The 125,334-nt window shown below is 38.5% G+C and overlaps 2 protein-coding genes across 5 annotated transcripts; one reads left to right on the top strand and one right to left on the bottom strand.

The window, feature by feature from the left end:
* Positions 1 to 11,294: 11,294 nt before the first annotated feature.
* Positions 11,295 to 54,085, top strand: MED23 (mediator complex subunit 23). 3 transcript variants are annotated; one of them, XM_030853436.2, is made up of 30 exons: positions 11,295 to 11,525; positions 11,879 to 11,910; positions 12,069 to 12,156; positions 14,920 to 15,044; positions 17,151 to 17,262; positions 18,688 to 18,786; positions 19,357 to 19,458; positions 19,927 to 19,996; positions 21,278 to 21,390; positions 22,702 to 22,797; positions 23,346 to 23,363; positions 28,429 to 28,629; positions 31,440 to 31,583; positions 33,229 to 33,374; positions 34,333 to 34,578; positions 36,211 to 36,353; positions 37,497 to 37,671; positions 38,323 to 38,486; positions 40,987 to 41,111; positions 42,155 to 42,360; positions 42,449 to 42,629; positions 43,585 to 43,755; positions 44,195 to 44,411; positions 46,504 to 46,740; positions 47,720 to 47,885; positions 48,445 to 48,517; positions 49,336 to 49,550; positions 50,212 to 50,332; positions 51,079 to 51,210; positions 52,858 to 54,085. In XM_030853436.2, exons 1-30 carry the CDS (start codon positions 11,478 to 11,480, stop codon positions 53,023 to 53,025), a joined length of 4,134 nt encoding a protein of 1,377 aa, XP_030709296.1. In that variant the 5' UTR covers positions 11,295 to 11,477; the 3' UTR covers positions 53,026 to 54,085. The 3 variants fall into 3 exon arrangements, with proteins under 3 accessions (XP_030709296.1, XP_030709297.1, XP_060139299.1); XM_060283316.2 differs by lacking the exon at positions 11,295 to 11,525 and adding an exon at positions 11,546 to 11,741; XM_030853437.2 differs by lacking the exon at positions 23,346 to 23,363.
* A 499-nt stretch (positions 54,086 to 54,584) lies between these two features.
* Positions 54,585 to 66,348, bottom strand: ARG1 (arginase 1). 2 transcript variants are annotated; one of them, XM_030853445.2, is made up of 8 exons: positions 66,292 to 66,348; positions 61,673 to 61,745; positions 59,129 to 59,303; positions 57,121 to 57,280; positions 55,800 to 55,894; positions 55,356 to 55,460; positions 54,997 to 55,133; positions 54,585 to 54,751 (listed from the first exon to the last, which is right to left on the bottom strand). In XM_030853445.2, exons 1-8 carry the CDS (start codon positions 66,346 to 66,348, stop codon positions 54,585 to 54,587), a joined length of 969 nt encoding a protein of 322 aa, XP_030709305.1. The 2 variants fall into 2 exon arrangements, with proteins under 2 accessions (XP_030709305.1, XP_060139300.1); XM_060283317.1 differs by lacking the exons at positions 55,800 to 55,894; positions 57,121 to 57,280.
* Between the last annotated feature and the right edge of the window lie 58,986 nt (positions 66,349 to 125,334).

Genomic DNA, 125,334 nt, shown 5'->3' with positions numbered 1-125,334 from the left:
CACGCTGGGTGCTTTTATTCAATGCAGAGTAACAATAATTACTGAGAACCACCAAGCCCCAGATTTTATGCCAGGTGTTAGGAGATGCAAGAATGTTCCGTTTCTGTATCTCTTCTAAAGAACTTCAGTCTGGTAGAAGAAATAGACATGTTAAACCATAATATAATGTGAGATGTGCTATACTAGTAGTATTAATGAAATGCCAGGGGAATAGAAGAGGAAATAATAAACTTTTTTCAGGGGATTCAGAAAGGTACCTATATTAGTTTGCTAGGGCTGCCATAACAAGGTACCCCAGACTAGGTGATGTAAACAGCAGAAATGTATTCTTTCATAATTTTGGAGGCTAGAAGTTTAAGATCAAGTTGTCAGCAGAGTTGCATTTTTCTAAAGCCTCTATCCTTGACTTGCAGATGGCTGTCTTCACACAGTGGTCTCCCTGTGTATGCACTTCCCTGATGTCTTTGTGTCATAATCTTCTCTTCTCATAAGGACGCCAACCATCATGTATTAGGACCCACCCTAATGACTTTATTTTAACTTAATTACCTCTTTAAAGACCCTATTCCAAAAACAGTCACATCCTAAGGTACAGAGGATTAGGACTTCAACATATGAATTTGGGGGAAATGAGTCAGCCCATAACAGTACCTTAAGAGGTAACATTTCTAGTAAGCACTATGTGACTTAAAAAGTAACTCAAGCACTGTTGTTGAGTAGTGAAAACATAAGTCCCATCACCCGTGCCAATTGTACTTACAGCAGAAAACTTTGCCAAGATTTCATGTGCTTACATGGATAGGCTTAAAGGGAAGGTCTGTGGACCACTTGAAATTATGCACAAACTTTATGTGTATATATGTGTAGGTATATGCATAGGTATATGTATGTATTTGTTTTCTATATAGCTTACCTCTGAGTCTCAAAGGCAAGAGCTAAACCTTCTAAACATAACACTTTTAAGGATACAATAGCATACCTACAGAAAACAAAATATGTTTAACCTGAATATAATCATGAGAAATGAGACAAACCCAAACCAAGGGACATTCTGCAAAACAACTGCCCTGGAATCTTCAAAAATGTCAATTTTATGAAAAGTGGGGAAAAGAATGGGTTAATGAACTCTTTCAGTTAAAGGAGATCACAAAAACCTAACAACTAAATGCAATGCAAGACCCTTGTTTGATTCCTGGATGGGAGAAAAAAAAATATGTGAAGGACATTATTGGGACAGTTGAGGAACTGCGAGTACGGATGTATTTTAGATAACAGTATTATATTGATGTTAAATTTCCTGAGTGTGTTATGTGTACTGTGGTTATGAAAGTCAGGTCCCACATGCAGGACTTTCAGAAAACACACAATGAAGTATTTAGGAGTGAATTATGACATCTGTAAATAATTCTCACATAGTTCATATAAAGATAATAGATTGATAGGGAGAAGACGAGGGACAGAGAGGAGAGAGAGAGACAGAGAGAAATAGCAAATGTGGTAAAATATTTAAAATAACATGTGATGATTGCAAAATTCCTGCCATTTTTCTCTAGGTTTAAATTTTCTCAAAATAAAAAGTTGGGGGGAAAAGAAATAGTCTTTCTGAGGAAATGAATGGAGGATATGATCTCTTCCATCTTCAAACAGGAGAGTAAATTGAGAAAGAGGAAGACATGAAACTGAGCAAACAGAAGATGCATGTAAGAGAGAACAAAAGAGAATCTCCAGGACACTAGACAGGATAGTAGCCAGGAGGCAAGCTTAGAGAGTCGCCAATCCAGACTGGCAGAGGAGGACAGACGTTCCAGGAGGGATGTCTGCAAGAGGAAGATAAAATTGGTATATACTTTATGTATCTGAACTTCCTGAGAAGAGACAAATATCTCAGATGGAGGTTTCTGGATGAATTACTCATAGGCACATCCCAAACTAAGCAAAGAAAAAACATGGCACAATGATTAACCCCTAAAACAAAACAAAAAGTTGTACAGAAAAGGAAAATATAATCACAATGCACTGTATTGCATTGTGTAAATAATAAAGTGTAAATAATAGCTACAGAGTCAGAACAATATAAACAGTCTGTAATCTAACCAATAAATTCTGATACATGAGAAAAAGCGTTGAACAACGCTTTTTAAGTCTTTCATTTATAGACAGTTATTGTCTTACTCTGATGCTTTTACAAAAATGCTTACAGATGACTTGCTTTTATGCTCCAAAACTAAATTAGACTAGGTAGCAAAAGGACTTCCACTTTGTCTGAAGGTTATTTCAGAGAGGCTACTGAAGAAACAGGAATAGGGTCTCCTTTAAGTATTTATGTCCCACACCCAGTTGAGTCTCTTCTAAACTCTCACCACATTCAGCACAATTCTGAAAGCCAACAAACTTCTTATGAAGTAATGTTGCTTTCTGCACCTCGCACCACCTTGGTTTGATGTAATAACATTAATCTTGTAACCTTGCTTCCAGCAACACAGGAAGAAAACAACTACGACTGCGTTTTGTTGACAGATTATCTTCTTGCTCCCTGGAATGACTTACAAGAAGCCCCGTTGATAAGGCTGATCTAATTAGATTTACAGATGGTTCCTACTTAAGGGACGAGCAGGGACGTTACAGAGCTGGAGATGTAATCACATCCGTAGAGGATATAACTGAAAGCTTTTATTTATCAGAAAAAAAGTCAGCACAACAAGCCGAGTGAATTGCCTTAACTCTAGCTTGTCAACTAGCTGAAGACCAGGTGACAAATATTTATAATGATGGTCGCTATTCTTTTGGAATGGCACAAAACTTTGGAATGCTATGAAAACAATGAGGTTTTTAACCTCTTCAGGACAACCTGTAAAAACTAAAAGAAAAGACAGGTTGCAGGGCTTCCCTGGTGGCGCAGTGGTTGAGAGTCCGCCTGCCGATGCAGGGGACACGGGTTCGTGCCCTGGTCTGGGAAGATCCCACATGCCGCGGAGCGGTTGGGCCCTTGAGTCATGGCCGCTGAGCCTGCGCGTCCGGAGCCTGTGCTCTGCAACGGGAGAGGCCACAACGGTGAGAGGCCCGCGTACCGCAAAAAAAAAAAAGACAGGTTGCAGAGTTATTAACTGTTATACAAGTGCCAAAACAGTTAGCAATTACCAAGACAACAGGGCATTCCAAATCTGACACTAGGGAAGCTAAAAGAAACAGCTTGCTGTTGCTGCAGCCCAACAAGCAGCTTTCAATATTCATCCTGTTCAGCCTCGAGAATGCTCACCGTTAACCCTGCTAACCCAGTAAAAGGTTTCTTTCTACAGGCTCAAGAAATTGCCACTACAGAAGGGAAATGGACATGGCAAGAAAAGGGGGGAATTTTGACCCCACCACACATATATGGTTTAGACCTGATGAAACAAAACAAAACAAAACTTATAGTGTCTAGTGAAGCCGAACTGCCGTTACTCCAGCATGTACATTCTTTTTTTTTTTTTAATAAATTTATTTATTTTTGGCTGCGTTGGGTCTTTCTTGCTGCACAAGGGCTTTCTCTAGTTGTCGCGAGCAGGAGCTACCCTCTTGGTTGCAGTGCTCAGGCTTCTCATTGTGGTGGCTTCTCTTTGTTGCGGAGCATGGGCTCTAGGCACGCGGGTGCAGTAGTTGTGGCTCACGGGCTCTAGAGCGCAGGCTCAGTAGTTGTGGCGCATGGACTTAGTTACTCTGCAGCATGTGGGAGCTTCCCGGACCAGGGCTCGAACCCGTGTCCCCTGCATTGGCAGGCGGATTCTTAACCACAGCACCACCAGGGAAGCCACCCCAGCATGTACATTCTTTAATCCATTGGGTATCTGAGAAAACGGTTTTCTGGGAAAACAATATTTTGGAAACTTTCACCCACAATGATTCAAAGGAAATATATTACATTATTACCAGGGTCTTATTAAGACACTTTAAAAAAAATTAGTAACTACCTTTACAGCAAATTCCCAAGAAATGAAAAGGATCATAAATTAAAACCTAGAGATTTTGTTTATTGGAAAGGACATCAAATAAAAGATTCTTTGCAGCCACAATGGGAAGAACCTTATCAGGTATTAGTAACTAATCCATGCACAGCCAAACTGAAAGACATTAATTCATAATTCACATCTCTCATTTTAAAAAGCCTCCTCCACCTGAATGGACTTTGACCCCTGTTTCTACACCTGGCTTCATCTAAGACAAGCATCACCAAGCTAGGGGGAGAAGAAGATGACAACAGTAGGAGACAACTGACTGGTCTATTCCCATCCTCCAAAGATTCTAAGCTGCTTCATCTCCATCCTCAGCATCTAGGGTTTCCAGCTTTCCATTAGAATTGCTATATCCTATTCCTTAGGAAGGTAGGTGCATCCCCTGATCCTCAAATCTGGCCCAGTATTTCTTCTAAACCAAATGTCTATTTTCTAAGAGACAGAAAGAAAACCAAATTTTCTTTCTGTCTCTTAGCTCACTCCATTATTTACAAGCCCAAAGTGATCATCGCATGAGCTGATGACTCAAACAACCCATCCTGGTTTTCAGGGCTCTCCAATTCTGAGAGGTACTACCTTGGACTCACTCTCCAGGATGATTCAACTATTTGTCCTAAGACCAGCTCTAACAGCGATCCAAATATACTAGCCGTTTTTACAAAGACATCCTGGTTGATCTCACTTTGCCCAACTCCTGCTGGTCACCTTTACCTCTAGTTCTGCCTTAGCTTGTTTCCTGAACTTCTGACATATTTCCTGTTCTCAGCACCAAGGCTCCACTATGCAAAATTGCACTGATATGTCACACTGACCTGACCACTAGTATACTTCCTTAGGTACAGTTTTATGTTCACCCTTTTGCTCAATCTGCCGCTCCACTTAATTTTTCTTTCTGCTAAAGCTTTGGTCATGTTTGAGGAAAGCTAGGACAGCTCATACTGTATTTATTTCTAAAACTACCCGTCTATTAAATCCATGAGTTCATATCAAAATATCCAATTTCAATCAAGCACTATAGGGTTCATCCTAGTTTTCTCTTTCCACATATGTATTCCCCTTCTCCCACAGTGTGAAACCAGACTTTCACTGAACTTACTATTTCTGCTTATTTGATAAACTCCCCTGTATGCAACCAGCCTCTCAACCTCACCACCACCCCTCCCATGCTTGGATGCCCACGTCACGCCACTTAGGTGCCTACAAGCTCCACCGAGCCACCACCCACACACACACCCATCCTGGAGGACAGAGCAAATAATCAAACCGAAAAGGATCTTCTCAAGCCTCAAAATCTAGTGGAAATTGCCCAGCTGGATTTCAGAGTTGCTTGGAACTTGTGACCCCTTTATTCTTTTCAATTTTTCCCTTTTGGAATGGGAATGTATATCCTAGGCTTGTCCTATCTGTCCTATCATTGTGCTTTGGAAGCAGATCTGGTTTCACAGCCTCATAGCTGAAGGGGAATTTTACCTCAGAATGCCTCACACCTGAAGCACCTATACCTGATTTAGAGGATATTTAGACGAGAGTTTGGACTTGGAACTGATACTGGAGTGGTTAAGATTTGAGAGCTGTTGTAATGGGCTGAATGTATTTTGAATGCTAGAAGGACGTGCATTTGGGGGCCCAGAGGAAGGAGTTTTGAGGCTGAACTGTATGCCTCCAAATTCACATGTTGAAGATGTAATTTATTTGGACAGAGGGTCCAAATAAAGAGGTAATTAAGTTAAAATGAGGTCATAATGGTGGGCCCTAATCCAATATGACTGGTGTCATTATAAGAAGAAGAAATTCGCCACAGACATGCACAGAGGGAAGACCATGTGAAGACACAGGGAGAAGACAGCCATCTGCAAGCCAAGGAGAAAGGCCTCCGAAGAAACCAACCAACTGATAAATTTATGAATCATAAATATTTCTTATATATTTACCAAAATAAATAATGATAATAATGGATTTTGACTTATTGAGTAAAATAGAAAACCTTGATCTCAAATTTCTAGCACCTTGATCTCAGAATTGTGAGAAAGTACATTTCTATTGTGAAATGTACCTCCAGAATTGTGAGAAAGTACATTTCTATTGTTTAAGCCAACCAGTTTCTATTGTTACAGCAGCCCTAGCAAATTAATACACTCAGCCTAACTCTTGAAGCGACTCTGCAGCAGGAAATTGGAATGCTTTCATTTCAGGTTGTTAGAAGCTCTTACATGGTAACAAGGGCATATTGTGTTGTATATAATGTTAGGGAACTAGATATCTGCCAGGTCAAAGCCACGACAGGAGAATTATTAGCTCGTCACCTAGCAAGTGAACGACACGAGTTCAGCTGTATGAGGTATTCCACAGCCTTCAAAACAAAAAAAAGTTAAAGGGCTTTTGGAGGCCTATGACTCCCAGCAGTTTTCTTCACTAGTTAAAGTTGATTATTCAAAAAAAGGCATGTTTTGTTAGGAGTTGGCGATGACAGTAGCATATGAAAAAAAAATAAAATCTCAATAAAATATTAGCAGATAGAATCCAGAAATATATAGAAAGGAATATATAGAAAATATATATCATGACCGAATAGCATGTATCCCATGGAAGCAAAATTGGTTTAGCATTTTGATGGGGTTCAGGGTAGGCTGCCCCAAGATGTGCCACTCTGGCATGCTGAAAAGGCTCAGGAAGAACCTTTGAACCTTCCCCTATTTATTGTCTAAAAGAATTTATGATAGAAGACCTGTCTGAGGAAGGAGTCAACACCATGGATACTATAGTAAAGTATGAACTAGGTGTGGTAGACAGGGAGGAACCTACCAAGGCTAGTTAGATCAAAGTCCTATCTGTGTTCCGCTGTCCCTAGATGGCCTAGCAAACATATGCTTACCAAATATTAATTCTTTTCATCTTCCTGTGAATGCCTTATGTCCCTCTGAAGTCCCAGACCCCTACCTCCTTCTCTCCAGTCCAGAATAATAAATATACCTCATCTTGCCTTACTGCCTGTGGAATTCTTTATGCTTATGAGGGTTCCCTGTATATATGTAGTAAATTTGATTTTCTCCTGTTAATCTGCCTTATGTCATTTTAATTGCCATTCAAAAGAACTAAGAGGAAAAAGAGGGGGAAATTCCCTTCTCCCACAATTCAAAACCCCATCAATTAAACCCATCACATTAACAGAGTAAAACTGAAAAATCTCAATAGAGGCAGAGAAAAATTTGACAAGGTCCAATATCTATTCATGATAAAAACTTCCAGTAAACTAGGAATAGAAAAGAACTTCCTCAATCTGACAAACAGTATCAATGAAATGATAATGAAAATCAGTGAAAAACCTACAGCTAGCATCAGACTTTATGAAAGGCTGTTTTCCCCCTAAGAGCAAGAACTTGGCAAAGGTGTGTGTTCTCACCACTTCTATTCAACATTGTACTGCTGAAGGTCCTAGCCAATACAGTAAAGCATGAAACAGAAATAAAGGAAGAAGTAAGTTGAAAAGGAAGAAGTAAAACTGTCCTATTTACAGACAACCAATTGTGGACAGAGACGATTCTAAGGGTTCTATAAAAAACTACTAGAACTAAAAAGTGAATTGAGCAAGGTCGCAGGATTAATGACCAATATCCAAAGAGCAATTTTATTTCTATATGTTAGCAATAAACAACTGGAAAACAGAATTTTTAAAATGCTACTTGAAATACCATCCCCCCAAAATGCATATAAAATACATAAGATTAAATTTAACAGAAGATATGTAATATCTGCACACTGAAAACTATAAAAGATTGCTGAAAGAAATAAAAGAAGACTAAATAAATGGAGAGATCAACCCTGTTTGTGGACTAAAAGATTTAATATTGCTTAGGTATCAATTATCTCCAAATTACACTATAGATTCAATTTAATCCCAATAAAAATCTCAGTATTTTTTTATCAAAATGGACAAGCTGATTTTTAAAGTTATATGGAAATGCAAAGGATTTAGAATAACCAAAATAAGCTTAAAACATAAATTTGGAGAACCTAAGCTACCTTACTTCAAGACTTACTAATTAGCTACAGCAACTGAGACAATATGATATTGGCATAAGGATAGACAAATAGATCAAAAGAACAGAATAGAGAGTCTAAAAAGAGACCCAGACTAATACAAGGCAATGCAATGAAGAAAGAAGGGTAATTTCAACAAACGGTGATGGAACAAATGGATGAAACTAGAGGTATGATTCATCCTTTGGCAAAATTCCTTTCTATGAACACGTGAAACTACAAAACAAATTATCTGCTTCAAAATACACTGGTGAGACCAGCATTCCTGTTCCAAAAGAAGGGGTCACATGGGTCCCAGGTGAGTCTGAGACCTGGCAGGGAAAATTCCATTAGACTTTAAGGCTCAAGAATAATTCTCTTTAGCTTGAGGCTCTGTTCTCTAGGCCCATCAGGGTGGCAGCTGAGCAACTCAGCCCTAGGCAGCTGCCATGACCCCTCTGGAAACAAGGAGGAGAGAGCCCTGCCCCACCCTAACACATACACACACATGCACCCCACCTACAAAAACTAATTAAAGATGAATCATGGATGTAAATACTTGAGCTATATATCTACACTATCTATACTAACTATAAAGCTTAGTTCTTAGAAGAAAACATTGGAGGATAGCTCCATGACCTTAGGGTAGATAAAGATTTCATAGGCTACTTAAAACAATAACCATAAAATTTAAACATAATAAATTGGACTTCATCAAAATTAAAATTTTCTGCTAATCAAAGGCATCATTTTAAAAATGAAAAAGCAAGCCAAAACAGAGAGAAAACATTCACCATGCATGGATTTGATAAAAGACTTGTATACAGAATATATAAGTACTCCTACAAATAAATGTATATATAAGAAATCACCTGATTAATAGCAAGCAAAAGACTTAAACAGACCCTTCATGAGAGATATCTGAAAAGCTTATAAGATACACATTTTTTTAAAAATCAACATCATTAGTCACTAGGAAAATCCACACCCATTGGAACGGCTAAAAGTAAAAAGATTGACAACACTAAATGCTGACAAGGATGTAGAGCAATTAGAAACCACACAAATTTATAGTATCAGAGTGTAAGAAGAGTAAAAACCATTTTGGAGAACTGTTTGCCAACTTCTTATAAAGTTAAGCATATACTTACTATATGACTCCAAAATTCTGCTCTTAGAAAAATAATATATGTCTACAGAGAGACTTGTTTGAGAATGTTCATAGCAACTTTATTTGTAGTAGTCAAAACTGAAAATGTAAATATCCATCAACAGGTGAATTGAAAAATAATCTGTGGTATATTCATATGATGGAATGATATACATGGATAGATCTCAAAATACAAAGTTGTGTGAAAGAAGTTAGACACAAATAGTAAATACTGTGTGAATCCAATTATATAAACTTTGAGAACATGCAAACTAATTAATGATTACTTAAATTAAACCAGTGTTTGCCTCTGGGAGGGGGATTGGCTGCAAAAGGACTCTAAGAACTTTCTGGGAAGATAGAAATATTCTATATCTTGCCTGAGGTAGTAGTTAAACAAGTGTCAACATTTGTCAAAATTCATGGAGCTGTATATTTAAAATATGCATTTCACTGTATACAAATTATACATCAATTTAAAAACATGACTTGGGGGGAAACACTTGAAGAAGGTCTAGAAATGGATGGTCAACTTTTATTCAGTGAATAGAGCATCAGCAAGCATAATATAAAAATTACTTTGTATTTGGTTATGACAAATAATTCTTACCTGACCATTTTACCTACTTAATTGTACAAGCCCTGGCCAATATCAAGAGTAGCTGGCATTTGCTGAGAATATACCGATTTCTCTGAAGAACCTAGGGGCAGGACAGGAATAAAGACGCAGACTAGAGAATGGAGTTGAGGACACGGGGAGGGGGAAGGGTAAGCTGGGACGAAGTGAGAGAGTGGCCTGGACATATATACACTACCGAATGTAAAATAGATAGCTCGTGGGAAGCAGCCGCATAGCACAGGGAGATCAGCTCGGTGCTTTGAGACCACCTAGAGGGGTGGGGTAGGGAGGGTGGAGGGTGGGAGGGAGATACAAGAGGGAGGAGATATGGGGATATATGTATATGTATAGCAGATTCACTTTGTTATAAAGCAAAAACTAACACACCATTGTAAAGCAATTATACTCCAATAAAGATGTTTAAAAAGAGAGAATATACCAATTTCGAAACACAGAGCCGAAACATGGAAATCTGCTAGTAAATGAAAGCTGTCTTAGAAGTGAATCTGGTTGAAGACAATCCACAATAAAATAATCTGTTTAGCATACAAAAAAGAACAATAGGTTGCTAGGGTACTTGGATTTTAATAATTCTGGCTCTGTCACCCTTCTATAATAGCTCAGATATTCTGCAAAATACACTCTGTAATACAGTTCAGTGAATACCTATCACCGTGTCTAGCACTGAGGGAACGGTGGATAAATATTCCATAAATGAAGTCCTCTACTACTTACACACAAAAGTGTTATATGAAGACAAAGAAGAGACACCTAAATCAGCTTGAAGAATGAGAGCAAGTTTCCACAAAAATGTCAACTGATGCTTCAAAGAATACAGCGGTGGGGGGCACACCACTCAGTGTATCTGCTCCGACCATGCCACTGAATCAACCTTCCTCTTTGCCACCCTTCTCCATCCCTACCCACCACCAAAGAGGCTATATGTATTTAGTAATTGATAAATATTATTATTTTTTGATGATCATAACTGAAAACAGTATATATTATTATTCGATTACTTTAATTAAAAATCAGTAGTGATGCGTTCATTCACCTTTTCAACCTTCATTGAAAGCCTGCTGTGCTTCTGGCACTCTGCAAGGCACTGAGGTTACCATAGTCGAGAAGGCATTGTCCCTGTCGTCTAGAAAAGTGAGCTTTCAACTCCTGGCTTCAGGCTGCTGACGGAGTCCTAGAAGGTCAGCAGCTCGTAGACATCAGGTTGCCCCAGGTCGCAAGAGGAGCATTTCCAGCAGGCTCTAGCCCCTGGGTCTCAAGCTTGTTTTCTTCCCGCCGTGCAAAAGCATCAGCACCAAGCGGGAAGCAATTCCCACTTCAGCCGCGAAGTGGCGGTCTGCAGCCGACCGGGCCTCGGGGTGACTTAGGCTCGAGGTTCCACTTAGGGGCGCTCTCGTCTGGCTCGCGCGCCGCACTTCTCCACAGGCGGAACCATCTGACTGTGTCCCTAGTTTCTGCGGGTTTCGTAATCAGCGGACACCCAGCGATCCGGCTTCCGTGCAGCTTCCGGTTGTTTGCTGGGCCCTGCAACAAACAGGGGACGGACTCAGCTGGGCGCTTGGGGAAGAAACTGACCCCGGCAAGCTGAGGTTTCCTACAGGCGTCTGCGGTCCTCTGCCCCTCCATTGCCGGAGCTCGGGTCTGACCCGGGCAGCGCGCCTGGTGTCCAAGGAAGGCGGGGGAGATGGTCCAGATGGAAACGCAATTGCAGAGCATTTTTGAGGAGGTGGTGGTGAGTGGAACGGCCAGGGATCCAGGACGATGGCTGGGAGAGGGGGTGGCTCGCGGGCAACGACTCAAGAAACCTGGCCCGGGCAACCTCTCCTCCATCTCTTCTTTGTTGTGAAACCGTGTATGTGTGCAACGGTTGAGCAGTTCTCAAACTGCTGTCCAATTCCAAGTCTCCTTTGAAATCCACAACACCCTTTGTTACAGGCCAAGCAGGCAGGTATTGTTTGTTTCTGCGCGTTGTTGATTAAGGTGACTTGCCCTTGTTGCATTGTATTATTTTGCTCGGGCACGCCCCTCCCCCTCCCTTTTTAAAAAAACAAAATTCACGTCGTTTACTTTTTTTTTTGTTAACAGAAAACGGAAATTATAGAAGAGGCTTTCCCTGGGTGAGTATATGCATGGCAGATTTTTCTGTTTTTACCTGAGTGTATCTTTGTAAGATTTTATTTAGGTCTGTTTTGGAGGTTTTTAAGATCCACTATTCTGATTATGTTGAATTACCTTTTTAAAACTAGTGGCAAATAATGCTATTTTTGTTTTTTAGCATGTTTATGGACACCCCTGAAGATGAAAAAACAAAACTAATTAGCTGTCTGGGGGCCTTCAGACAGTTTTGGGGTGGTCTTTCTCAGGTGAGCTCTGCATTTTTAATACACTCAGCTGATGAATTTTGACCCTTTCTTTTTTCACATTTTCTTTGATGTTGCTGTTAAGGTCTTTCTGGAAAAGGAGAAATAAAATTGTCATCATCTTTTATTTGTCAATTCTGATTTCCATTTGTTTCAATTTGTATTCTTCCAGTAGAGAATCTGTATTGAAAAATCAGGTTGACGATAGCACAGTGAGTTGTTTTTATAAATCTCTCCCAAGTTAGATTATATAAAACCATTTTGATCCTATGCTGATTTATTTGGTGTACTTCTAAACAGCTGTGTTAGGGAGTGTAATGGATAAAATTTTCCATTTTTAGGAACTGGAAACTGGCCCAGCATTGATACAAAGATGCCACAATAAGGGTACAAAGATATAATAAAATTGAGGAAAGGAGCAGTAAAACTTAGTAACAGAGAACATTCACCAGAAAATGCAGCCTTGAAAAAGACAAAGTGTGTGATCCTTAAAGAGCTCATAGTCCAGTAGTACCTTATCTTCTCGTGGTGCATTTTGGTAGGAAAATGAGAACTGTTTGCACTTGAGCTGCTGGTGGTTACGACTTGCTACTCAGACATGAATCACAGAGTTTCAATGCATTCGTTTTTTTAAATTTCTTTTACTTTTAATTATTTTTTTTCTTTTTATTTATTTATTTTTTGGCTGCGTTGGGTCTTCATTGCTGCACGCGGACTTTCTGTAGTTGCGGTGAGCGGGGGCTACTTTTAGTCGCGGTGTGCGGGCTTCTCATTGTGGTGGCTTCTCTTGTTGCAGAGCACGGGCTCTAGGCACGCAGCCTTCAGGAGTTCTGGCACACGCGCTCAGTAGTTCTGGCTCGTGAGCTCTAGAGTACAGGCCCAGTAGTTGTGGCGCATGCACTTACTTGCTCCACGGCTTGTGGGATCTTCCTGGACCAGGGCTCGAACCCGTGTCCCCTGCTTTGGCAGGCGGATTCTTAGCCACTGCGCCACCAGGGAAGCACCCTAATTATCTTTCAATAGATAATATATTCATACGGTACAAAATGCAAAGGGTTGGACCCAATGATGAATCTGCCTTCCATCTTTCTTAGCTTAATTGCTTGTTTCTTTTTCTGTCTGCAAACAGCATTCCCAGTTCATGTTTCCTTCTTTTTTTTTTAATACATTTATTTTATTTATTTATTTTTGGCTGCATTGGGTCTTCATTGCTGCGTGCAAGGTTTTTCTAGTTGCAGTGAGCAGGGGCTACTTTTCGTTGCGGTGCACGGGCTTCTCATTGCAGTTGCTCCTCTTGTTGCAGAGCACGAGCTCTAGGTGCACAGGCTTCAGTATTTGTGGTATGCGGGCTCTAGAGCACAGGCTTAGTAGTTGTGGTGCAGGGGCTTAATGCTCTGCAGCATGTGGGATCTTCCCCGACCAGGGCTTGAACCCGTGTCTTCTGCATTGGCAGGTGGATTCTTAACCACTGCACCACCAGGGAAGCCCCTAGAAGTGTTTTATGCATAGAATCATTTTTATAGAATGTTCATATGCCGTGTACACTGTTCATTAACACCTTGCTTTTTTCCTCTTAATATTAAATTCTCAAAGTAATTCTACATCAATCCTCTTAAGTTACTTCTGCCTTCCTTTCTTACTTTCTTATAGCAACATAATGTTCTATTATATGGCTGCACCTTCCTTTATTTAACCAGTCTCCTACCAACTGACAGGTTGCTTCTTACCTTTTTTCACTTTAAATAATACTATAATGAACAGTTTTATGCATGGGACACAGAATAAATTTATAGTATTGCTGGGTCAGAGGGTATGTCTATGTGTAGTTTTTATAGAAATTGCCTAATAGCTTTCCATAAGGGTTTTACCAATTTATACTCCCGATAGCAATGTATAAGAGTATCTGTTCCCTAGAGCCTCGTAATAGAATGTTAATCTACTTTTTGATCTTTGAACTTTTTGATCTTTGCCAATCTAAAAACAGGAGAAATTTTATTTCAGTGTGGTTTTATTTTTGCATTTCTCTGAGTGATGTTGAACATCTTTATGACATACTTTAATATTTTAATAATTCATTAAACATTTTATGAGTTAAGACACAGCCCTTGTCTTTGAAAATTTTATATTCTAATGGAGGAGCTGGGAAGAAAATAAGTATTTCTAAATCAGCATTATATGTTCAACAGTAGAAGTGTGTATCAGGGACAGTGGTAGCACAGAGGAGCAGGACATCTTGAGGATATCCTAGAAGATAATCTGTGATTTGGATACTACATTTTGGTATCAGATTTAAAGTTTTGCAAGTCTAGAAATTGGATATGTCATTAGATTCATAACTCATTGGGCTCTTAGGGATTAGACTCACGAAATTCTCATGAGGCTGATGTACTAATTCATAGTGGATTTTTCCCCCAGTGACAGGAATATTTATATCTGCCAGTAAGGGCACTGCTTACAATGCCGTACACAATCTTTGCTAGAGTTTTCTATTGATCATGAATATGTTAATAAAATCGTACTCTTTTTGGAGGTGCCATGTAGTAAAAGTGGTGGAAGTTTATATAATTGTATGATTTTAAGCTTACTATAACTCAAGTACTAAATCTGAATTTTTTCAGTTTTTTTTTTTAGAATTTGTTTTCATCCATGAATTTATAATGGAGTATATCATTCATAGTCTTGATATACTCCCAGGTACTGTTAGCTATTTGTTAGTTACAAAATGTAAGTTTAGACCTAAAGCATAATTATTTTCTGATTTTCCAGGAATCTCACGAACAATGCATCCAGTGGATTGTTAAATTCATTCATGGCCAGCATAGTCCTAAAAGAATTTCTTTTCTTTATGACTGCTTAGCAATGGCGGTCGAGACTGGTCTCCTTCCACCCAGGTACGTTTAATGGTGAATATGAGCAATCTAAAGAATTTTCTTTCTTTCTTTCTTTCTTTTATAAATGTATTTATTTTATTTTATTTATTTTAATTTTGGCTGCATTGGGTCTTTGTTACTGTGCGTGGGCTTCCTCTAGTTGCGGTGAGTGGGGGCTACTCTTCGTTGCTGTGCGCGGGCTTCTTATTGCGGTGGCTTCTCTTGCTGCGGAGCACAGGCTCTAGGGCGCCCAGGCTTCAGTAGTTGTGGCGCGTGGGCTCAGTAGTTGTGGCTCGCGGGCTCCATAGTTGTGGCTTATGGGCTCTGGAGCGCAGGCTCAGTAGTTGTGGCGCACGGACTTAGTTGCTCCGCAGCATGTGGAATCTTCCCGGACCAGGGCTCGAACCCGTGTCCCCTGTATTGGCAGGAGGATTCTTAACCACTGTGCCACCAGGGAAGCCCAGAATTTTCTTTTTTATTAATGTTTAGAAATTGGTTGAGGGAATGAAGAAGGAAGTTGGGCTCAACAAGTAATCCTTTGTAATATCTCATTTTTAATTTCTAGGATGCAGTATTCTTAGAATTGTATACTTACGGTGCTCAAAACCAGGCAGACTTTGCTCTTCAGTCCAGAGACTAAAATCACTCACGTTCATGAGCTTGTTCCAGTTAACTTTTGTTGTTTTTGTTATATTCACTAGATTGTTTATTGTATTTTTTAGATTCTACATATAAGTGATATCATACATATTTGTCTTTCTCTGTCTGACTTATTTCACTTAGCACAATACCCTTCAAGTCCATCCATGTTGTTGCAGATGACACAGTTTTATTCTTTTTTTATTGATGAGTAGTATTCCACTGTGTGTGTGTGTGTGTGTGTGTGTGTGTGTATGTATGGCATGTCTTTTTTATCCATTCATCTGTTGAGGGACACTTAGGTTGCTTCCATATCTTGGCAATTGTAAATAATCCTGCTGTGAACATTGGGGTGCATGTATCTTTTCAGTTTAGTGTTTTTGGTTTTTTTGGCTATATACCCAGGAATGGAATTGCTCAGTCGGTTCCAGTTTACTTTTGCTGTGTGATGAATTACTTCAATACTTTGTGGCTTAAAACAATAATAATCCTTTTATTATTAACATTCACGATTATAGTGCGTGACTGGGCAAGTAGTATGTAGTTTTTTCTCAGGTCTCGTGATTGCAATCAGATAGTGGCTATGACTGGAGTCATGACAAAGGTTTCCCCATTCATAGCTGGTGGATGATACCTGGCTGTCATCTGAGACATCAGCTGGCACTGTTGGCCAGAACCTACATGTGCCTTCTCCATGTAACCTGGACTTTCTCACAGCGTAGTGGAGTCCAAGAGCAAGCATTCATAAGAGGGCTAGGCAGAAGCTTTATCACCTTGCTTTGAAAGTCATACAGCATCCCATTTGCCAGTATTAGGCCTGCCCAGGTTGAGGGGTAGAGAATGACACTGATACTTTTCATGGGAGGAGTATCAATGTCACATTTTAGAAGAGCATGTGGAATCGAAAGTCTTCTTGCAGCCATCTTGGAAAAATACAGTTTGCCACAAACTGGTAAATATTTAACCAATAGCTTTTGGTACATATCTTTCTAGTAAAAATATAATGTAATTAATATAATTTAGTTCTACTTTGTGTTTAGTCTTTCATATAAGTAAAAAATGTAAAATACTATACGTAATTTTTTGAAAGTGTGCTTGAGTAATATGTACCTTTATGAAAAATACTTACTGGGGCTTCCCTGGTGGCACAGTGGTTAAGAATCCGCCTGCCAATACAGGGGACATGGGTTCAATCCCTGGTCTGGGAAGATCCCACATGCCACGGAGATCTAAGCCCCTGCGCCACAACTACTGAGCCCATGTGCCTTAGAGCCCGTGCTCTGCAAGAAGAGAAGCCACTGCAATGAGAAGCCTCCTCATCACAACTAGAGAAAACCCGCGCACAGCAATGAAGACCCAACGCGGCCAAAAAAAAAAAAAAAACACCTTACTGTGGCAAATATAATATCCAAAGTACGCAGACCTTGGCTATTAGAGAACTTGCAAAAATTCTGTCTTGTAATTGGAATGGGTATTCCTTTTTTCTAGGATGGTTTGTGAATCCCTGATAAACTCTGACACACTTGAATGGGAAAGAACACAGCTTTGGGCCTTAACATTTAAACTGGTTCGGAAAATAATTGGAGGAGTGGATTACAAGGTATTTTTTCCTAATTATTCAATATAAAAAGTAATCGTTGTTAGGTGTGATTACTTTTTCAGTGTACATATCATAATTTCACATGGGAGAAATGAAGTGGAACCATTTACAAAATCTCCTTTTTTGTTGTATCTCCTGAAGGGATTTAAAATTGCTCAGTGTTTCTCGCAGCTTCTCTGCTCCCCTCCCAACATTCTTAAAAATGCAGGTGGCTGGTAAATTTCTGTGACAAGTAGGGAAGTCACCAAGCAGACTCTGGGTCCCTTCATGCCACAGTTCTTAGGATGTTGGGGCCCCTTTCCAATGAAAGCACAGAGCAGGTGTGTATGGAACTGAGAAGAGATGCAGGCATCAACTGATGAAGGGAGCAAGTCCTGCTTCACCTTGACCTCCCTTGGACACATTTCCTTCCTTAACTGGTGTCTTCAGCACTCTGCTCTTGACCAAAAACAACAGCATACAGTCTCTAATTGTGTCTCATAATACATCTCAGGAGCTCCATAGCTGCAGAAGCTTCTCCTTCATTCAAGCCACTTTTGTTATTGTCCTTTTTGAAAGACTTGCCAATACCTGACCCTGTGCTTTATGTCTGTATTTTTGCTAATCTAAAATGACTTAACTGATAAGTATTGGCTTGAATTAATTCTAAGAAGCTTTTTCTGATTATTTTCTCTGTACTTGTACTTCACTTTTCTTAGCATTAATATGTGGTTTTTACCTCCGTACTTATTTGTATGGTGCTTTATAATTGTTTTTAATTTCTTTCATATATATGTTTTGTCTGTCTTTGTTACAAGATTGATCACATTGTTTATACTATGGAATGAAATTTCTTCTCTATGTATCAGATTCTGCTCTGAAATAATGCAACTGGTGATAGATATGGATGACCAGTTAACAGAATGGCCTTATTCGATAAGTTTGAGGGATTGAAGTATGTGATGGATGATGAGAAGGGGGAATAAAGTTAGAATATGCAATGGGAAGGAGTAGAAAAGGTCATCTGCCAGAAAGTTTGTATTGTTGTCCATGTTTTCAGAGTATTTTCAAGTTATATTCAAATATATTTCTGTCCGTTAAGCTCAAATTAAACTTTTTGGCCCCTCATAGTAATAGAAACTCTTCTAATGTTGTGATGGTCAAAAAAGCTTAGCAGAGTGTGGAAAGTTTAATTTTTATTTATAAGTGACTTTCTTCGTTCATTCATATTGCAAGCCATCCTTTAGAATCCTGCTTTGGAACATGACACTTGTCTTGGGTTAATGTTAGGAGGTGGAATGTTAGCTCTGGTTCAGAAAAAATCAAAAGTGTGACCTTGAGGGTAACATTTTTTTTTCCAAGTGTATAACCTTGAAAACTTTAGATGTGTTAACTAGCACTGGGGACGTTTTTATATTTTAACCTATGACTTTTTTGTTCTATCAGGGTGTTCGAGATCTCTTAAAAGTGATTTTGGAGAAAACCTTAACAATTCCCAATACAGTGAGCTCAGCTGTAGTACAGCAGCTTCTAGCAGCAAGAGAGGTAAACATGTCTGCAATTCATTGATCATATCCTTAAAAAAGTCTAGTTTTACATAGTTCTGTGCTTTTAAAACTTATGGTAGCTTGTAAAACGTTCCACTTCTTTACTTCTACAAAAATCGTGTTTTAAAGGTTCTATTTCACTTCCATTGTTATTTCAGAGGGAAATTTTATATTTTAATTAATTCATGGTTTTTAACTATGAAAGCAACAATATTGATATTAAAGTATTTTCAACCATTTTAAAACATCAGCCTGGACAACTTAAAAGACCTTTGTGCTTTGTAACTAATGTTGCAAGAATTGTTAGTCTGTTGCCTTCCTATTAGAGTCTACCAATAATTGATGCATTTTCAATGTTTCTTACTATCAGCAGTCATTTTAGTATTTATTAATCTTCATTTTTAGATAGTCACATATAAACAAATTTTTTATGCTACAATTTAAGCCCAGTGAATCCATGAAGTAATATCTCTACTTTTTAATACCATAGTTCTTGTTGTTGTTGCATTTAAGGGGCTTATCTGTGGGACTAGTCAGAATAATAACATCACCCTCTTATTTTTCTTAGGTTATAGCATATATCTTGGAAAGAAATGCTTGTTTATTACCAGCATATTTTGCAGTCACAGAGATCAGGAAATTATATCCTGAGGGAAAACTTCCACACTGGGTAAATTTGATATTTTCTAAAATTTTTAATAGAAAGTTTTATTAAAAATCGTTATATTAATCTGATTTTTTGTGTGCTTATTCTTTTAATGATCACTTTATTCTTAGATAATAATGTGATTTTTTTGTGTGCTTATTCTTTTTACACTTTATCCTTAGATAATACGTAATATGTATTTCTTTCATTTCTCTGCCATCCTGCTGAGACAGTTTATATATTCTGTGATGAAATATACATAGCTTCATCAAATAGCTAAGAACATGGTGGTATGACCTGGCTTAATTCAGGAAGAAATGAACTGGTCAGTAATTGTTTGGAAGGAAGCAAAAGAGAACTAACCTTTGAGTAATTTTATGTGCCAGGAATTGTACTAAATCTTTACATATTATCTCATTTTATGTAAATGATTCTTGTATTCAGAGCAATCTTGATTTTATTTTTATACTTTTTTGTTTTGTTTTGTGTCAGTTACTTGGAAACCTGGTATCAGACTTTGTGGACACCTTCAGGCCCACAGCAAGGATCAACTCCATTTGCGGTAGGATTATAATTCAAAATATACTAAATAGTACCTGGTCTTTAGTGATCTGACTATTGAACAAAGTTGATGGATGGTATCTTATACATGTCTTGGTGACTTGTTATTTTAGTATAACTTTAGGAGCTTAATAATGTCCTTTTACTTGCTTCAGGTACTTTGTGTGTTAAGTACAGGGAAGGAAAAGCAACTGTCTGGACTGGTCTAAGCTTCAGATAGAACCATTCTAGAAGATGTGTTTCCTGGTGATTAGAGGGAACTTTTAATAGAGCTAGTAAAGCACCATGGAATCTCTAGGCAACTGGAAGTCGCAGTAGATCTGCCCCTCGATTATCTGACTCTCTCAGCCCATTCCAATTTACACCTTTGCTCTGTATTTCATTTATTTTGTTTTCCATTTTTTCATGTTTGTTAGATTCTCAGAATTTTCTTTTAAAAATAAGCACGTGATTTGCAGTTTTTGCAGTGCTCATATATATTCCTGAATAATTTCTAGAAATCATGGTGGCCTCAGAACAGCCTGGAATATAGACGTTATTTAGTCAATGATGAAGTTTTTAGCACTTTCTGTGAGTCAGGTGCTATTCTGGACACTGGAAATACAAAAACTAAACAGACACTAGACAGATAATTCTTAGGCTTTTAGTTTTTGTAACTGAGTAGATATTGACATCATTTAATGAATTATGGAAGGATTGAGAAGGATGATGACGAATTTAGTTTAAGTTATGTTGAACTTGAGGTGCCTGTGGGACATCGCAGTGACAGTATTTATCAGGCATTTGGATACATGAACTGATTGATGGTCATATACTACATCTAAGGCTTCTAGGAGCATCATTTTTAAAGTTACTCAGGTTGACCCTAGATTAAGCGTCTGTAAACTTTTTCTATAAATGGTGATATAACAAATATTTGAGGCTCTGGGGGCTATACAGTCTGCTGCAACTACTCAACTCTGCCATTACAGTGCAAAAGCAACAGTGTTCCAGTACAGCTTTACAAAAACAGGCGGATTTTGTCCATGGATTGTAGCTTGCCGACCTCTGTCCCTGGACAAATGCAACATTTGTGAGTTTAGAAGGCCTGTACAAATTGGTCTTTAACCATCTGGGCTAAAAATAATCAAAGAAAATTCCCAAACTTATATCTAATTAAAACATATTTTTAACCAGTGCCTGGTTCAGCATAGATGTTCATTAAATAGTTGTAGAGTGAATGAAGGACCAGGCATTGCTATGTTCACATTTATTTAGAAACATTTTTTTGTAATGCATACAGGCCGTTGCAGCCTTCTGCCAGTTGTAAATAACTCAGGCGCCATTTGTAATTCATGGAAATTGGACCCTGCAACTCTCCGTTTTCCTTTGAAAGGCCTCTTGCCATATGATAAGGTATGTTACTAAATACGATGGAACTTTCTCCATCCGTCTAAGAGTCTTCATCCTGGAGTATTTGATGTGTAATGCTAAACTGTCTCTTCATAGACTGAAGAAGTAAATATTTAATGAAAGATAGTTTATGGTTTATCATGATTTCAATATCCAAGTACCGCCTGTGGTTTATGATATTGCAGGTGTCTATGTTCCAATGGTCCACTTCTGGCAAAGCACTTGGTGTTAGAAAATTGAAGTTTTTAATTGATTCCTTGTTTTCACTTTTCCTTTACAAAGCAGGGACCAAAAATGAGTTTGCAGCGTCCCTAAAATTTGAGGAGTGAGCCTCCTGTTTGTTAGATTTTTTTCAGAAGGGGAGGACAAAAGTAGAGTAGAAATTTCTCAAAGGAAAAAAATCCACAGATATCCATAAAATGAAATGTGTGATATAGACATAAAGCTATAATGAAATATGACATTTATTTTATTATCTTGGGGTTTGGAGTAGTGACAGAGCAGGGTATGGGGAGGGCAAGATAGTTATCATGTAAATGTTTTCATGTCAAAAATGACATAGACAGTGATTAGGAAACTTCCAAAAGTGAGGATTGTAAAATAGTGCAACTAAAGTGACAATGCTGGGTTCTTGGCATATTAGTCAGCAAAACCTTAGAAGATGAAAAAGTGGAAAACTAAATGGAATTTGCAATCATGATAGCAGTAATAATGAAAACAGAGGAACTTATTGTGAACTTACTATGTGCCAGGCACTGTTTTAAGAGCTTACTTTGCAACAACTTTTATTCTTAACTATCATCTTAATATTTCCATTATCCAGATGATGAAACTGAGACATTGAGTGGGGTAGTAACTTGACTAAAAGGCCCCACATTTAGGAAATAGTATAGTCAGGACTTGAACTCTTAACCCGTGTGCTATCAAGTCCTCTCCAAATTTGGAAATGATGTCTATGTTTACACTTGTAGGAGAATGAATAGAAACTGCCTCTTTGATTAGATTTCTGGGGAAAAAAATCCTTTCCCTACAGTGATGCTTAAGACTTCCACGTGACTGTAGCTGAAGCCATTTCTAACTTTTCCTCTATGACCTTGGGCAAGTCCCTTCACCTCAGTTACATCATTTATCAAATGAGGGGTGGGAACAGATTAATTGTAAGCACTAAAATCCTATGATTTTTTTCCACTAGATACTGCCTACTCTGTGAAGGTAACAAGTGCCTTTAGAGGATTTTTTGATCCCAATTTCAAATTATTTGAATTAACATTAACTTTGATCTTGAAGCAATAATTTTCTTTATTTTCTTTAAAGGATCTGTTTGAACCACAGACTGCTTTGTTGAGATATGTTTTGGAGCAGCCTTATTCCAGGGATATGGTCTGCAATATGCTAGGTTTAAATAAGCAGGTACTGTACTGTGCTGGAAACCTAGTAAATTCTGCATAGAATCTGCACTATTCTTTTCTCTTTTCTTTGCTATAGCTAACTGAGCAAAACAGTTAAGAACTATTCGGTGATTTTTTTTTTTAATATATGGTTTATTAAACAATGTATTGTTCTTATCATTTATATATTGCTTTAAGAATATTTAAATTAAGAAGGAGATATTTTAAAAATTGGTTTATTTTGCATTGCTTTTTTTTCTATAAGGCCAGTTTCAAGTATACCTTTTGCCAGAGAAACCTACACATGACTTAACCATAATTTTTGACTTTTTTTGTTGTTTGGGTGTCTATTTTTATAACCCTTGGTATTTTCAGCATGGCCTCAATTGCTGATTTTTTTTTTTTTCTTTTTGGTGTGTGTTTGTTTTTGGTGGTTTAACATGTGGGAGGGTTTGTGCTGACTCTGGGTTCCTTGAGGCTGGCCTCATAGTCACTGTTTTGTCTTTTCTTTTTTTCTTCCTTTATTTTTGTTCTGTCCTGTCTTGTCCTGCCCATCCTCCAATGCTCTAGACCTTGAACATTGCTCAGGTATGTTCACAACCTTACTGTTGTATTGTGACTAACGATACGCTGGCCGCTTTGTAGCCACTGATTCCATTTAGAGAATACATGTATGGTCGGGGCTTGAAATTGGCAGGACCATGCTGAGACCAAGGCCACTAAAATGAATTTCTTCTTGGGATATGAGAGTTGTTTTTGGTGGATTGTTTTTGTTTTTGGTTTTTGGTGTTTGTTTTTTTTTAATATTCTTTTTTTTAATCAAATCAAGAGACAACACCTGGCACATGATAAAGCCTGTCACTTTTTTGATGGGTTGTTTTTCCTTCCCACTCCATTTTACTGTTTTTCATACTTTAGGGCTAAAGCTAGCCTGGTGGAATTTTCAGAGATGGAAAGATTTGTGGTGGCCTTTATCTTTCCAGACTATTAAAACATAAACAAACAACAACATCAATAAAAATACTTACGTTGCTTTGCCTAAAAACAAAAACAAATTAAAAACAAAACAAAAAAGAGAACAAAAGCACTTTAACAGAGATATGTTACTTTTAAAAGTTGGAGTGGTACGCTTTACATGGGGAAGTTTTTTTGGAAACATGGAGATTGACTAAGAAATGTCGCACTCTTAGGTGACCCCACACCTGCTTGACAAACACCCTTCTTTGTCAGTCTTTGCCAGAAGTGTCCTCCTCCTGCAGTGAGCGCCTCGCAGCTGAAGTCCACCTGTGGCAGGAGGAACACGAAATGGCCAAACTTTATAAACCAAACTCTTATACAGTCCCAAGTCTGTTCCAGGACTTTTCACCTTTGAGATTTTAAGCAAAATAGTGGTTCTCATTATTTTTGTTAAAAATTTTTGAGCCCAACATATTAAAATAGACCAGCTTTTTGATTTTAAAAAGACATTCTTGTCTAGGTTATATAAAATAGCGTTGCTGTTTGCAATACTATAGTGAAGGTTGTGCCAGTGCTTCCATTTATAAAGCCCTATTTTTAAGGACATATAGCTTGGCCATAAAACTTGCTCAGTGTTGAAACTTTGCATGCCAAACCTCACCCTAGTAGCAGTATCTCTTTTATTATTTTAAGTTTTTTCTTCTGAAAAATTTACCAAGTCTCCTTGTTTGGACAAGCCTTTGTTCATGTGAAACTGAAACTGCTTCACCCCACAGTATCTGACAGTTAACCTCACATAACCTGTCAATGTAACATCTTAAACACCAAGTCTTTAACTCTGATCAGCTTTCACTTGAGTTAGAGGTAAGTATTCAGTGAACCTTGAAAGAATGCTTCATGCTATGTCTTAAAACTAATTTTTGCAGTGCACTTTAAGGCATACTTGACTCAGTTTCTTTTTGCAGTTTGATGAATAAATGTACCCATGGTCATTTGAGCTGCAAGTACCTTCCCCCAGATATCCTTAGCCATCCTTAGCTTTTTGCTTTTGGGGGCAGCTCGTCTCAAACTAGAAATTGACAAAATTTAGAGAAGGGTGTTTCTGATCTGATCCTTTCAGTAACAAGTTTCAACCTAAAAAAAGTTTATGACTAAGACATAAATCCGTAAAAAATAAAGTTTATAATGGAAATGCTGACAGAACATTATTAATATTGATCTCACTGTAGTGTAAACATTGTCAAAAGTTCACAATTCATCATTAATTGTTTTGGGAGAAAACTGTAGTGAGCGCACTTGTAAGATAATATGCTGCATTGACTTGATATATTATTTTTACCACCTGGAGAGTAGGATAGAAAATGAGAGCACACTGTATAAGAAGCATATGATTAAAAATAAACAAGTTATCTCATCACATCTTTTATCATTACAGAACTATATCCTGCACTATACTTTCTTGTCCTCTCTCTAGCAATGCAATAATTTACTTAAAGCTTTGAAACCTTTTAAGAGCTGTCCATATTGCATTTTCCAGTAGGAATTGGGCTATGGTATTTTATCCTAAAATTGGTTGCATTCAGAAGGTCATAAATAGCCCAGTTCTGTGACCAGCAAGGTAGTGTTCACAGTGTAAGAATCCTGTTTTGTATATTTGCACAAGAGTTTGTATTCTTTGTACTGAATAAGAGCATCACAAAACAGATTCACTCCTCAAGCTCTTTTGTGGTGGTATATGAACTCTGGCTACCCTGAAACAGTGAAGTACTAGACTGATCGCTCAGTTTATCCTTAAAAGGCACCATTGAACGTGGTACTAACTGGCATGGGACTCCAGTTCTGATTGGTAGAGAATATGATAAATGACATACAATGGGATTTTTCTTCCCAACCTGTCCTAAATAGATACTGCTTTAAAATTGATTTCTGGCACTGAAATAATGATTTTAAGTTAACTTACGCCCACCTAAGTACAATATGTTAAAATTGCACCACAGAAGCAGTACCAAAACTTATATGAAAATGTCAGGGGCCACTTAATATAGGATATGCTTACTAAGACGGAAAGCATTATCATTTGCCATTTTAAATAGTGGTGGGAAAAAATCAGGGGCATGGGTGGGGCTTAATGTTAATGTTTCTGTTAATTCCTTGTGCCTGATTTTCAGCATTTACCAAAACTGAAAATTTAATACAAATTTCCGATACAGTTTGAGCTGTTATGCAGAAATTGCATTGTTAAAATACTGAATTTAGATTCTTATTGTTAACACAGGCTTTAACTAAACATACATATACATATGATGTAAACTAATTCAATTTGTATGCCTATATCTTAAGACTTAAATTTATGAAAGCTTTCAGCAAGTTGTGAATAGCCATAGACATAGCATCCGTTGGCTACCAGAATTATCACACCCTGTGACTGATAATTAGCCTTTATTCACAGATCATTAAACTGATTTACGAATTTTCATTTCTTCCACTTTATAAAACTTACGTGGTGGAGAATCTTAATTTTAATGTAATTATCTTTTAGCAGTTGAAAACTAAAGCAAAACTTATTCTAAAGTAGTTAGCACAGATCATTTTATATTCCAGGTTTTTCCCTCTTTTTTTTTTTTTTTTTTTTGGTATTATTAAAATTGGCGAGTAAAAAAAGGAACATGTGTAAGCTATCCCTAAACTTGGTGTGAGAACTATCCTTGGATTTAACCAAAAACATCCGGGAAATATAGAGTTCATTCTAATAGATGTTCTGCTACCCTCAGACCAACCAGTGCATTTGGTGCCGTAGAGATTCCTGACTGATTTAATTGTTAACAGAAAATCTGGGGGTAGTCTTGAGTCATGGTATATACTGAAAGCTTATCAGCTTTGACTGTAAATTTCCTAGTTGTTCTTACTTTGCCGAAATCTTAATATTTTTGGTTTTCCTCTAAATCATTAACTATATGACCATCAATCACTGCAGTCCTAAAAATATGTAGGTAAAAATCCAGTTCTCTGAAACAAATAGCTAATACTAATAAGGGAAACTCAAAAATGACCCAGGTGCTAAACACCAATTTTGTTTAGTTTATTCTTTTTTCCTGAAGCAGACTGATGGAAGACCATCATGGATGGAGGAATAGATGACAAATTGGTTAGTTTCCAACTAGCAGCACATTCCCATCACTGAAGAAAAATTCCTACTGGAAATTCTGGCTTTACTTCTTTTCACAAATTTTTCTGACTCTTGTATACTTTGAATGATCTCGCTCTAAATTTGTGTTGTCTGACACATTTCTTAGGTTGTTGGTGGTTGGCAGAACTAGTGAATTTCAAGCCCTGTACACAGTAGTTGTGCATGCTGATTTAAGAAATAGTTTGTAGTGTTGTCTGTTGCACTTTGCTCTGCTTCATAATGATAATTACATTTGGAGGAAAAGTACTGTAGTCCCAGCTGGTGGTGTTAATATTGCTCTTCGTAAACCTGTAATGTGATTGAACTGTGATCATGGCATTGTGTTTTTGGAAAAAATATGAAACAACCATTGATGCTTACTGTTTTGGATAGATGTTTGTTTTATTTGCATGCTTTAAGAAAGTGCAGCTATATTGGAGCTTTACAAGTTTGGAGCTGGCAGAAAGCATGCAAAAGAGGGGATGCTCTTCATTATGTTCTGTTTTTTTCCAAATTTGTCCCCATTTTGCATTTTTCCCCTAAATTTAAGGAAATCATATCCCTTTTTCATGGCAAAAGACTAATAATCACATCTAAAGTTTATAGGGAAAGCATCTATGTTAGTATTGTATTCATTAGAAAGGCTTCCAACTGCCTGGCTATTGAGTCATATAACATTTTATTAAAAGTATAAAAATGGCTTAAAATATGGCTTAACATATTTCTTTTGGTAAAAGTACATTTTTTAAAATCACTTTAAAAAAGCATAAATCTTTTTGCCTCTAGAAAGGGAAGTTGCATTTTCATTTTTAGTGTTTAAACTCAATTCTTTTTCTTGTTTTAGATTTTTAAAATAGTCTAATTTAAAATTAAAGCTGCATTATGTTTGGCTTCTAAGAGGGAAGAGCAGAGATTTAACTTTGAGATCAAGGTTTTTTTTTTTTGTAGAGGAAGTTTTCCTTTCAGTATCAGATCAATACCACACGTTGAAAAATAGACATTGAGTAATCTGGAAGCTATTTAGATATACCTCTGTATATAAAGTTAGTGTAAACATGTGGTGATTACTTTTAAATAAATAGATCACACACTGCTTTGTTTGCTCTCCTGTCATAGTATTTAATTCCTGGAAATCCAGGGTTTTCATATTTTGAGCTAGATTGCAAACTTAATACTGTTATCCCCATTTCGTTTGTCTTTTAAATGATCTTTGTTCAAAAAATAAATAACAAAATTTTCTACTGTGTAGTGCCCTTTGTCATATTGGAACAATGATGTCTATAGTGAAAGTCAAAAGTTAATGGGAAGGCTGTTTTGTGTGAGACCTGAAAAATAATTTTTTATGATACTCGTCCTCTATGATAATGTAACATGATGCAGCTTTAACAGACTAAATCTAACCTTAACTTTCTAAGTTCAACTTCATTCCATGCTTCTCAGCCTCTTGTTACGATTAATGCCCATTAACTGGTAACTTCTGAAACTAACCGGGAGGCTTTTGGAATACTGTATTTAATCTCTGCCCTACAGCACAAGCAGCGCTGCCCTGTGCTGGAGGACCAGTTGGTGGATCTGGTGGTTTATGCCATGGAGCGATCGGAGACCGAGGAGAAGTTTGATGACGGGGGAACAAGCCAACTCCTCTGGCAGCATCTCTCGAGTCAGCTCATTTTCTTTGTGCTTTTCCAGTTTGCAAGTTTTCCACATATGGTCCTTTCTCTTCATCAGAAGGTAAGTACCACACCCTTTGCCAGAGCCACTTTACCTGTTGATTAGTATGTTTTAGACTGGTGTGGATGTTACCTAGTGAACAGAAGTTCCGAGCTCTGATTTCTGTTTTGTTCAGTGCCTTTATGATTTCTTAACTTCTCATTTTCTTGTCACCATAAAAACTGCATTCACTTATTCATTCCACATGTTCACAGTGCAAGGACCAGGAGATACAAAATGAAAAGGCACTAGTATAGTACCCTCAAAGAGCTCTTTACCGGTGGGAAGATATAGGTATAAACAATTTGATTATAATATTATAGTTCACATAATGGAAGCATGTTTCCTTGTGATAGGAATGAGAGAATAGTCCTTATTAAAGACATCAGGAATGGCTTTCTCAAAGGGATCTTGAAACTATTACTTGAAAGGCAAGTAGAAATTTGCCAAGAGGAAAAGATAGGAAAGTGTTTCCATAACAATAAGATGGTCATTTGGAAAGGGACAAAAGTGTGTGATAGCTGGAAAGAAAAATGTAAAAGGGAAAGTGTTGGTGAGATGAAGAAAGCAGGAAGGTAAGGCCAGACATGGAGAACTTTATATGACCCTGTGTTTGTTCTGAGTTAAATTTACTTTGGGAAGCAAATGAGGAAGGGAATGACATCATTATATACAAGTTGGAAAAATTACTGCTAATGACCACATGTAGGAAGACAGTGATGTAGAGATGGATGGAGCCAAAATCAGAAGCAAAGAAATTAGTAAGGGAGCTGTTGCAGTGGTCCGGGTGAGAGATGCTGAAGACCTAAACCAGGACAGAGAGGAGGAGCCAGAAACCCGGTATGCTGGGAGGTGAATACGACTTGGTGACAATAGGTGACAGGGAGTAACAGGAATCTAGGATCACCCACTGGTTTCTGCTTAGACAGGTGAATGAAAGAGTAGAACAATGAATCCGAAACAGGGAATACAAGTGGAAGAGTAAGTTGTGGAAAGGGTGGTTTTAGGCATAAGGCTTTGGACACATTGAATAGGAATAAAATAGTGTTGTTGTATCTATAACATCTTGATAGTCTAGATTATTTGGGGGAAATATTTTCATAAGAGTTGTTAAAATCCTTTCAACCACCACTTACCCACCACCCCGATCACCACCACTGGTTTCTGTTATAATCTACAGGAAACCAGGAAACCAGTTGTGTTGGATAACCAGTCCTTGAGGAGTAAAAACAATAAATTTCATCCTTTTGGTATAATAAAGTACTCGTGTTTTGATGAAATATTTTTCGTAATATTCCAAAATTAAACTTGATTCTCATGCATACATTATCGACTTAATCATGTTTTAAAACATTTAATTTTTGATATGCATAGTTGTTTTGGAGGTCAGGGAGAAAACATATAATATTAAAATAATTTAAAAGGCTTTGCTGGGTGTGCCTTGAGTGGAGAAAAAGTAATTAGTAAATGTAAAACTTAGATGCTATAAATCACAGCAAGATCCTTTCTGACCCACCTCCTAGAGAAATGGAAATAAAAACAAAAATAGACAAATGGGACCTAATGAAACTTCAAAGCTTTTGCACAGCAAAGGGAACCATAAACAAGACCAAAAGACAACCCTCAGAATGGGAGAAAATATTTGCAAATGAAGCAACTGACAAAGGATTAATCTCCAAAATTTATAAGCAGCTCATGCAGCTCAATAACAAAAAAACAACCCAATCCAAAAATGGGCAGAAGACCTAAATAGACATTTCTCCAAAGAAGATATACAGACTGCCAACAAACACATGAAAGAATGCTCAACATCATTAATCATTAGAGAAATGCAAATCAAAACTACAATGAGATATCATCTCACACCAGTCAGAATGGCCATCATCAAAAAATCTAGAAACAATAAATGCTGGAGAGGGTGTGGAAAAAGAGAACCCTCTTGCACTGTTGGTGGGAATGTAAATTGATACAGCCACTATGGAGAACAGTATGGAGCTTCCTTAAAAAACTACAAATAGAACTACCATATGACCCAGCAATCCCACTACTGGGCATGTACCCTAAGAAAACCATAATTCAAAAAGAGTCATGTACCAAAATGTTCATTGCAGCTCTATTTACAATAGCCCAGAGATGGAAACAACCTAAGTGTCCATCATCGGATGAATGGATAAAGATGTAGCGCATATATACAATGGAATATTACTCAGCCTTAAAAAGAATGAAATTGAGCTATTTGTAATGAGGTGGATAGACCTAGAGTCTGTCATACAGAGTGAAGTAAGTCAGAAAGAGAAAGACAAATACCGTATGCTAACACATATATATGGAATTTAAGAAAAAAAAATGTCATGAAGAGCCTAGGGGTAAGACAGGAACAAAGACGCAGACCTACTAGAGAATGGACTTGAGGATATAGGTAGGGGGAAGGGTGAGCTGTGACAAAGCGAGAGAGAGGCATGGACATATATACACTACCAAACGTAAGGTAGATGGCTAGTGGGAAGCATCCGCATAGCACAGGGAGATCAGCTCAGGGAAATCAGCTCGGTGCTTTGTGACCGCCTGGAGGGGTGGGATAGGGAGGGTGGGAGGGAGGGAGGCGCAAGAGGGAAGAGATATGGGAACATATGTATATGTCTAACTGATTCACTTGGTTATAAAGCAGAAACTAACACACCATTGTAAAGCAATTATACTCCAATAAAGATGTTTAAAAAAAAAGATGCTAACTTTCTGAGAACAAGGTTTCTCTTTCTTTTTTCTTTAAACTTTACTGTATCTGTTTCTTTAACTGGCTGTGTAGATTTGTATTTAAACATTTTTTACAGTTAGCAGGGCGAGGACTGATTAAAGGCAGAGATCATCTGATGTGGGTTCTCTTGCAATTCATTTCTGGAAGTATTCAGAAAAATGCACTAGCTGATTTTCTCCCTGTCATGAAGCTCTTTGACCTTCTGTACCCAGAAAAAGAAGTAAGTTTTATTAAATAGTTAACAATGTGATTAGAATTATGTCTAATTTATGTTTAAGGATTTTAGTGTGATTTTGTGAAAAGAGCACTGGACTTGAAAGCTGGAAACACGGTTCTTTTCCCAGTTTTTGTGATTGCTGTGATCATGGGATAGACATTCGGTTTTTCTTGACATTAGTTTACTCCTGTATAAAGTGATGAAATTGAACTAGATTATTTTTGAAGTTTATCTTAAATCACAGTTGAACATCTAGTATGACAAGCTCTTTCTCTACCTTCTAAACAGGGTTACAATTTTTAAAAGCATAAAACTGTTTTAATCTATACACAGTTGAATGACGACATAATATCAGTATCTGTTAATATGGTTTTTTTGGTTGTTTGCCAATTGAGTGTGTCACACTAGTGTTTTATTATATAAGGTATTTGAGTAAAATATGGTATATATTGATGATTGTCATTTTTTAGAAACATTTTATTATGGAAATTTTTAAATGCACAAAAAAATGTAGAGTAAATAGAAAAAGACACTCCTGTCCCATCACCAAGAATTTTTTTTTTTTTTTTTGGCTGCGTTGGGTCTTCATTGCTGTGTGTGGACTTCTCATTGCAGTGGCTTCTCTTTGCTGCAGAGCACAGGCTCTAGGTGCACAGGCTTCAGTAGTTGCAGCACGCGAGCTTATTTGCTCTGCAGCATGTGGGATCTTCCCAGACCAGGGATCGAACCCGTGTCCTCTGCAATGGCAGGTGGATTCTTAACCACTGTGCCACCAGGGAAGTCCAAGAAATATTCTTATTTCATCTTCTTTCCTCATCTTTTTGATTAATGCCGATGATTTTAAAGCAAATTCCAGACATCCGTGTCATTTCACCCATCAATAAACAATGTTTTATGTTACTCATTTAGATTGCATGTCTCTTATATGTTCTTGGAAAGCATATATGTGACTTTTAGAAACTCTGTATTCATATTTATCACACTCAGTAAGATAATGATGTGATTAATTTTTTTCATAATGATGTGTTTAATTTTTAAAGAATAAAACTTTTTTTAATAAATTTATTTGATTATTTATTTTCGGCTTCATTGGGTCTTCATTGCTGCACGCGGGCTTTCTCTAGTTGCGGCGAGCGGGGGCTCCACTTCGTTGCAGTGCGCAGGCTTCTCGTTGCGGTGGCTTCTCTTGCTGTGGAGCACGGGCTCTAGGCGTGCGGGCTTCAGTAGTTGTGGCTCGCGGTCTCTAGAGTGCAGGCTCAGTAGTTGTGGCACACGGGCTTAGTTGCTCCGTGGCATGTGGGTTCTTGCTGGACCAGTGCTCGAACCCGGGTCTCCTGCACTGGCAGGCAGATTCTTAACCACTGTGCCACCAGGGGAGTCCAAGAATAAAAATTTAATGATTATGAATGCTTTGTGGCAGTAGGAAAAGCTTGACTAAGCACCTGTGGATTTCAGTTATTTTCTTGGCAAGTAAAAACAATCTTGTAGTAGTTTCAATATTTGATAGCTGTTAGATCTTCTGATTTGTGTTATTGAACAGTCAAAGGACAGTTGGAGCTAAATTATGAGATACAGCAGAAATGGATTACTAAAATATATATAATTAGTTAATTCTACTCTTTCTTATATTTAAATTGTTCTTTTCTAGTTTATCCCAGTTCCTGACATTAACAAACCCCAGTCAACTCATGCCTTTGCAATGACCTGCATTTGGATTCACCTCAATAGAAAAGCCCAAAATGACAACTCCAAGCTACAGATTCCAATACCTCATTCCCTAAAGCTTCACCATGAGTAAGTTGTTTGTAACTTGACAGTTCATTTCTTTTAATTTAATAAATAGTGGATTGTAGACTAATATTGGTCTCAGTATTTATGTGAAGTATGGAAATCTTCCCACATCCACTAGAGGTAAGAGTAAATATTTAATGTGTACGTTATAACTAAGGGAACCTGATCAGTTGCAGCAGAAAGCAACTAGAAGATTAACCAAGCCTGTTTATATGTATGTGGAGATATATATTTATATATATATTTTTTAATTTTCAGGTCTACGCTTTTACATGTTTTACCTTAGTTAAAATACTTAATTTCCAAAACTATGTGAAAATGTTTCAAAATTGTTTAAGTACTTGGAACTTGAGCATGATCTGACTGGGATATCTTTCACTCCCTGGGCTGCCAGGATTGCTTGAGCTGATCTGGCTGGCATGCTCCCTTACATCATTTCCAAAGCTGCGATTACTCAAAGAAGATGCCCTCTTTTAGATAGGACTGGGCTTCCGTCAAGGGTGTTAGGAATAGCTGAACTTCTGAAAAGGACTGTCAGGTCTCTTCATAGGAGACTGTAGGGTAGTCAGACTTCACATTTCGTTTGGCTTTCATTTTATGAGGTAACCCTTAACCATTTTTTCTTAGTGACATCTGTAATGAAGGTATATTATTGTACTTAAGCAAATAGATAAGTAGAAGACTAGTTCATGAATCTGTGAGTTATTTCTTCATTATCTGAATCTTTGTACAGTATATATAGTACATACTTAACAACCATTCAGTGTTCACTTATCATTACATTCTTTCTGAAATGCTTCTCAGTCTTTTATATGTGTTAACACTATGTTTTGGGCAGAAACTATAATACCTATAGAAATAAATATATAGTTGCATGAAATTAAACTTTTTTAGAAATGCAAATTACCTTTCTAGAAATTATTTGCATTTTTTTTCTGTTGAATGGAACTTGAAATTTTAGGTTCCTACAGCAGAGTCTTAGAAATAAAAGTTTACAGATGAATGACTATAAGATCGCCCTGCTGTGTAATGCATACTCTACAAATTCAGAATGTTTTACATTACCCATGGGAGCTCTGGTAGAAACTATTTATGGAAATGGAATTATGAGGATACCTCTTCCTGGAACGAGCTGTTTGGCTTCAGGATCTATTACTCCCTTACCAATGAACCTCCTGGATTCATTGACAGTTCATGCCAAAATGAGGTATGTTCTTTCTTATTTATTTCGTCCTATGCCAGGGAATTGATATCAGCGCAGCAAAGACTTGATTTCATGATTATGTGTGTATATTTTATGGCCAGGTATATTTTTAAAAACCTTTAGGTTTATTTTATTACAAAAATGTTATTGTTTATTATAGGAATTCTAGAATATACAAATAAACCCAAAGAAAATGAAAATAATTGCTATAATCCCTCCATAAGAAATAAGCATTGTAAAATTATATTTATATATATGTTTTGAGTCTTTTTTCTATGTATAAATATATGAATTTATAGGGGGTATTTTTGTTTTTTCAAAATGTGTTCTTAACTACAGTACTATTTTATAACCGCCTTTTTCTCACATAATCTATTACACACCTGTTTTTTGGTTTTTTTTAATTAAACATGTTTTTAGATCTAGTGCTCTTCAGGAACATGTTTTAATTGCTACAAAGAAGTCTTTTGTGTGTCTATGTATGATTCTTTAGTCAGTTCCACATAGTTGGATACTGAGATTGCAGTGTCTCAGTGTTATAAAGATGGCTATGAAGATTATCTTTCTGGCTGTCTTTGCACCTTTCTGGCTGTCTTTGCACCTTTCTGGCTGTCTTTGCACCTATCCATAATTCCATTTTTATCAAATAATTTGCTGGAAGTAGAATTGCTGAGTCCAGGGATGCAAAAACTGTAATATCTTTCCTATGTTGACTGTACATAAGAGTGCTTTTAGAATTGACATTTATGGTTTCTAAAAGACAGAAAGGGCTGTGTTGGGTGTGATTCTAGAACCTCAAGTGCCCATAGGAGCCAAGCTGATAATGTAAGTGAGTGACGCCTGCCTGGGGCTGCGTGAAGGCGAGTCAGGTAATAGTGTGCACGGAAGCCTGCGTGTATAGAGGGGTTGAGGCTGACTGGAGCGGGAGGGGCTCAACTTAATGGTGCTGCCACTTGTGCTAATTTCTGCAGTGTAAGAATGAACATTAGTGTATCTAGTTCTTGTTTTTTTTGGAAAGGGCTTTTATTTCTAGACTCTCAACCATTAAGTGTTGGCTCAAACTTCAAACACTGCCTAGGTCAAAGAGAATGTATGTGTGGACCTCCAGGTGGGGGGTCATTGATTCTAGAAAAAACATGCTCTTTTTCAAATGGTTAACATTGTGCTAGAATTATACAAGCGCTTTACTGGCATATGTGACAAAATTGAGGAAAGTCCCTTTAGTACCTAATATTTGGGTCTTACCAGTGATTTGTTAAGTAATTCTGTAACAAAAGTTAATTTCTTAAATGGCTTTAGTTACATATTTGAAAAAGAAACAGCCTAAAACCATTCGAGCATGTACCCAAATTTTGAGTTGGGTACATGAGTTGTACCCAAATTTTGCTTTTCTGTGAGCAGAGAGATCCTGAGGCACATTGAAAGCAGCGTGGAAACCAGAATTAGTCTCAGGTTGTACAGTGCATCACTACCATGTGTCCTGTACAACCTAAATGATTAAAACAGAGCTGATTCATTTCATATATTTAAGTTCAGATTTATACCAAGTTCTCAATAAGTAGAATAATTCCTGTGTTTATGTCAAAAGTAATGAATTTTTATTTTCTTTTATTTTAATATGTTGTTTCTCCTCAGCCTTATCCACAGCATTGCTACCAGAGTGATAAAACTTGCTCATGCAAAGTCCAGTGTGGCCTTGGCTCCAGCCCTAGTGGAAACGTACAGCCGTTTATTGGTCTATATGGAAATAGAGTCTTTGGGCATCAAAGGATTTATCAGTAAGACAGGACTTTCTGGTGTTTTTAACCATTAACGCTTCCATTCATTCAACGTATACTTTTCTAGTTGCTAGGGATATAGCAGTGTACAGAAATCACTGCCATCGTAGAGATTACCTGCTAAATGAGGAAGACAGACAAAAAATGTAAATAATCGAAATATGGAATATGTCAGGTGATGAACCTTACAGAGAAAAATAAAACAAAAAAGAGGGATAGACCCTCACAGAGGGTCAAGGGAGTGGGATGCATGTTTTAAAGTAAAGTTATGGTTAAGAAAGGGGGGGCGTGTAATTGTGCTAGGTGCTTGGGATGCAGTGAGCAGGACAGACATGATGCCTGTACTCATATAAAAACCAGCGGTCCCATTTGCCTCTCTTTCTGGTTTGCCCGGGGCAGCAATGAGTACCAAGTCTGACTGGCAATAGGCAGGGGGTGTTCCTGCATTGCAGAAGACATTGTACGACGTCTGTTGGTTGTTATGCAGTTCTAAATAATAGATATTTTCTAATATGGAAGTGTTTTTCTGATTTGAGGTAATTTTAACTTTTTATTAATACAGTATCATTTTAACCATGGTTACTCTTTTTTCCAGATAATTGAAAGTCAAATTAAACTTTATTAACAGGGAGGAGGGGGTGTGATGCAATTTGTGTATTAGAAAGTGATCCTCATGCTTCAAAAGGTTGGGAACAGTAACGTTATGAAAGTAATTTAAAAGATAACTAAATAAAAATAAAGAAGTGAGGAAGGTTAGAGTAATTTTTTTCCATATCGTCGCTCTTATTTTACCTTTCCAGATGAACTTGAGTATCATTTGTCAAATTCCAGAAAAAAAAAGCAAAGTTGGTATTGTTGGGTTGGCCAGAAAGTTCGTTTTGTAACAGAAAAACTCGAATGAACTTTTTGGCCAACCCAAAAATTAGGATCTGGATTTTCTTCCTTAAAATTAAAGTACAAATTATGGAGAAGATTTGGAAAATATATGAGTATATATGTGTGCATGTGTATCTGTATGTTTGTATGTGTGTGTGTTCATGATCAGAGTCTTTGCATGGATTTTATTCAGTGTGACTTTTCTTCAGGTATCTTTTAATACATAGCTGTTACTGATTGGTGCCTTAAACTGTCTTGTTCCTCAAGGTCAGCTTTTGCCAACTGTTTTCAAGTCTCATGCCTGGGGGATCTTGCACACGCTTCTTGAGATGTTCAGCTACCGGATGCACCACATTCAGCCTCATTACAGAGTTCAGCTCCTGAGTCATCTTCATACTTTGGCTGCAGTTGCACAAACCAACCAGAACCAGCTCCATCTCTGGTGAGCTCATTGGAGACTGTCTTTCCTTGGATTTATTAGAAACTTTGTTGGAGATGGGGAACTTAATCCATTACCTCACAGTATTTTTATTCACTGTCATAAAACTCCAGGGCTTCTGGAGTGTTTTATTTCCAGTATAGAAGAAGTAGAGTCCAGTGTTTTTAAATAGAAACCTAGTAAGATAGTTGAATTATTGCCTAGGGATCTTCGGACTGAGAACAAGTACTTCCAAGACCTTTGACATTGTATTCTAACTTAGCCCTTTAGAATACTGGATTCAAATATACTTCAGATTATGGTTAAAGTATCACATCATTTTGATTTTCTCTAAGTGAAAATACATTTCAAATTTTAAAGGATGTACTTTTTGAAATGCTGTGCATCCGGGTGAAATTTTTTAGTCCTGCAGGCTACAAGCTATCTTTTGCTGTAAAATTTGGCACGTCGGGCTTTTAAAACAAATTAAGCAAAGCTCATTCCCACACAAAAGACGAGTTCATTTGTCTGTTTGTTTTTAACCAAAGAAGGGAAATTTATAGTTTGCATGTTTTCCCATTGTGATTAACGTAGAATTAGATTTAATTCTGTAGTTCTGAGATGTTATCTGTAGCTTAATCTTTTAATGATTGTTTTTGTTCTCCCACTTTTCAGTGTTGAGAGCACTGCACTCAGGCTTATAACAGCATTAGGTAGCTCGGAGGTACAGCCACAGTTTACACGCTTCCTTAGCGATCCCAAAACGGTGCTTTCAGCGGAATCTGAAGAACTGAACCGCGCCTTGATATTGACCTTAGCTAGAGCAACTCACGTAACAGGTACAGTGAATATGCAGCCACTACCAACAGACACAGATGAGTCAGAGTGTGCTGTGTCCCTCCTGACTACTAAGGGGCAGGGGGGAGGGTAACCTACTGAAAAGATTCTTCTCACTTGTTTCCAAAAAACCAGTTGTTGTTTTGATATCTTCACCATTTCAGTAATTAATGTAAATTCTTCTCTGTGTACTACCATTTTAACTAGGTTGAACATCAGTTTTTGGTCATCTAACATCATTTTAAAGTCATGGTTCCTGAGCTTTTTGGTCTCAGGACCACTTTATACTCTTAAAAAATAATAATAATAATTGAAATTCCCAAAGATTTTCTGTTATATGGATTACATATATGATATTTACTTTGTCAGATATTAAAGTAGGAGTTTTTTAAATATTTGATTTATTTTAAAATAACAGTAATAAACCTATTGCATGTTAACATACATGATATAATTTTTATGAAAAATAAACCCTGTTGTCTCCAAAACAAAACTTTAGTGAGAAGTACCATTGTTTTACATGTTTTGCATCTTTCTTTTTTTTTTATAGAGCTGCTTTTATTTATTTGTTTGTTTGTTTATTTTTGGCTGCATTGGGTCTTTGTTGCTGTGTGCGGGCTTTCTCTAGTTGTGGTGAGCAGGGGCTACTCTTCGTTGCAGTGCACGGCCCTCATTGCGGTGGCTTCCCGTTGCGGAGCAGACTCCAAGCGCACTGGGCTTCAGTAGTTGTGGCATGTGGGCTCAGTAGTTGTGGCTCGTGGGTTCTAGAGCACAGGCTCAGTAGTTGTGGCACACGGGCTTAGTTGCTCTGTGGCATGTGGGATCCTTCCAGACCAGGGCTCAAACCCGTGTCCCCTGCATTGGCAGGCAGATGCTTAACCAGTGTGCCACCAGGGAAGCCCTTTGCATCTTTCTTTAATGTCTGATGTAAAGGAACATTGCTGGATTCTTTTATTTGCTTCTACATCTCATCTATTGCAAGTGTTATTTTAGTAGAAGTAAGTAAAAAGGAAATGGCCTCACACAGGTAGGAGATGGAAAGGGGAAGAGTATTTTAATAGCATTTTCAGCTAATTATGAATATTGTTTGATGTCACACAAAATTGAAAAGTTGATAGTTTCTTAAATGGAATACAAAGTCCTATCAGTGAACTCTTCGTACTCTGTTACCTTATAACCCACTGGTCTATTTTGTACATTTAATGGATTTTGTGTTCATGCATATTTTGTAAATTCATGAATTGTTTTTTTAGAAAACATTGGTTTGCTGAGTTCTGTAGATAGAGCTTGTAAATGTTGACACATTTCATTATGTAGTATAAGAAAATTACATTTTTGAATCTCACTACAGATTTCATTAGAAAAATTCTTTAAGTTTTGGAAAACTATTAGGCTTGTGGTAGTGTGTATAAGTTTTCCAAAATTCTAATTTTCACTTGAAAGGTCAAATTTTATCATTGGTAAAAGATGCAGTCATTTGTTCTTCTTGAAGTGACAGACTCCCTTTGTTAATTTTCAAGAAAATGTCTGCCTAATGCCCAAATCCAGAAAACTATATGTTCTTTCAAGTAAAATTGGAATTCCATTGAAAAAAAGAACTAATTTGACCCAGTACTCAATCGCACAAGTATTTTTCCTCAAGATACCCATCATACTTTGGTGTGTAGGTGGAACACCTTATGCGTACTTCCATTTTATCACACACAATATTACAAATAGATGTACTTAAGGGCTGAGCTACAATCTTTTTTACTACTTTATCAAGGATATTCTTAAGTGAAATGGCACTTTTTTTTTCCTGCTGAGAGTGTTTTGTGGTGGAGATTACAGTGGCTGTTAGTATTGTTTGGTGCCACTGTTTGATTTGTTCTGAGGGCCAGCAGTGTTACCACCATTGCTTTTGTGCCATCGGTGCACATTTCAACACAGTAAAATGGCCAATGATATCTTAGTAGTAGTATTATTTCAATAGCATTGACCTCATCGAATCCTTGAAAGGATACTGGGGACCCACAGAGTCTACAGACCACACTTCGAGAATGGCTATTTTAAAGAAATAGTTATTGAATTTAGCAACCTCAAATACCTTTGTGTAATCTGTCTTATTTTACATAAATAAACCTCTTTGGTTTAGAGAGTTATAGTCTATAGCTGTTTCAACCACCAGAAAAGATATGTGGTACTTTATTAATTCTATTTCCTTGGCTCAGTAAAGTGCTAATACCTCATTGTCAGAGTGAACTAAATGAGCAGTCGTGATGGGCCTGTACCAGTCTTTTATCAGTGGTGCTCTGTAATTAAAAAAAAAAAAAGATACCAAATGTCTTTTGTCTTCTTTTCACTAGTTATGTTCACATTTACCGATGTGATTACTAGTTAAGTAGTGAATGCACTGCAGTGAAATTCTCTGAGTGTACATACTTGTGAATTTTCTGTGAAATCCTTTATGAATTGTGGCCATGATCTTTTATATCTGGGTTACATTTGTTTGCTTGTGTTTAGATTTTTTTACAGGCTCTGATTCAATTCAGGGAACTTGGTGTAAAGACATCCTTCAGACCATCATGAGTTTTACTCCTCATAATTGGGCTTCACACACCCTTAGTTGTTTTCCAGGCCCACTGCAGGTAATTTCATCTTGAATTATATATTGAGTCTACAGTATATGAAATCATTCTTCCCATTTACTGTGTTATTCTAGAGAGTTTTGATGATACCCAGAGAAAATTAGCTTTTATTTCTTTTTTTTGTAAATCCTTGCTATTACTTCCAGAATCTCTTGAGTTTTTTCCTTGTCTTATTATAGGACTGGATATGTTTCTAAAAATTTAATTGTTATGGCTTCATCTTACTAGTGAACAGTTTTAGAATCTTGTGAGATTTAACACATTAACTGAAAAATTCTCATAGAACAGCAATGGGGAGAAATACAGTGTAATGGAGCTTCACAGAATACACATCATGTACACTTGACTGATTTTTTAAAATCACACAAAGAGAAAACTATAAACTTGGCTTTTATAATATGGAGAAAGGAAAACCTCATCTGTCTTCCACTTCGCAGAGAAAATTTTAGGCATAATGAACATCTGTTTTCTGTAACTTTTAATAGGGCTGGAACAGTAGGTCTTTTCAAACTTATCAGAATCACCTGGAGGGCTTGTTTAGCTAAAGATTGCTGGACCCCAGCTGCGGAGCTCCTGATTCAGTAGGTCTGGGATAAGGCCTGAGAATTTGCGTTTCTTACAGGTCCCAGGTAACACTGATACGGATGGTCTGGGGACCATAGTCTGAGAATCACTCGGCTAGTGTAATGGATTTTCCTTATAGATATACTAAGATATGTAACCAAAGAGTACTTAAATTTCTTTTTCTTTTCCTTTTTTTTTCCCAAAGATGAGCAGAAGTATCAACAGATGATTGAAGAAAGTTTGAAATTCAGGCTTGCTTGGAATTTCTGTTTAGAAAATCTAGGAAAGAAATCTTACAGATAATCCAATCAAGCCTTTGTATTTTCCCAGTATAGAAATTCAGGCCTTGATTACTGAGCTGCTTGAGGTGACCTGGAATTTATTAGTGTTAGAGTCAAGCCTGGAGCTGGTTTCTTGACTCTGTAGCCATAGCCCTTTTTACTACAATCATTGAAATAAACTTCTGTTCTTCCTTGTAGGCATTCTTTAAACAAAATAATGTACCTCAGGAAAGCCGTTTTAATCTGAAAAAAAACGTGGAGGAGGAGTATAGGAAGTGGAAGTCAATGACGAATGAAAATGACATCATTACCCACTTTTCTGCACAACGCTCTCCTCCTCTCTTCCTTTGTCTTCTCTGGAAAATGCTCCTGGAAACAGATCATATTAATCAGATTGGCTATAGGTAAGCCAGAAACCTAGATCTGCATTCCATTTGGCAATCCATTATACCCTACAGCAATGCAATTTATTTTTTACTCTCTGCTTTCCAGAGTGTTAGAGAGAATTGGAGCTAGGGCCTTGGTAGTCCATGTGAGAACATTTGCAGATTTCCTGGTATATGAGTTCTCTACATCAGCTGGGGGTCAGCAACTCAACAAATGCATTGAAATTCTTAATGACATGGTATGGAAGTACAACATTGTTACATTGGACAGATTAATTCTCTGCCTGGTAAGAATACATTTAGTTAAGAACAGATTTCTAAGCAGTCCCATTCTCTTTTGGATCGATGTGTATGGCTAATGGATCTTGTGCTGATCTGTTCTGTGTTGTTTCTAAGGATTTAATAAATTTATACTGTAAAACAAGTATTGCTATCAATTCCCTAAGGAACTAGAGATTCCCCAATTTCTTCATTCATTCAGTAAGCATGTACTGAATATCTACTGTGTCGTATGCACAGAAGGTATAGAAGTAAATAAGACAGATGTGGTCCTGGCCTTGTAATGCCCTGAGTTGATTCTCAAAGGCTCCTACTAGAGGCAGGAAGTAGTAAAAGGTCACTGAATCTTTTTTCAGTACTTATAACCATTTCTGTACACTTTGGTAGCCATAGTCATAACTGAGTGTTTCTTATAGCCACCCAGTGTTCCCCAAGCAGTTTTTTCTCCTGATTTTGATGTCTATTTCAGGCCAAATTTTAAGAAAAATCACTGAACCAGGCTGGACAATGCTACATTTTTTTTTAATACTATAGTGGTGATATTTAGGGAGCTTAAGTGGTTAACATTTACCTCTTAGCTGTAGAGCATAGATATAAAGATGGTTATAGTCTAGTAAGGGACATAAGGTAAGTTTATAAATCAGTAAAATAAAAGGATAAGTTAGAGGTGTAGGGAAAATATTGCCAGACAACAATGAGAGATTACATCTACCTAGGTGGTGGATCTTAAAAGGTAGGTTAAATTTCAAAAAATAAAGATGGACATTCTAGGTGAGAGCCAAAAATAGGCAAGAAAGGGTCAGATATGTTGGAGGAATGCTGAACAGTTGTTTTGGGGTAGACTAGACATATAATGAAATTCTAATAATCGTGAGTTTTACTGTTTTCAAATTTAGACTCTTTAGAGCCATGCTTTCGCACAGGTTGGGCATTTTCATTTAATTTTTCTGTTCTTCTCCAAAGGCCATGCGTAGTCATGAAGGGAATGAAGCCCAGGTTTGTTATTTCATAATTCAGTTGCTGTTGCTCAAACCAAATGATTTTAGAAATCGAGTAAGTGACTTTGTGAAGGAAAATTCCCCAGAACACTGGCTACAGAATGACTGGCACACCAAGCACATGAATTATCACAAGGTACTAATTAAAATTAGTGCTTCAGTTAATCCCTTTTAAGGCCAAACTTTAGGTATTTGGCTAATTGACTTGGCTGTTTTCTCTGCAGCTCTGCTCTTTTCTCTCTGGTCTGTATAGAAGTGAATTAGCTCCCTAAACTTTCTCAAGGTTCTAGAGTATCTCTAATGTTAAGAATAAATTGAAACTACAGTTTTAGTAGACATGGGTACTTACAATACAAAATGAAAAGCGTTATTACCAATCCTTTCATATGTAAATCTCTTTTGGTATATCTTTGGGATAATAGAGATTTTTGGTGAGTAAAGGACTCTAGATTTCATTGCATTGCAGGAACAAACACAGTTTCATACTCTTCGAAAAATGACAGGTTTATTTAGCTCCTTTTTTAAGAAAATTACAAAAGATCCCATAAACATTTACCATTTCCTCACTTCCACAGAAATACCCGGAGAAGCTCTATTTTGAGGGCCTGGCAGAGCAGGTCGATCCTCCTGTGCCGATCCAGTCTCCGTATCTACCCATCTACTTTGGAAATGTGTGTCTCCGTTTCCTCCCAGTATTTGATATAGTAATCCACAGATTTTTAGAGCTGCTCCCAGTATCCAAGTCATTGGAGACTCTACTAGATCACCTGGGAGGCTTATATAAATTTCATGGTGAGCTTTTTCAAATTTTAATTCCATCTAATAGCTCTGTAGACAAAACTAAGCTGGGCATGACCATTTGGGTAATAGTAGTTCTAAAGGTTTTATTTTAATAATTTTTAATAAAAATGTTTTTGAGGGGCAGTGCTATGTGATGATGCCATGAAGTATAAAATAGAAAACATAAAAATATCAATAGTTAAATCATAGCCAAAAAAAAAGTAATTTACTAGAGATCCCTTATTTTATATATTGTGTGATTAATTACCAAATCAGTATAGGAGGGAAGTATGAGTTCAGAACAGACTAATGTTACTATGAGCTAAACAGATCTTGGCAGGCTTCTTGGATGGATAGTGTTTGAACTATGATGTATGTGATTTGTATAAAGAGAAAGGAGAAGAGAGCATGATAAGCAGAAAGAATCCTTTGGAAAAATCATGGCGGTGTTAAAAAACAAGGCATTTTGAAAACAGTGGGCTAAATTGTACCTGGTGGTAGATCACCGTAAATGCCAGGCTGAGAAGTTAGGATTTTATAACCTGCAGATATTCAAGAGGTAACTAGAAGTTACTGAGTAAAGTCATGGTATGGAAAGCATTCTTTTAGAAAGGTAGGTCCAGTTCTAGCCGCAGCATGTCTTGGAAGGAGGAAGCCATTTCAAAGACTTATGTCAAGACGTTCAGGTGTATGATTAGCATCTAAACAAGTATGGTGGCATTGAAAATGAGAAAGAAGGGACAGATAGTCAAGGAAGTAGGAATTGGGCTTGATTGACCAGTTATGGGGAAAATATCAAAAGAAAGAAATCGAGGACAACTCTAAAGCTTTGAGCCTGGTAACTGGAGCATGGTGAGGTCAGTGACAGAGCACAGAAGTCCTGGAGCAGCCACTGTGGGGACAGGGCATATTTATCTGGGGGCAGTTTTTCTTAGTCCTTGATCTGAGATGTCTCCCTTCAAAGCAGAAGTCTGAATTGCGTTTTAGCACTGCAGAGTAGGTATGAAGTTCAAGGGAGCGTTCCTTTAAAAATGCTTTTCTTGGGGCTTCCCTGGTGGTGCAGTGGTTGAGAGTCCGCTTGCCAATGCAGGGGACACGGGTTCGTGCCCCAGTCCGGGAAGTTCCCACATGCCGCGGAGCGGCTGGGCCCGCGAGCCATGGCCGCTGAGCCTGCGCGTCCGGAGGCTGTGCTCCACAACGGGAGAGGCCACAACAGTGAGAGGCCCGCGTACCACCAAAAAAAAAAAAAAGGCTTTTCTTCTGTATTGGGTAATGTATGCACATGATGCAGTGAAAAGTAGTTAGTCCCATCCCTATCCTCCAGCTAGGCAGTTTCTTTCCCTGTTGGCAATCACTATTACCAGTTTCCTGTGTATCCTACCTTAAATACTCTGGAGTTGGTAGTTTATTTTTTTTCACAAATACTATGTAATATACACATTGTTCTGCACCTTATTTTTTTTAACCTTTATAATGTATTAGGGTTGATTATTTTGTATCAGTACGTACAAAGCTGCTTCATACATGCCATAATTGACCTAACCAGTCCCCTGTTTTTCACCATTTACACTGTTCTAATCTTTTGCTAGTATAAACAGGGCTGCAGCAACATTGCTTACACATAAGTCATTTTTGCAGGATAAATTTCCAGGACTGGAATTGCTATGTCAGAATGTGATGAATATCCTTCAGTATAAGCTGTGTATATTGTTAGAAGCCTTTTGCGTTGTCCTAGAATAAAAATATTCATTGTAGGCTTCCCTGGTGGCGCAGTGGTTGAGAGTCCGCCTGCCGATGCAGGGGACACGGGTTCGTGCCCCGGTCCGGGAAGATCCCACATGCCGCGGAGCGGCTGGGCCCCTGAGCCATGGCTGCTGAGCCTGCACGTCCGGAGCCTGTGCTCCGCAACGGGAGAGGCCACAACAGTGAGAGGCCCGCGTACACACACACACAAAAAAAAAATTCATTGTATGCAATTGCCCAACATGTGAAATCGTTTTATAACCTTCTGAGCTGTTTTTTGGTAATCTTGAAATTGAGGATTAGTTTTTCACAGTTGTCAGTAACCAGGTAACATTGTAATGATCTGTTTTCTATTTGGCAGATCGTCCAGTGACCTATTTGTATAACACTCTGCACTATTATGAAATGCACCTGAGAAATCGCGAAAGTCTCAAACGAAAACTTGTCCATGCAATCATTGGGTCGCTCAAGGATAATCGACCACAGGGCTGGTGTCTAAGTGACACTTACCTGAAATGCGCTATGAATGCACGAGAAGACAATCCCTGGGTCCCAGATGACTCCTACTATTGCAAATTGATTGGCAGACTAGTAGATAATATCCTTTTTACTGTGATTTTTCCAGACACTTCAGAAATAACTATATGTTGATTTGTGTGAACATATATTGTCTTTAAATATTCCAAGATTTTGATATATTCTAGGATTTCAATTTTTTAAGATCATTTTATTTGAAATGTTTTGAAGGTTTTGAAATCTTAAATTAGCAGCATTATGCCAGATAGGCAGAAATTTACTCCATTAAAATTTATATTTCAAAAAAGACTTTAGAGAAAAAATCTGTTTTAAAGAAAAAAAATCCTATTCCTAAATAAATGTACTATGTGTTATAGAACATACATCTTGTTTGCCACTGGAGAACATAGAATTTTGTTGCTTTAAATAAATCCCTGAATGTTTTTTAAAACATTAATAGATAACAATAAAACCTTATTTTTTTTTTTTTTTAGTGAAAGAGATTCTATATTGGTATTTTTATTTCTTCACTTTTATGTTGTTTTAAATTATTAGCACACTGTGCTTAATATGTCTATACATCATGCCACTATTTACTAGATAGAGCAATTTTACATAAATGGGCATGATTTCTTTTCGTATGCAAGGAATTATTTCCTGAAGTAAAAGAATTACTCATGAGAAAGTAATGTTCTTATTAACTTTCCTATAACTATTAAAAGAAAATAGGTTGATAAAGCCTACAGATACCTTGGTTGCATCTATAGCTATCATGTCACAATTACAAGAGCCCACTTATATAAGACCAATTGTTTATACCTGTGGTTGACCACATGGTTGCTATCAGTACACTTCGGTCATGTCGTATTTATTTGTATTTGGTTTGTATTGTTTGCCTCTTAAGCTCTCCAATAAATCACTTCTTGAGGCCTCATAATCAGGTGAATTGGTAATCGAATGAGATGTTTACATGTGAAACATTTGAAAACTGTAAAGCATTATACAAATGTGAGCCTTTAATCTCAAAATAATCAAATAGTTATTGCTTTAATCATCTGCACCAATGGCTGGCAAATCTCCTGGTCCATTCCCAAACTGTGACTGGAGATTCAATGAGTTTCCCAACCCCGCTGCCCACGCACTGCATGTTACTTGTGTGGAGCTCATGGCCTTGGCTGTTTCAGGCCAAGATGTTGGAAATGCTCTTCTAAATGTTGTCCTGAAAAGGTGTGTATCCTGTTTCCTGCAGTAAGATTCATTGTTTATTTGTAGAGAATGATATTTTATTTGGAGCTGTGTGACAAACCTGTTGTCCCAAGGCCAATGCACGTTGAATAGTGGCTGTCTTTTGGGTCCAGATCTTGGCTTTGTAATACAGATGAAATGGAATGAGCCCTGAACAGGGTCAGAAGACCTGGGTTTGTTCCCACTTCTACTCTTTATTAGCTGTTTGACATTTAATTTAGGAATAATGTTAACTTCTCACTAAAGATAGTCTTTCAAGATTCCCTTCTTAAAGACCAACGTAAAGTAGGGGATAATGATTGGAGAAGAAGTATACATAAGTGAAATAGTCTTTTAGCTCAGCAACCATTGTTAAAGGAGACGACCAAAAAAAGAAGAAAAGCCTTATTTAGCTTTTGTTTATATTTTTACTCGCTAAAAATCCATTGTAGTTTTATTGAAATAGGTCAGTTGTCACCCCCCAAATGATATATGTTCTCAAAATAAGATCCATTGTCACTTTTACAATTTCACTCTTTTATTCTTTCTTCCCCACTAATAGTCAGCCTTTAGTGCCAAGAGAGAACATTACAGCATGGATGAATGCAATTGGATTGATCATCACTGCCCTGCCAGTGAGTTAATCATTGTGATTTGTATAAGCTTGTCGTGCAGTTAATGAAATGTTTCATATTTTTTAAGCTTTCACGTTGTTATTGCTTCAGAAATCTACAGTGACTATTTTGTTTGCATTTTGCATCAGATCTAAATAAATCTACCTGACTTATGGGTCCCTGCATCTCTGGTCCCACCTTACCTATCCAGCCTTAGTTTTCCCATTAAAATCTGATCTACTTTCAACCCCCAGAACATGTTATGTATCTAGAGCCTTTGCTCCTGCAATAATGCTTGTTGAGACATGTTTCAGGTACTTCTGCCATGTAAGAGAATATATCAGAACCTTATTCCTTCCGTCACCTTCTCTAAAGCTTACTCATTCTCTGCTGGCTTAGGGCTTGCTTCTTCAGTGAAGTCTTCCATGACTTCTCCGCCCATGTGAAGTCTCCCTTCTGTGACCTCCACACGTGTCTAGTCAGCACCACACAGTTGTCTGACATCTTTGAATGTCAGTAATATTGTCTAAACCTGAGCTTTCCACACTTGTTTTTTTTTTTCCACACTTGTTTTTTATGCACCTTTATGAATCACTTTTTCCTTACACTCCTCCAAAATATATATACACACACACATAGTTATGAATTACAAATGTGTACCGGTGTTATCCGTATAATAAACATAGGCAAAGTCAATTTACCATGTAGTAAATATCAGATACTAAATGAACTGGACATGAGAAAGTGCTATTATTTTAAGCTTTGGAGTAGAATACTGGATATGGGGTGGAATACTGGGTAAATGCTATTTTTCACGAGGCTTTGTCCTGGTTTTAAAGGAGCCGTATTGGATCGTCCTTCATGATCGAATTGTGAGTGTTATCAGCAGTCCCAGCCTGACGTCTGAGACGGAGTGGGTCGGCTATCCTTTCCGCCTCTTTGATTTCACTGCTTGTCATCAGTCCTACTCTGAGATGAGCTGCAGCTACACGCTAGCTCTGGCACATGCGGTGTGGCACCATTCTAGCATCGGGCAACTTTCTCTCATTCCCAAGTAGGTATTATGATTTCTTAAAGACATTTGATTTATCATTTTGTTTTTGTTTTTTAATCTCATTTGTGCATGAGGTATATATCTCATTCAATAGAACAACTTAGAAGTAAAAGTCTTAAGTAGATTCTAGGTATCAGGAAGCCTCCTTTATTTCGGAATTGTTTGAATGAAATTAATTTGTATGTACAAGTAACAATCTGGTATCTTGTTTTCCATTACCATTTTGGGAGGCTTAGTCAAATGCATTCTTTTTCCAAAACATATCCCCAAACTTGGCTTTGGAACTGCATAACTAATATTAGGCTATCTTCTGATTTTTTTTTTTTGACTGTATAATTGGTATTAATTAGATTCATGTTTCTTGAGAATGGCCTTTATATTAGGTTTGTCATTCTCTTTTTACTTCAAATAATTCTCATTCTGTCATTCAGTAATTTTACTATTAGGAATGACTTCTAAATCTGAAGTAATTTATTTCAATAATCAAATGAAAATAAGAGCCAGTGAGAGATGTGAGATTAATTTAAAATGTTACCAAAATTAAAGGAAACTTTTTTAAGAAGATTACAAATTTTGCAAATACTCGGGTAGGCTGTATTAACAAAGTTCAAACAATTCAACTGATTTCAAGTAACAATAAATTTTTATTTTTAAATTTTAGGTTTCTCACTGAAGTACTTCTTCCTATAGTGAAGACTGAGTTCCAGTTGCTTTATGTGTACCATCTCGTGGGACCATTTTTACAAAGATTTCAGCAAGAGAGAACTCGATGTATGATAGAGGTAGAATAAAATCTGGGTTTTCCGTGATAAGATTAAGTTCTAAAAGATATATGAAGATTTCTTTCCCAGGGTTTTTCAAACTGCATATCATTACCATTAGTAGGAAAACCATTTTAGTGGGATCTAAGAGCAATTTTTGAGGCCTTAGTGTCCCCATAACTTAGTATGCCTATAACGAGTTTGATGTGTGATGTGTTGAACTGGAGATGCAGGGGAAAATATCTGTCATCAAGGTTGAGAAGAAAGTTAAGGACGGAGAAGTGCATTTGAGAACATTCCCTGTAGTACAGAGGAATTCATTAAAATGATGGGAATGGTTGAAGTCAATCACCTATAACAAGAGTATAGATAAAAGAAAATGAGCCAGGGGTAGACCCTTAAAGTATGAGCCACCAAATGGAACTAAGAAGGTCCAGTATAAAGGCTCCCTGAGGTTGCAGATATCCCAGCAATTGAGAGGTCGTTTCTAGAAAAGGGATTGTCTAGCTCTTAAGTTTAAGTGAATACTATTAGAAAGAGAAGTTCCATGTAAGCTCTATTAGGAGGCAGTTTGTAGCACTCTGGATTCCATTATAAATGCAGGCAGTATCATATCACCCATGTGCAGAGGTCTGTCTGATAGTGACAGTTCCTCAACAAACATGTTATCCTCTGTGCTAGTCTTGTAATGGAGTCTAGCTGCATCAAGCTGAATTATTGAACCATTTTCTTACCATTTAAATAATTTTATATTATTTGTTAAATAGATTGGTGTGGCATTTTATGACATGTTGCTGAACGTAGACCAGTGTAGCACCCACTTAAACTACATGGATCCCATCTGTGACTTCCTGTATCATATGAAGTACATGTTTACTGGTGACAGTGTAAAAGAGCAAGTAAGTTCACTTTAATTATTTTTTAATGACATTTAGTTTAGAAAACTTAAATATATGGCGGATAGACTTTTTTGTTTGGGTGAGTGGGGTTTTTGGTTAATTTTTTTCTTTTAAGGGGACAAGGTTAATAGACCTTTTTAGGCTATGTGGCATATTACTCTGGACATAATGTTAAAGTAAATACCTATTATAATTTCTCACACTTTTCCCCTTGATATTTGCAGCAAAACATCTGAAAAAGACCTGGGGGTTTATTAACAGTAAACTCATTAGGAAGAAACAGTACGGTATGGTTACTGAAAAGATCAGAGAGGCCTTGTGTTATAAGTGAAGCAGGGCCTAGTTTTCCCCACAGTGATTAGGGTACACTGTGAGGATGTGAGACAAATCGCAGCATGACAAGAAGACTAAAACCGGGAGGGTCAAGAGAATAACTAATGAAGGGTGTTTGAAGGAACTGGGGGTGCTTAACTTGAATTTTTAAAGTCCTGGGGAATTCATTGTATTCTTACTGTTTGGGCGTTGCCATTTGGAATAGGTATTAAATTTGTTCTGTGTCACTTTAAAAGGTATTCAAACTGGTGAAGTTAAAGGGAGGCACGTTGTAACTCAGCATATAAAGAGCCATTCCCTGGGAGAGCTGTCTCAAAGTGGAAGGGTCCTCCTTAAATCATAACTGAGTTTCCTGTCTGTGGGAACCAGGATCTCAGCTGTTTTAGAAGGGTGGAGAGAGGGCAGATAGGTGGAATTAAGTGACCTCCCCTCCATACTTCAATGTTATTTCTCTCTACAATGGGAGGGGAACATAAATTGATAGACGTAAACATATGACTCCTAGTCTGAGGGATTCGTTCCTTGGAGCTGGCGACATGGGGTGGGGAGGGTGTCGCCTCCTTCATGCCTCAGCAGGATGGTCACGTGGGAACCAAGTCAGAAATGTTCTCGTTAGCATATTCCCTATATTTGGGCCTAAGGAACTTTGACACAAGGGGAATACAAAAAGGAAGCATTATCAATGGGCTGATCTTTCCTAATAAGATCCAAAAACATCTGAGTAAAGCTAAGAAAGCTCTGGAACTGCTTGATGTATTTATTTCTTTAAAGTTTTTTAAGTAAGAGTAGATCTTATATTATTTAGTTTGAATTTCAAGTGTAAATCAAAACCAGAAAGTTCGCTTTATAGATAAATGTTATGAACGTAAGTTATTCAGAGAACTTCGACATATAATCGTGCTTTATGCTTCCCTTATGTGATACCTTACGTGAAGACGGTATCTTAAAAGGATGATCCCCTTGGTGGGTATGTAGAATTCCCAGTGTAAACTCTACTAGCTATCGTCAGTGGGACGACTGGCTAGCTAGGTAAATGAGTATGTTTTTGTAAGTGTATGCATAGATAGATAGACGCACATGCACATATATACATATATATATAATGTGTGTGTGAGGGACAACACATGTTTTTTCTCATGTAAGAGAGAAAGTTTTATCTGCTTTTGTTAAAACACAAAACATTCAGAGAAACATCTCATCCACCTGTTCCACTCCCTAGTTTATTGTCTCAGGATATGTGTAAATTGCTTCTTTAAAGGTTGGAAATTGAAGTTCTCTGGTTAAAATACTTTCTAATGTGTTTTCATTTTTTAGGTAGAGAAGATTATCTGTAATTTAAAACCAGCTTTAAAACTTCGTCTTCGATTCATCACTCACATTAGCAAGATGGAACCGGCTGCAGTGCCTCCACAAGCCATCAATAGTGGGTCTCCAGCACCTCAGTCTAATCAGGTGCCAGTGTCTCTACCAGTGACTCAGTGAAGTCAGGGTGTGCTGTGGTGAAAACGGACTTCAGTCTATTAAATCTGAACATGATCGTGCTACATAGTGGTGGAGTAGAGGCAGTGATGTTCAGATTGTTTTATTCTGATTCAAATGGTGAATCTGTTGACTTCCAACTCCCATCTCCCTATGTTTTTGTCTCTAAGAGATAAAGTAAGCTACATGTTGTTCATATCCACAACAATGTACTAGAGCTACCTAGGAATGGGGACATATCTGATTAAATGACTTTTACTAGGTACTCTCAATCTTTCCTATCTTGACCATTGTTTTTATTTTTTAGTATTAATGACTTATTCAGTCTTCAAATACACTGTTTTAAAGGCACCACACATGTAAAATAGTTATTACAAATCCTTTTATACATAAATCTCTTCTGGTGTATCTGGGATAAGAGATTTTTGTCAAGTAAAGGACTCTAGGTTTCATTGCATTACTGGAGCAAATAGGTTCATATTCTTTTTTAAATGGCTTAAATTTTTTATCATAGATTTCCAAGTAAATGGGCTAATATTTCTAGTGTAGATTGGCAAGTTTTTGCCTTTGCCATGGACTTGAACTTACTATATGAAATGAGTTGGAAGTCATGTAAGAAAATAACATAGCTAGGGCTTCCCTAGTGGCGCAGTGGTTGAGAAACTGCCTGCTAATGCAGGGGACACGGGTTCGAGCCCTGGTCTGGGAGGATCCCACATGCCGCGGAACAACTAGGCCCGTGAGCCACAACTACTGAGCCTGTGCGTCTGGAGCCCGTGCTCCACAACGAGAGGCCACGATAGTGAGAGGCCCGCGCACCGCGATGAAGAGTGGCCCCCGCTTGCCACAACTAGAGAAAGCCCTCGCACAGAAACGAAGACCCAACACAGCAAAAATAAATAAATAAATTACTAAACTCCTACCCCCAACATCTTCTTTAAAAAAAAAAAAGAAAAGAACATAGCTAGAAATGCATAAGCTTAATAAAATCATCCTTAAGTGGTGATTCTTTAATCTCTGTTTTTAAAAATAAATCAGTTGCTTTTCCAGGTTGACACTCTCACCTGTGTGTGTGTGTGTTTTGCATGTATTTAGAAACCTGTGTAGCAGTGACTGACAGAATCTTACAAAGAGATAGATAAAGAGAAAAGAAGTTTCTAGGGATTACAGCTTTGAACAGCATGGAAATATGGTCCCTTTTCAGGTTGGGTAGCTTTATCTATCTCCTGAAATCAAGAGTTCCAGTCTATGTACGGGGGCTGATATAGGTGTTTATTTTTAATGCCAGCATATTTTTATTTGGAAATGAATGTGTATTTCTCTAACGATAAGGCTTTTGCCAAAATGGGAATATAAGCTTTTTAATTTCACAAAAGTTAGCATTTCCATATCTTGAATTTCATACCAAGAGGGAATTGATACAGTTTATACTAATTGTACTTTTACCAAGGCAAAACATTTTTCTGAAAGACCAAACCTTTGGGAGGATAACTAGAAGTTTAAACTAGTCGATTTGCTAATTATGTCATTAACTGTGAGATTTTTATATGACGCTTCCATGTTTACTTAGGCGGGTTAAGGTAATCAGTAGGCTTATGGTTACCCTCCCGAGCAGCTCCAAAGCAAGCCAAGGTTATTGCTACTGCTGTGTTCACTGTCCGAGTTACTTCTTCTGGTGTCTTCCCCAGAGATGGATTCACTTCCATTATATCTAATCCTGACAGTAGCCCTACAACAACAAATGGAAATAATGTAATTTATTAAACAGTTGACATTTTTAATTTAGTACAGACTGACTTGAAATATTATCTGGGAATAGAAAGAGGTGTAATAACTGAAAACATTTCAGTCATTGCATCATGCAGTGGACATTTAGGAAGTGTCTGTTGGGGCTCCATCTTCAGATTTGGGAGGTATCAATATATATTGGCCGGGTGTACACTTCCTTCTTTATTCACTCAGATTTTTACATACCTGTTTTGTAAATTTCTTCTGTGATGTAGAGACCTTCTCTGTAAGACAGACCTCCCTGGACTGGTGTGCCAGTAGCTGGTGTGAAAGACGGGTCCAGTCCATCAACATCAAAGCTCAAATGAATTGGCCTTTTCTTTCTTTTAAGAGGTGGGAAAGGAATTCAGTTTAAAATTGGTGGTTTAATATTTCGTAGAAAAATACAGTTCTTACTTTATAAAAAGTAACAACCCAGTGACGTTCCATGATTGTACTTCCTTGCTTTATTAATAACTTACACTGACCAGTGTCAGTAGCAAGTCCTTTTCATAATATTTATGTTACACACATACAAACACATACACACACACAAAGTATCATACCTTCCTAGTAGATAGCTGAATGCTTCTTCCATCACCTTGCCAATTCCCAGTTTATCCACTTCAGTCATTGAAAAGTATTTAATTCCCAGAATTTTCAAAATGTAGCTATGAAAGAGGATATATATTAATCTACAATTTATAAGGAGACTGACCCTATGCCCTCTTGTTTCCTTTTAAAGAAAAGATCAGTGTGGTGAGATTAAAAAAATATATTAAGTTTGGTGAACTGTATGTATATATCAATATATTTCTAAATAGCAAGTCAACGTAAAAATCACCTGAATACATACACGTATGTGTATGTACGTGTATACATATAAATATGTGTAGATATAGATATATAGACTTGGTGCTGAAAATAATTTTTTCTCATCGGCTCGACCAGCACACCTAGCAAGAGAAAGGACAAAAAGGAAGATAAGTCACATCAAGGAATAAACTTACTGTTCCCCAGGGTCCACGTCTCTCAGGCCAATATACACAATATCTTTGGCAGATAGGCAGGGAGTCACCCAGGAGAATCCTGGGACATCGGGAATCTAGAATTGCAATGGTTCCATTGGGTTATATATGCTTCTCTTGAGCAAATCTTACATTGAAAATTAAGGACACTTGTTAGATTGCATGTGTCTGGTTTAGAACATAAATCTCAGGGAAATCATTAAAATATAATACAAAATGAAGAAGTTCCGGCCCGCCTGTGCTACCCTTGTTTGCTTTGGCCTTACCCAGCTTCACCCTGTGGCCCACACCTAACCTGAATCACTTGTCAGCGTTTACCTGCCCTGCGCCCCATTTCCACTCTGCCCTGCTCTCCTGGAACTCTTCTGTAAAGAAATCAGTGTGCTTCCATTACTTTCATAGCTTCCTTCTTTTCTTCTCTTTCTCAGTAAAGACTTAATCCAGAGGGTGGTTGAGAGTGGCTAAGGGAAATTTTCGATCAGACCTTTGGTTTGACCGTGTCTTCAGATGGCCTGGAGCCAAGCTTGGCTCTTCCCATGAGCTGGCTATGCATTTTGCAAGCCTGTCACTTTGGTCATCTGTGCGGAAAACACTGCTGCCGACATTTAACATGAAGGAGGTTTTGATCCCCAAGTATCATCACAACGGCCAATTTGCTACGGTTGAATCAATAAAAATTGTTTTATTGATATGCTACAGCATATCAATAAAATTATGAACTACAATGTTAAATCTCATTCTGCAATTTCATCTTAACGTCTTTTAGAAAAGAAGTTTCCAAGGAGGAGGTAGTTCTTCCTCTTGTGGTTTAGATATATGTTTCTCACAGTAAAGATGTTAAATAATAAACCACCATAATCCTCATTTTAAAACTCCATGTTTGAAAAGGCCCTATGATGTGGAGGGGACGCTTGGTAAGAATGAGAGGCTATGGGGTTTGTAGTAGAAGGAGGAGGTGCCAGGAGACCAGTTCCGGTCCTTGCTGCACATCTGGTATGTCTGTTAACCTCTGAACCTCTGTTAACTTGTTTATAGAGGATTCCTCTCTGCCCCACCTACTAAAAAGGGTAGTTTAAGAATCAGAAGGGAAGCTACATACGAAGTCAGTTTGCAAACTGTCAAGTAAGGTAGAGGTACAGAGCCTCACCACCTCTATCCGCCCACCCATTGCTTATTGGCTGCCCAGAAAAAAAGTTTGAGAAGTTAATCAAGAAGATGGCCCAGGGGTTCTTACTTCCCTTCCGCCTCCTGAACTTCTGCTAAAGATAATTCTTTTGTAACAAAATACCAACCAGCTGTTTACCTTTCCCTTTAGTTCCTTCAGGAGGAAAGATACAGGTTGTCCATGTAAGTTCCCAGTTGTGGTTGTCAGTGGAGTGTTGATGTCGGTGTGAGCATCCACCCAAATGACACAGAGATCTGGGTGGACCCTGGCATGGCCAGAGATGCTGCCAATTGCCAAACTTGAGAGGAAAAGAAGTTTGTATGGACATCAGGTTTGCAGTATCATTACGTACATCATATCATAAATGCAACATCCCCACCTGATTTTCCTTTAAGTCAAAGTGGCTAATATTTCTGAGAGGTTTTAAACTGGAGATGCCAATTAAACAATGATAACAATAGAGAAAGTATAGCTTATACTTAATATTTACTAACAAGTTATATTTATTCACTTCAATGGCATTACTAATAAATTTGTAATTTTTTTCAAAACCACCTTCTAATAAAATTGCAAATTATAGTTTAACTAAAAATTAACTGTGAAAAGACAGTAGCCACACAAGAAATTTTTTAGCATGAGACACCACTCAACTCTCAGGGTCAAATCAGGCTCGTTTTCTGTACTCTTATCTCTCTTGGTAAATACTAATTCTCCCAAGTGAATTATGACAGAGTCCTTCCATTTTTCTTAAAATCCAATTCTTTTACAATTGGGGAGCATCACTCGGAAGTCCTTACAGCCACTTCAGCCAGTGTATCCTGGGAGCTCACTCACTCAGATCCTCTGCTGGAACTTTCTAGTCTCCTGCTATGTATTTAAGGACCCGCTCTTAGCCAGATCCAGAACCCTCAAAGTTCATCTCAAACATTCCAAGCTCCAGAAAACTTGCCGGAATGAAAACGCTAAGTAATATCTTACACAAAAGTTAAAAGATCAGGATTTGCCATGTGGTGCTTGCATTCTCCCACTTGTGAATGTTCAGGAATCCTCCAGAGAATCGTGAACTTTCAGATTCTCAAAGTGGAAGCAGTCGTTTCTTGATGTTCAGGTATTGATTCAGCTTGATGTTTGTCTTTCCCTACAGGTTTCTTTTCCTTTGGCCATTTGCCACTCTTAAAATTTCCACTTACAAATTTTTCCACTTAGAAAAGAAAGTGAGCTCCAGTTTCTCAATGGCAGTTTTGTCACAGAAGCCCTGGTAACTCTTTGGCTTTAGGGGAGAAAACGGAGGGGGATGAGGTAACTGACTCTTGCATCAAGAGCTATTGTAATGTTTGTACTCTTTATCTAATTATACTTCTTCTGATAACATATTGTGGGACCTTGAGAGTAAACATGGAAAGACGTGCACGCAAAAATTATCTTTGCCACATTATTTATAGTGGTGAAAATTTGAAAATAATCTGAATATCTGAAAATATGGATATATATAGTGATATCATACCTTGATGAAAAATTAAGCAACAATAAACAATTATGCTTGTATATATCATGAAGTACCCTAAGGAAATTTGTAGTGTAGATTAAGAACAAAACAGGATAATACACAATTGTTAAAATCAGACACAAGGAAAAAATTATGGCAGGAAGGAAGTATGCCAGATTTTCAAAATTCCAGTAGAAACGGTTGTTAGAGAATTACAACTGCCATTGTTTTTTCCCTTTTATATATGTGTGTGTATTTCAAAATTTTTACAATTATTAACTTTTATAATGGGAAAACGCATGCTTTAGTTGTTGACCTAAATGAGTTGTTTCTATTATCAGTAATCAAGCACAGTAAACTGACTATGAATTTCCTCAGTGCTCATTTATTTAGAAATGTAAGCCTGAATATTTTGCCTAAATCCATTCACATGTCATGTATTTTCTGCTGTTACACAGATAATGCAAGCCTTCAAACAGAGCTAAATTTATATTTCCAAAATAAAGTAGTAACCAATAAAATTAAAAGAAAAAAGACAGATAATTTGGTATAAAATATTGATCAATGCTCTCCCTTATTTTCTCTCTTCTCATGGTTTTGGTGATACTTCCTTTACAGTATTTGTGCCAGACTTCCATAGAGATAATCATTAAAAAAGACCTGTGGTCTCCGCCCAGTACAAGACTGGTCCTTCCGTTCCTCTTGATTTCTGCCACCACATCAGCCAGCTGTTCACTTGCTTTTCCCACAGACCTTGGATTCTTCACGATTTGAAAGGGACTGTCATTAGGGACATCAGCAAAGGTCAGGGCCCCATAATCTTTCACATCACACTCTATAATTAAAATTAAAAGTTTCAGGTTACTAAGTAAAAAAAGAGATTACAAATCAGCCTGTAGGATGATTCCAATTTTACCAAATAGGTGTATTTGCAAAAAAAAAAAAAAAAGTCTGGAATGGCTGTAAAAACTTGTGAAGGTAAAAAACCTTGTCCACTGTTGCCTGACAGCATCATCCCACCCTTGCTGTACACCTGTGCCTGCTGTATACTGGATTCTCTGCAAATATCGATAATGCTTGAATCGAGCCAGTTAGGCTAGACACGAAAGTGTAACAGTGATAAGCTGGTTTGCTCTTAATGGGTGGCATCACTGTCTTGGTCTCTGTCTCGGTTTTTGTGCCGTCTACTTTACTACAATAAGCGTGTTTTGTATATGTAATGAAGAAATTGTTTTTAAAAGAATATGTATACATATATATTTATGCCCAGAAGAAAATACACCAATATTTTCTAAATTTTCTCACACTATATTAACAGCCCATGGTTTCAGTCCAATCTGTCACCAGCTGAAGCAGCTCAGCTCCCTGCTCTGTCCATCGTACCTGCCTCATAGTGGGACGGTCTGAATTAAATAAGAACGTATGATTAGCAACGAGCCTTAAAGCTTTTGTGAGGTCAGGAAATAAAAGCTCTATTATTATACTTCTTTAAAAAAGAAATTGCAGCTAGCCCAAAGTTTCTAAGGACCTAGGTCACTCCCTAAAAGGCCCTGTTTAGGCTTCAATGTACAGAACTTCATGTGATATAAGTACAGTGTTCTGAACTAACCAGTCATTGTACGCTGTAGTCATTAAATGTCCATGTGTATCCATGATTCACTAACACCTTCAAGAGATTCAACCTGATATAAAATATGACCAAATTATGCTTGTTAACAGAGGGACTAGTCTAGTCCATTTCCCCAAGCCTTCTGTTCTCTCTTGGGGTCTTTTTTTTTTTTTTTTTTTTTTTGCTTTATGAGGTATAATTGTTATTCACTACAATTCACTCACTTTAAACGTACAGGTCAACCAGTCTTAGAAATATCTACAGTCTTGCAACCATCACCATAATCAAGATTTAGAATATTTTCATCACCCCCTAAATTCCCTAGTGCCCCTTTATGGTCAATCCCTGCCCCACCCTCAGGCAACTACTGATCTTTGTCCTGTTATGCTTTGGTCTTTTCTAAAATTTCACACAGTTGGTAGTCTTTTGTGTCTGGCTTCTTTCACTCAGCATGACATCTTTGCCATTCATCCATGTTCTTGCCTATGTCGGCAGTCTGTTCCTTTTTACTGTTGAGTACTATCCCGTAGTATGGATGTACCACTTTTTGTTTATCCATTCACCGGTTAATAGGCATTTCGTTTCCATTTCTTGGCTTTTATAAATAATACTGCTACAAACATTCGGGTAGTAGTGTTTATAGTATATGTTTTGACTTCTCTTGGGTAACTATCTAGGAGAAGATTTGCTGGGTCGAGAGGTAAATGTATGTTTATTTAAGAAACTGCTGAAGTGCTTTCCAAAGTGGCTGTATCATTATGCATTCCCGCCAGAAATACACGAGGGTTCGAGCTGCTCCATATCCTCCCCAACACTTCATCAGAGTTCTAAATATAAAGATGACCTTGACTTTAGCCCATACTTTTAAAATTATATCACTTTGCATTTGCATGCTCGTATACATGTATGTATATGTGTACACATATACACAGCATGCAAACACTAGGTACTATTATTGTTAGTATATTACTGTTTTATTTTCTTTCCTTTCACAAATAGGGGTCCTCTTGCTAGTAGTGTACTTCTTGCTGCCCCTGGCTTTTCATTTGCAATTCCTCTGACTCGCCTACCACCCACCCCCAGTTCTTGCACACACACATTCTCTTACGCAAGAGTCTGGCTGGAAAGACAAAAGATCTGAGTGAGGATATTCATCCAACAGTATTGACTGAGCATGCTCCCCATCACTGCTTTTTTTATGGGCTGTACTTCTAAGGTTATAGCCAATGCTGCAATTCTGTAGTATAAATGTCACTCCAGACACACTCTCTTTTAGCAGGAGCCCGGTCCTTCCTTCAGAGTGAGAAGAAAATCAGGCTGATCTTTCAAGTTAAAAATTACCCTGCTCAAACTAGTGGTTACCAGTGGGGAGGGGCAATATAGGGGTAAGGGATTAAGAGGTACAAACTACTATGTACAAAATAAGCTACAAGGATATATTGTACAACACAGGAAATATAAGCCAACATTTTATAATAACTGTAAATGGAGTATAACCTTTAAAAATGTGAAGTATTATATTGTACATATATGTAACATATAATATTGTACATTAACTATACTTCAATAAAAAGTAATTAATTTTTTCAAATTACCTAGTTCTTTAAGTTTCTCAAGCAGACCAGCCTTCCTCAATACTGTAGGGCCTTCTTCCACCCCACCTCGTGGCTGAACAATTAAAAAATAGAGTAATTCAGACATTATCATGACCATCTGATGCCCACAATAGGAACCCTTTTCATTAATCAATTGAAGAGTATCAATTTTTGAATACCTACAGAGTCAGGAATTTACATGATCTCATTTAATCATCACAGCAAGGTAGATTGAATTACCCCTATGTCAAATATGAAGATCCAGAATCAGAAAGGTTTCCTAACTTTCCTAACAAGTGGGAGAGCCTTAGTTCACATCCACATTCTTTAGATTCCAAAACTTGCATCTCCTCTTCTCCATCGCACCGCGTTACCAGCACAGTGAACACATATCTTGTGCAAAAGCACTCTGAGAGATGGAGATACAGTGATTAAAAGGAGAAGGCTTCTGTCTTTGAGTAACTAACAAGCTAATAGGGGATTTGGATATTTAATCCCAATTACAGTGCTTAGAGACTTGCTTCAACGCGGATACAAGATTCATAACCACAAAAACAGGATGATCCTAACTCTGCCAGGAGCAGAGTGTGTCAGAGAAGTCTGCGTGGAGTAGGCTGATATTTCTGCTGAGTTCTGCAACGTGAGTAGGTGTTCAGGAAAACAGATAGGGTGATAGAGAAACTTTGCAAACCAGGGGAACAGCTTGAGTAAAAACATAAGGAAGAAAAAAAAAAAGAGCGTGGCATGAGAAAGACCTACTTGCAGGTCCTCACGGTGGTAAGTTAGGGCTCTTGGGGAGAAAGCAGGCAGCAGGGAAAATCATCACCCGGGAGCCGAAACCACAAAACTAACCCGGTATTTCAGGTATTTTGACCTGGTTAAGCACAGTTGGCACAATTCTACCTTTGCTCATTTTACATCAGGGAAGCTAACACGCTTCCTCCTAGCTGTAAATCTTCTCCAGCCTCCTGGCAGATTAGCCATCTAAAGAACCGGTTCTTGCATGTGTCTCTCTGATTCTAATTTCCAACAAGCCTTTTCAATACAGGAGGTTACTTTGTGTTCCCAGGGGAGAAGGTGTGCCAAAAGACAGGTGGATCTATCCCCAGGATTGTGCTGCGGCACCAAACTAAGTAGATATTTCTTCCCAACTCAAATTACCGGATGACTTGCCCTGGCTGCTGGGCAAATCCTCCATGTCAAATTCCTGTCCCTGGCAGCCAGGGACGCCCCACGCTCAGATGGACACATTTGCTCCTTCACTCCACTCCTTTTTTGTATGACTCCTACCCCCTCTCAAGTAGATACAATTTCTCCTTCTTTAAACTCCAACAGCGTGCTGCTTGGCTCAGATTTTGCCTTGGTTTTGTGTTTGTTTTGTCTTTTCTCCATTATTAGATTTCAGTCCAATTTTTTCTACACTTCCAGCACTGTATTTTGTAGTACGGAGCTGACACTTAGTAGATGCTCAAAAATTGTCAATTTGATAAAACTCCCTGCCCTTTTTCCCTCTCCCTTTCAAACTTTAGAACAAATCTCATACACCCCTTACAAGTGAACTTATTTACAAAACAGAAATAGACTCACAGACATACAAAACAAACTTATGATTACCAAAGGGGAGACGGAGGAGGGGATAAATTAGGAGTTCGGGATTAAAATATACACACTACTATATATAAAATAGATAACCAACAAGCACCTACTGTATAGCATAGAAAACTATACTCAACATCTTGTAATAACCTATAATGTAAAAGAATTTAAAATTTACGTTCATATATAAAACTGAATCACTTTGCTGTACACTCAAAACTAACACAACATTATAAATCAACTATATTTCAATAAAAATTTTAAAAATAACACCATTCTGGGGCTTCCCTGGTGGCGAATGGTTGAGAGTCCGCCTGCCGATGCAGGGGACACGGGTTCATGCCCCGGTCCGGGAAGATCCCACGTGCCGCGGAGCGGCTGGGCCCGTGAGCCATGGCCGCTGAGCCTGCACGTCCAGCGACTGTGCTCCGCAACAACGGGAGAGGTCACAACAGTGAGAGGCCTGCCTACCGCCAAAAAAATAAAAATAAAAATAACACCATTCTGAACTTTAAGATTTATAAAAAAAAAAAAAACCACAACAAATCTTATACACCCCTTAGTTGATACAAAAGTCCTCCCTCAGTATCTGTAGAGGATTGGTTCCAGGACACCCACCCTACCCCACCACCTCCCCATCCCCCCACCCCTACTCCCCCTACCCCCTGCCCCCTGCACGGATGCTCAAGTCCCTTACATAAAATGACATAAAGATATTCCAGATACAGAACCCGCAGATATGGAGGCCCAGCTGTATATTTATTACAATATCACAGTCGATCAATTTCACAGAGGGACACTTTTTAGCTTTTTTTTTTTTTTTTTTTTTTTTTGTCTGATTCAAACTGCTTCTAATGATTGGTCTTTTCTCATTGTTCTTTGTTAGCTCTACTGACTTTGAAGCTGGGCTCCATTCCCTAACTGACTGCAACTCTAAGATCCGCTATAGATCTAAAGATGCACCAGTGCAGGTCGGGAGCACAGGCTCTGGTATCAGACAGTCCTGTCTGGAATTACACAGTCGAAGCTGTGTGACCTTGAGCAAGTTCTCAAATCTCTCTGAGCCTTAGTTAACTCAACAGTAAAATCAATACAATACCTACTTCATTCTTTGCCACCACCCCCTCCCCTTAACCACTGCCCTGCAAGGGAATGGAGTCCTTTTTCAGACTCAACCTTCTAGCCCTTTAATCCTCTCTTTTGCCTATTTATCCAATTTTACCTCCTTTAAGTGAGGACAGAAATTTATATGTTGGCCATTTTTTTCCCTTCTATGCTATGGCTTAGTGTAGAAAAATATCTCTCTCTGAGTCCTTACTATCACGAGACAATAAGCTTCATTCTCATGGGGCCATGTTTTTTTTTTTTGGTCGTCGTTGTTTTTTTTTGCGGTACGCGGGCCTCTCACTGTTGTGGCCTCTCCCGTTGCGGAGCACAGGCTCCGGACGCTCAGGCTCAGCGGCCATGGCTCACGGGCCCAGCCGCTCCGCGGCATGTGGGATCTTCCCGGACCGGGGCACGAACCCGTGTCCCCTGCATCGCCAGGAGGACTCTCAACCACTGCGCCACCAGGGAAGCCCCGGGCCATGTTTTAATAAGGAAGAGCTGTAGAAATCAGGAAGGAAAAATTATGGAGAATGGAAAATGCATCTGGCTATATTTCAAAATATTATCCCCTGGAGTGGCTGTTATTATCAGTATTTGGCCTTCTGCTGAGGTCCAGGGGTCAGAGCATATTCAAGCCATTACCTCCCTTCCTTCCTTCCTTCCTTCCTCCCTCCTCTCTTCTTTCCTTCCTTCTTTTTTTTATCAGTTATTTCAGGGCTATCTTTGTTAGAACCTGTCCCAAGAATAGGTGAGCACATTGTGGATTTTGCAATTACCCCCAGCATTAAAAGAAACACTTCTTTGTCAGCAAAATGTCCCTGTGTTTCAGGAGAGACCTTTGGAAGATTTCCAGGGAAAGTGAAGCAGTATTGACTGACAGTCCAAATGCAGTTTGCATCTCTAACCTCCGACCTGTCCCAATTTGTTTTGTAATAAAAAAGCCAGAGAGCAAAGCAAGAGTTCAAAACTAAGAGAAGAAATACATTGCTCAGACGGGCAAAGAAAAAGTTCTAAGACACCTGAGAAACCCCATTTAAAACAACCACAACCACAAAAAATCAGCCTGGGAAGGTGTCAATTCACACTCTATTCTGTTTGTTTTTGTTTTTGTACTTCCCCATCCCCCCTCTTTTAGCACAGACACTTACAGGAATCGAAGATATCTGTAATCTCATTAGATTTACCAGAATGAGTGTGCCTGGGCAGAAAAAAAAAAAGACTCTACATTTATGTGTGGCTGGCATGTTTTGGAATCTGGGAGTTTGATAAATTCATTTGTCCTTTCAATGTGGTCAACTTGCAGGTGGGTTTCCTTTTTTGTTTTTCTTTCTTCCTCCCTCAAAGAGAGGTGTACAAGGGACTCTACCGAGTCCATGAAATCAGTATTTTATAGAATCATGAAAGCCCTAAAATAATATAAATCACTCACAAAGTTGATAAATCAATAATGTTTAGGTTATCCACATTTTTAAATTCTAAAGGTTGCTGCCCGTCTATGAAATTTTTCTAGGTGTTAATTACATAACTAAACAAATGTGTTTTCTTAAAATTCTATCTCCTTCTACATACACAGTAACACCAAAAGCATCGAGAGCACAGAAATCTAAATGAGTAACTACAATGCAGAAATAGTCTATTTCCATTCAAATAAAAATATTTTCTCTTAAAAAATTATGAGGAAAAATTCAGCAGATTTAAATAAAATTAGCTGTGGCTGAGATTAGGAGCCATAAGAATAAATGGATTTGTGACCATAATTATACAATGATGCAAAATGATGAGAGGACTTTAAAACATAGATTTCAGGTCAGGTTGTATCAGGGAATTTAACTAACTAGACATTAACACCTTAGTAATTTTGAAGCTCGAAACTTTCTCATAAATTCCGGTTCTTCAAAGCCAGGGTTTTTACTCACCTGGCCCTTTGAGAAAGGAGCTCCGATGATCCCTATGGATTTTGGCTTGGAACTCATGCTCCAGCACTGCTCACCGCTGCACCCAGGGTTTCGAGGCAGTCGTCACTCTGTGCAACTCTCAGTGACGGAGAGCACATATTTTTTTTCTATTTATAATTGAGTTAAATCTGTTTACTTTATTCTAATGAGGGAGAGTGGCTCCACCTACTGAAACAAAGCAACAGTCAAGTGGAAGTCCAGCAAGTTCATACTTGGAATAACTATGAGTCCTCTGGGTCTAGGTCTCTAATTAAGTGAGATCATTCATGTAGACAGTTCACACCCATTTGACAAAGCCAGCTAGTGACATTAATCTTTCCTAATCACCACTTTGATTTCCTAATTATCTTTTCTAGTCATAATTAATTAATCAAAACCACAGAAGAAGTGCTATGGTTCTTGCGGTGCAAACTCAGGGCATGGTACTTACCTCCTCCAGGTCTTTGCATCCTCCTGTGTCGAAAGGGCTGGGACTAGCAAGATGGTCTCCCACATCCTTTCCAGCTCTACAACACTGAATTCAGTTTTCACTCTGGGATTAATAGTTAATCCACGAGGCACACCTCATACACCACCAGAGCACAGTCTCAGGGAAGGCATATGACTTCCTTTTCTGATTATTAATTAAAGAAAAAATTAATTGCCTGATTAATAACCCAGAAGCGTTACCATACTAATTTTGAAATATGATATGCGGGAAAGTAACAGTTATTGGACTCATAATATCAAAATGAAATAGAGATGCAAAAACAGCCACGACTGAGTTTTTATCATGTGCCAGATGCTGTTCTGTTTTATATTATCTCATTTAATCCTTATGTGAATTTTATGACCAGCCTCATTATTTGTGTTATTGTACTGATGAAGCAACTAAAGTTCAGAGGGGTTGCCAAATGTCACAAAGAGGAAGAGCCATGACACAGTCGTGGGCATTCTAGATCCACTTAACCACTGGACTTTACATTCTAAACGCAGAGGAAGTGTCAGCCATGTGTGCCTGGCAGACCAGTGTGTAAGATCTTATAGAAAAACCCAAACGAACTTTTTGGCCAACCCAATATATCCTAGATATTTACTTGGGGTATTTTGTATAGCTAAGTATTAACCTCTTATGGTTTCACATTGCAAATAACTTTTTTCTAATCTGTCAGTAACCTGATAACTTTATATGTCATCACTCAAGATTCTTATTTTTTGAAATGGACAGTTGAATAATTTTTTCCTTATGCTTTGCACTTTGGAAGTTTCATTAAGTCCTTTCTACTCCAAGATCACAAATATATATGTCTGTATTTTCTCCTATTTGCTTTAGAGTTTATGTTTCACATTTAGTTCTTTAATCCATCTATACCCATCTTTGTACATTGTGTAAGTTTTCCAACTCTATTTTCCCTTGTAGAGTCCATCCGTTTCCTCAACAACACCCACTGAGCCGTCCTTCCATTTTGCCTCATGGATTCGAGTGTTATTTCCCTCGTGTACCAAGTTCCCCTAGACACATGGGCTCTTCTGATCCATTGGCTTATTTACCTGTGGCTGTACCAGGTCCACACTCTTTGATTATCCTGGCTTCACGGTATATCTTACCATTCTTCGGTTAATAGTAACATTTTGCTCTTCTTTTTCAAAACTGATTTAGCTATTCATGAGCCTCTGTTCATCTACATATTCAGAATAAGTTGATGGGTTCCTTAAAAAGAATCCTGCTAGGATTTTTACTAAATTTGTAGATGAGTCCATAGAGATTTGATATCTTTCAGGTTTCATTGTGGGTGTATTATTTTTACTCTAACATCTGAAAGTTCCTTCTATATCAAGCTGAGTTTGCCTTCCTATTACTTGACCCGGTGATTACAACCCTTCAATCCAAGTGAAACACACTATCCCTCGGCTTCATGTACTTCTTGCATTCTCTATTGTTTAGCCTGTATATCCCCAAATACCTCACCAGTTTCTTATATTACATGATGGCTACTCTCCTTCAGGTCATCAACTTGGTCATTCCCTTCAAAACATCTTCTGGCTTCCCTATGGCCTCCTTAACTATGTGATCCTATCCAGAACCAAGTGCACACATCCAGGTGTAGATGGAGGCATCTAGCCCATCAAAGACAAATTTGGTAATGCTTGACTTTCCAATTCACTGATAAAAATACTGAACAGGGCAGCACCTATGAAAGAGCTCCTTGGCATTCCGATGGAAACCTCAGCCCAGATTGTCATAGTTCCATTCATTAGTCATGGATCCATAGGTACAGCTGTTCCCTCAATTCCCAGCTCAACCACTCTATCTTGGCTGTGAGGATATCATAAGGAAAACTTCCAGGTATGTCAATAAATTCTTGCTACACTTTGCCTGCTACATTTTGTCACTTACCAGTCTGACTTCCCTGTCAAAGGTGATGAACTGACCCTGAGAGACACTCTCTTCTTGGTAAACCCATGCTGACTTCTAGTGATCACTGTTTCCTTTTTGTTGTGAACATAAACCATCTTTTTGATCTCCAAAGCTGTCATCTCAGGACTTCAAAAGGAAGAGGACAGAGGGCATCGTACCTATATCATCCTATCAGAGCTCCAGTTTTTCCAGCTCAATCCTTTCCTTATTTTAGAGTGTATATATTAAGTTTTTAAAGCCCTTCTCCTAGTAGTACAAACCTCTTATCTAATATCTCTCCTTCTCTCCCTCCGTCTTTCACTCTCTCTCTCTGTCTCTCTGTCTCTGTCTCTCTCTCTCTGAAATCCTATCTAGCACTTTCCTGAAGATGGGACCACATCTTATTTGACTTTGATCCAAAGCCACTAGAATGAGGTTTGACACATAGGCCCTTGTATTAGTTGCCTAGAGCTACCATAACAAAATATCACAAACTGGATGACTTAAAAGAGCAGAAATCTGTTATGTCATAATTCTGGAGGCTGGAAGTTTGAAATCAAGGCGTCACAGAGCCATGCTCCTCCTGAAACCGATAGGAGAATCATTTCTCGCCTCTTCCTAGCTTCTGGTGGTTCTCCAGCGACCTTTGGCATTCCTTGGCTTGTAGATACATCACTCTAATCCTCCATCTTCACATGGTCTTCTCCCTGTGTCTCTGTGTTTTCCCATGGCCATCTTCTTATAAGGTCACAGGTCATATTGGATTAGGGCCCACCCTACTTCAGTATGACCTCATTTGACTAGTTATATATGTATGCAATGACCCTATTTCCAAATACGACCACATTCTGAGGAACTGGAGATAAGGACTTCACCATATCTTTAGGGGAACACAGTGCAACCCTTAAGAGCCCTCCGCTAATGGTTTTGCAATAAAAAGAAAGGATGAATAAATAAGTTACATGATGAGAGAAACCAAAAAATCATAGAGCTCTTACTCTCTACCTCTTTCTCTTTCTAAGGCTTCAAACTGTGGCCCATCTCTGCATTGTCCTTTCATCAGCCAACTAACAAACAAGACTGTCTTCCAATGAAGCCCAGGAGTCTTAGCACTTTTATAAAGAACTAGAAAGTACAAAAAATCCAAAGGACTAAATCTCTAATGAAGTGATTTCAGGGAACCCTTTTGTCTGATGCATTGCCCAAACTTTTTTTTTCTTCTAAATATTTTTGTATTGTGTACATTCTTTATATTTTGTTGTAACATATTATTTGAGAAGAGATTCCATTAAATATTTTCTTTTTCTTTAAGCCATCTCTTACTCAGGAAGTGACCTGAAAGGCTGGCATTGGAGCCTGTTTTATCTCGGTCTGGGTCAGGGTGGGTGTCAGGGGTGTGGGTACGACAGCAGGGGAGTGGGTCTACGATGTATGTGCTACAGATGGGACGTTCGCGGTCAGCACCAGTGTTTCCAGGTGGTTCTTAAGTTTTCTTGAATTACTGAGTGTTCTTTTTTCTTTTTTAATTTTTATTAGAGTATAGTTGATTTATAATGTTGTGTTAGTTTCTGCTGTACAGCAAACTGATTCAGCTATACATATACATATATCCATTCTTTTTTGCCCGAACTCTTTAAACCCAATACAATAAGAAGGGGCCCGCTCCTGGAACACTTTGATTTTATAGAAATGTTCAAACTAATGATCGCTGGTACGTTACCTAGTCATGTCTCTAGGAAGGAACTCTTCTAACCCTTTGAGGCATGCTAGAAGCTTAAGCAGAGTGGGCGGCCATGAAAGAAGCCTCACTCTGAGCGTCTGGCTCATGTCACTTCATGACGATGTATTTATAGCCTCCTCCTCTTTCTTTGCCTTCCTCTCTTTACCCAGTCAGACTTGAGGCAGTCCTCCTGAGGGTGTGGGGGCTATAGGAAACAAAATGTCGGGATGTCACTGATCTCTCTATGAGCATAGGAGCTCGGGGCAGCACTGCACCAGGAGACAGTGAGTAACCCCAAAGTGGAAGACCCACCCACCTGGTGCCCCGAAGTCTCCAGGGCTATCCCTCAGTTCCCAAGGGGACCCTGAACTGCAGCCTTGGGATGGGGAAGGTATTTAAGTTTCATTTCGGAAGCTGCAGTGGCAGACTCCCAGACAGAATCTAAGAGAGAAGGAAGAAGGTATAAATCACAGAAAATGATCATCTCTGGTTTCATGAGCACATGTGAGTCAGCTGAGAGTACCCTAGAAATAGTGTAGGGACTTAAGGTCCTGCACTAACAGGCAAAGATTGGAGCCAGAGAACTACTGTGTATGCCTGTTATTGGGATCTAGATTTACTCCAAGGTAATGTGGCTGGGAATGTAAGAAGTCAGGCATATGGAAAAACCGTGTCCCCCGAGGTAGAGCAGCTTGTTCAACTCACACAACGAATTGAGTCTAGAGCTGAGAACGGGATCCACGTTTCTTGGATCGCTCTAATGCCACTCCCACTTCTCATGCCACCTCTCTTCACCTGCAAGACTTCTTCATTCTTATAAATGAGACAGTCAAACTTTAGCTTTTAAAAAATTAAAAGGATTTTCGGAATCTTTCAGAAATGAAACCTGGTGAGTAGTGAACCATATACTCTGAAAAAGTTGACAAAAGAATCTGTAGAAAATTCATCAGGTTCTCTACCTAGACCCTGAGAGTCAAATCATTATATATTATGTTTCAGTGGTTACTTTCTTTTGATTTGTCCTACTAAATGGTGGATGCCCTCAAAGTCTGACTTCTCTGGAAAATTAAACTAAAATTAAAAACAAAATTTCCTTTTTTGCTGAGGAGTTTTAGTGTGTCTGTGTATTAATCAGCACTGGATATCAATTTCTTGTAATTATTCATGGAAACCAGAAGTGTGTTAATTTAAGAGATGGCAGGATTTTGTTTTAAGATTATCTTGGTTCATGCTCTGGGAATTACATTATCTAAGCTTCCAATGAGGCATTTCTGGAGGAAAGTGGGGTTTTGTCTAGTCGTTTTCAAGATTTTTCTCTTTGCCTTTGGCTTTCTGTAGTTTTGGTGTGCTGGGTCTAGCTGTGCATTTCTATATATCTTTCTTGGATTTTTTTGGCTTCTTGAATCTGTGGATAAATATTGTTTATCAGGTTGTTTTTAATTCCCAGCCATTTTTATATGTGCAAGTGTCATATTCTCCGCCTCACCTTCTTTCTCCGCTCCTTCTGGGATTAAAGTGAAAAGTATGTTAGGCCTTCTAAGTCTATTCTCTTATCTCTTGCTCTTTTTGTCTTTTTATCTTTCCATGTTGCATTCTAGGGAACATCTTCTGATCTATTCCCTGGTTCAATAATTTGTCCATCAGCTAAATCTCTTTAATGAATTCTCAATTATTATCCATTTTTTTGATATGGGTTTCTTCTCCCTGTAGCTATTTCCAAGTTTGTCTTTCATTTCTTTAAACATAGTAAATAGAGTCAGCTTGTAGTCTGTAGCTGGTAATTAGTGTTTGAAATCTTTTTAGGCCTACTTCTATTCTTATTGTTTCTTTCTTATGGTGATTTGTTTTTTAATGCTAGGTCACCTTTGTGCTGGTCATTGTTAATGAAAATACTTTCAGGAATAATGTGAGGAGATGATAAAAGTATCTTCCTCCGATAAAATCTGTGTAGTTTCCAGGTACCTGGGGCACAACAAGTCTAAAACTACCTTAAATCCAATTCAGGGCCCAGGGTCTCAGTGCCACCCAGGTGAATTGCAACTTGGATGCAAATCTTTGTAAAAACTGGTTAACTTCTTGTCCACCTTACTCTGAGGATAGTCCCTCTAAAGGGTCACAGCTTTTTTTTTTTTAAGGTTTCTTCTTTAATTCTGAACTTTTTATATGCCCTGAGCTTTGATTTATGTCCATTTCACTCCACAAGGCTGTCAAAATAAAAGTTAAAATTTACCTGAATTTTCAAATGCCCCAGAGCAAAAGCAGCTTCTGTTCTAGCTTACTTCCTGAGGCTCCCATTTTCCCTTTTAATTTTAACCTCACAATTCTTTACTGTCATGTTAGGTCATCACTGCTTTTAAGTGAGTTTTGCCCATTATTTTTAGTTGTTGTCATCAAGAGAGATGATCTCAATAACCTAGCCTACTTTCTTGGAAACTGGAAGTTTACAGGTGAATTTTTGAGAGCATTCTGGCAAAATACAGTAGAAAGTTGAACTTATGGTCTTTCCAGTGACATTTCCCAAAAGGGGGAATCGACAAGATATCCACTCTTTGGGTAAACCGTTTGAAGATGTGTCCTCAGGACACATCAGCAAGGAGGCTTGGCTCTCTGGCTTTCCAGAGTTAAGGACGAATGAGAGTCACCTCTGAGATCATGAAACAGCTTTACCTGGCAGAGTCCAGCACTTTGAAGGCAGCCACTCAGTTTTTTAGCTTATATGCTATCAATTCTCTGGTGAAGGACAGAGCTCCTCTGACCTGTGTACGTGCACACTTACATTCTGTGGGTGGTTCAAAACACATTGCTACTCAAAGAGAGGGAGGCTGATGAAAGCAGAGGGCTCTACCTACCTAGATTCCTTGGTAAGTAATCAATCAATAAGTATTTAATAAAAACCATTTCATTTACTGCTTGCTTCTGTACTTTTCGTTATGTGGGACCAGAGGTATAATATATAGACAGAGCCCTTAACTCAGGATGAAGCTAGGATCACAGATTGCATGAACTTGTTATGTCCCCTTAGACTCCTTTAATCACCTTTAATCTCCTTTAACCACAGTTCCTCAGTTTTTCTTTGTCTTTCATAAACTTCAGACTTTTAAAGAGTCGCTCAACTTAGGTTTGTCTGAGGTTTCCTCTGATTAAATTCAGGTTTTACATTTTTGCAAGAATACCACAAAAGTAATACTGTATACTCTCAGTGTATCACGTTAGAGGGCATGTGATGTTGATTTCTCCCATTACTGTTGAGGTTGACTTTGATCTCTCAGTTAAAGTAGGATTTGCCAGGTTTCTCCACTGTAGAGTTACTATTTTTCTCTTTGTGATTAATACATATCTTGTGAGGTTAATCAGTTTTATGTAATTATCCTGTTTCTCATTATACTTCAACCCACTAAGTTTAGCCTTCATTGATGATTCTTGACTAAAAGAGTTATTACTGTGACATTTGCCAAATGGTGATCATTTATTTCCATCACTTTTTACATTTGTTAGTTGGAATTCTACTCTAACAAAGAGCTTTTATTCCTTCCCCATTTATTTATTTATTCAGTTATTCATATCACCATGTGTTCGTGGTTTCTACTCTATGGGTATTGATCCATCATATTCTATTACAAATGTTGGTGTCCCCCACATCCAGTTGATAGGCTGAACCCTGCACCCTCAATGGTATTTGAAAATAGGAGGCTTTGGGAGGTAACTAGGGTTAGATGAGGTCATGAGAGTGGGGCCCTCATGACGGGATTATTGCCCTTATAAGAAGGTACACCAAAAATTTGCTCTCTCTCTCCATGATTGCACAAAGAAGAGGTCCTGTGAGCACACTGAGAGATGACGGCTGCCTACAAGCCAAAAGAAAGAAACCTACCTTACTGGCATCTTGATTTTGAACTCTAGAACTGTGAGAAATTTCTATTGTTTAAGCCACAGTCTATAGTATTTTGTTATAGCTGCCTGACGTAAAACATTACCGTTTATTATTTTGTTCTCAGATTACCCCAGATTTGGCCAATGTTTCAAGCTGACTTGTGTATCTTGTTTTAATGACACCATCTTTATTGAGCACTTCCTTACTTTCTGGAACCACGAGATATTCCAGGCTCGTCTTGTACTTTCATCTTGTTCTTTCCCTATGACAGCCCTGGGGCTAGCCATTTGTCCAAGGAGCCCCAGTTCCTTTTATTTGAGAACGGTATGTGGAAACTAAGATCCGGGTGCCAGGAATGCCCATCGCTCCTGGGAAATCATTGCCTCTGTGCTCTTTCAGCAGGCAGAGCTAGGAAATACACACACACACACACACACACACACACACACACACACACACACCTCTATTCCTATAACCATCCATCCATCTGAAAATAGTCCCTCACAGAACCAGAACCAAACAATCCAGAGATTATTTGGGGGAGGGGGACATCCAGAAGGAGAGAAGGGCAAGGAAATTCCCAGAAAAGAGGGTACTTAAATGTTTATGTGCTGTTTCTCAGCAGTCTCCCAGGAAGCCTCTGGGGCAGAAAGCTCTGAAGGGCAGCAGCAGCTTGGCACCTATATAATCACAGGGTTTATCTTATCTATGACCAGCAGATGTTGGGCGCTATTTGGTGAAGTATGCAAAGCAGACAGGCAGCTCTAAATGGCTAAAATTTTGTTTATTTGGGCAATGCTTAAAACAACTAGATGTGTAAAAAAATTTTTTTAATTAATTAATTTATTTATTAATTTTTTTGGCTGCGTTGGGCCGTCATTGTTGTGTGCAGGCTTTCTCTAGTTGTGGAGAGCGGGAGTTACTCTTTGTTGCTGTGTGTGGGCTTCTCATTGCGGTGGCTTCTCTTGTCGTCGAGCACAGGTTCTAGGTGCATAGGCTTCAGTAGTTGTGGCATATAGGCTCAGTAGTTGTGGCTCAGGCTCTAGAGCACAGACTCAGTAGTTGTGGCGCATGGTCTTAGTTGCTCTGTGGCATGTGGGATCTTCCCAGACCCCAGACCTTCGAACCCGTGTCCCCTGCATTGGCAGGCAGATTCTTAACCACTGCGCCACCAGGGAAGTCACTAGATATGTAAAAACTTGAATTTAGTGCTAGCAGGCTTTTGAGCTCATTGGTCCCAGTCCACTGTTGGTGTTTTTTTCCAGTTTGATTGAGATGTAATTGACATACAGCACTATATAAGGTTAAGGTGTACAGCATGATGATTTGACTTACAAATATCATGAAATGATTCTCACAATAAGTTTAGTGAATATCCATCATCTCATATAGATATAAAATTAAAGAAATAGAAAAAATATTTTTCTTGTGATGAGAGCTATTAAGATCTACTCTCTTAACAATTTTCATATATAACATACAGCACTATTAATTATACTTATCATGTTGTATATTGCATCCCTAGTACTTATTTATCTTATAACTGGAAGTCTACCTTTTGACCACCTTCATGCCATTCCCCCTTCCCTTACCCCCTACCTCTGGTAACCACAAATCTGATCTCTTTTTCTATGAGTTTGTTTTTGAAGTATAATTGACCTACAACACTATGTTAGTTCCTGTTACACAACATAGTGATTTGGTATTTATATATGTTTCAAAATGATCACCATGATACGTCTAGTTACAATATGTCACCATACTACATAGTTATTGACTATGTTCCCCACACTGTACATAGCAGTATATATATATTATTATATATATTATATATATGATTATTATATATGTGATTATTTAAAGTTGCTGATCTCTTAAGTAGATACATTTTTAAAACCCTGCGTTTTTACTAACCCCCCCACCAATGTTTACTGTTTTTGAAATTATATTTTACATCTTTTTGTTTTGTGTATCTCTTAACTACATATTGTGGATATAGATGATTTTACTACTTTTGTATTTTAACTTTCCTGCTAGCTTTATACATGGCTGATTTACTATCTTTATTGTATATTTGCCTTTACCAATGAGATTGTCCTTTCATAATTGTCATGTTTCTAGTTGTGGCCTTTCCGCTTTTGCTTAGGTAAGTTGCCTTAACATTTCTTGTAAAGCTGGTTTGGTGGTGCTGAACTCTTTTAGCTTTTGTTTGTCTCTAAATCTTTTGATCTCTCCATCAAATCTGAATGAAAAGCCTTGCTGGGTAGAATATTCTTAGTTGTAGATTTTTCCATTTCATCACTTTAAATATACGCTGCCACTCCCCTCTGGCCTGCAGACTTCCTGCTGAATAGTCAGCTGATAGTGCTATGGGAGTTCCCTTGTGTGTATAACTTGTTGCTTTTCCCTTGCTGCTTTTAATATTCTCTTTATCTTTAATTTTTGCCATTTTAACTACCATGCGTCTTGCTGTGGTCCTCTTTGAGTTGATCCTATTTGGGACTCTGTGTGCTTACTGGACCTGGATGTCTGTTTCCTTTCCCAGGTTAGAGAAGTTTTCAGCTATTATGTCTTCACATAAGTTCTCTGCCCCTTTCTCTCCCTCGTCTAATTCTGGGACTCCTATAATGCAAATGCTGTGCTTGATGTTGTCTCTTAAACTGTCCTCACTTCTTTTTTTTTTTTTCTTTTTCCTGTTCAGCTTCAGTGTTTTCTACTACTCTGTCTTCCAGTTTGCTGATCCATTTCTCTGTATCATCTAATTTACTATTGATTCCTTATAATGTATTTTTCATCTCTGTTTGGTTCTTCTTTATATTTCCTAACCCTTTGTTAAAAACTGCTAACTTCTCCCTCTGTTCATCCAATCTTCTCCTGAGTTCTTGGAACACCTTTATAATCATTATCTTGAATTCTGTAGAGGAGATTGCCTATCTCCGCTTCACTTAGTTCTTCTGAGATTTTATCCTGTTCCTTCATTTTGGACATATTCCTCTGTTGCCTTACTTTGCCTAATTTGCTGATTTTATTTCTATGTATCTTGTTGGTAGGTTATGTTTCCTGGCCTTGGAGAAGTGGCCTTTGGTAGGAGATGTCCTATGCAACCGAGGAGCTCTGCTGCCAGTGTCTATGCCCCCAGATTGCCTCCTGCCTCTTCGGGAGGTACTCCAAGATTTGCAGGTAGGTCTGACCCAGGCTCCTTTCAAATTACTGCTTTTGCTCTGGATTCCAGAGCATGTGAGATTGTGTGTAGGCCCTTTAAGAGTGGAGTCTCTATTTCCCACAGCCCTCTGGCTCTCCTGAAAGTAAGCCATGCTGACCTTCAAAGCCAAACATTCTGGAAGCTCACATTCCCGGTGCAGGATCCCCAGGCTTGGGAGCCTAATGTAGGACTCAGACTACTCACTTCTTGAGGAGAACCTCTGCCATTGTAATTATCCTCCCATTTGTAAATTGCCTACCTGGAGGTATAGATCTTGACTATACCATATCTCTGCCCCTCCTACCCATCTCATGGTTACTTCTTTATGTCTTTAATTGTAGAAGATCTTTTCTGCTAGTCTTCCAGTTCTTCTCATCAAGAGTTGCTCTATAAATAGTTGTAATTTTGGTGTGCCCATGGAGGAGATGAGCTCAGGGTCTTCCTACGCTGCCAACTTGGCCACTCCCCTTTTAGTTGATTTTACAGTATTTGGCTGGAACATCCTTCAATCAATGACACTTTATACCTACATCTATTAATAGATGAGTGTTCTCAAGTGAAGCAATTCATCCATTCTGATTTTTTTTAATGTAGGTTTTATTCAGAGTTTGAACCACAATCTAAGAAAGTAATATCCTTGTGCACTGTTTTGATTCACTGCAGACTGATCTCCCAGGGTTGCTTTTTAGTATCATGAAATTGATCTTTTTGGAAGGACACAATAAGAAGAAGCCTTATATATTATAAGTCTTAGATATAAGCAGCCTTATATCTATATTTGCAGTGGAGTTATTATTGAAGTTATTGTGTGCTATATCTTTAAGTGTTCCCTACACGAAGTCCCCTGAGTAATTTCTTTCAGAACTGAATGCTATAAAGTGTTGCTTGGCCTGAGAAAGTTAAGTTTTCTTCTTTTGGACTTTTCTTTGGGGCTATGTTTTCCAGGAAGCTCAAAGCTGATTTTGTGTGTGTGTGTGTGTGTGTGTGTGTGTGTGTGTGTGTGTGTGTGTGTGTGTGTTCGCTTTCATTTTATCTGATCCTGATTTTTAGTATATTTTTGATTATTAGATTATGTGTGTTGCCTAAAAGCACCCTCCAATTCTTCATAGTCTCAAAGCATGGGAAAAATAAATAAGCAACTAAATAGTAAATTTAAAATGTTTTGATACACAATTTTTTTCTTGAAATGCCATAGGCTGATTTATTTGTATCTGTTCAAAAAAGTGGTCCTAAATTGTTTGTGAGAGTCAGTGGCAAATAGAGACTGGGAGAACAGCCAGAAAGCCCTTAGAGTATAAAAATACAACTTTAGTTAGGGATAAGTGGTTTCTCAATTGGGTGGATCCAGTCACTGCTCTTTTCTCAGATTTAGGAATATCCATTGTTTTCCATTCCCACTGAGGTCTACCTTCTGGTACAGTACTTCCAAAGTTTCAAAATTTTTACCAACAAGGCTGTTGAAAGCAGGGATATAAGTGGTATTTACAGTGTAATGTCCATGGACTTTGTTGCCAAACTCTATTACAAGTGAACTTCCAGGAAGACTTGTGCTATTGGGAAGAGCTTTTACTGTTTTCAAGGATTTCAGACAATTGTATGCAAGTTTAAGATTTGATGCTTTCTTTCCTACATTGACAAAAAGAAGTTACACCCTCATTAAGACACATGTAGTTTTAGTATTAGTTGAATTCATATTTCTGTTTTAAGCATATTTACACTAATTCTCCAAGAGAAGGCTTAGAGAAAATTATGATTAAAATATTTATAGGACAATGCTCATAAACATACCAGCTGATTGATTTTAAAAAAAAAAGAATCCAAGATTGCAACGGTAAAAGAAAGTAGACAGAAGGTGACCTCTCTGTGCATTACAACCTGAGAAATTGTCTCCTACTCATTCATTCATTCAGCAAATATTTATTGACAACATACTTTGTACCAGGCACCTTCTACGCTATTTCTAGCATGAAAACAATGAATATATATAAACCAGTATTTTATAATGCCAAACTCACAAGGAAAGTGTTAGTAACGTGTGGTTTTCTATAAAACAGACACAGTTTCAGGAAAGTTTTATATCCAAACATGAATATCTCTAAGGAGACTGATTGGAGACATTTATCATTTCAATTAGACAACTCAATTATTCACTGAATAATCTGTCAGGTTCCTCATAATTTTTATTTTTCTTCCTGATGATAGACCAAAATAATATTTTTATTATTAAAAATGGATATGTGCCCATTGTAAAATATTGAAAAAATAAGAAAATGTAGGCTTACCCACAACCCTACCTCTCATATATAAATACTGCTAATATTCTGCTATGTTACTTTCTAATATCTTATGTATTTACACGTGTTGTTCATTGCAAACAACTTTGTTCATTGGGAACAATTTTATATCTCGTTTTATTCTCTTAGAATTATTTTCTGAACAGTTCCTATGTTATGAATAATTTTTTGAAGAATGCTTTAAAGAGATATCAATATTCTATCAAATGATCTTGCCATAATTAACTTGAATGATGAATATTTAGATTGTTTTTCACTCTTCACTACTATTGAAATTACTGTTAAAATTCCAAAGTTATCCATTCTACGGGCTCTCATACAACAGCCAAGATAAACCCAATACTGAATAAGAGTATTTTACCAGCTTAAAACAGAGGCAGCTGTCATAGGAACTAGAAAGGGTGACGATGAGCGTTGCGCAGTTAGTTCCTCAAATTTTTTTTTTTTTTTTTTTTTTTTGGCCACAGAGCACCGCTTGCAGGATCTCAGTGCCCCGACCAGGGATTGAACCCATGTTCCCTACAGTGGAAGCACTGAGTCTTAACCACCGGACCGCCAAGGAATTCCCCTCAAACATTTTAAGTGTTCAGTTACACGAGGAGTTTGGAATTCTGTCGTAATAGTCTTCCTCATGGTAATTGATGAAGCATGATATGAATATTAGGACTCTATGTGTCATAATAGGAGAGTGCAATATTGTGAAAAGTTCATAGATTTGGAATCAGAAATGTCTGGCTTTGAATCCGGAGTATTTGACCTTGAACAACATCTACAAAATGGGGATAATAATAACTTTGAATGATTCTGGTGAAGAATATACTAACTAATGTATGTAATGTGTCTAATACAGTGTCCAGCTATAATAAATGCTCAATTTATTGTAGATTAATTATAATGAATAATAATGGCTATTATTTTAAAATTATATGTACATGTATACGTTTATTTTCTTATTTAATAAAAATCATTCTATTGGGCAAGGCAATGTCTTTTACCGACTTTAGTGACCCTACGCAGATATTCCAGAGGACAGTGACTTGCAAAAATTTCTTCTCGTGTGAATCAAAAGCCTACAAGCTCTCCAAAACAATTTCTCCATTAGTTGTGAAATAGATGTCTTAACAGAAACTGTTAGCAGAGCAACTGATCAGTAACAAAAATTGATCTATTTGTCACTAAGGACAGCAATTGGAAGTTAAAAGCCTCCACCCCAGGAATGGATTTTCTATCCTCTAGTATCATACAAACCACTCAGAGATTGTGTTTTGTCTTTTCCATTAAAACAACTCTAAAAGATAAATTAATATTTAGTAATTAACTAGAAAGCAGGACCTGGGGCTTCTGCTCTTAAACAATAAATTAGTTGGAAGGAGGAGGAGCATTGGAACGTCACCTCCAAAGTGACCTTATGACTGCAAAAGGGCTGCCTGGTCGTAATGGACGGCTTTAAAACTCCAAGCCTACTGTCACCGTGCATGCTGGGAGCCATAGATACATAGGTGTGGACATCGGATTTTCTTCCTTTGGAGACGGTGAGCGTTTATCAGGGACCAGAAACCACATTTCCAACGTTTAAACCAGTGAGTCTCAACTCTGCCTGTGTATGAAAATTTCCTGAAGAGGTTTTAAAAACACCAGTGATGGCCCCCCACAAATAAATCTGAACCTATGGGGAGCATTTTGGTTTAGGCCAATGGATATCAAACTTTAGCATACATCAGAATCACCTGGAGGGCTTGTTAAAACACAAATTGCTACCCCACATCTAACACAGTGCTTTTGCCTAGTGTAAGTGCCCTAAAAATATTTGCTGAATAAACAGTGTTAGATTTCCATTTGAAAAGAGCAAACTTCTAGGACAAGGTAGATTGACTGGTGTCCATGGATGGAATTTTCTGCAGTGTTTCATGGGCATGTGCCTCTGTACACTCAGAGGCCAGTTCCTCACTTTCATCAGATTCTTAAGAGGGGGTGGGGTTCCGTGATCTAGAAATGTTACAAGGCACTGTTATAGGAATTAAATGTTATATCTTCATGAGTAGAGTGAAGAAAAAAAGTAGTCTTTTTTGTTTTTAAAAAAAACTAACTTCAGTATTGACTAGCACAAAAAGCATTTCATCTTGTTAAAAGTAATCAATTAGCCACTAAAGACACTAGCCTCTCAATCTAAGAGCCAATCTGTACTCTGCCTCTCTCACATGGTTGACGTGGAGAGGAAACAAAAGATGTGAACATGCTTTGAAAACTGTCTATTTCATCAGTGCTTTGTATTCTCTTGGAATACACTGCATGCCTAGTTTTACTCCTGATGCCCAGTTTTACCCTGTGCACCCAGTAAATGCTTGTTAAGTGGGAGACTGTAAATGGGCCTTCCCAGTGTTTCTCAGATTGTGGTCTGTGTACCACCTGCCAATGAGTCACCCAGTGGATGAGTTAAAAAAGCAGATTCCTAGGACCCCCTCCCTGGTCTAGCAAATTAGAATCTGTGTGGAGGGGGGAAGTGAGTGAATAGGACCTGGATTCTGACTTTTCTCAAACTTCTCAAATGATTTTGAAGCAGATGAAAATTTGAGAACCACTGAACTAAGCTGACATTGGCATTCCCAGTCCTCATTGAAATCTCCATAGTAGGCAAAGGTAACTTACCTCCTTGGGTGGAGGAGAAGCAAGTTCAAAACAGGAAAATGGGGCTTCGCTGGTGGCGCAGTGGTTGAGAGTCCGCCTGCCGATGCAGGGGACAAGGGTTCGTGCCCCGGTCCGGGAAGATCCGACATGCCGCGGAGCGGCTGAGCCCGTGAGCCATGGCCGCTGAGCCTGCGCGTCCGGAGCCTGTGCTCCGCAACAGGAGAGGCCACAACAGTGAGAGGCCCGCCTACCGCAAAAAAAAAAAAAAAAAAAAAGGAAAACGTCCCCTGCACATTTTACTGACTTGAATCCCGTCATAGGGTCCTTAGAGATCCATCTGAGTGGACACACTACCCAAACAAGGCAGTACGTTTCCTGCAAAGCAATTTCCCAAGAGGGGCTTCAGCTTTCTTTTCAAGATTTAGGCTTGTGTGGATGTCTAGATCCGGCTGAATAAAAAATTACCTGCCATGATGCTACCAGTCACGCTGAATGTGGGCTGTGCAAAATGTCCATGTGGAAATAGAAAACTAGGCTGGGTCTTCCCTGGTGGCGCAGTGGTTGAGAGTCCGCCTTCCGATGCAGGGGATACGGGTTCGTGCCGCGGTCCGGGAAGATCCCACGTGCCGCGGAGCGGCTGGGCCCGTGAGCCATGGCCGCTGCGCCTGCGCGTCCGGAGCCTTTGCTCCGCAACGGGAGAGGCCACAACAGGGAAAGGCCCGCGTACCGCAAAAAAACAAAAACAAAAGAAAACTAGGCTGGCCCTTTCTGGGTAACAAAGGCCATGAATAATGCACAGAGAATGCAGTTTCTTTTCATGTACTTCTTACTGTGCTAATATTTGTGACCACTTTAGAAAGTAGCAAATGCAGGAGAAATAGGAGGGGGCATACCTTAAAACATATATCAAGCAAAAAGTTCAATAACTTAGACATTGCTTTCTCATATAGTGGTATATGATTACGGGAGAGAAGGATGAATAAGGTGATATCTCTGAAGATCGGGTAATAAGATTAGCTCACGTAGGGAGAGCTTGCTTGGTGTCAAAGCTGTGTTAAGTGTTTTACATTTTTATCTTATGAAACCTCATTAATTTGCCAATTAGTACAATGTTTTTTAATAAAATTAAATGTGGAACAAAGTTAAGAAAACATGGGCAATCAGCCCAGATACTTCGAGCCAACAGGTGAAGCCAGGAATCCTGGTTCGATCTCAAGGTTATTAGCTTCAGCTTCTGTGAGGTCATTTGTCAGACAAGTTTGTTGGGCAGGGTTACGGTTTGATGAGCCACCAGGTGAAATGGCTTAGGGAAGCACAAGGTAGTCCTCTTGGGAAAGAAAAACAAACAGGTTTGGGACATCTAGTGCTATTTGTTATTTTTCACCTGTGACGCTGAGGATGGAGCTGCCAGCATTCCCATCAGAATGGAGGGGTCTAGTCAGTCAGTTAATATTTGAAAACTCTCCCCTGTTTGCATAGTACATAATAGAAGGCATCTTGTAGAAGGCGGGTTCCTCCGTCTCAGAGGAGTTTACAATCTATTATGAGGAAAGGAGGATAAACTCCCATATGTTTTTACTTATAAACTTGTATGTTAACCCTAAAAAGCAGCCTGAGCCTTATAGATTCGTGGGAAGGAATCAAGAGATGAAAAACAAAAGTAATGGAGCTCATGGAACCAGTTGGAGTGCCCTATCTTCGGAGGAGTCCCAGTGTCCGGGTTCGGTTAGGCATAAAGAGAGGAGTCATAGAAAGCGCCCAACACCAGCCTTGTCCAGGTCGTGTTATGCTTTCCCGGCTCTGTCTCTGGGGGTTCTGCCATGTCTTCTCTCTGCACTGTCAGCCTCACAGGACCCCTGTTCCTCCTCCCTCTTCCTGAACCTATACAGCCTGACCCAGCCCCTGCAACATCAGTGACAGAGGCACCAGTGAGCTGTGAGGTTTCTGACCTCCCAAAACCCAATATTCTACTTCATTCCCAGCTCTGACTCTCCCTGGAGGTCTGAGTGTGCCCAGGGCACGGCTGTGCGCCGTGTTCTCTCGGGAGTCCTCCAGTCCCTCTTTTCAGTAGCCTACGGTAACTTTTTAATTTATTTTATTTATTTATTTATTTATTTATTTTTGCGGCACGCGGGCCTCTCACTGTTGTGGCCTCTCCCGCTGCGGAGCACAGGCTCCGGACGCGCAGGCTCAGCGGCCATGGCTCACGGGCCCAGCCACTCCGCCGCATGTGGGATCTTCCCGGACCGGGGCACGAACCCGTGTCCCCTGCATCGGCAGGCGGACTCTCAACAACTGCGCCACCAGGGAAGCCCCCTACAGTAACTTTTTAAAAAAATATATTTATTTATTTGGCTGCACTGGGTCTTAGTTGCGGTATGCAGGATCTTAGTTCCCTGACTAGGGATCAAACACGGGCCCCCTGCATTGGGAGTGCAGAGTCTTAGCCACTGGACCACCAGGGACGTCTCTAGCCTATAGTAACTTAATGAAGCGTGTGCTTAAGTCCAGCGGTGACCAAGAAGTGCTCCAGCCTATTGATAATAAGGTGATAACAACAGGAGAACATTATTACCTAGATCCCATATTCCAGGCAGTGAGCTTGATAATACTCGACTAGGATCATGGCATCAGGGGCATGCAAGGGTCTGTTATGCAGCCAGTTCTCTGTGGATACTTGCTGCTGAGGTTAACCGTTCCTTTAGTCCCTTATTGGCTGCTTCTGCTGTGCCCCTCTGCTCTTGGGCAGCCAGGTCACAAAGCTCTCTCCCATGCTCCTGCATCACCCCAAGGCACCTCCAGGTCCACTGACCCACTCAGCCACACATCTCTAGAAGTGGGAGAAAACCCGAACCTCCCCTTACGATATCCCCCGTTCTTCTCACCGTGTTTTGGCATAAACATTCATGTGTGAGTTCTCCTGATTTTGCTCTTGATATTCAAAGATGAGATTTTCGGACTAAAACAAAAACCAATAATCAGATTTCGTGGTACCCTCAAATACCTGGCTCTTGAAACGGAAAATCACGTTTTGAAGATTAACATCTCCCTTACTGAGGGAGTTCACGAGAATCTCCGTAGAGACCCAAAAGTCAACAATTTGACTCTTCTTTCTTTACCATTCATATCTTGAGAGCAGTCATCCCCAAAGCCATCTTGGATGCCAGAACAAAAGAAGGAGCCTCGATGCTGAGAAATGCTGGCATTGGGTAGAGGGCTAAACTTCAGTTTACCATCTGCAATTATCATCCCGGTACACAAGGAGGAAGCAAAACACAGAATTCAAAATTTGGTTGCTTTTATCTTTTTTTAAGCAGAAAAATGAACATAATAGAAATATTGAGGACAGGCTGAGAGAGAGTGCGTCAAGGATAATCTATTACAGATGAACTAAGGACAGATGGTACACTCCTTTTCCTCACTCTCTTTATTTAGTCTTGTTTAATCATTATTTTTTCATAAAGAGCATTTAGGTCAGAGTTCCTAGTTGTAAGCAAGGAAAACATACTCTGGCCAATTAAGCTGAAAAAGGATTTTATTAAAAGGATCCCAGGCAGCTCAGAGAAGTGTTGGGTTGACTGGAAAACCAGGCTCAAGGCTGTTTCTGGGAACAAGCCCCCAGACATCACCACAGAGGGGGCCTGACAAGGGGGCCCTCACAGTGACTGCTGCCACCAGATGCTACTGTTTGTCCTGATGCCATTAAGTGGACTTTATCAAATCTGCAAATGCCATAGTCACCCAGGACGCTTCTGTACCAGGAACTGTTGGAACCACGCAGAAGCCTCACCGTCCTGCTGCCACCAAGGCCATCAGAAGGGGTGTCATGCATAACTGCCTTCCCCAAACACTCACTGCCCGCTCAGCCTGACTAGAGGAGCCCAGGAAATATAAGAATGCCATTTTGAAAGGGGGAGGACGGTTTGCGGGGAGGTGTGGGAATCAGCTTTTCTGGGCTCTATCTACCATTGTGAGGCTACATTGTCCCCTAAATGTAGTGAGACTATTCAAAAGATGCTGGATTAGGAAACTCAATATATGAAGTTGGAAGAAGGTAGCGATAACACCGCTGTGGAGAGATCACCGGCATATATGGTTATGTACAAAAGCAAGGGAGTATAAAAATAAATGATATGCTGCCCTTTGTGTAGGAAAGGAAGGAAATAAGACGCAATATCCTCTTGCAAAAATAAACATTAGGAGGCTAAAGAAGACACCATGAAAAATGATTACCTATGGTGGGGAGAAATGAGGTGGAAGAGGCAGGATGGAAGGAAGATTTCTTATCGGGATCTGATTTCTGAGTCATTACCTGCTAAAGAATATCATTTTATTTAAATCTCAGTGACTGAAATTGAAAGCCAAACAAAATAAATGACCCTGGCTGTATATTAAATTATTAGGGTTACTCCACAGAGGAAAGATGTATTTCAAGTAACTTTAAAAGAGAGTACCTTGACTGTACATTCTTTTTTTTTTTCCTTTTTCTTTTTCTAATATTTATTTATTTAGGCTGTGCCGGGTCTTAGTTGCAGCATGCGGACTTCTTAGTTGCTGCATGCGGACTGGACTCAGTTGTGGCTCACAGACTCTTAGTTGCAGCATGCGAACTCTTTAGCTGTGGCACACATGCAGGGTCTATTTCCCTGACCAGGGATCGAACCTCAGCCCCCTGCACTGGGAGCACAGAGTCTTACCCACTGGACCACCAAGGAAGTCCCAACTGTACATTCTTACTGGGATGCACTCTAAGGGGAAGAAAATCTATGGAAAAATAATGTTTTAACTTTTTTCAGTGGTAATACTGGTATTGTTTTTGTTTTAATTTTTGTGTTCTTTGTTTTCTTTTATTAGGGTATAGTTGTTTTACAATGTTGTGTTATGGTATTTTTTTTAAAAGTAGTTTCTTTACATTATAGGATGAAATATAAGTGGAGGGAGATAAAACTATAAAATTAAAGAAATTAAGTAAAACTACTGTCATGACAAGATTAGAAATACCCATAGGAACTCATTTTTTAAAAATATGTATTTTTTACCTTTGCTCACTGAAATATCTAAGATATGATGTCGCTGCATTTGCCTTTAGCTCTCTTAGAACAGGAATTTTTGTCTCTCATACCAAGGATTCAGATTTGGTGCCCCAAAGCGAGCAAGAACACTTTCAAAGGCTGATGGAGTCATGTGCAAAGGACCCAGGAGCCAGCTTAAAGGGTCTTCCACTGCTTATATTTGTGATGGTTTGAAACCTCCCCCCTCCATAACTGTAGTTTATTGAAATTCATTGAATTTATAAAAATCCACGAATCCATAGTGATACTAACAGAAGGAAAAGTCAGAAAAAAATAAACAAATGACACTCTCTTTTCACCATTTGAGGCAGTTATTAAATTAACTCTTCTTGGGGGGGGCAATAATTTTCCCTCTACCCCTCTAGGTTCTTAGCTGAGACTCCTCTGTAATAAAAGACAGATTAAAAGGAGAAAAACAAACAGAAGTTTTATAGCATGTATACCTCCCGTATAAGTGGGAGCTACCCAGGGTGAAGGGGTTTCAACCTAAAATGGAACCAGAATATATGAAATGGAGAATCTCACGCATGCCCCCTCAGAAGAATGGAGCTTAGGAAATGAGAGGCTGATTTCCTGTGAATGCCTGGTTTATAGAAGTCCAAGACTTATCTCCTGACCAACGAACATCCCCACCCTCAAGCCAATGAAATTACTGCTTTAACTCCGGCTGGACTTCCCCTTCTTTGAGCTCCTTGCCCAGAAGTACAACCCACCCCAAATCTTCAACGGACCTGCCTGTGTTTCCCAGATTGCAATTCCTTGGCTATTCCCAAATAAACCCAATTTCTGGTAATTTGAGCTCACCTCAATTTACCTCCTTATTTAGGCTGACATTCAATGGTGACAGAATGTGGGATCTGAAGAAAATGACCCCCTGAAGGGACAATGACCCTTGGAATCCAGCAAAGTATTTGCACTGAATGCCTTGAGCTCAGTGCTTCCCTGGGTCACCTTCTGCTTCTGATTTGACGAGTCTCCTCCTGGATTTTGAGCTCCCTCCTTTTGGTCTAATTCTCTGACTTTATTCAGGATTTGGATAAGGACAGATTGTCCTTCTGCTGAGTACTCTTTCGGTTTCTGAATTAGAGCGTGCTTGGTTTAGACTTAAACTGTGAATTTCCCTGAGAGCAAAACTAAAATCAGTAGGCACCAATCAAGAACATAAATAGTGTTAAAGGACTTGTCACCTTTTTTTTTTTTTTTTTTACGGTACGCGGGCCTCTCACTGCTGTGGCCTCTCCCGTTGTGGAGCACAGACTCCGGACGCGCAGGCTCAGCGGCCATGGCTCAGGGGCCCAGCCGCTCTGCAGTGTGTAGGATCTTCTCAGACCGGGACACGAACCCGTGCTTCTTGCATCGGCAAGCAGGCTCTCCACCCCTGCGCCACCCGGGAAGTCCAACAGTGTTGAAGAACTTGTCACCTTTATTTGAGAGAAAATTGTCTCCAAAGCACAAGATTCCCATGTAAGGATAATGTGGTCACGGATGAGTAAGTTTGACAACAGGTCTCTAGCCACCTGCAAGAAAATTCCCTCCAAGGAGGAACAGCTGGTCGTGGGTCAAATAGAGCTAAGGCCATCTACCAGGAAAAAGAAGTATCCTGTGAAAGGCATACTATCAAAAAATACCCAGGAGCTTCCCTGGTGGCGCAGTGGTTGAGAATCCGCCTGCCGATGCGGGGGACACGGGTTCGTGCCTCCGGTCCGGGAGGATCCCACATGCCGCGGAGTGGCTGGGCCCGTGAGCCATGGCCGCCGAGCCTGCGCGTCCGGATCCTGTGCTCCGCAACGGGAGAGGCCACAACAGTGAGAGGCCCGCGTACCGCAAAAAAAAAAAAAAACCCAAGTCCCAACCCTAAGCATACCCGTTAAGCTATCTAGAACTTTTTTCTTTGCCCTCAGGAAAACTCCAAAAATTAGATCTCAGTCGTCTAAATATTCTAAGGATGCCCTCCCTTTAGGAACCTCAGCCGGTTTTATGTAAAAAAAAATTATGGGACTTCCCTGGTGGTCCAGTGCCTAAGGCTCTGTGCTCCCAATGCAGGGGTCCTGGGTTCAATCCCTGGTCAGGGAACTAGATCCCATATGCTGCAACTAAGAGTTCACATGCAACAACTAAAGTTCCCACATGCCACAACTAAAGATTCCACAAGCAACAACGAAGATCCTGCGTGCTGCAACTAAGACCCTGCGCAGCCAAATAAGTAAACATATAAATAAATATTTTTTAAAAATTATGGTGTCTCTTTATGTGCATGGACCAATCTTATTAAAGACAACCTTGAACTACAATGGCTTTATGAGGAATGTTCCAATTAGACAAAATCGTTTATTTAAGAAGTTCATTTGAAAGCAAGGGTTCCCAAATCAAACAAACAGAATGGGATCCCTATTTTAATTGGCATGCAGAAGCTTCCAAAAAGCTTCAAAATTCCAAAGTAACTTTATTCAAAGATTCCTTGAAAAAGGCTAATGAAAAATTAAAGATACAAGAGGTACCTAAAACAAAAGACTCTAAGGCACACATAACATCTACTGCTTCCTTCTACCCTTTACTTGAGTACTCATTCTACTAATTTTCTGTCTGAATTGTCTCTCCACTCTGAAGAGACTACACAACCATTAAAAAAAGTACACCAATTTAGTGGCCTTACAGACACCCCCATATCTACCCTCGAAGTTCCCCCTTATGGGCCCATATCAGTGTTGACGGGACTCCAAGGGGTTCTCCTGTAACTGCTACCAGTGATTCCCTTAAACAGCCAAAGGGAAACTAAAATTAAAATTATTGGAAAATCTTGACAACTTCTGGTAAATAGTGGAGCTACACTCTACTTTAAACCCAACTTACTCCAGAGCCTACAGATTAAATCCTAGGAAAACTGACAGAAGGATGAGAATTCTTTTGATAGTCAGCTCTCCCAAATCTCTGTCTGTACTGCCAGTCTAGAAAGGAAAATATAATTCCACATTGTCCCTACTTTTCCAAATCCAGACCTATCAGTTATTGCTCCTTTCTTTCCCTGGGACAGCTGTTACCTTCCTGTTTGTTTCATTTTGTGTCCTGAGAACTTGACTTGGCAACCATCAGGTTGGGGACCCCAAAATGTGGTGGAATAGAAATATGAGTTGCACCACATTTGTAGCTTGGGCCCTACCAATTATTGCCAGCCCTCAGAGGAACTGTCTTTCTTTTCTTTTCTTTTTCTTTCTTTCTTTCTTTCTTCCTCTCTTAATTTTTAGGGGGCTCAGTGTTTTCTTTGTTTGTCTCGACTGAGACCTGACAAGTCATTTGAAAGGATTTTTTTCAGTAGCTCTATGGTCAAAAGTTGGCCAAACTAGCAGCTGATATTCAGAGCCTGATAGAAACTTCTTTTAAGGCATTTGTCCCTAAGCTACATGAAACTATGTACCCAAAGGGAAAGAAAAACCTTCCAAAGACAAAGCTCTAAGTCTCAAACAGAGGAATATTTTATTTCTATCTAAGTTGAAGATTTCCCTGATCTAAAGAAGCAAATTGAAGATAATATAGTCAGATGGGTGGATCAACCTATGATGTCACTCAAGCTGCAACCCAATCCCTAGAGGAATTAGAAACAATTGTACTTGTTTACGAATCTAATCTTTACAAGAAACGGAATTCAGCTCTAGAAGCAAATCAAAGCCCACCTATCCTTTTTACCAATCCCCAAACCTCCCCTAGTCATCTCAAAAGGCTTGCAGATATTGTATTAAAAAAAAATCTGAATTTAAGAAACAAAAGTCCTTCTTGGAGGAACTTGCATTTTCCCCGTGCCTTTGAGATGTAAATGTTCTACTTGGTTTTCCCTTGGAACTCTTAATTATGTCGTATCTTTGAAGTGCAAACTTCAAGGAGGTCATTCGTATCAGAAGCGGGGGAAGAAAGGAAATTTACTTAGAATCTAGGCAAATGAAAAATCTTAAAACTCCACAAATGTTAGTAAAAAATTTAGGCTGTCTGAACAGATAAACTTATGCCATCAGCCAGAAACACTATTTGGATCAAATTGTTCTTTTATAAGCTAGTGAGTTTTGCGTTATCTTACCCATCTCACAGCTAAAATTTTAAAACAAAAGTTATAAGATTTGTTTTCATCTGTCTATATGTTTATGTATGTCTATGTATGTACATTATAGATGTGTGATATTTTTCTACCTGCAGACAATATTGCCAACATTAATCTGTAAAAGAACTCTATGTAATTGGCTTAAAGAAAAATAAGTGCCTATATGAATTAAGTATTTCTAGACTCTCAGAAATATTGAAAGTAACCCAAATGTGTTTTCAAGTTCACACGATCTAGGATAAGTCTTTAGTGTCTACTAAAAAAAATGCACAATCTAAAAGTTGATAATTATGTTTTGTTTAGGGGACATACTGAGGACGTAAGCCTGGGAGACAGCCTCTCAGATAGCTCTGAGGGACTGTTCCAAAGAGGTAAGGGAGAAGTCAGGATATATAGGAGTTCAAACAAACAAACAAAAAACAGGTAGTAGAACATCAAAAGATTACCGCTAATTAAACAAAAGCAGACTTCTCAAGTTAAAGAATTTAGTGCTTTTCTATGTATTAGAAGATGCAAGAGTCTAGGGTCAATGAAATTGTTCCTTTGATATGCACCTTAACTATCTACTGCCAGTGTCCTGTTTTTCTCCATCCTGAAGACCTTCACGGAGCACCATCAGGGGTGGCTGCAGTGACTGATGGCTTCATGGCCACAGTATCCTTTGTTTACTGATAAGGTGGGCTGACTTTCTCTGCCCACATTAATAAATAAAATCTAGTTTGTTGATTTAATTTTAGAAGTCATGCCTTTAGAGTCATCAGCATTACATATAAAACTTTTATTCTACCTAGGTTTACTAAAATAAGCTCGTGTTATCTCTGTCACAGAATTTGTCAGCAAGAAAGATAACTTAAGAACATGGTTACCTGTTCAAAGTCTAATGAAATTTTCATGAGTAATCTAAACGTAACGGTTATTAACAAGTAAATTAAATAGATGTAAGTGAGATATAAGTTTATAAATAAACTTTTCAACAATAATTGTACTTTATGGTATGTGTACTTAAAAATAATTTCCAAAATCTTTTTGGTTACTTGAAACTTTATAGTCATACTGAGATAACTTGATTGATGGGTATTCATTGAATATCTAGATCATTTTCAAATAATATAAAAAATTAAAAACATTACTGTGCATAGGTTTGTATACTTTTGACTTCCTTTTACAGAGAAACTAAAGCTTTTTCGTTCTATTAGTAAACAAGTTTTTGTGCCACATTGAAAATCTTACTATGAGGAAGAATATACTTCTGTAAGCAGATAGGGCAAGAATCCCCCCGAGGAAAAGAACCAGTTATAGTTTTTGACATAAGAGAAGCCACTTTTGGCCTAAGTCATTTTGTGATTTAAGCCTGGCCGCAATGCTTGCCCTTGAACGGATCTCAGTAATAACGATATTAAGGGAACAGAAGAACACAGACAGTGAGTCTTTTTTTTGAAAATAGACAATTCTTAAAGGTTACACTCCATTTAGAGGGTTCAGTACTGGCTCTCTTCCCCATGTTGTACAATACATCCTTGTAGCCTATCTTACATCCAATAGTTTGAACCTCCCACTCCCCACCCGTATGTTGCTCCCCTTCCCTCTCCCCACCAGTAACCACTAGTCTGTTCGCTGTATCTGCACCACAACCTTCTTTAAAAAGAGAAATTCGGGGCCTTCGCTGGTGGCGCAGTGGTTGAGAGTCTGCCTGCCGATGCAGGCGACACAAGTTCGAGCCCCGGTCCGGGAGGATCCCACATGCCGCGGAGCGGCTGGGCCCGTGAGCCATGGCCACTGGGCCTGCGCGTCCGGAGCCTGTAGTCCACAGCGGGAGAGGCCACAGCAGTGAGAGACCTGCGTACCACAAAAAAAAAAAAAAAGGCGGGGGGGAGAGAAATTTGTCATAAAACCACGCTCCATATGAAGGACTAATAATGCCGTTTAGCCTGTGCTGCCCTCACACGGTGACAGCAGTATTTGCACAGGAAACACAAAATGCCAACCACTTCCTGCCTCTCACTAGGTCTCCACATTTTCTTCTTGCCCTGAAATTCCAAGAATCAGAACAAATTCTCCTGTTTTACAAAGTTATTTTTCCTTTATTCCTGAGAGTGAATCTGATTTTCTTAAGAAATGTCCTGATGCATAAGTGGTTTTTGTTCAATGACAGTCATAGGCGTAGTACGTAAACCTGAAAATTTCAGTCTCACTCCTTTCTATATTTTTTATTATGTATGCCTTTCGAAATACAAAAAAAAAGGTAAAATAATATCACGATCCAATATTCCTTTAGAAATTAGAAATCAAAATATAGTATATAAGCCATCCTAATGTGTGTGAAGTGCGATTTCATTGTGGTTTTGATTTGCGTTTCTCTAAGGATTAATAATTTGAGCAAATATTCATGTGCTCATTGGCCATTTTGTATATCTTTCTCGGAGAAATGTACATTCACATTCATTGTTCATTTTTTAATTGGATAGTTGGGGGTTTTGTCGCTGAGTTGTAAGAATTGTTTATATATTATAGATACCAGAACTTTATTAGAAAACAGTATATAAATACTGACTCCCAAACTTTATTAAAATCTATTACACAAGGGGGCGCTAGATTAACATATAATAGGTTGACTCGCGCAAGAACCAACATTTAAATTAGCTTTAGAATATAATTTAACCTAAAATAAATTTTAGCTATTGCTTTCCACAGCTGAGAATTGTCAGTATTCACCAATTGAAGAGTTTTTTCACATTCCACGTGGGAATTAATCTCTTTTTACACCTGACATTTCAAAAGTTTCTTTGAATGAATCCTCCCAGCACATGCACACACACACACACACACACACACACACAAATGCCTGGCAAATCAACACACACACCTCTCACTTGATCTGAAATAGCAATGAGGTCTTATCCTATTAAGCATTTTTATTACCCATGTAATGCGTTATATAAGCAATTAGAAGCAGTTGTCAAAATAAATTAAGTAAACTCTACTGGTGATGCAGCATGTCTGTCCTTAAAAAGGTTATTCATTTACATGCATTCTTAGTTTAAAACTTTAAGGGAATTACGTGTTGTCATTAATCATAGTTCATTCTGGTAAACTTGTTCCTCCAAACTTTACACTTCCCCACCTCGCAAAGTTATTCATAGGAACCATCAGGCCAAATCAGCAAAATTTTCAGGAGTGGTAAGCAATATCCAGAAACATTCATGTCCTCATTTCCAATTTGCCCCGTAAATGTCCATAGTATAAAAATTTGAATTTATGTAGAGGAAAACTCAGCAAGCTGTAATTAAAGTTTAAGGGAAAAAATGCTCACAATTTTAAATCTCATTCTACGGACTGGGTATTAAATTAATAACTTTGTATAGATAATCCTAAATTTTATTGTCTCTCCCTATCCCCATCACACTACACTAAGTTAAAAACAGTGTAAGTTCTTGGTATAGATGGGTGTGGATTTAAATCCCAGACTCTGAGCCTCAGTTTTCTCATCTCTAAAACAGGACCAATATTCTCAACGTATCTGGTATACCATGATGGTATTTTAAATAAGATAATGTTTGTACATCATGCTGGTCAAATAATATCTACAAGCGTCAGATATTCTTCCTCTTTCCTTTCTTTTCCTTCCTTCCTTCTTCTCTCTTCTCCTTCCTCCCTTCCTAAGTTCTCTGATTTTAAAAGGTGTCAGGCTTCAAACAGTGGTAAGGTTTATACAATATGCTGCTCTTACCGCCATGTTTAATATTTGGTTGTTTTTCTCTGTCAGCTTCTCCTTGCCCCCCTCCCAAACCACGCCATTCCCCACACCCGTGTACAAAAATGCTCGTGGGGAGCTCCTTAGGGGCTGTACTCCAAGCACTTTGCAGAGCACAACACCTGGTGCAGACTAAGTGAATCGACTCTACTGTTGCAAAGGTCCTCTTTTCCTATTATGGTTCATTTCAGCTATACTGAGGATTCAGTGATACACTATACCAATTGTCTTAGACAGAGTTTTTAGTGGTAGGCAACAGAATCCACTCCACTAGTGAAGAGGTTTTTTTCAGGGATAGAGAAAACTCCCAGAATTGTTGGGATGACTGCAGAAATGGGCTGAACTTCAGAAGCTGCTGGCTCTTCCACAATAGAAGCTGTTGAATCTGAAAGCCACTGCTGCTGACAGCAATATGCCACTGGTGCAATGATCTCTATTGGCGAAAAGGACGCCCCAAACTCTTCTTTTCCCTCCACATAACTCAGAGGGAGAGCCTCTTTGAATGTTGCAACCTGAGTTACACCTGGAACTCTACCTTTAAGAGAGACGGCGGAATGTAACTGTTAGTTTTACACACAGGAAGGCACAATAGAATTGATGTTGGGGAGGATTTTAAATGAGTCAATCCAGAGAATCTCTACATTCTTTGCTTTCTATTTGGTTTATTTTCATATAATTATTAGAGCTTTTAAATACATTATTGGAAAAGGAAATGAAGAAAACAGTAGTAAAGATCAATAAAACTAAAAGCTGATTCTTTGAGATAATAAACAAAATTTATAAACCTTTAGCCAGACTCATCAAGAAAAAAAGGGAGAAGACTCAAATCAATAGAATTAGAAATGAAAAAGGAGATGTTAAAACAGACACCGTAGAAATACAAAAGGTTGTAAGAGACTACTACAAGCAACTATATGCCAATAAAATGACAACCTGGAAGAAATGGACAAATTCTTAGAAAAGTGCAACCTTCCAAGACTGAACCAGGAAGAAGTAGAAAATATGAACAGACCAATCAGAAGCACTGAAATTGAAACTGTGATTAAAAGTCTTCCAACAAACAAAAGCCCAGGACCAGATGGCTTCACAGGAAAATTCTATCAAACATTTAGAGAAGAGTTAACACCTATCCTTCTCAAATGCTTCCAAAAAATTACAGAGGGAAGAACACTCCCAAACTCATTCCATAAAGCCAGCATCACCCTGATACCAAAACCAGACAAAGATATCCCCAAAAAAGAAAATTATAGACCAATACCACTGATGAACATAGAGGCAAAAATCCTCACCAAAATACTAGCAAACAGAATCCAACAACACATTAAAAGGATCATAAACCATGGTCAAGCGGCATTTATCACTTGCAAGGATTCTTCAATATACGTGAGGATTCTTCAATATATGCAAATCAATCAATGTAATAAACCATATTAACAAACTGAAGGATAAAAACCATATGATCATCTCAATAGATGCAGAAAAGCTTTTGACAAAATTCAACACCCATTTATGATAAAAACTCTCCAGAAAGTGGGCATAGAGGGAACCTACCTCAACATAATAAAGGTCATATATGACAAAACCACAGCAAATATTATTCTCAATGGTGAAAAACTGAAAACATTTCCTCTAAGATCAGGAGCAAGACAAGGGTGCCCACTCTCACCACTATTTTTCAACATAGTTTTGGAAGTCCTAGCCACGGCAATCAGAGAAGAAAAAGAAATAAAAGGAATACAAATTGGAAAAGAAGTAAAACTGTCACTGTTTGCAGATGACATTATACTATATGTAGAAAATCCTAAAGATGCCACCAGAACACTACTAGTGCTAGTCAATGAATTTAGTAAAGTCGCAGGATACCAAATTGATACACAGATATCTCTAGCATTCCTATACACTAAAAATGAAAAATCAGAAAGAGAAATTAAGAAAACCATCTCATTTACCATTGCAACAAAAAGAATAAAATACCTAAGGATAAAGCCAGCTATAAAGGTAAAAGACCTGTATGCAGAAAACTATAAGACACTGATGAAAGAAATCAAAGACAACACAAACAGATGGAGAGATATACCATGCTCCTGGATTGGAAGAATCAATATTGTGAAAATGACTATACTATCCAAAGCAATCTACAGGTTCAATGCAATCCCTATCAAATTACCAATGGCATTTTTCACAGAATTAGAACAAAAAATTGCACAATTTGTATGGTAACACAAAAGACCCCGAGTAGCCAAAGCAGTCTTTTTTTTTTTATGGCTTTCTTTTCTTTTCTTTTTAACATCTTTATTGGAGTATAATTGCTTTACAATGGTGTGTTAGTTTCTGATTTATAACAGAGTGAATCAGTTATACATACACATATATCCCCACATCTCTTCCCTCTTGTGTGGATCATCTTTACTATCATTAGTCTGAATTCTTTTTCAGGTAGACTGCCTATTTCCTCTTCATTTGTTAGGTCTGGTGGGTTTTTACCTTGCTCCTTCATCTGCTGTGTGTTTCTCTGTCTTCTCATTTTGCTTAACTTACTGTGTTTGGGGTCTCCCTTTCACAGACTGCAGGTTCGTAGTTCCCGTTGTTTTTGGTGTCTGCCCTGAGTGGGTAAGGTTGGTTCAGTGGGTTGTGTAGGCTTCCTGGTGGTTGAGACTAGTGACTGTGTGCTGGTGGATGAGGCTGGATCTTGGTTTTCTGCTGGGCAGGTCCAAGTTGGTGATGTATTTTGGGGTGTCTGTGTCCTTATTATGATTTTAGGCAGCCTCTCTGCTAATGGGTGGGGCTGTATTCCTGTCTTGCTAGTTGTTTGGCATAGGGTGTCCAGCACTGTATCTTGATGGTTGTTGAGTGGAACTGGGTCTTGGCGTTGAGATGGAGATCTCTGGGAGATTTTCACCATTTGATATTATGTGGAGCTGGGAGGTCTCTTGTGGACCAATGTCCTGAGCTTGACTCTCCCACCTCAGAGGCACAGCCCTGACACCTGGCTGGAGCACCAATAGCCTGTCATCCACACACCTCAGAATAAAAGGAAGGAAAAAAAAAGAAAGAAAGAAAGAAAGAAGAAGATAAAATAAAGTTATTAAAATAAAAAATAATTATTAAAAAAATATTTTAAGCAATTAAAAAAAAGGAAAGAAAGAAAGAAGAGAGCCACCAAACCAAAAAACAAATCCACCACTGATAACAAGCACTAAAAACTATACTAAAAAAATAAATAAATAAACCGGACATACAGAACCCTAGGACAAATGGTAAAAGCAAAGCTACACAGGCAAAATCACACACAGAAGCATACACATGCACATTCACAAAAAGAGAAAAAGGGAAAAAATATATATATATATCATTGGTCCCAAAGTCCACCTCCTCAAGTTGGGATGATTTGTTCTCTATTCATGTATTCCACAGATGCAGGGTACATCAAGTTGATTGTGGAGCTTTAATCTGCTGCTTCTGATGCTGCTGGGAGAGATTTCCCTTTCTCTTTTTTGTTTGCACAGCTCCTGGTGTTCAGCTTTGGATTTGGCCCCGCCTCTGCGTATAGGTCACCTGAGGGCGTCTGTTCTTCGCTCAGACTGGACAGGGTTAAAGAAGCAGCTCATTCGGGGGCTCTGGCTCACTCCAGGGGGAGGGAGGGGTACGGAGTGTGGGGCGAGCCTGTGGCGGCAGAGGCCAGCGTGACATTGCACCAGCTGAGGCATGCCGTGTGTTCTCCTGGGGAAGCTGTCCCTGGATCATGGGACCCTGGCAGTGGCGGGCTGCACAGGCTCCCGGGAGGAGAGGTGTGGATAGTGACCTGTGTTTGCACACAGGCTTCTTGGTGGCTGCAGCAGCAGCCTTAGTGCCTCATGCCCGCCTCTGGGGTCCGCGCTGATAGCCACGGCTTGCGCCCGTCTCTGGAGCTCCTTTAAGCAGCGCACTTAATCCCCTCTCCTCGCGCACCAGGAAACAAAGAGGCAAGAAAAAGTCTCTTACCTCTTCGCAGCTCCAGACTTTTTCCCAGCCTCCCTCCCGGCTAGCTGCACACTAGCCCCCTTCGGGCTGTGTTCACGCAGCCAACCCCAGTCCTCTCCCTAGGGTATGACCTCCAAAGCCCGAGTCCCAGCTCCCAGCCTCCACCCTTCCCAGCGGGTGAGCAGACAAGCCTCTCGGGCTGGTGAATGCTGCTCAGCTCTGATCCTCTGTGCGGGAATCTCTCAGCTTTGCCCTCCGCACCCCTGTTGCTGCACTCTCCTCCATGGCTCCAAAGCTTCCCCCCTCCGCCACCTGCAGTCTCTGCCCACAAAGGGCCTTCCTAGTGTGTGGAAACCTTTCCTCCTTCACAGCTACCTCCCACTGGTTCAAAACAAACTTGAGAAAGAAAAATGGAGCTGAAGGAATCAGGCTCCTGGACTTCAGACTAAACTACAAAGCTACAGTAATCAAGAGAGTGTGGTACTGGCACAAAAACAGAAATATAGATCAATGGATCAGGATAGGAAGCCCAGAGCTAAACCCACACACCTATGGTCACCTTATCTTTGACAAAGGAGGCAAGAATATATGATGGAGAAAAGGCAGCCTCATCAATAAGTGGTGCCGGGAAAACTGGACAGCTACATATAAAAGAATGAAATTAGAACACTCCCTAACACCGTACACAAAACTAAACTCAAAATGGATTAAAGACCTAAATGTAAGATGGATATTATAAAACTCTTAGAAGAAAGCATAGGCAGAACAGTCTTTGATATAAATTGCAGCAAGATTCTTTTTGACCCACCTCCTAGAGTAATGAAAATAAAAACAAAAATTAATAAATGGGAGCTAATGACACTTAAAAGCCTTTGCACAGCAAAGGAAACCGTAAAAAAAGATGAAAAGACAACCCTCCGAATGGGAGAAAACATTTGCAAATAAAGCAATTGACAAAGGATTACTCTCCAAAATATACAAGCAGCTCATGCAGCTCAATATCAAAAAAAGAAACAACCCAATTAAAAAATGGGCAGAAGACCTAAATAGACATTTCTCCAAAGAAGATATACAGATTGCCAACAAACACATGAAAGGATGCTCAACATCACTAATCATTAGAGAAATACAAATCAAAACTACAATGAGGTATCACCTCACACCAGTCAGAATGGCCTTCATCAAAAAATTTACAAACAATAAATGCTGGCGAGGGTGTGGAGAAAAGGATCCCTCTTGCACTGTTGGTGGGAATGTAAATAGATACAGCTACTATGGATAACAATATGGAGGTTCCTTAAAAAACTACAAATAGAACTACGATATGACCCAGCAATACCACTACTGGACATATACCCTGAGAAAACCATAATTCAAAAAGAGTCACATACCACAATGTTCATTGCATCACTGTTTACAATAGCCAGGACATGGAACCAACCTAAGTGTCCATCGACAGATGAATGGATAAAGATGATGTGGCACATATATACAATGAAATAATACTCAGCCATAAAAAGAAACAAAACTGAGTTATTTAGTGAGGTGGATGGGCCTAGAGTTTGTCATACAGAGTGAAGTAAGTCAGAAAGAGAAAAACAAATATATGTTAACACATATATATGGAATCTAGAAAAATGGTACTGGTGAACCTATTTGCAGGACAGGAAAAGAGATGCAGATGTAGAGAAAGGACTTGTGGACACGGGGGGGTAGGGGAGGGTGGGACAAATTGAGAGAGTAGCATTGACATATATACACTACCATGTGTAAAGTAGATAGTTAGTGGGAACCTGCTGTGTAGCATGATGACCTACAGGGGTGGGACGGGGGCAGGAGATGGGAGGGAGGCTCAAGAGGGAAGGGATATATGTACACATATAGCTGATTCACTTTGTTGTACGGCAGAAACTAACACAACATCGTAAAGCAATTATACTTCAATTAAAAAAAAAGTAATTGGAGACAGAATTGAAACAACCATTAAAAATAAGCAAATAAATACTTTATTAAACACAAGTACATGTTCTTCTAACGTGACTGGTGAGGAAGATGGCAAATGCAGAGATTCAGTAATGTGACACTATTTTTAGGACTGCCTATTTTAAAACTGTGTGTCTAGAATATTTTTGAAAGTAACCAAACTCAGTAATATCATATTATCTATTTTTCTAAACAAGACTCTATATCATACCTAGATAGATTAAATACCGAATTTTAAACACCACGGAAGAGATTGGTCAGTGGATTATTGTTTTCAATAATATTTTTTTCCAGAGGTATTTGTTTAACCCCTGAAAAAGCTGGAAAGCTGTAGTCTCTAATACCTTGGATTTTTAAATTCACCCGAAATTTCTTTTTATCTTAGAATAATTCCAAATATACTATAAGCAAGAATATCATCAAATGAAGGATCGCTACAGTTTTCTCATTGGGATGATTATTGAACAATTTTCCAATTTCAGCTTAGACTCTACTGGGCCCATTATGTCCGTCTATGGCCTTTTACAAGCTATGAAAGACATTCCAAAATGAGAAAGATTGTCAGCATAACCAAGAAGAAAATTAGAGTAAATGTGGGTTCCTTTTGATATGTTAAATAATTTCCATATCTTTACCTTCCAGATCTGACTTGTGCTCTATAATTTCCATTATAATATCACAAAATGGAAGTAATATTAGGTTTGCAGAGCACAGTGAGCTTGAAAGTTATTAAAATGGCTCAAATTTCTACTCCTGAAACCCTTCACAATACACTTTCTTTCTTCCTTTTAAACAAAACAAATGTTAGCGTGCCTTTAAAATGCCTCAAAGGATAGTGCTAGACTCTTTATATGCATTACTTATTCAACTCTGATTTGAAAGTTGCAAGTAGTTCCAAACAATGACAACAGAGAAAACAGTTTTGACAAAATCAGAGATAATAATTATTAATTCAATCATTTAAATCAGAACAATGAATAGTTGTTTCACTGAACAAAAGAAATACTTGATTTAAAACTCATCCATCTGGACAGCTACATGTAAAAGAATGAAATTAGAATGCTCCCTGACACCAAACACAAAAATAAACTCAAAATGGATTAAAGACCTAAATGTAAGGCCAGACACCATCAAACTCTTAGAGGAAAACATAGGCAAAACGCTCTATGATATAAATCACAACAAGATCCTTTTTGACCCACCTCCTAGAGAAATGGAAATAAAAACAAAAATAAACAAATGGGACCTAACGAAACTTAAAAGCTTTTGCACAGCAAAGGAAACCATAAACATGACGAAAAGACAACGCACAGAATGGGAGAAAATATTTGCAAACGAAGTAACTGACAAAGGATTAATCTCCAAAATTTACAAGCAGCTCATGTAGCTCGATATCAAAAAAATAAACAACCCAATCCAAAAATGGGCAGAAGACCTAAATAGACATTTCTCCAAAGAAGATATACGGATTACCAACAAACATATGAAAGAATGCTCAACATCACTAATCATAAGAGAAATGCGAACCAAAACTTCAATGAAGTATCACCTCACACTGGTCAGAATGGCCATCATCAAAAACTTTACAAACAATAAATGCTGGCGAGGGTGTGGAGAAACGGGAGCCCTTTTGTGCTGTTAGGGGGAATGTAAATTGATACAGCCACTATGGAGAACAGTATGGAGGGTCCTTAAAAAACTACAAATAGAACTACCATATGACACAGCAATCCCACTACTGGGTATATACCCTGAGAAAACCATAATTCAAAAAGAGACTTGTACCACAATGTTCATTGCAGCTCTATTTACAATAGCCAGGACATGGAAGCAACCTAAGTGTCCATCAACAGATGAATGGATAAAGAAGATGGGGCACATATATACAGTGGAATATTACTCAGCCATAAAAAGAACGAAACTGAGTTATTTGTAGTGAGGTGGATGGACCTAGAGACTGTCATACAGAGTGAAGTAAGTCAGAAAGAGAAAAACAAGTATGCTAACACATATATATGGAATCTAAAAAAAAAAAAAAAAGGTCATGAAGAACCTAGGGGCAAGATGGGAATAAAGATGCAGACCTACTAGAAAATGGACTTGAGGATATGGGGAGGGGGAAGGGTAAGTGGGGACAAGGTGAGAGAGTGGCATGGACATGTATACACTACCAAACGTAAAATAGATAGCTAGTGGGAAGCAGCTGCATAGCACAGGGAGATCAGCTCGGTGCTTTGTGACCACCTAGAGGGGTGGGATAAGGAGGGTGGGAGGGAGGGAGATGAAAGAGGGAAGAGATATGGGGACATATGTATATGTATAACTGATTCACTTTGTTATAAAGCAGAAACTAACACACCATTGTAAAGCCATTATAGTCCAATAAAGATGTTAAAAAAAAGAAAAAACTCATCCATTTCCACTCAGGCGGCTTGTCAGTCTTTCAAATTTCCTAAAATGCTTTCATTGCCTGAAAACTGTGAAAATAGAGGGACATTAAAAAATTAGAATTGCAAAAACTAAATAAATAAATAAATAGCTCATCCATTTCCATATTCAGGTTGTAGTGGGATGGAATGAACAATTTATTTATTTTTCTCTGTATTCATCAGGTTCCCAGGATGAAACACAGGCACTCAAACTGAATCATTTGACGACAGTTAAGTAAAGGGACATTTTACAAAGATGTGGGCAGAGATTAAGGAAACCAAGGTGAAGACAGCAAAACTCAGAGTCTGGTAAGTGCATGTGGGCGTGGAGAGCTATATCAACTCTGGGCTTAAAGAGGCGGGAGAGGGTATGGTTAACACAATCTGGATAAGGCAGCTCTGTGGAGAGGGCTACATGATAGGAACTGACCTCTTCAGTAGAGAAATGCACACAGTCTGGTGTGGCCTGTCGAGGACATGGCTGGTAGAATAAACACTCTATTCACCCTTTTCCAATACTTCAGTGGCCTGCTGCCACCGCCCGTTGGCTGAACTTAACTAGAGACAGCCACAAAGAAGTCATTAATTATGAACACAGTCCTAGGGCACAGTGTCAGAGCAGAGAGTGGATCATGGGGCAAAAGGAAGACATGGGTGTGGTCTTTATTTTGTGCCTGCGTGGCAATTCTTCACAGACACTATTTAATTTATTCCTCACCAAACCAAGCAAAGTAAAGATTTTTCTCAGTTTGCAGATGAGAAAACTGAGGCTCAAATCTATTACTGTAATTTACCATATCCAATAATGTAAGTCACTGCAATAATAGTTTGGAGGAAAAATGTCTAAGTACACGCAGAAAAAAAGCACTAGAAAAAATTTAGTTTCCATTGATGATAAAATGTTTGAGCAATATTTACATAGAAGGAATTTCTTAATCTAGTATAGGGGATATATATATTTAATTCTACAGTAAATATCATACCTGATGGTGTAAATGTAGAAACAGTTCTTTAAAACCAAGAACAAATCAAGAATGTCTACTATATTGCTTATATTTTATATTTTAATGCAAGTCCAAGCTACCACTGGAAGTCTTAGCTATTGCAGGAAGAAAAATATATTTAAAACATAACAATTCAAAAAGAAAAAGTCTGCAAAATAAAATACATAAGAATTGAAAAAAAAGAACAAAAAGAATCAATCAAACAAAACACTAAAAGATGGGATAATGAAGAGGTAGCATAACTGAGTGGTGAAAGAACACAGGCTATTAAGTACAACAGATCTGGTCTTGAACCACAGCTTCCCTGCTCTCAAATCACATGACCTTGGCTGAGTGACAACATCACAGATCCTCATGTGGTAAATATGTGTATTGGTATATGAGTATAGTCATTATGGTTGTCTACTTAGAAAACCCAAGAAAATCTACAGACAAATTATGAGATCTAAACAGAGAGTTCAGCAAGATTGTTGGATATAAGCTCAATATACAAAAATCAATTGCATTTTTATATGCTAGCAACAGATAGTTAGAAAATGTAATTTTAAGACATGAGGAATCTAGAAACAAACATAATAAAATATGTGCTTGACTTGGAGAAAATTATAAACTTTACTGAAGGGTATTAAAGAAGACCAAAATAAGTAGAGCGATGTATATATTTAGGAAATCAAAATATAATACTTCTTTCAGATTAATCTTTAAATTTAATATAATTCCTATAAAAAAGCCCACAAGATTTGGTAGAACTTGAAAGTTTACCCTAAAATCTACCTGGAGAAACAAAGGGTCAAGAATATTAAAAACAATATTAGATAGGATCAAGACATATGCTACCAGATAAAGACACTACAAAACTGTAATAACTAAGATAATGTGACAAGGAAAGACAAATAGAAGAGAAGAGATAGCCCAGAAGCAGATCTATACACATTTGGTTAATGTTTATGTGACAGAGGTGGCAATACTGATCAGCAGAGTTCAAGAGTGCTAAAACAATTGGTTATCCATATGAAAAATACAAAATCAGATTCCTACATTACACCACATACAGAAATCATCTCTAGGTGTGTGAAAGACTTACATTAAAAAATAAAACTTTAGGGACTTCCCTGGTGGCACAGTGGTTAAGAATCTTCCCTCCATTGCAGGACACACAGGTTCGATCCCTGGTCCAGGAAGATCCCATATGCCGCAGAGCAACTAAGCCCATGTGCCACAACTACTGAGCCTGCCGCAGAGCAACTAAGAGCCTGCGAGCCACAACTGCTGAGCCCGTGTGCCACAAATACGGAAGTCCACATGCCTAGAGCCCATGCTCCACAACAAGAGAAGCCACCGCAGTGAGAAGCCCACACACCGCAACGAAGAGTAGCCCCCGCTAACTGCAACTAGAGAAAGCCTGCATGCAGCAATGAAAACCAAACACAGCCAAATAAATAAATTTATTAAAAAATAAAACAAAATAAAACTCTAGACATTTTATAAGAAAATGTCTTCATGGCTTTGTGTAAGAAAGGTTTTCTTAAATGACACACAAAATGTAAATACCTTAAACAAAAGGATGATAAATTTGTCAGCATCAAAATTAGTGATGCTTGCAAATGATACAACCGACGAGGGCTTAATTTCCAAAATATACAAACAGTTCATACAACTCAATAACAAAATACCCAATCAAAAAATAGACAGAAGACCAAAATAGACATTTCTCCAAAGAAGACATTCAGATGGCCAATAGGCACATGAAAAGATGTTCAACATCACTAATTATCAGAGAAATACAAATCAAAACTACAGTGAGGTATCACCTCAAAAAGTCTACAAATAATAAATGCTGGAAAAGATGTGAAGAAAAGGGAACTCCCTTACACTGTTGTTGGGAATGTGAATTGGTGCAGCCACTATGGAAAACAGTATGGAGGTTTCTTTAAAAACTAAAAATAGAGCTACCATATGATCCAGCAATCTAACTCCTGGACATATATCCAGAGAAAACTCTAATTTGAAAACATACACGCACCCCAATGTTCATAGCAGCACTATTGACAATAGCCAAGACATGGAATCAACCTAAATGTCTATCGACAGATGAACGGGTAAAGAAGATGTACATATATACAATGGAATACAACTCAGCCATAAAAAAGAATGAAATAATGCCATTTGCAGCAACATGGATAGACCCAGAGATTATCATACTAAGTAAGTCAGACAGAGAAAGATGAATATATCACTTATATGTGGAATCTAAAAAATGGTACAAATGTTTTTAGCTATGAAACAGAAACAGACTCACAGACATAGAAAACAAACTTACGGTTACCAAAGGGGAAAGGAGGGGAGGGATAACTTATGAATTTTGTTTTAAAAAATAGGGGTATTAACAACAGTACCCGTATCATGTGGCATGAACCCACTCCATGCCATCCCACAGGGAAGGTGCTTAGCAAACTCTCTGGCCTCTGGCAAATCTGCTTTCTGTGGCTCAACCACATTGATCTTTCAAAATGCCTGATGCTTTCTCCAACCATAGGACTTATGTACATGCTAATGCCATGTACTTTACTTCACAGCACTCATCTGATTGGGTAGTTATGCATTTACATGAGCAGTAGTTTGATTAATTTCCATCCCATCACTAGGCTGTTAAGTTCCACGAAATCAGAGTCAGTATTATTCTGGCTCAGAATCATATCCACAGGACCTAGTATATTTCCTGGCTCCTTCAGTACACTCTGGTTGAAAAGTGAATGCGTATGCACTTAATAAATATTAACTACCGATATTTTATTATTCTGTAACTTGACCAAGACCGTACAGCTAGTAAGTAAATGAGTTGGAATTCAAAGCCATCTGAAGGAGTGTAGAAGTCCTTACCCCTAGGTTGACCCTATATAGCTTAGGTCTCCTGAAGAAGTGTCAGCTGGGTCACCACACATTATAGGAGCATGAACAAGGGACATCTAAGCCATTGGTTTTCTAAACCATTGGTGATTTTGCTCCATATGGAACACTTGACAATGTCTAGAGACATTTTTGATTGTCATGACTGAGGGAGGAGGTATGTTCCCAGCATCTAGTGGACAGGGCAGGGATGCTGGTAAACATCCCACAATGCAAGAGACAGGCCCCACAGCAAAGAATCACCTGGCCCTAATGTCAGTGGTGCTGAGGCTAAGAAACCATGGTCTAGGCCACCCTAAGATGCATCTTGGAATTAGGACCATATTTTAATCACCCCTGGAGGGGAAGAATCTTGCAGAGCAACCTCTTTTTTCCTGTCACCGTAGATCTGAGTAATTAGGCTCCTCCTTAGTGAAGTCTCAGAATTCTGGGTGTTCATCTAAGCTGCTTTCAAGTGGCCAGCACTTTGGAGGTTTACCCATTAACTCTGAAATCCTAAAGAGCTCTGCTTTTTCTTTCTTTCCTTTTTTAAACTCTGATTTTTCTTCTTGGACCATTTACAGGACTCTGGGTGAAACCTAATTCTTTCCATTAACTTTCAGGTTTTAGTTTCAGTGGGTTTTTTTTTTCTTCTGTTTTCAACATTAAGAAATACTTCTTAGTCATGGAAAGATGAGAATAAAATATTTTAAGGAGCTTTGTACAGTACGGGGTCTCTAAGGGAATAATAACTGTGCCTTTCACAGTTGTACTCCCATTCCTTTCTGTTGCCTCAGTATACAGTGTGTATTTTTATTTCACTCCAAACTGAGAGTTGTTTTCTCTTCCACCCACAATGGTGCTGACTGCTAATGGGCTTATTAACTAAGGCGGCTTGCATCATTGCCACCCGGAGCCGTTAGCATGTGCTGTGAGTCAGGGATGCAGAGAATGGCTCCTGGAGAAGGAAAGGAAGAAGATCCAAATTGAAACATCAACATCACAACGACCTCAGGGGTACTGTTCTGGATTCCACAGTCTAACTAACTGGAGATATTTTGGTATTACAGAGCGACAGGAAGTAGATTTAGCTCCTAACAAGAGAGACGTTAATAACCTGAGATATATGACAAGGGACTAGAAATGTCTTGGCTTAATAAAATATTCCCTGATTGCAAAAATTCTGCTGCAAATGGTCTGCGTGACATTTACCCTGAGAACAAATGAAGATGGACTTTTTATTAATGAAGATGAGTACCAATAATATCCAAAACTTCCTCCCCTCTCCTCCACTATTTAGGAGCTCAGCAAATTACTTAATCTCTTTAAGCCTCAGAGTCCTCATTTTTTAAATGGGGCTGATGATAGTACATATTCCACTAGATTATTATAAGGATTAAATGAGGTAATGAGTGTAAATAGGCAGATTACCATGCCTAATACATATAATAACTATTATTACCATTGGTATTACCAATCCCAGTTAGTTCTGCACATTCTTCCTACCCCTAGAAAAATCTGAAAGATAATCATTAAGACTGAATATAAAATATAATTAAATAATGTGGAATTTTTTTATTTTCTGAAAACTTTCCTAGAGCATATTTTATTACCTGAGGTAAAGGAAACTGCTTCTCTACCAAATGTATTTTGAAACAAGACAGGAAGACAACCCACTGATTGGAATTAATGTGCTGTCTCTCCTTTCGCTAATTTGACTGTCTTGTCGTTTGATAGGTTATAAACCCTTCAGCATTAGGATAATCTGAAACTCTCAGAGTAAAATCTAGAACAAACTGCAGATATGAGGACATCAATAGTTGGTTGTGTTTGTGTTCGCAGAAAAGAGGGAAACGCTATCTGACCATATTATCTCTAATTTTAAATTTACAGATTCATGCGTCATACACATGAACATACTAGGTGTTGTGTTGTTAGTGTCCCCAGGGAAGGAAAGGCGTTTTTGCTCATCTTTGTGTTTCTGGAACCTAATTTTACACCTACCAGATAGAAGTTTCTTGTTACTTGTTGCGAGAACAAAATAAATAGTTTCTAAATGTTAAATGCTCATGACAAGTCTCACATGACCTGTGTGAACTATTAAATCAAAACCTCATGAAAACACCGTAGCCTGAGTTTTAAAGCAAAGACTTAATATGTTGTTTAGTATCTCTGGTTTTATCACACACAAAAAATTTAAGTCGAAATGGGGTAGAATGAAACCAAATATTCTACTTATAAAGTATGTCTAATGGTCTGAATGGGACTAAGGACAGTGTGTTGTCATGGTGACAGGATGTGGGGTTGTTAAGCCCAAAGACAGTGACAGTATATAAAAGGAGATTATTTGGAGAAATATTCAATTATTCTTTTCTTATTCAAAGGTCCTAACAACCACCATCCAAGGATGATGACAATGTGGCAAAGTAGCCAGGGATTTAAATTAGAGGCTGTGCACTATGAACTCCAATGTAACAACTGAAGAGGACTGAGACATTCACACAATAGGCACTTAATGAGTGCCCCTGTGTGCCAGGCACTTTGAGGCTTGGGACTAAATAGCTAGGGTTCTCTGTTAATGTAGACTTACTGGTATTGGTAAGGGGATGTCTAAGTCCATTTGGGCTGCAGACTGGGAGGCTTAAAAATAAGAGAAGTTTATTGCTCACAGTTTTGGAGGCTGGAAACCCAAGATCAAGGTTCTAGCATGGTAGGGTGAAGGTCCTTTTGCAGACTGCAGGTTTCTCATTGTACCTTCATATGGCAGAAGAATGGGCAAAGGATCCCTCTGGAGTCTCTTTCATCCCATTAATGAGAGCTCCACCTTCATGACCTAATTACCTCTCAAAGGCCTCACCTCCTAAGAGCATCACCTTAGGGGTCAAGATATCAACATATAAATTTGGGGGGTACACAAACATTCAGATCATATAGCAGGGGGTAATGTTAGAAAGTTACCTGGTTTCTTTGAACCTCAGTTTCCTTATTCGTTATATCATTATACACACAGAGAATATTGTCAGAATCCATTCAGGTCCCTATCAGACTCCCTTTGTCCCTGGAATCCAGTCGTCTTCAGAGGCTACGCCATTCATTTGGCATGTGTTACCTGTGGCCTTGAACATTATAAGAATCACATCATAATCATGAAATAACACGGGCTGCATGAAGTAGCTCTAGTACATAGCTTGTTTAATTCTTATAACCAAAAAGCTAAATATACAGATATGAGGGAGGAGGAAGATGGGAGGACTCACAAAATAGAGGGCTAGTCATATGGAAGTACAATGAAGAAGGCAGGGGAGGTAAAGCAGGAAGGTGAAAGGAATGAATTCAAAAATGGCAGCGGCTGATTTAAAGGAATGAGGTAGAGAAGAATCACTCTCCAACACAGCCTAGCTTTGTATTTATGCCTTCTGTCCATTTTGTGTTCTACCTTTCTTTCTCTTCTTTCTTCTCACTGTATTTTTCTTTAATAAGTTTTTTAGTTAAAAATAATTGTCAATTTACAGAAAAGTTGCAAAGATAGTACAGAGAGTTCCCATACACCTGTATTAGCCTGCTAAGGCTGCCACAACAAGATACCACAGACTGGGTGGCATAAACAACATTTATTTTCTCACAGTTCTGTAGGCTAGAAGTCCAAGATCAAGGTGCCATCAGACTTGGTTTCTGGTGAGGTCTCTCTTCCTGGTTTGTAGACAGCCGCCTTCTCATTGTATGTTCCATGGTATTTTTGTGTTCACCGAGAGAGAGAGAGAGAGAGAGAGAGAGAGAGAAAGAGAGAAGAGATCTGGTGTTTCTTCCTCTTCTAACAAGGACACCAGTTCCATCAGATTAGGGTACCACATTTATGACCTCATTTCACCTTAATGGTCTCCCTAAAGACCCTATCTCCAAATGCAGTCACATTGGGGGTTAGGGCTTCAATGTAAGACTTGAGGGTAGAAGACACAATTCATAATCCACAGTAATTCTTCTCACCAAATTTCCTACTTTTCTTATCCAAAGACTACAGTTCACTGACCCGTGACCCCTCTTTTGGACAGCTGGACAAAGAAAGCATAGGAGAAAAACCTACACCCTCCCTTTTAAGGAAATCTTTAAGAAGATTTCCTTTTGGTTGAGCAGTTATGTGCCCAGCTTAAAATCACGATTTTCTTATTAAAGGAAAGGGGAGAGTAAATCTTGTTAGGTAGCCAATGCCTGCCACAATGTCTAATATATTTTGGTGTTTGGTGACTCCTAGTTCCTCTGAAAGCAAGAATGCGTCTGGACCACATGTGTACAGCTGAATTTAAAAACCATTATTTGTAAGAGGAAAGTGAGGGTAGGCAAAAAATTCAAAGATGGTTGAGTTCAGGATAGGCAAAACTAGGAGGTTCATTATCTCCATGAGGACATAATAATAGGTTGGAAGCAAATAATGTGAAAATTTTCATTTTAAGAGGTTTATGGGGCCCAGGTTCTTGGGGCCAGGCAATTAAAGATGGGGGATGTAATGAAAATTGTTGGACATTACTGAGAGCAGTACATATAAATGCTTCATTATCTGGTTTGCATTAAATGCTGGGACAAGTTTTATATGCTCTGCATTCAAATTCAGTAAGACAGACACTTGATCCCAGAGGAATCTGAATCCAAGGAATTGCTTCTCTGTAATACTTTATTAGCTGTTGAAGTCTGAGACAAAGCCCTCCACTCCTAATTCAATGTCAATTATTCTCCTTAAGTTATCAAAATGGCAGAAGGATAGTTTGCTTTCCCAGTGGCATTAAAAACCTCTTTCTGCTCATTAGGAATCTGCCTTTGTTTCAAGAAGGAGAGATTCTACATCTTGATGTGGGAAGCTCATGGCTCTGGATGGAAGAAAAGGCATCACTGAATAACAAAATATTTCATAAATTTAAATTTAGAAGTATAACCTTCTGAGTAATTTTTTTCCTAGAAATCATGAAGCTCTTGATTGCTGTAAAACAATTTGAGAGCAGTCAGAGCAGAGTAGATTTACCTAAGCACCATTAAATATGCTCATTTTATTTCCTTTCTGTCCTTTATGCTCTACTTACTATAAACATCTTTAAATTATTCATTACATTTCAGGGAAATCACTCAAAAGGACTGTCTTTGGATTACCACTCATACTAAACTAAGTGGTCCCTCATCTCCCAACTTTGTTTACTGACCATTCAGAAGCCCCTACCACATCCAGAGGCCTCCCTCTCTACCACATGCCTCACCACCAATTTCGACAACTTTCATACCCATGTTGAAATTTTACCACTCAGTTTTCTCAGCTTCTGGACTTTATCATTAAACTGAGAGTAGTCACAAAGCCAAAGAAATTAATAAAATTAATAAATTAGAAAGCAAACAGAAAAGTAAAATTAATAAATAGAATCAGAGTTTTTTCTTCCAAAAAGACAATGAAAAAGAAAAAAGATAGCTAAGATTAACCAAGGAAAAGAGATAAAACAAAAAAGGAAAAACTATCAATGAGAAAGACAGTAAAACCACAAATAAGGATACATTTGAAAGGTCATAATAAAGTATCATGTGCAGCTTTTTGCCAACAAATTTGAAGATCTAGGTGAAATCGCTGATTTTCTAGAAAAATAAATTTTAAAAACTGATTCAAGAATAAATAGAAAACTAGAATAGACTAATAGTCACTGAAAAAAAATTTTAACTTATCAAAGACCTATTTTTAAAAAATGTGTCCTACTCAAAGAACAGATGGCTCCTGTGTTATTTAAATTTTTGCTGAACATGCAAAGATGGAAACCTTTCCAGTTCATTTTGGAAAACTAGCATGTCTCTTATACTAAATCCGATATAGATAGACAGCACAAGAAGTAAAACATAGATCACTTTCATTTACGAATATGGCACTTTCTTAAACAAGTTTTGGAGAGAATCTCTGTGCCAAACAACCCCAGATTTCTTCCTCTTCCCTCATAAATCCTCTGTTCCCATGCTGGGGTATGATGAAAGGTTAAAAGAAGAGCAGAAAGTGGAATTTGGAACTTCAGGAAAGACAAAGGCAGATGGTAAAATGTAGTTTAAATAAATTCTGAGGTGTTTGCAAATGACTTGCAAATTATCACAGCCAAGCTTTCAAATTTAAAGTGTTTTGTGATTGATTAGCTCACAAAGCAAATACTGATGATTAGCAGTTCATCTAGATTCTAGAGGTTGCAACCTGAGAGACCCAGGTCCTTCAGGAACAAATGCTCTCTACTTTAGCTCATGCGCCATTTGCATGTGATGGATTTCTATGTCTGAGTCCCAATCTTGGGATCAGCACATCACAATAGTCAAGTCAGTGACCATTCCTTAACTTTACCCAAGACAACCTATTTTTTCTGGATCATGTTCAAAAAAAGTGATCCAAGGAGGAGTGGATAGCAATACGAACCCAGAAGTATTTCTTAATAGTTGGCTCAAAAGTGAAATTGTGAAATTCAGGTGGGAAAGCATTAGAAATCAGACACACACACACACACACACACACACACACACACACACACACACACACATACACACACACACACTCTCCAACTCATGCCATGGCTAAGATGTCCTGAACAGAAGACACTGTTAGAAGCCCACTAGGTTGCTACAACAACCCCTCCCATACCACATGCTCTCTTGTAATATAACCTGGTCATTCCCCCATCAAAAAGTGGAGTCTAGGGACTTCCCTTATGTTGCAGTCATTAAGAATCCACCTGCCATTGCAGGGGACACGGGTTCAATCCATGGTCCAGGAAGATCCCACATGCCACAGAGCAACTAAGACCATGCACCACAACTATTGACCCCGTGCTCTAGAGCCTGCAAGGCACACCTACTGAGTCCACGTGCCACAACTACTGAAACCCACGAGCCTAGAGCCCATGTTCTGAAACAAGAGAAACCACTGCACTGAGAAGCCCGCACACCGCAATGAAGGGTAGGCCCCGCTCGCCGCAACTAGAGAAATCCCACATGCAGAAACGAAGACCCAATGCAGCCAAAAATAAATAAATTAAATAAATAAATTAAATTAATTTTTTTTAAAAAGTGGAGTCTATTTACCCTCCCCTTAAATCCGAGCTAACCCCATGACTTATTTCTTTGTAAATTTTTTATTTTTAAATAATTTTTATTTGTAGAAGAGTTGCAAACATAATATGATGGGGTCCTGTGTACCCTTCACCCAGCTTCCCATAACGTTAACATCTTGCATAACCAGGATACATTTCTGTGATATATTTTGATCAATGTAATTCAGTGGTTTGTGTGTAACTTCTTAGACTAGGTTTGGAATGCTCTTTCTCAGAGCCCAATGTCCACTCGATAAAAAACCAGGCAGCCATGTGAGAGACCCGTTTAGAGAAGAACCAAGGCCCCAGCCAAAAATCCCAACTGAGTTCCCGGCTGGCCCCTGGCACCAACAGCCAGCAACATGAGGGAGGCCATTACAGCCCTTCCAGCCATCTCAGCACTCCAGCTGACCCCTCCAGAATGCAGGAGAACCATCTGGTCAACCCACAGAATTGTGAGACATAATAAATTGTTATTGCTCCAAGCCTCTAAGTTTGGACGTAATTTATTATGCACCAATACATAACTGAAACACCAACTTTAACTAGTTTGACATTTGTACTGAGGACTAAATTAAGCTAATCCAGGCAAGCTGGATCCAAGAAAGAAGAGAAAATGATACAAATAAAAAAGTTTGGATAAGCAGCATTCTATCCCTTTAATTCAAGCATGCTAGTCTTTTTTATTATCAGACTAAATATAAAGCCAAGGTGTTTTTAAGTGATAAACCTCAGCTTTGGCGATGGGAGACTCAAAGACCAACCTGACTAGGGAAGAAAAGCTGGTAAGAAGCCTTATAAATTCTGATTTGAATTAAATAATGTACATGTTTACCTATTCAAAAATTATATTTAAAAAAAGAATCTGCACACATCTGAACTAATTTGGTTAGTCACACATTTCCTCTAAGCTTAGCAATGAAATTAGCAGTTACAAAAATGACAAATAAGTAGGACCATTTGTGAATTTTTTCTCAATTACCTAGATCAGAAACCAGCAAACTTTTTCTGTCAAGAGTCAGATAATTTAGGGCTTCCCTGGTGGCGCAGTGGTTGAGAGTCCGCCTGTCAATGCAGAGGACACGGGTTCGTGCCCCGGTCCGCGAGGATCCCACATGCCGCGGAGCGGCTGGGCCCGTGAGCCATGGCCGCTGAGCCTGCGCATCCGGAGCCTGTGCTCCGCAACGGGAGAGGCCACAGCGGTGAGAGACCCGCGTACAGCAAAAAAAAAAAAAAAAAAAAAAGAGTCAGATAATTTTGGGCTTGCAGGCAAAGAAACAAAATCAACGATACTATATAGAAACATTTAAAAAAAGAGATTTTTTTTATTGATAAAAGTCAAGGTATTTTAATAACAATTGAGTAAAATTTTTTGTAATATGGGTCTATTAATGAGAAGAATAGAATTCTCTTTTGTGGGACATAATAATTTTTTTATTCAGAGTTCAAATGTAAAAACCGTCCTTAGCTCATGGATAGTAAAAAAAAAAAAAAGGTAGCAGGCCAGATTTCGTGCAGTCTGTAATTTTCCACCCTCTGCCCCTTTGGGCGAAGCAATTTTGCCATGGGTTCTGAGCAGTCCTGCACGTCCTTGCTTGGTATGCCAAGATTGCAAGACCCTGACAGATATTTACTAGGCCTTTTTCAGGATGGTGTTTGTAGGAAACAAACTTGAGGGATGAGGTACATCTCCCCAAGACTAAGAGTGGGCTCACTCTAAAAGTGAAAGATTCCCCAAGATCAGTGTTCTCCTGTAATGCAACTCAGTGCGTCTACAGGTATCCATCAAGGGCTCTTTGTATAGTGCCTGGACGTAGGGGCCATGGGAAACTGATGCAAATGAACATGAAAGTCTATGTACTGCTTTTGCTATGAGTGGTAATATTCTTTATCTCTGACCCCAGAATCGGCGAGCAGGGGTTACTCTTTGTTGCGGTGCTTCTCACTGCAGTGGCTTCTCTTGTTGTGGGGCATAGGCTCTAGGCGGGCGGGCTTCAGGAGCTGTGGCATGCGGGCTCAGCAGTTGTGGCTCGCGGGCTCTAGAGAACAGGCTCATTAGTAGTGGTGCACGGGCTTAGCTGTTCCACGGCATGTGGGATCTTCCCAGACCAGGGATCGAACACATGTCCCCTCCATTGGCAGGTGGACTCCTAACGCCTGTGCCACCAGGGAAGTCCCTGTAGGCATATTTTTAAATCATTTATTGTTTCATGATTTAGGTTGGATAATCCAGCAAGTGTAAATCTATTGATCCTGAAGAACTGGCACAACACAGGAAAAAGACACTGTTTTTCTTTGTGTGTAATAATATGTATTATATCTATGTTTTGTTTTTTTAGTATGTGCACACTGGTGATTGGCATTGGAAATTCTGTACTTCTTTCCATGTTGTAATTATAAGATGGGAGTTACTGGGTTAAGAAGTCATGTAACAATATAGTGTAGGGAGCAAGTGTGCTGGCAACTTTGCAAGACTTGAAGAGGAGCTTGAATAAAATTCATCAGTGCCAAAGGACAGGGTGGAGAGGAGAAATAACCTAGCAGTTCTCCAGAAAAGGGGTATAAACGTCAGGCCAAACCATCCCTCCTACATTAGGCTAAGGTAAGGCTGGTCGTGTTCAGCCTGCAAATCCTATCTGATAAAAGCGTCTAAAAATTTTGCTGAAGTAGTGCCTTTCTTTTACAAGTTTTTTCTGTAAATCTTTTTTTGCAAGAAAAAACAACGTTGCAGCCAGGAAAGCACTGGCAGGAAAACACGTGGGACTGTGACGCCTGGAAATATCTGGAACCTTAGAAAAATACTGCTCCTATTAGGCTGGTATGCTATTAAGGAAGGGAACTAGCAGTTTTTATTTTAAAATGCAGTGTTTTTATTCTAATTTCAAGTGGCAATTTAGAAAAAAACACTACACTTAATATTATTCACTATGGGATAAATTTTTCCAACTTATGAATATTTTGCATTCTTTTACAAAAACTTTATTCTTTGGGGGAGAAAAGATACATATTCATTGTGTGTAGTAAATTCAATTATAGAAAAGTACAAAGAAGAAAGCAAAAATCATGAAAATGCTATCACTTAGAGAGAGATTATTATGGATAATACTTGATACCTGCACTACTTCCAAGTATCTCTCTAGGGGTTAGTGTGTGTGTGTGTGTGTGTGTGTGTGTGTCTGTGTGTGTATACATATGTCTTCTAAGTATATATACATATATATGCAATTTTGTATGGTATGTGATGTGGGCATCTTTCTGTGTCAATAAATTTGAATGTACACCCTTATTTACTCAAAAAACATGCCTAAAGAATAATATGAAGATGCAGCTTTAGAGAAAAAGAAATCCTTAAAATAAATTCTTTAAAACGATTTTTAGAAATTACTAACAAATTGTTCTCATGTCTACATGTATGCATACATATATATATATATACATATATATATTTGTTTGGCTATTTGGTTTTTTAATTGTGCTTTTTTATTTTTCAAAATATTTTTGTATTTAAATTCAAAAAGTTCAAGTCTCATCTGATGCTGACCTCTAACCCCCTGGTTTCCCTTCCTGAAGGCAAAAAAAGTCATCACTTACTTACCTGTGTATCCTTTTAGAGATAGTTTACAAAAGTTGAGCAAATTCATATATTGCAAAAATATAAATTTATGCAAACACAAATACATATAAATTCCAAAACATTATTTTCTCCTTTTACATAATTGATAGCACATTATATATACTGCTCTGTACCTATTTTAAACAATATATCTTTGATATTATTTTTTCTCTTTCTAGATGATTTTTTCCATTTTTTTAATACTTCCATGGTATTACATTATATAGTACACCCTAAGTTATTTAACTAGTTTTATGTACCTAGACATATAGGTTGTTTCCAATCTTTTGCTATGGCAAACAAAACTGAAAGTAATAAACTTGTGAAAATATAATTTCAATGAGTGTAATTATATTTGTAAGCTCAATTCCCATAAATGGAATTGCTAGAACCGTATAACCCAGCAATCCCACTACTGGGCATATACCCTGAGAAAACCATAATTCAAAAAGAGACATGTATCCCAATGTTCATTGCAGCATTATTTACAATAGTCAGGACATGGAAGCAACATAAATGTCCATCGACAGATGAATGGATAAAGAAGATGTGGTACATATATTCAAAGGAATATTACTCAGCCGTAAAAAGGAACGAAATTGGGTCATTTGTAGAGACGTGGTTGGACCTAGAGTCTGTCATGCAGAGTGAAGTAAGTCAGAAAGAGAAAAACAAATATTGAATATTAACACATATATATGGAATCTAGAAAAATGGTACTGATAAACTTATTTGCAGGGCAGGAAAAGAGATGCAGATGTAGAAAACAGACTTGTGGACACAGAGGGGAAAGGGAGAGTGGGACAAACTGAGAGAGTAGCATTGACATATATACACTATTACATGTAAAATAGATAGCTAGTGTATCTAGCTAGTGAACCTGCTGTATAGCACAGGGAGCTCAGCTTTGTGCTCTATGGTGACCTAGATGGGTGGGCTGGAGTGAGGGAGGTCCAAGAGGGAGGGGATATATGTATACATATAGCTGATTCACTTTGTTATACAGCAGAAACTAACACGACATTGTAAAGCAATTATACTCCAATAAAAAATGATGGTGCCACATGACCCTTCATAAAAGTTGTACCAATTAACCATCAGTAACATATGATAATGTCATTTCTCCACACCTGCCAGAATAGTGTTATCAAATAGTTTCGTCTTTGCAATCTGACGGAAGAAAAATAGTGTAAAGTAGTGTAATTTTCGTTTTCATTTATCTTATTATGAGTGAAGGTAAGCCTCTTTTATATTTAAGATCTATTTTTATTTCCTTTCCTGTGAATTGTCTGTTTGTGACATTTGCTTCTTTTTCTATTCAATTGTTATTTTCTTATTGATTTGAAGAACTTCTTGTTTATTAGGAAAAGTAGCCCTTTGTGATATGAATGATAAACATACTGGTTTTTAAACAATAAAAGAAAAAGTATAAAAAATGTTCAATCAAACAAGGTATGCAAAGATTGGTGTGGGTTCATTTTGTGGCTCAGCAGTACAAGTGAAATATTTATTGGAATTTAAGGATTAAAGTTGTGTTACTCTAGTCTCACTCTACTCATATGCAAACTAGTTTAAGCAAAAAAAGAAAAAAAAAAAGCTATTTTATGTAAGAAGAATTCCAGAGGTGGGCAGCTTCAGAAGCAATTCATTCTCATCAGCACCCAGGTTCCTTCTGTCTATCTAATATTCTTCTCCATACATCATAATAAAGCTCGTTCCTTTTGCAGTTGTGAGGTGGCCACCAGTAGCAATCACATTTAACTTTATGGAAATATATTTAACAACTTAGAGGAAACTGATAAATTTCTTAGAAAACACAACTTACTGAAACTGACACAAGAATATATAGAAAATCTAAAGAGTTGTCTATTGTTTTTAAAAAGTGAATATGCAGGGCTTCCCTGGTGGTGCAGTGGTTGAGAGTCTGCCTGCCGATGCAGGGGACACGGGTTCATGCCCCGGTCCGGGAAGATCCCACATGCCGTGGAGAGGCTAGGCTCGTGAGCCATGGCCGCTGAGCCTGCACATCCAGAGCTTGTGCTCCGCAACGGGAGAGACCACAACAGTGAGAGGCCCGCGTACCGCAAAAAAATATATATATATATTTTTTAATTTTTTAATCTATTACTGCATTACCTGAGTAAAAACCATGTGGCAAAATTAGCTGAATCATACAGATTTATACTCCATGGAAAAGGAGGCCAGATTGGCATTAGAATCTTTGTACATGAAAATTTTTTACTGATTTTTTTTTTTTACAATTTTAAGCACACTAGATCAGCAATACTCCTTTCTCTTACTTCATTTTTCAAAGGGGGAAAAAAACCCCGTTTTTCCCTCCAAAGACTACTTACTAAAAATCTCATGGACCAGTTTAGAAAAGAGGCTAATGTTCATGAACAGCTCTTTGCACAATTTCTTCATTGTACAGTGTACAATGATGTAATTCTAGGAAATAAAAGATAAAAGACCTTGGTGTTTCGAAAATGGCCACACCTCGTTTGTCTTAATGCTGAAATGATGTTATTTATTCATATGAATGAATCATCATTGCAGAGCTTCTGCTATTCTCTGCCCATGTTCATTTCTTGTTGTTAATTTCTAGTGTCTGAAAATTAGGTAATAAATCAAAAATAACTAGAGGCCCTCCTACCAGGAACCCTTTTTGTTTTTAAATGGTAGCAAAATACTGACACCCCAGTCACTTAGCTGCAATAGCATAAGGAGAAAACACATCCACTCGCCCATGTCACACTCCCCCTGAATTGTTTCCCACTGTGACACAGCTCAGCCTGCCAAGGTTCAGGACTATGAAACTCATTTCACATTTCATTCCTCCCCTCTGTTCAGCACTCCCTTCAGATTCCTGAAAGCAAGAAACCTGCCACAACTGATCCCATTCTAAACACATTTTTTCAAGCAAGTAGACTCTATATTTAGAGAGCATTTGAAAATTGAAATCATCACCCTAAATCACAGATAGCTTTTCCTCTCAGGCCCCCTTAACTATGGTAGGTTATTTTCAAGAGCAGCACAAAGGCTGTAAGACAAAACAAAGAGGACATGATATTTGGAGTGGAAAGAGGAGATTAACATGGAGATAGAACGAACCAATGAAATGTAAAAGGTAGGGCGATCCGGCAACTAAATCAGTGGCAGATCAAGCAAATCTCCCTCCAGACCCACATTATAGGACACAACTGCGTGAGATCAAAACCCCCTGAATTTAGGGGATGGCAACTTTGCAGTATTATCTTGCCTTTAGCACACATCAAGCATTGTGCATTCTTCAGGGCATTTCACTGGAACCAAACAGGATTCTATTCCTAAGGATATTTTACAGTAGCCACTGAAAAGAGCTGGTGATTGTTTGTATATCAGTGAGCTCACTCTGAATTCTTAGAGTCCTGACTCTCTATCATCTTATTTAGATAGAAAAAACATTTAGAGAGAAATACAGTATGTGCTTCTTTACCTGGAATTAAAATACCCAGAAAAGCAAAATAAGTTGAGTGGCAAAAACAACGATAACTGATTATTTACAATGATTACCAAAGGTACTAGTGAGAATTTAAAATGCTTTCTGATCATTGAAAAATTAAATTATGAGCACTATAATTTTAGTGTGAAGAGTTGATTTATTACATTTAGATTCTCTGAAATTGGCCATTCATTTATTCAGTCAACAAATGTTTATTCAACATCTACCAATTCTTGTTTCAATGAGGGACAATGGACAGAATCACCCAAAAAGTGGAATCAAGATTAAGAACCCTGTAGGAGTTAACCAGATAGAGTAAGACAACAGAAGGAATTTGGTCTGCAAGTCCGACTGAATGAAGCAGGTTGCAGACCTTCTTGCATCTTTTCTTTGCACACTATTCTCAGAAATGTCTTCCCTAGATTGCTGTCTTGTCCCATTCATTTTGAATGACTTCCTAGCCATCTACACCTGATAAAATCCAAACCTTTCTTTAATGTGCACTTCACTTACAGAAGATACTCATTCTATATTTGTTGAATTGAGTATATAAGAACAAAATATTCTTCATAGCACATTTATCAGTTAGAAAAATTCAAAAAATCATTCATGTAAGACCAGGACATTCCACCTCTGAGTTCATTTCAAGAGATGGCGTCTGTGGCTTATTAGCAAATAAAGGACAGAAATTTTCTTATACAGGATTTCATCGAGTAGAATGATCTTTCGAGGTCATTTTACCAAATAGAAAGACCCTTCAAAGTCATGACCAGATTGTGAGAAAATGCCATGCAATATACCTAGAATTAATCAGATATTGTTTTAATATCTATGCGTTCATAACATACAGGAAGTATTTGAAAAGAATGCACATCAAAGTCAAAGACCTTTCGAGTTAAATGGAAAAGACCTTTAATTATTCTAATAGCTTTGTGGCAGGTTTAACGTGTGGTCACATATTTGTTGACACTTCTGCCATAGAAAGGTGTGTCTATGTCCCCTTTCCTTGAATATGGATGGGGCTTGTGACTCTTCAACTAGTCAAGTCTCATGGCAGGTGAACCCCATGTGACTTCTGAGGTTAGATCACAAAAGCTCGTGCAGCTTCCACCTTGCTGACAAGAACACTTGCTTTTAGTGCCCTTAGAGTCTACGTAAGAAGTCTGACTACCCTAAGGTCACATTGCTAGAGACACCACATGTAAGCACTTCAATTGACAGTCCCAACTAAGCCCAGCCTTCCAGCCATTCTCCTAAAGTATGAGACATGGGAATAAAACCTCTCTGGACTTTTCAGACCATTTTATTAGATTTCACAGTTCTGTAAGTCATGAATGCTGTAGGGTTCAGCTGGATAATCTTTCTCTTCCACGTGGTGTTAATGGAGGTCACTTGATGGAACAGAAGAATGAACCAGCTGATTCCTGCCAAATTTCTGACGCACAGAATTGTGAGATATAATAAAATAGAGTTTTTTATTAAAGCCACTAAGTTTTTTTTTTTTTTTTTTTTTTGCCCGCGCCGTGTGGCTTGTGGGATGTGGGATCTTAGTTCCCTGACCAGGGATCAAACCCGTGTCCCCTGCATTGGGAGCGCGGAGTCTTATCCGCTGGACCACCAGGGAAGTCCCGCCACTAAGTTTTGAAGTAGTTTATTATGTAGAAATATGTAGCTGGTACAAGATCCCTCAGCCAGAACCCCCTGAAAGAAAAAAAAGGATATAAGAGAATAATTTATGTACTACTGAAAGGGAGCCTCATACTCTGTGAGTAGATAAAAGAATTGGGTAATATACAACCTAGTCACAGGAATAGGGACCATGAGTGCCATCAGGCCACCCTATATAGAGGATCTTAAGATAACAGGTCAAAAAATGGCCCATCAATGTCATCCACAAGAATCCAATCAGTGTCTCAGCTGAAATCCTCCACTCTTACAGAATTTCAACCGGCAGAGAAGATATCCTTCAAAATTGTTTGCAAAGGCATAAATATCTCCTTGATAGTTAAGCATTTTTCAATTCTGCAAAGATTTAGAATTAAATATAAAAATGTATAAGTAATCAAAACCATAGCATTAATATTTGTGTTATTGAATCTGTGTAATATTAATATTTCTTATTTGTTATGTTTATAAGAATTTAGCCAATTCGAGTAAGAGATCAGCCTTGTAATTCCAATTTAAAATGAATAATTGAATAATTAATTTAAACTTGTGATTTCAAAATGAAATCTTAGTAAGGTTGCGTCCAGTTTGAGGACATTTAACAAAATTTAAGTTTCTTCAATATTGTAACGTTAATTTTTTAAATATATTTTTAGAGTACTCAAGAAGGTTTCTTTTAGTTGTCATGTAGTTTATGTATCAAATGAACTTAAATGAATCTAAAATATTTGAAAGACATTTCACTAAGTTTTCAAAATGAGACAAACACTATTTAAAGTCAATGTATTTCCTAATTTAAACTCCTTACAAAAGAATTTCCTCATGAATCTGCTGAGAGCCATTCTTATCCTTTCTCTCCTAGGAATTTCACCAACCTGTCAAAGAATGGTCACTGCCAAGGGCAAGAAGAAAAAGGTAGTTCTCCCTGAAGAAAGGTGAAGAACCTGTTAATTACCAGCAACAGAGCTGAGCTCCGTGGTTTCTGGACAAAAGAAAGCTCTGCCTTGAGAACCACCTATCCCCTGTCAGTGCTCCGACATGCTCATGGTGATTTCCCTGCCTCTCTGCTGCATCCAGATAAGGAGATGAACACCGTTAAAAGAGGGACACCACAAACAATGCTCAGGGAGATCACCTGAAGTGGGTAAGGTCTTCCCCTTTAAGTGACAATTGCAATATAAACCTTTGTTCCTAGAATGCAGAAGCATTCTTTCCATTCCACCTCCAGAGACAAAGAACAAAAGAAATGAAATATATATGAAAGAATTAGAGTAAAGAAATAAAGATATTCTTAAAATCATCAAGTCTCGCTATTGGACTTAGCCTACCCTTCTCATATGCTTCTAGAAACGTGCATATGTACTTTTGTGGGCAACAGCCTGATCTCTGGCATTGGTCTAAGTTATGCCTCTATCTTATGTCTTTCTTAGGTTATTCAACTGATTTTTTTCTGTACTTCAGCTCTCAATGTTTAGCTCAGGGAATGTTGTTCTAATGACGCATTTTGCTCTATTCTCTTTGGCTTAGAAAGCCAGAGATAACCACTCTCGGGTTCGCTGGCCCTTGCTACTTCCAGATGCAGAGATTCATGTTGCCTGGGCAACAGAGGTGAAAGCTTTCCCTCACCCAGCTGAGCAATAGATGATCCTTATCTTACCAGCCTCCCTTCCCCATGTGTATCTTAAATATTAATTTCCTTATAACTCTTTTGACTTTATGTGAACCACTCTCAGCATGGTGGACCTACCATATTGTCTGATCAGGTCCCTTTCCTGTTCCTGGAAAATCACCCAAACCCCATTGTGTGTCTATACAAGGATTAGCCTCTTCTTACTCCAGTTACCTTGGCCCCAACTGACTGGCTCAGGGATAACACTTAATCTCCAGTTGGGCCAT

The sequence above is a fragment of the Globicephala melas genome, chromosome 14 (genome assembly GCF_963455315.2).
Source record: "Globicephala melas chromosome 14, mGloMel1.2, whole genome shotgun sequence".
Taxonomy (NCBI): domain Eukaryota; kingdom Metazoa; phylum Chordata; class Mammalia; order Artiodactyla; family Delphinidae; genus Globicephala; species Globicephala melas.
This window is presented reverse-complemented; position numbering and strand designations above follow the sequence as displayed.

Excerpts from the sequence above, each read along its gene's own strand:
- MED23 (XM_030853436.2), top strand. The coding sequence starts at position 11,478 with ATGGTCCAGATGGAAACGCAATTGCAGAGCATTTTTGAGGAGGTGGTG. Across the intron at positions 34,579-36,210 it reads ACAGTTCATGCCAAAATGAG|CCTTATCCACAGCATTGCTA; the intron begins GTATGTTCTTTC and ends GTTTCTCCTCAG. Across the intron at positions 42,361-42,448 it reads ATTAATCAGATTGGCTATAG|AGTGTTAGAGAGAATTGGAG; the intron begins GTAAGCCAGAAA and ends TCTGCTTTCCAG.
- ARG1 (XM_030853445.2), bottom strand. The coding sequence starts at position 66,348 with ATGAGTTCCAAGCCAAAATCCATAGGGATCATCGGAGCTCCTTTCTCA. Across the intron at positions 61,746-66,291 it reads CTCCTTTCTCAAAGGGCCAG|CCACGAGGTGGGGTGGAAGA; the intron begins GTGAGTAAAAAC and ends TTAATTGTTCAG. Across the intron at positions 55,895-57,120 it reads TGAAGGAACTAAAGGGAAAG|ATTCCCGATGTCCCAGGATT; the intron begins GTAAACAGCTGG and ends TTGCAATTCTAG.